The 144,179-nt window shown below is 36.7% G+C and overlaps 3 protein-coding genes and 1 long non-coding RNA gene across 5 annotated transcripts; 1 reads left to right on the top strand and 3 right to left on the bottom strand.

The window, feature by feature from the left end:
• The first annotated feature begins 42,221 nt into the window (after positions 1-42,221).
• LOC129280341 (uncharacterized) lies at positions 42,222-73,818 on the top strand. Its single transcript, XM_064111827.1, has 6 exons — positions 42,222-44,106; positions 56,647-57,000; positions 57,253-57,792; positions 62,880-63,020; positions 67,478-67,553; positions 70,369-73,818. The coding sequence occupies exons 1-6, from the start codon at positions 44,004-44,006 to the stop codon at positions 71,555-71,557; spliced, it is 2,403 nt and encodes an 800-aa protein (XP_063967897.1). The 5' UTR covers positions 42,222-44,003; the 3' UTR covers positions 71,558-73,818.
• LOC129280342 (deleted in malignant brain tumors 1 protein-like) lies at positions 72,563-82,175 on the bottom strand. The gene is made up of 5 exons (XM_064111828.1): positions 81,823-82,175; positions 77,553-77,861; positions 75,926-76,264; positions 75,083-75,397; positions 72,563-74,510 (listed from the first exon to the last, which is right to left on the bottom strand). Exons 1-5 carry the CDS (start codon positions 81,935-81,937, stop codon positions 73,915-73,917), a joined length of 1,674 nt encoding a protein of 557 aa, XP_063967898.1. The 5' UTR covers positions 81,938-82,175; the 3' UTR covers positions 72,563-73,914.
• An 8,095-nt stretch (positions 82,176-90,270) lies between these two features.
• Positions 90,271-118,607, bottom strand: LOC129280343 (lethal(3)malignant brain tumor-like protein 4). Of its 2 annotated transcripts, none has more exons than XM_054916375.2 (20): positions 118,535-118,607; positions 113,111-113,306; positions 111,711-112,039; positions 110,801-111,128; positions 109,301-109,433; positions 108,400-108,514; positions 105,745-105,823; positions 105,209-105,288; positions 103,696-103,930; positions 102,688-102,776; positions 101,931-102,162; positions 100,957-101,042; positions 100,516-100,626; positions 99,288-99,427; positions 98,381-98,455; positions 96,025-96,153; positions 95,192-95,395; positions 94,423-94,472; positions 93,274-93,503; positions 90,271-92,868 (listed from the first exon to the last, which is right to left on the bottom strand). In XM_054916375.2, exons 2-20 carry the CDS (start codon positions 113,244-113,246, stop codon positions 92,740-92,742), a joined length of 2,910 nt encoding a protein of 969 aa, XP_054772350.2. In that variant the 5' UTR covers positions 113,247-113,306; positions 118,535-118,607; the 3' UTR covers positions 90,271-92,739. The 2 variants fall into 2 exon arrangements, with proteins under 2 accessions (XP_054772350.2, XP_063968239.1); XM_064112169.1 differs by lacking the exon at positions 118,535-118,607 and adding an exon at positions 117,737-117,856.
• A 12,967-nt stretch (positions 118,608-131,574) lies between these two features.
• Positions 131,575-141,207, bottom strand: LOC135157169 (uncharacterized). The gene is made up of 3 exons (XR_010296223.1): positions 140,988-141,207; positions 136,363-136,404; positions 131,575-133,373 (listed from the first exon to the last, which is right to left on the bottom strand). It is a non-coding gene; the product is annotated as an uncharacterized LOC135157169 (long non-coding RNA).
• Positions 141,208-144,179: the final 2,972 nt, after the last annotated feature.

Here is a 144,179-nt window from a genome sequence, read left to right as displayed (position 1 = left end):
AAAAAAAAATGAATAGCAGATTACTGGACTACAATAACTATGGAGAGTGAAAGATGTACTGATGAATCGTCGATAAATTACTAACATAAAATAGCTGATAGAAAAAGGGGCATCAAGGCTCCCACTATATTACACCCTCATACTAATATCCCAACATTAAATAAAAACCAGTATGACATTAAAACATGTAAATGAAAGATGAAAAGTAATTATAAATTTCGGGCTACCAACTCATCACTGAGATGGAAATTAGCAAAATAACCAATAACTTTATCCATAGCTATGTGAAATAAAACAACAATCTAACACCTTAATAAATGTATGGTGCACAAGGATACAATTTATTGAACAATAATCAAAACAATGATATACATGGTCCATTAGTACATTACATGTATATAGGTATAAGCAAAGACTGAAAACATACAACTAAAACAACAGTGTAAAGATCAAATACATATAAAAATCACATCACACAAAGATGGCAAAAAAAAAAACAAGAGTGGGACAGGGGAAGAAGAAAACAGAAGAATTGCAGTCTATACTGTCCATATCAGTATGATGCTAAAAACATAACATAAAACATCAGGATTGAGTCCTCTGTTAAAGCTCATGTATTCGTGTCACAGAAAGAATGTGAAGAAACGTTGAAGCAAAGTCCATGTCCAACATTTCCAACAAGGTCATATCTCAGTCGGCAATCTAGCAATGGGTCCTGCACAATTTAAAGTCAATATCCGGAGGACGTCCTGGGGGGAGTCCAATATGTTCTCCAACAGGGTGACATGGCCGACTCTGTGAAGCCATCATGAGGGCAGACGTGAAGGACACAATGGTGTCTGACCACCTGAACTGAGGATCCAACATCTCGAAGCACCAGGGATCACTGGTAGGACCTGAAGCATCATCAGGGACATCACCAGGAGAATCCGGGGGCCGACCAGGAGGGTCATCAATCCATAGGGTACAAGGTTGAGGAGCCATATGATGATGCTCGGCGACGGTGACATTGTGCATGGGAGGAACACGAGAACCCTTGACCACAGGAGTCGAAAGAGGAAGGGCATTCAGGTGGCACCAACTGTTATCACACAATGTAAGGTCAAATGACTGACTACGATCAGGTTGAGATACAGCAACAATATCAGATGAGTCATGGACTGCACAGTTACTATGGTATAAAGATGCATGATCAGGAGCCGATGGCTGTTGAGGTGTTTTAAGTTCACTGATGGGCTCCGCGGCTATAGGATGTCTGTCTGACTCAACAACGGGTTCGATGTCTCCAAGGATTTCACTTGTAGATGACCGGTCTGCAACAGCAGGATGGGCTCGTTCACAATTACAGGATTCCGGAGTTGAAACACGATAAGATTGGTCAACGCCATCGGACGTAGAGTCAGGTAAGCCGGCAGCAAGCGCATCGGATAGAGGGATGGCCGAAGGACCGTACGGATACGATGGTCCATCACCGAATGATACTGCACGCTTAGCCGGGCGGATAAACACGTCATGCAATTCCATGAATGGAATTCCAGCCTGTACAGCAACATCCAAAGACTCTACCACTAATCCTTTGAAGAGAAACTGTCTGTTGTCCCTTGTGAATGTGAGACAGGTCTCACCTACAATCGTAAGAGGGGAGGAATTGTCAGTAGGTTGAACTGATCGGGAAGTGGCGGTTATCACAGCCCCAAGATCTTGAACCATAGAATGTAAAATCAAATTCTCCGTAGACCCACTGACAATGCTGACACGGACACACTGATCACCATGGAAAAGTTCCACAAAGGGAGTCACGGGGGCCTGATTAGGCACAACGATTGAACTAGCCACAGACCTATGTGGAATAATGTGAGGAACTTGGACCTCATCTGACTCTGATGAAAGTCCATTGCACCAGTGAGGGTCTCCCTGAAAGGCTGACTCTGACTTCGAGTCATCAAAGCAACCAAGATGTAAATTAGGATCTACAGAGGAACGATCCACGGCATACGATGAACAGTCAACATCTTCAGCAGGAATACAGCCTGGAACATGATCATAACCAGGGTCATGATCGACAATCAACTCATCGCAGGTATCACTACAAGTATGGAAATTGGTGTAGCCGAGAATGCTAGCGGCCTTGCGAGCTCGAGTAATCATGCGCCTTTCATGGTCGGGCAAGAATGGACAGTCACCAATATGGTGGCGGTAACAATGCCGACTAGCATTAAGACAAAGTGGGCACACAACTTGGTTAACGTTAGGCCTATGATGAACTAAGGCGGGCCTAGGACTAGTCTGAATCGATGTAGGTGTCATGCTATAACTATCGGTAGCCTGGATATGTTCAGGACTCGACGTATACCGACAGCAAGGTACAACACACCGGGCATCACACTTGTGGTCATAATTAGTGTCATAATAGGCAGATCTATCATACATCTCTTTACTAGACCTAATACCGATATCATTGTCTCTCGACTCATGATCATCGGACACGGCTCGATGATCGGTAAGCTTATGGCTAGTTAAGTGTACGTGTAAAACTCTAATCTGATTCTGAGGATATGATTGGCAATGTAGATCTAGGCATGACTTTCGTCTGGAATCATCCAACTTATAGCTAACTTGACCACAATGAAAACTGTCATAATCTTCTGGTTCATTCTCATCAACATAACCATCTTCTTGGTCATTCTCATAATCATCTTCTGGTTCATTATCAACCTCATAATCATTCTTCTCTGATTCTGGTTCATTCTCATCACCATAATCATCTTCTAGTTCATTCTCCACTTCATAATCACCGTCTGGTTTATTCTCATTACCACAATCACGGCCATTATGACCGGACCTGTCACCGACAGGTTCAACATCTTCCACACAATTAAATCTACTAATTGTACGTGTACTAATGTGTCTGATTTCTTGATTTACTGTATAATTTCTTGACTTACTAATTGTGTAATTACTTGATTTACTAATTGCATGACTAGAAAAGTTAGAAAAGTCTGACAGAGAAGTACAAGAACCAACTTGACTGGGTCTGGGGCGGCCTCGCTCTCGGGCCTGGGGGCGAGGTCTTGACCTCGGTGAGGGAACAGCCATACAAAGGACTGTGTGTGGGACTACGGCACTGAGGTAGTAAAAAATCGTTACACCTATCACGACACATTTTTGCCGACCAACTGGTTGCTCGGGATAGCATGAATCCCATCGGTGTGCGGAGCAGGCAAGGTTCAAATCCCAGCTGTCACCACGACATTAAGTAAGAAAGGAGATGGGAAACCAGTTACAGTAATAACAATTTTATTACACCAACTTTAGGGCAAACCTCATTTATCGTGCGCGGCCATCGTAAGGGCCGATAAGACGTCATCCCTCGCAGAGGGCGACTTAACACAAAACACATCAAACACAATAACATACTGGCGTTGTTCTTTTGTAATTTATTATATGAAATTAGGTTTATTCAAATTTTTCTACCAAGTACTAAAACAATTGGATTGACAACTGATTAAGTACATTAGCTATTTATTGCCGCAACTTATTTTATCACAATGGAGACACATTATTTACACATGTATGAAAAATGAAACATTTAATATTTCATCTAGAAACATAAGAAAAAGGGAAGTGGGGATGTGACATCATCAGCCCACCTAATGAATATTCACGCCGATGTGCTCATAACTGTTTTCACAAAATATTGATATACTTTGAAATTCAATAACTTCGTTTTTGTCTCACCTGCATAGCAGAGTGAGACTACATGTATAGGCGGCGACGTCAACACCAGATCTTAACCGAAGGTTAAGTTTTTTAAATAACAGCATAACTTAGAAAGAATATAGACCTAGTTCATAAAACTTGGCCATAGGGTTGATCAAGTGTTACTAAAGATTCCGCTTGAGTTTCGGGTCACATGACTAAGGACAAAGGTCATTTACGGTCAATGAACTTAGACCATGTTGGGGGAATCAACATCAAAATCTTAACCTAAGGTTAAAGTATACATCCAAAGAAAATTCACGAAAGTGATGATTATAGACAAATTATATATGAATGGAAAGGTCTTGTCTTTTTATACACAAATATGTCACTAAAAAGTCTTATTGATGTCGTGGAAATGCAAGAAATGAAATTATTAGAGACCCTTCTCAGCCCCCCAGACAGACAATCGCGGCGATCAAAAACAGTCGAGAATAATGACGTCACATTATCGACTCACTCAGCTCTCTGTGCAAGCCAGCAGTACACTGATACTTCACTGATAGCTGATTCACCTTCCTGGTCTCTATTTTTCTTCGAATTTACCGTTTTCTTCATGTATTGTGATATCCGAATTCTGTTTTCGACAACTTCAGACTATAAGGGAACCAGAACTGTGTTATTTTGCCCGTTTTTTATTGAATTGTGAACAGGAAAGATCGATTTTGTCCACTCGACAGTCTTCGTTGTGTTGCTCTACTAACTATTGAAAAACTCCAAGCTGCACGGTCCCATTCACTTGTTCCCGATGCATGTTGCAGGTTACGCTGTTTGATCCAGTCAAAAGTCAAGGTAAGCATGTTTGGAAACTACTTGTTCTGACGATGCATTCAGGTCAGATGACAGATACAGATCTGATATAAGTTTAGAATCATGCATTTTAGCATAACTACTATTAAAATTAAAAAGTCTTTATTTTAGAAATAATGTTTTTGCACAATTCCAGCAGATTTTTTCTTCAGATTTCTAAAACTGGTCAGGACTCAGGCAGGTGATTAAATTATTTAGGAGCACTGGTATGGACCATGGCTGAAAATCTGCTGTTTCAGAGGAATGTTTAAGTTTTTATCATACACAGAATTATATCACCATGATGCCGATGTCATGAAGCCAGACACATTTTCAGCAGTGATTACCCTGATTCCTGGCCAAAATCACTCACACGTATTGCGATGTTAGTATTAGTATACTAACCTCGCACCACGAACCGCGTTTGGCAGTGGATTTCTAACTAGTGGGTCGCGCGTGCTGGGATCTCACTTCTTGGGTCCACAACACACGACTTCTATGGCTTGAATTTTCTGTGCGCGGCGGCATGTAATGAACCCTTGGGTGGGCCAAAATTAGAGTCTGGTGTTTCTTTCTGATTAGAGTGTTGCTGCATATATGTATGCGTAATGCCTTCAACAATGGAGATAAATGCAATCTTTGTAATGACACAGAGACTCAGAGAGCACCGTACCTCAAGTGATGTTCGTGTAGTCTCCACTTCACTACTGCTACAGCCTACATACCTACCCGGGTAGGTGTGGAGTACATGTACGGTAGTGTAGCGGTAGTGAAGTGGAGTGGGGCCTACACAAACATCACTTGAGGTAGAGCACCAGTGTTCTGAGTGGAACTTTTCAGGTGTCTAAACCTACTATCATTTGTTTTTGACCGGGAATTACATGCCACCGCACGTCATCAATCATCACGATAATTAAATTCATACTTTGATTTGATTATTTAAACTATTTCTTTTTTTCTCTCTTCTACACACAGATCTGCACACTTGCTGACTCTGGTGACTTCTGGTCTCTGCTTGCTACCTCAATCTGGGAGATTCCATCATGTCCTTTTACTATGATTTGGATCTCGCCATTTTTTTCTTCACTCTTTCCAGGACCTACGGTTTGCAAGTTGTGGACTGATAATGATACAAAAGAAAAATTTTCTTTATCAATCTTGGAAACAATTTTGAGCACAGTTTTTGAGAGAACTAAGAAATTTGACTTGGACAGGAATACAGCTTGTCAAAAATAATAACACACAATTTAAAACGAAAGAACAATTTTAATGTTACTAGGGCATTTTGCGAGAAATGTTATACTCAATCACACGTCCCAAATCAAGGGTAAGTCCTTTGATTAAACATGTAGTTGAATTGCGATTGCAACTCGACCTTATTACGCTTGAATTTGAATTTAAGACTTACGCTTGATTTGCAATTGAACATAAGTTTCTTGCAGTGCCCCATAATTATGTTTTGTTATCAGATATTTAACGTGCTGATTTTTCTCGAAAGGTATAATATATTTGTCCTTTTAAACGGTATTTGAATATGGGTACGCCTTTTATTTGTTTTCCACAATATTTATTGCATGTATGAACAGAAGTGAAATATTTATTGTGAAGCACTGTGAATGTTGTGTGCTGTTGTGTGATGGTTCATCATTTTTGTTATAAGACTGAAAGCCTGGTGGATGTGAGGAAGTGGCCTGGATGAAAGAAAAGTGAACATGTGTCCAATTACTGATTTGCATATTCTAAGACAATTTTGTTTCTGGATAAATTTTGCTATGCATTCCCTACATTAAGAGTAAAGGAGAAGTCCACGCAATCAAAAATTCATTTGAATTTAAAGAAAAATAACAAGATATTGCAGGAAATTTCATAAAAACTTTGATTCAAATTTATATAATTACTATTTTAACAGTTCCGTAAATATAACCTATTGTGATCGGATGAAGAGTTTCCTATCGTCAAATCTGCAAAGAATAAAAAACAAAATGCCACAAAAAATAGAAACGAATGTGATGTGAGTGACAATTCCAATTTGCATATCATTGTTTTGTGTATATGACTGTTTTGAGTAAAAACAACAAGGGAAATTACTCTATTCAAATAATTTTTTAGTTGATGTGGACTTGACTTTTAACTCTACCCCTCCCATCCCAAATAAGAGTAGAAATAATCTAATCAAGAACTTGAAAATCAAAAGCAGCAATTAAGAAGCAAGATTTGATAAATACAGGTCTGAATAGAATTTCACAAGAAAATAAAAAGAGAAAAAAAGATGGGTAGGGACGGGGAAGGAATTAAACAAAAACCCAGAAAAAAAAATCCGAGTATCGAACCAGGGTCCTCGCACATGACCAAACAATGGCCAACACATTTGGCCACAGACCATTACCATATTGTTGACGCATTTTTAAAGTTGAATTAAGAAGACGATTCCAAATATTGAGATATTTACATTAATAGCAACCTTACAACCCCCCAAACACTAATAGGTGATTCGACCCCCCATTTTCTTTTTTCAAAATAGTGAATTTGAACGATTTATCCCTACCCATTTTCCCTGAGTTCGCTCCTGCAATGCCTACCGAGACGGGTGTTCTTTGAGTGTGACGTCACCGGGGGGTATTCGGTCCCGGTGTAGTAATCAAGGCAGTGCCGTTTTGTGTACTATGCACGTACTCCTTCATATGGAATAACTGCAGTTGAAGTTGTATCTGCGAGCCATAGAACTTGCAAAGAGGAAATGATTAAAATATTTGTGGCCATACTATTATTCCAAATATGTGAATTCCCTCAGAATGATACCATAGACCCTAAAGGAATAATTTCAAGGTGAATAATATGAAATTTGATCGAGATCTTCTCACCAGTCGATAACGTAGCAGACGTGTTATTATGACATATTTATCCGCGTGTGACGCGGCTCTTGCAAAAAAACACAGTTGGTTGCGGAATTGCTTTGTGCCGACCGGCCGCCCGCTCCGGCGCAGCTAGCTGTCGAGCTACCGTACCGTTCTTGTTGTCTTCAACCATAGAGATGTATACTAATTACTATTTCTGTCTTCAACTCACTTCCGAATTGCGTTTGTATGTGTGACGGTGACCCCTAGCGTAATTAAATATAGAAAACAACTCAGAAGGCCGAGAAAGAATACTATACGTTTGGTTCAAGATTGTTCTGTGGAATGAGCTATGAGTGGAAATGATCCAGAGGATATAAAAGTGGAGTCAAAGACAAAAGAAAAGAAGAAAAAACGCCAGGGGATCGCTGCACGGCCATGAACTAAGTCGACATACCAGACCATAACAGTACACTCAATGACTGGGTGTTGTGTGTACTAGTATTATGCGTTCAGCGCGCGCTGAGCTAGCCGCCGGAATTACTTTCCAGCTACTCACTTGATTGAACATCGTGATAAAATAAATGAGAAATAGTGAAAATATCATTCAATAACTCACTGTTTGCTATCTTACATCATGATTGAAGAGTTCATGGTGGTTATTCATACTGTTTTTTATACAGGGAAAGTAAAGATTTGTACATATCAGTCCTATTTGTTTGATTTGAGTTGCTTTGAAAAAAAATTGTAAAATATCTTTCTCTCTCTGCATAGCATTTCTGTATGACATTCAGGCACCTCTTATACTAAATTCCCCCCGGTGACGTCACACTCCGAGTGACTTTTCTGTACACTCGTCTCTCGGGCTCTGACAGGTGGCTAATTTCATAGACTTTCAAAGCAAAATATCGAGAAGGCAGAGGATTATTGTGACATGCTATGTGTTTGAACAACTTATATATACTATATATTGTATGTAGAACCTATATTTATGGAAACTCACCCCCTTCTTAATTCAACTTTAAGATATATGAAATAAAGTCCGCTCGCCGCTGTTGCCTCATAATGCTTCGGCAATTCAACTGCAATTTCAGTCATTTCGCGATGGATATTGCCGTGTTTTTTTTGTGGTTTCTGACTTTGCTACTTAATGAAATTTCATAATTTTTGTTCAGTCATAAAGAAGAATGTCTATGCTTTATATTGATTATAATATTAATGTGACGCAAGTGTGATTTTTACGTGAAAATATGCTTTGTTTATTCACATATATTTCTTGGAAAAAAACAAAATTCTAAGCTAAATATCGGTTACCAAAATACGTTAAATGTGCACTTTTTTTCACTGTTCAGTAAATTCAAACTTTTATTTATATAACAGGACCAATCTTAAGAGGAATAAACAATTCTAAGAGCAAAAAACGCTGATTGGAAAGATCGTCTCCAATGGGCTGCTGTCAGCTCAGCTGCTCATTATGTGACGTCACTCAGCTGGAGCTCGCAAGAGGACCGGTGGAAGGCAGAAATATGGCATGAAAATAAATCATTTTTGAGAGCTGATTTCTGCAAACTCTGATCACTATTTTGGAAAGTGAATTTATATATCTGATTAGTAATACTTCCCCTTTACAATGATGACCACATAAAGTCATTATAAAATACTTTTTATTCTTCGGTTGTATACTTTAAGTTTTTAAAATGTCATCATAACTTTTAAAAAATATATGGACCTAGTTCATGAAACTAAAACATAAGGGTATTCAAGTATTACTAAACATCCTGCTTGAGTTTCACGTCACATGACCAAGGTTAAAGGTCATTTAGGGTCAATGAACTTTGGCCAAATCGGGGGTATCTGTTGAACTACCACCATAAGTTTAAAAGTTTATGGATCTGATTCATGAAACTTGGACATAAGAGTAATCAAGTATCACTGAACGTTCTGTGCGAGATTCAGGTCACATGATTAAGGTCAAATGTCATTTAAGGTCAATGAACTTTTGTCAAGTTGGGGGTATTTGTTTATTTACCATCATAACTTTGAAAGCTTATTGGTCTAGTTCATAAAACTTAGACATAAGAGTAATCAAGTATCACTGAACATCCTGTGCGAATTTCAGGTCACATGACCAAGGTCAATAATGGGGGTATCTGTTGAATTACCATCATAACTTTGAATGTTTATGGATCTGATTCATGAAACTTAGACATAAGAGTAATCAAGTATCACTGAACATCATGTGCGAGTTTAAGATCACATGATCAAGGTCAAAGGTCATGTAAAGTCAATGAACTTTGGCCAAGTTGGGGGTATTTGTTGAATTACCATCATAACTTTGAAAGTTTATTGGTCTGATTCATAAAACTTGGGCATAAGAGTAATCAATTATCACAGAACATCCTGTGCGAGTTTCAGGTCACATGACCAAGGTCAAAAGTCAATGAACTTTGGCCATGTGGGAGTATCTGTTGAATTACCATCATAACTTTGAAAGTTTATGAATCTGATTCATGAAACTTGGACATAAGAGTAATCAAGTATCATTGAACATCCTGTGCGAGTTTCAGGTCACATGACCAAGGTCAAAGGTCAATGAACTTTGGCCAAGTTGGGGGTATCTGTTGAATTACCATCATAACTTTGAAATTTTATGGATCTGATTCATGAAACTTGGACATTAGTGGAGCGGTTATGTGACAAAAAATGGCCAAGATGCTCGGATCTGGCAGAAAGTGTAAAAATGGGCATACAGGGGTATTTTTGGGCGCTGATTTCAAAAATTGCCGGCCCCAAGCGATTTGACCATCGGGTCGGCCGCCATTTTGAAATCCAAGATGGCCGCCATGAAAAATCATTAAATGTCATTTTCTTGAGTTTTACATGGCATGTGACACTGAAATTTGGCATATAGGGGTATTTTGAGGCACTGATTTCAAATATTGCCGGCCCCCAGCAATTTGACCATTTGGCCGGCGGCAAAATGGCCGCCATCTTAAAATCCAAGATGGCCGCCATGATATATTATTGCAATCATTTTTTCGAGTTTTATATGAACTGCGGTATTGAAATTTGGCATATAGGCTTAATTCGGGTTGCTGATTTCAAATATTGCCGGCCCCAAGTGATTTGACCATCGGGTCGGCCGCCATTTTGAAATCCAAGATGGCCACCATGAAAAATCATTAAATGTCATTTTCTTGAGTTTAACATGGCATGTGACACTGAAATTTGGCATATAGGGGTATTTTGAGGCACTGATTTCAAATATTGCAAGCCCCCAGCAATTTGACCATTTGGCCGGCGGCAAAATGGCCGCCATCTTGAAATCCAAGATGGCCGCCATGATATATTATTGCAATCATTTTCTCGAGTTTTATATGAACTGCGGTATTGAAATTTGGCATATAGGCTTAATTTGGGGTGCTGATTTCAAATATTGCCAGCCCCAAGTGATTTGACCATCGGGTCGGCCGCCATTTTGAAATCCAAGATGGCCGCCATGAGAAATCTTTAATGTCATTTTCATGAGTTTTACATGACGTGTGACACTGAAATTTGGCATATAGGGGTATTTTTAGGCACTGATTACAAATATTGCCGGCCCCCAGCAATTTGACAATTTGGTCGGCGGTTAAATGGCCGCCATTTTGAAATCCAAGATGGCCGCCATGAAAAATCATTAAATGTCATTTTCTTGAGTTTTACATGATAGGCGACACTGAAATTTGGCATATAGGGGTATTTTGAGGCACTGATGTCAAATATTGCCGGCCCCCAGCAATTTGACAATTTGGTCGGCGGCTAAATGGCCGCCATTTTGAAATCCAAGATGGCCGCCATGAAAAATCATTAAATGTCATTTTCTTGAGTTTTACATGATAGGCGACACTGAAATTTGGCATATAGGGGTATTTTGAGGCACTGATGTCAAATATTGCCGGCCCCCAGCAATTTGACCTCCAGGTCAGCAGCAAAACAGCCGCCATCTTAAAATCCAAGATGGCCGCCTTGAAAGATAATTTGCTCAAGTCTTACGTATGGCCTGTAACACTTTAAATTTGGAAAAAAAAACTTGATCTTTGCATCCTTGATCAATGAAAAGAACATAGTAAATAGATGCTATTTTAAATTCCAATATGGTTACCAAGTTTGAATGATGTTCAACATTACAATGGTGAGTAAACATATGTATCATCAGTCAAAAGAAAAGAAAATAAGCTTTCTTTTGGCGTCCGAATTGCTTTCTACACGTGTGTTAAGTTCGACGGCATCGCCCACAACTGAGATTTCCCTGTGATCTCCATAGACTTCTTTCGAATCCAGTAATGTTCATCCAATTTATGGCAGCCATCTTGAAATCAAAGATGGCTGCCATAAAAAAATCATTAAAAAAAATCAAGTATCATAATTATAATGTAGGTATTATTTTGAAATTTTGCATTTTTGAATAACCATCGTGTGTTCGACAATCTGACAATGGGAGCATGTTCGCCTCACAATCGGGAGATCGGGAGTTCAAGCTCCGACAGCATCAGACCAAAAGATGTTAGAAAAGGGGAGCTGCTTCTAACCTGTTTGGCGGTCAACGAATTAAAGGGGAAGTTCAACCTGAAAAAAAGTTTATTGAAACAATAACAGAATAAGTAATGAAAAAAAATATTGAAGGTTTGAGGAAATTCCATCAAATATTTAAAAAGCTATTGGAATTTCATTTGGTGCATTTGTGACGTCAGATTCAAGCAGTTCCCCCATGTTTCTTATAGTACAAAAATCAATGAAATGTAGCCTCCTCAAAAAATGAAAATGTTTTTTTATTGGACCCTCAGTATATCAACAAACTAATGATTTCACACCCGCTCCAAAAAGAAAAAAAAATACCCACAATGAACCATTTATGCATTTTATATCACACAACATAATGGGAAAGCTGCTCGTACAGTAGCCTATATGACGTCACAAATCAAAAACTTAAAATTCTAATATCTTTGATGGATCCACCAATATCTTTTTTATATCATATTTTCTTTTGTTTTTACAACAAACTTTTCTCTGGGGTGAACTCCCTTTTTTAAAGGATAGAGCAACGTCCGATGTCGCGCTGCTTGCTGCCGGGCTCACGATCTACAGGGTATGGGCAAAATAAATTTTCGGAGCATTTCTGTTACTGAATTCTATTTTGAACAATAAAATATGTATTATTATCATCCATTATTAATATTAATTTCATTTCATCATCATCATCATCATCATACTACTATATAACCATCAGTACTTCAAGTCTGGAGCAGTTTTCTTCATGTTGATTTGTAATAAAATATTGCAATTATTGGAGCAATATTCTAAAACCAGCGGGCCAAAATCCTGCCTGTATTTCTAAAATGCAGTGCCTCAAATTGTTTAAAACCAAGAAAATGATTTTAATGAATTTTCATGACAGTCTACCCTCTCTAGATTTCAAGATGGTGGCCATTTTGCAGCATATCTGTCGGACAGATTACTGGGGGCAATTTCAATATCCCTAGATGCCAAACTTTAAAATAATACGTTACGTGATACTAGATAAAGTGATTTTTTTTCAATTATCTTTTTTCATGGCAGCCATCTTGGATTTCAAGATGGCTGACATTTTGCCTCTGACTCGGGATCAGATCGCTGAGGGCCAGCAATATTTGAAATAAGCACCCCACACTCCGTCGATTTGTCAAAGTGCAATAATGCAGATCATATATAACTCAAAGAAATAATTTAAAGCCTCTCAACAGAAAATGATTGTTCTGGATGGTTATTATTCAACCAAAGCCACTTCAAATGTGTAACTGCAGAAGAAGCTAGCTGGTTTGTGTATTTATGGTGCTTCATACTTACGTAACATCTATATCAGCAATTAAGGATGCCAAATTCCTTGCAACGGACAAAGATGTGGTTGTGTTGGATTTGTTTTCAGTGCCAATGCATTGGTTTACTCACCATTATAATGTTGAACATCATTCAAACTTGGTAACCATATTGGAATTCAAAATAGCATCTATTTACTATGTTCTTTTCATTGATCAAGGATGCAAAGATCAAGTTTTTTTCCAAATTTAAAGTGTTACAGGCCATACGTAAGACTTGAGCAAATTATCTTTCATGGCGGCCATCTTGGATTTTAAGATGGCGGCCGTTTTGCTGCTGACCTGGAGGTCAAATTGCTGGGGGCCGGCAATATTTGACATCAGTGCCTCAAAATACCCCTATATGCCAAATTTCAGTGTCGCCTATCATGTAAAACTCAAGAAAATGACATTTAATGATTTTTCATGGCGGCCATCTTGGATTTCAAAATGGCGGCCATTTTGCCACCGACCAAATTGTCAAATTGCTGGGGGCCGGCAATATTTGACATCAGTGCCTAAAAATACCCCTATATGCCAAATTTCAGTGTAACACGTCATGTAAAACTCTTGAAAATGACACATAAGATTTCTCATGGCGGCCATCTTGGATTTCAAAATGGCGGTCGAACCGATGGTCAAATCACTTGGTGCTGGCAATATTAGAAATCAGCACCCCAAATTAAGCCTATATGCCAAATTTCAATACCGCAGTTCATATAAAACTCGAGAAAATGATTGCAATAATATATCATGGCGGCCATCTTGGATTCCAAGATGGCGGCCATTTAGCCGCCGGCCAAATTGTCAAATTGCTGGGGGCCGGCAATATTTGAAATCAGTGCCTCAAAATACCCCTATATGCCAAATTTCAGTATAACATGCCATGTAAAACTCAAGAAAATGACATTTAATGATTTTTCATGGCGGCCATCTTGGATTTCAAAATGGCGGCCGAACCGATGGTCAAATCACTTGGGGCCGGCAATATTTGAAATCAGCACCCCAAATTAAGCCTATATGCCAAATTTCAATACCGCAGTTCATATAAAACTCGAGAAAATGATTGCAATAATATATCATGGCGGCCATCTTGGATTCCAAGATGGCGGCCATTTAGCCGCCGGCCAAATGGTCAAATTGCTGGGGGCCGGCAATATTTGAAATCAGTGCCTCAAAATACCCCTATATGCCAAATTTCAGTGTCACATGCCATGTAAAACTCAAGAAAATGACATTTAATGATTTTTCATGGCGGCCATCTTGAATTTCAAAATGGCGGCCGACCCGAAGGTCAAATCGCTTGGGGCCGGCAATTTTTGAAATCAGCGCCCAAAAATACCTCTGTGTGCCAAATTTCACACTTTCTGCCAGATTCGAGCATCTTTTTCACATATCTACTGGACTACATAAGAGTAATCAAGTTTCACTGAACATCTCATTTGAGCTTGAGGTCACATGACCAAAGTCAAAGGTCATTTAAGGTCATTGAACTTTGGCCATTTTGGAGGTAATTATTAGATTTCTGTCATAACTTTTCATTCATTCATTCACAATGTCAGAAAATGAGCAAAATGCCATTTGTTCCAAAATTAAATCGGATCATGGACGAGTCGTAAGATGTGCAGTGCCGGTGTCGGAGGCGAAAGCGTCTGGCCAGTTAAATCCATCCGCGCGGACGAAAAAACCTGGAGTATATAGTTCATGTTTTTTTGTCCGCGGGCAAAAAACCGTGTTGACATGGTTGAGTGGACAACTTCTCCGCCGAGGGGTGGACGTTTTCTCCGTACGTAGTCGTTGCTTTTTCAGTCTTTATAACACATAAGGCTTCATTTTTTGCACAGCCTGTCAGCCTTTCCGTATATTAGACCACGTATTAGCGTACCAGGACCCCCAATAGGGTTATGTGTTTACTTATACGAGTTAGGGGTAAATTTATTATCAAGCAAGAAGGCGATCCCCATGACGTGCGGTGCTGTGCTATTGTTGGGATGATTCAGCCGAATTGCGAGATTCTATAGAATGCTATACATACACAACAAACTTTGAATTAAAGGTCATAATAAAATCAGTCATTTTCAGGCAAACATTTTACTATTTGTCCCCGAAATCACGTTTTCAGAAACTCCGAACTGTCGGAAAGAAACAGTAATGTAGGCAGCTGGATGTTATAGACTTTAACACTGCAGCAACGTTACGCACGCGCAAGAGTGCAACGAATCTTTCGAGGCATTTAGACATCTCCCTGGTATATGTTTTTTGAAATAATTGCAAATGATACCCTAGTCTACGAAATTACCCGACGCTGTTAATAGTTCAGTTCATTTCATTGTGCAATTATCCTATTCTTTCAATGAGAAGGGGCGCTCAGGGCAGTATAGGCATCCGCCAATATCACTCTTCTAATTTTTAAACATGTTAAATAGGCACTGGCCTCAAAATTGGCCCTCTAATTTATTGGGATATCATTATAATGATATAAGACAGTAATAATAACCAGATGTGTTCTACTGTTGTTGTATTATATCTCCATATAAATCATGATTTTTATTATTAGTAGTAGTAGCAGTAGTAGTAGTAGTAGTATAGTAGTATTTCTTATCATTAGACCTATTTTCATAGAAATGTTATTCATCAAGCAAGATTTTGAATTCGTCCCTTTGGACGTATAGTGGCGAATGCAGGACAAGTAGGATATTATTATCAGCATACTGCCAATTAATGTTTTCAAATAATGAGTGGGTGTGAGGGATTGAGGGCGCTCGTCCTACGCGTCGGTATTTTACTCCTATTATACTTATAAGTTTTTGTTTGTTTTTATATCTATTTTGCGCTTTAAAATAATGTTAATTAGTGTAGGGCGTATAGCACCCCTACGGTGGCATGTGAAGTAAACTCGAGCGGTATTAAATCGATGAAACCTGTATATTACTCGAGTACTTGCAGTCCTAAGGCTTGTCAAAATCTGTCGCTTTTTTGTCATTTTCGTACGAACAAGACATTTTAATGAAAAAGTCAAAAGAGCAGATTTTTACACACCTTTTAGTCCCGATAGTAGGATGTTGATTATGCTTAAAGTGAATACTCTACGCTGAAGTAAATATGATTTGAACATAAAGACAAATCAGAAAAACAAAACACTGAAAAAACACTCAAAATCGGACAACCAAAGTTATGACATCTCAAAGGTTTTTTAATTTTCCGGTAAAACAGTTCTAGGTGTGTCTTTATGAATATTCAAGGAGCTAATTGATGATGTCATATCCCCACTTGTTCTTTTGTATTTTATTGTATGAAATTAGGTTTATTCATTTTCTTTTCCTCCAAGAGCTAAAAAGATTGGATTGACAACTGATTTAGTACATAGATATTCATTGCTGCAACTTATTTCATTATAAGGGAGACATAATATTCACAAATGTCTGAAATAATGAAAATAATATTATGTTTTTATGTAATAACATAAGAAAAAGGAAAGTGGGGACGTGACGTCATCAGCCTACCTAATGAATATACATGACAACATACATAACTGTTTATACAAGATATTGCAAAACCTAAATATTCAATAACTTTGCTATATGATTTTGATGAAATTTTCGAAATTTTGCGCTGTGAATTTTACTCTATTCATTCAGATATCATATCTTCAGCCCGGAGCATCCCTTTAAGCAAATGGATTTGTTAAAAGTACAACTGTACTTGCGAGAAGAGTGCTCAAGCGACATTTCCCTCGAGTCTTAGTTGATTTTGGTCGCCCCTTGTTAATATATATATTATAGGAGTGTACATTTCCCTTTTGTCAGGGCAACCAACAAGATGCTAATTTGTAGCATTATCAACACCACTGGCGGATCTAGGGGGGGGTACAGCCGGCCCGTGCACAATTAAAATGTGTAATGTAATGTATAAATGCAGTTATAACAGAAGTGTGACTTTTTTTTTGCTTTTCAATTTTTTTTCGTGGACGAAATATCCTTAATTGTTCGTAAACCCCTTTTTTTTTCTTGTCAGATTTTTCCTCTGGAAAATGTGCCCCCCCCCCCCTTTCGAACAGTCATGGATCAACGTCAATGTATTTTGATCGCTCACAGGCCCAAGGTTGTTTTTATTTATTATTTTTGAAATTTCATGATGGAGAGAACACCTACGAGAAACAGTGTGTCGTAATTTACGAAAGTAGTAGCGAATAATATCGATTGACTTGCTTTTATTGTTAATCTTTCTTTTTTCTCTTTACTCCAGTCGCTGAAAATAAATATGCGGGCGTAATCTCCGGAAAACGCGGACATTTTCAGCGGGCAAAAAAGGTTTTTACGTCCGGGCGGACGAAAATGCCTGAACGACATCAGGTAACTGCTAAACCGGCCCTTGAGAAAGAGAGAGAGAGAGAGTCAGTGGAGAGAAGTCTGCTGTGCAAACCCTTCACTCGAGTTTGAGGGTCTGAATTGCAGCCTACTCATGCCTTGTGTATATACTAAATGCCCTCTCGCTCAGCATTGAAACAGCAAGTTTTGTATGTGCTGGTCTTTGCGTGGAGACGCACGTATTATTTCAATCAGGGTCTGTGCCTGCAGACTAAGTGGAGAGGGGGGAGGGAGAGATAGCGAGAGAGGGGGTTAAAACGGCGTAAGTATGATTGTCTTTGTCGAAAGGGGAGATAGGGGAGAGAAAGCGAAAGTGCATGTGGGTCCCAGCTCCCCCCCCCCCGCATTCATTCTCTATCTCCCCCCTCCCTCCCTCTCTTCTTTCTCTCTCTCCCAATCTCTACCCCCCCCCCCCTCTTTCCATCGCAATCACTCACTGTCACTAGTCTGCTGTGCAAACCCTTCACTTGAGTAAAGGGTCTGAATTGCAGCCTATTCATGCCTTGTGTATTGAAGGCCCCCCAAACAGCAAACTTTGTATGTGCTAGTCTTTGCGTGGAGACACACTTGTTGATCAAAGTTTCAATCAGGGTCTGTGCCGGCAGACTACATTGTCACTGTCAGACACACTTATTTTCAACACGCACCCACTCACACGCACGCACACCCCCCCCCCCCTCTCTCTCATATAAAATTCACATTTTCACAATCCCTTACAAGATGAAGAAATACTAGTGTGCGATTATTGTAATATTTCAATTATAATTCCCATATCGATTCCCATACAAAAGTGACATTTAGGCATGGTAATACATAATGGTTGAGCAGTTTACTTTACACAAAGTTGTGGAAACATGGTAAATTTTACCATTTATCCAATTGTTGGTCACATTCCTATACCAACAATTGAGCAGATGTCGACTAAATTATTTCTTGCAGTTTGTTAATTCATGTTATTTATTTTAATATCAAGTCAATTTAACAGTGAGAGTTTACTCATTTTGTTTAAATTACAGCATTTTAAAGGCTTAGTAACTTGTGAGGTTTTCAAATTCGTATAGGTATTGATGAAAATGCCTAGTTGAATCATTTAAACCAAAGTATTGACTCGAAACCCAAAGAAATAACTGCCCACGCAGTTACTGTGGTATTTTATAGGCACACACTTTTTCGGTAAAGGGTACTTCATTCATTTCATTTGTAATGTTTTCAAAATCATCAGGTATTTGTACGATGTCCTCGTTGTCATCAAGATAGCCGAGCTCTTGCAGCTTACCAAGGGCGAAATCGGAGATGATCCGCATTTGCTTCGCACCATCAACTTCGTTAGTGAACATGGCTGCTAGTTCTGAAATAAAATCATAAAAGAAGTACAAAGAGAATTGATATCGTATGGGGGAGGGCGACAACTGATAAAAGACGTATTGGTATGGCACTGGGATGCCGAAGCGGTGACACGACATTAATATATTTGCTCCTGTAGTAATATATCAGTAGGCAAAGGGTTAGAGCATGGCCTACTACTCTAGGTCCATGGTTACAGTTAGGGTTCTCAAACACTCTAAAAACAGAAAGTTAAAAGTTTACCCAAAATTGGGTAGAAAGGGAACATGCATGTTTGCTGCATGGGTAATTTTCCCCTCAATATTGGGCAAAATGCATGTTTGAAGGGTAAATTTCAACGCAACAAAATAAAATTTACAAAATATTTGGTATCTTTTTACCCAACAAACATGAATGTAGCCATTTTACCCAATATTGGGTAAACTTTTTTTAGAGTGTAAGTTTTGGGTTCAGACTTCAGAACAGTGTAAAAGAAAAGGGTTAGGGTTTATTCGGCTTTGGAGGCTATGTTTTATGTTTGGCTTAACGCGAGGATTTTTTTCTTCATCGGAGCATTTGTCGCCGGAGCAACAGTCATGGAACCGCTGAAGCACCCCAAGATATTTCAGGGCCTGCAGCACAATTTGAAATCAGTTTGATAAGCAACAGAAAAAAGGGGGGTTTTATTTTTAAACAAGTGGTGCGCCTCTGGCAGTCTCACCTGCATCGCGCGATGCTGACTTTGAAAACTACTATTAAATCATTATTCACAAAAACACCATTCATATAATGATACGATACTACGTTCATTGACAATAAATGACATTTGACCTTGATCATGCGACCTAAGACTTGTCAGTGATACTTGATTACCACTATATCCACATTTTATAAACTATATCTATAAACTTTGAAAGTTATGACAGCAATATAATTACCTCCAAAATGGCTAAAGTTCAATGACCTTAAATGACCTTTGACTTTGATCATGTGACCTCAAACTCAAATGAGATATTCAGTGATACTTGATTACTCTTATGTCCAAGTTTCATGAATCAGATTCATAAACTTTCAAAGTTATGATAATTCAACAAATACCCCCAACTTGGCCAAAGTTCGTTGACCCTAAATGACATTTAACCTTAATCATGTGACTTGAATCTCGCACAGGATGTTCAGTGATACTTGATTACTCTTATGTCCAAGTTTCATGAATCAGATCCATGAACTTTCAAAGTTATGAAGGTAATTCAACAGATACCCCCAACATGGTCAAAGTTCATTGACCTTTGACCTTGCTCATGTGACCTGAAATTCGCACAGGATATTCAGTGATACTTGATTACTCTTTTATCCAAGTTTAATGAACTAGACCAATAAACTTTAAAGTTATGATGGTAATTCAACAAATATCTCCCAACTTGGCCAAAGTTCATTGACCTTAAATGACCTTTGACCTTAATCATGTGACCTGAAACTCAGACAGGATCTTCAGTAATACTGGTACTTGATTAACCTTATGTCAAAGTTTCATGAATCAGATCCATAAACTTTCAAAGTTATGATGCTAATTTAACAGACACCCCCCAACTTGGTCAAAGTTCATTGACCCTAAATGACCTTTGACCTTGGTCATGTCACTTGAAACTCGGGCAGGACGTTCAGTAATACTTGATTAACCTTATGTTTATATTTCATGAACTAGGTCTACATATTTTGTAAGTTATGATGACATTTTCATAAACTTAACCTTAGGTTAAGATTTTGATGTTGATTCCCCCAACATGGTCTAAGTTCATTGACCCTAAATAACTTTGACCGTAATCCTGTGACCTGAAACTCAAGCAGGATCTTTAGTAATACTTGATTAACCTTATGGCCAAGTTTCATGAACGAGGTCCATATACTTTCTAAGTTATGCTGTCATTAAAAAAACTTAACCTTCGGTTAAGATTTGGTGTTGACGCCGCCGCCACCGCCGTCGGAAATGCGGCGCGCATAGTCTCACTCCGCTTCGCAGGTGAGACAAAAATGATGGAGATTAGGAAGGAATATCTTTTTTTTTTTGCTTGTCAATTTTATCTAACGACAACAACCCCGACCAAAAATAATACCCAATGTTTATAGCGTGCTTTTCCCAAATGACCTAAAGCGCTCGCAATCTCATTTAATGCCTTGGTCACATTTGCTCTACGGCGGCCGGACGGCGAGTCGAAAACAGCCGTTTTAACATTTTTTTGTACCAGCTGCATATAGGTGGTTTGATTTAAAATTAATAAAACAGCTGTTTTCGACTCGCCGTACGGCCGCCGTAGAGCAAATGTGACCAAGGTATAATCAAATACATGCATAAACAAATACACAATGACAAACATAATATATAAATGAATGCAGTTGCCTAAAACAAAGAAGTTTTTAGGGAATTCTTGAATGATTCAATAATTTTCCCCCCTTCCACAGGGTTCGTTATTTTCAAAAAGCATAATTACACTATATAAACATTTACAATTTTTTCAGACAAACAGTAAATAAACATGGTATATACATAGTTCCCAATACATAGACATATCAAGGAGATATCACTCATCTCCTTGGACAAACTGACTTATTATACAATCACTAAGTTGTCACAGCCAAAGCAAATTTGGCAAGAAAAATAAGAGATCTGATACATATATCAATACCATTGGTAATAATTATATTTGTTAAGGTGACAGATTGCCAGCTTGTTCTATTAAGTTTCTGAAACGAAACAATTTTTTCTGAACTTATTTGCTCTGAAATTTGTTTCATAAATATATTTTTCCATTTCATAATAAAGTTTTACAGCCGACATAATTGTGTTAAATGAAGGTAACTCTTTTCTCAATTTGGCTAAATATATCTCTTTCTTACGATCATCATGACACAGTTAAGAGCATTATTATATTTGTACCACAAAATCCAAACAATTTGTGTTCATTCGTTAATTCGATCACCTCTCGAGTATTTTGAAATATCCATGATTCTTTTCTCTACCATATTACATTAGAATGAGTACAAAGGCAAAATATATGCATAATTGTTTAATTTGAAACCACCTTATGTTTATATCCATTGTTGCCTGAAAATGAATCAAACAAAAAGCAATCCGAATGTCATCTCGAAAACTTAACAGACCTTTCCAGCTGACAAGAGCCTTACATTCTTCAACTTTAAAGTTAAAAAAGAGCGATATATATTTGAGCAAGCTATACGTGTTTTCACAGCAAGGTGCAAAGCTTCAGAAAAGACCTAAAATAGATTGGATTGTTATTTATTTTTATTCGAGGGTTATTCCAGAGAGGTTGACATGCTATGTCATCAATTAACAATTCAAGCACGTCTGACCAAGCAAGTAAAACTTCTTTCCAAAATGGATTGTAATTCGTGTCTGCCAATGTTCTGTAATAATGTGAGCCCATGTACAAGTGAAGGTTGTGTGTTTGATTTAAGAAAACATTGAACATATGAAAAGTAAAACTGTTTTGAGAATCATTTTAAAATCGTCTTATCCATGAAATCTTCAGAGATTTAGCATGTATGAAAATATCTATCACATTTGCCTTCTACTTATTTTATCAGGTTATTTCCCCATATAAATGCATAAAATGAACAATTTATGTCTTTCATTATTGCCTGACTTGGTTCTGGGAGTGAAATGTTTCACCGGAATAATGCAAATCTTTGAAATTCAATAACTTCGTTATTTGTTACCTGATTTTGATCAAATTTTCAACATTTGGCTTTGTGAATTTTATTCTATTTATTGAGATATAAACATCTCCAGTCTGGGCCATCCATTTAAATGTTTGGTCTCGCGAGTTTCATCTAAATTTGTTTCCTGTCTTGTTTTAGGATTCTTGGAATATTTTAACGTAATCCAAATCAAACACGCTTTATTTTAGATAATGTTTTTTTCCATGCCACTTCTAATATTATCCGGCATGAATATCATCATCAGCATCACATTTAAAATCGGTTTGTTCATTTACGTATTAATATGAAAATGAATGAATAATTAAATAGAGATTTGGAATATACTGTAAACAAGAGAAAGAGGGAAAAATGATATCAAAAAATAAATAATAAAAATGGCATTTTAAATTAAACATTCGATCCAAAAAAAGCTTGCTGCAGTGTAATTTCTCCACATGTGTTTGATAAGAGAAATAAAAAAAATTATTAGAAAACAAAAAGTGAAAAATTTCATTTTTCGATCCCGAAATAAATTGCAGCTGTATAATTATTCCATAGTAGAGAAAATGGAATAGGTCCAAGAAAAAACTAATTAAAAAAAAAATGAGTGAGTTAGTCAGATATCAAAAAAAGAATTCGCCAAAAAAAGATGGAACAAAAATTTTACCATACCCTTTCCAGGACCAAGATGCAAAACAATTTTATTTCTGATCTTGTGAACCTGTTTAAATATGTGTGAATAAATAAACAAATAAAGGGGTACTTCGGTCTCAAAATATTAGTATCTAAATAAATGGAGTAAAATTCACAAAGCAAAATACTTAAATTTTCATCAAAATTGGGCAACAAATAACAAAGTTATTTGATTTTTAAAGTTCAGCAGTATTTTGTGAAAATAGTTATATGCACGTTATCGTGAACATGCCGTGAATATTCATTAGATGGGCTGATGATGTCACATCCCCACTTTCCTTTTTCTTATGTTATTACATGAAATCATGATTGTTTCATTTTACATCAATTTGTGAATAATGTGTTTCCTTTATAATGAAATAAGTTGCAGCAATGAATATCTCATGCACTAAATCAGTTGTCAATCCAATTTTTTCAGTTCTTGGTAGAAAAAATTTGTATAAACCTAATTTCATATAACAAAATACAAAAGAACAAGTGGGGATATGACATCATCAATTTTCTCATTGATAATTCATGAATAAATGTGGGTCGTGTGGTCGTGTGGGTCGTGTGGTCCAGTGGTTAGAGCATTAGACTCATAATTGCAAGGTTGTGAGTTCGAATCCCAACTCTTTCATTGTCTCCACTTGGATAAAAGGCCCGAGAGTGATATCTGTCGTCTATAACGTCAGCCACTATGACTGATTAACCTAGACGTAAAATGTTTCATAGGTAATTGGTTATATACCAGCTTGGCGTTTACCAGCAAAATGCTGTCCTGCCGAGTTCCTACGGGAGTTACCACAAACAGAAACAGAAATAAATGCCAAGAACTGTTTCACCGGAATAATACAAATCTTTAAAATGCCATAGCTTTGTTACTCCTTGTCCGATTTTGATCAAATTTTCAGTGTTTTGTTTTTTCTGATTTTCTTTATCTGTTTAAATCAGATTATTTTCAGCCAGGAGCATCCCTTTAAGTGATATAGTACAAGATCCAAATCTAAGGTTTGTTTTCAATTGATCAAACATGGTGGCCCCCAACGTATACATTTTTTCCTCCTTATACTCTTAAACTTTTAGGGGCTTCAGTAATTTCATATACTGTGACTTTATCAAAGTGATTTTTTATGACTGATTGAAAAAGAGGGCTAAATAAAGTTTTAATCCCCTATTTAGAAATAAACTCGGAATATAATTTACCTTCATTTGGTTCATTATTTTGCAACTTCACGTAGCCGTGGGAATCACCGAAACCAGGGGCACCCCGATTGGCCAACACGCCGCCGGATAAGGTAATCAGTATAGCAACAGTTAGTGGCAAGGCAACGGGTATTGTTGATCTAAAACACATGGTGTAAGACTACGTTGCTTCTCGTCGCTTCCAGAAACCTTCAAAGAGAACCAGTTCCAAATTGGAAGTGTTTTTCATGGACCATGTTGCATGGAACTGTTTTTTTTTTTAAATAGGATCCAACTATTCTTTTACCATTTTGTCACTGTGTTAACGTTGATGACAAAATAGATTCTAGACTTTGACTGGATTTAATCTTTACCAGTCTTTACCAGATGTTTTGTGTAATAAGTCCATGGGTAGGCCTACATAGGTTTTATGTAATAAATCCCATACCACTTACTTGGTGAATGGAGAGGAGGCATGTGTGCCCTGATTGTATTGACGTGCCCCTCCCTTTTGTCAGAGTGGGGGCGTATCTTTTCTCTCCCGTTTTTTTCCATCTTGAAGGACAAGTCCACCCCCAAAAAAAATTGATTCGAATAAAGAGAGAAAAATCCAACAAGCACAACGCTAAAAATTTCATAAAATCGGATGTAAAATAAGAAATTTATGACAGTTTAAAGTTTTGCTTAATTTCACAAAACAGTTAGATGCACATACCAGCTGGTATGCAAATGAGGGAATTGATGACATCACTTACTCACTATTTATTTTGTATTTTGTATGAAATATGAAATATTCTAATTTTCTCCCCATTTTCCTGTGAAACAAAGTATAATTTCTCCCTGAACATGTGGTATTACCATTATTATAACATTGTATGGTTCAGTTATTGGTCCATATTGTCAAATTGGTTTAGAAATTGAAATATTGTACAATTCAAACAATAAAAAACAAAAGAAATAGTGAGTGAGGGACACCATCAATTCTCTCATTTGCACGTGACTAAATTGTGCATAAAAACTGTTTTGTTGAAAATAAGCGAAACTTCGAAATGTCATAACTTTCTTATTTTACATTTGATTTTAATGACATTTACAGCGTTTTGCTAGTTTTTTTTTCTATTTATTCAAATCAACAATTTTCTGATGTGGACTTGACCTTTAAAGACTCTCTTATATAAATTGTATATACTACGATGGGGGGGGGGGGGGTCAAAGAATTTTGCGAAAAATAAGCGACCCATTGAATGTCCTCCTTCCCCCTCATCAATAGAAAACTTTGATCAGCCCTTGCATATGTAATAATGATAATGACGATGGTGAAAAAAAAATAATGATGATGATGATGATAATAATAATAATGATAATTATATTAATTATAATATTAATAATAATAACCATGATAATAATGATAATAAAATAACTAATAAAAATAATATCAACAGTAATAGATACAGTTAAATATACCGCTTAATACTTTCTAATCCCTTTACATTGTAATTATTGCTATCCCGGTCATCGGATCCTTGCATTGCCGCACAGAATGTATACACTCTCTCCACTCCCAGGGGAGTGGATGAGTTTGGAGGTTTGAATGAGATTGCATCGAGATCGTATTAACATGATCGTAAATACACCATGCACAATAACTACAGTTCGTGAATAAATGCGAATACGTTATTGCAAGCAACAGTCGGAAAACATGAGGAAAATTAATAAAATCTCTCCTTACCTATATGAATTCGAGGAATGGTAGCATGTATATACTACAGCCTGATGTGGTATGAATGCTGTGAGTTTGTTAGACATGTTTATCTTATATTGAAAGTTTTCATGTTCAAAATTCTCTACCAGCATCATGAACCATACGATTTCATTTGTTTCATTTCCGTTCCGGAGAATCAAGGTTTGAAACTTGGAAAAAAAAAAATTGTTTTTACCCCACCCCCCCCCCCCCCACAATGCACATCTTCTCCTCATCTTTCTCTCCCTCCTCTTCTTTCTCTCCCTCCTCTTCTTCTTCCTTCTCCTCCTCCTCCTCTTCTTCTTCTTCCTCCTCCTCCTCCTCCTCCTCCTCCTCCTCTTCTTCTTCTTCTTTATCAATATTATGATTATTATTATTATTGTTATTCTAATTCTTATTTTTCTCTCTCCCTCTTCCTTTTTTCTCTCTTTTTTGGTAACTCATCGAGAAAAAAAAATATTTATATGACTTTGAACATTAACTCGATGTTTTGCATGATTTCATTGATTTCTTTAAGTTGTATACAAAAATCAAATTTATTTTGAATTCATTTTATCGTGGATGGTATATGGGTTCTTATTTAAGCCTATACTTGTAGACTGGATAAAGATGTTCTTAAAATGAACGACAAACAAACATGCTGCTATGCTTCAAGCATATATTTGCGTATATAGTTTGCCTCTGCATTTTACTTATTATTGTTTATATATTGTATTTATGTCTTTCTCCAGTCACTACATATAAGATTGTCACTTGGTTATGTACTTTATGCTATATTATGATTATGTCTCAAGCATTGTAAATTTGTTTTGTATATATTCCAATAAATGCAGAAAATCCTGCAAAAAAAAAAACTAGTTTATGTGTTATGTGTTTTAATCATGTTTTTCATCGTGTTTGTTGGTGAAGGTAAAAGATCCAGCTAGTTTAACACATGAAATTATTTTTTCTGTCCTTCAGTTTGAAATTATATTTCTCGTCCTTGCTAACCATATGGGGTACATAGACATAGTATCCTGTTTATTTTTATTAAACGCATACCAGCGTGAAAACAGGGTTACAATTCGTAATTCCGAAAATTCTTTATTCCGAAGGTTCGAAGTTCCGAAGGTTCGTTGTTCCGAAGGTTCGTTAGTCCGAAAACGAAATTAGGTTCGTTATTCCGAAGGTTCGTTAATCCGAAAACGAAATAAGGTTCTTTATTCAGAGGGTTCGTTAATCCGAAAATGAAATAATCGGTGGCGAAGCCGGGAAAACCGGAAGGGTAAGCGTGGTGGAGGGAAGGGGGAGGGATACACCGTTACTTTTCAATTATAATGATGATGGATAGACAAAAAGAGGGCGACCCGACGTTGCGAATTTTCGTTTGGGGGGGCAAAGCCAAAAATGGCACTCATGTCAAAATGGGCATCTTGGTGATATTTTCACCAGAGACTATCATCTGCGTAAAGTCACTGTGTGTTTTATAGAAATTAAGTAGAGCAAAGCCTTTTTGAAGTGATTTCTGATTATGGTTATATATATTTAGGTTTCATTTTTCGCGAAAGAGTGTAACGAGTTGACAAAGATAAGGTTGTAAAACAAGGTTGATAGCAAGCTCAAACTTTTAGACATTTCAATAAGAAATGAAAATAAAACATTCTGAGCAGTTTTTGTCATCATTAAAAAGATGTGCATCTAACTGAGGAATTAACACGAGCGCGAAGTGCAAAATGAGCTGAAATATACTGACCAGAAAAGGAACCTGCTAAGGATTGCATTTAGTGACTCATGAATAGGATACATCGAATAATGCGAGTGCGAAGCTAGCTCACCATGCTCATGTTTATCTCTCATTACGCTAGACTTGCAAATATTTATTTTCTTATTCATTTTATTTATCCAGTTTAAACATGATACAAAGGTACAAGAACCAAACTTAACATGTTTACAATAATTACAACTTAAAAAAACCAAAAATACTGAATATCGAACAAAGAAAATATAAATTTATTTAACGAGAAAACTACTATTAAACGAAATATATACATGTTTTTTTAAGGGGTTGTCTGAACAGCGACTTTTTATTCTTATAAACAAGAGAAATGTATCTCATTATCCCTGATTGAATAATGCGAACGCGAGAAGCGAGCTAAAAGTTATAAAAATTTTAGGAATTTTGTCCTAAAACGTTAACATTCCGAGCAATGTTTGTGATAATGATCAAAACGCATTTATGGAACTAATTCCTTCGAAAGCGAAGTGCGAGCTGAAATTTTTGATAAACAGTCATAAAAAGGAATTTCAAGTAGTTTGTTAGAATTCATATAAAAGTAGGCCTATACATACTGATGAAAAATGCGAGCACGCAGCGATAGATAATATGTTTTGACGATCTGACATGAAAAGGAATATTTTAAAAACTTCATGGAATACAGGAATAGAATAAGTACTTCAAACGAACTTTATTTCATTTTCGGATTAACGAACCTTATTTCGTTTATGGACGAACGAACCTTCGGAATAACGAACTTTTGGAATAACGAACCCTTGGAATATTCGAACCTTCGGAATAACGAAGCGTCGGAATTACCATGATTACGAATGTATGCCGAAAAGGGTATACAGGGTGTCGAGCAGGCATTGTGCCATCTACCTTTTTCACTTTTTTTTTTGGGGGGGGGGGTGGGGCTTGTCAAAATTTAACGAGAAAAAACTACCATCAGTAAAAAAAGTGATCATCTTCTGTATTTTTTTTTTTTTTTTTTTTTTGGGGGGGGGGTAAAAAGTGCCCTTTCTAACCTCTCCGTCTGGTAAAATTTCGATCCGCCCCCGATGGTATACTTCCCTAAACATTAATTTTATCATTATTTAGTTATACAGAATCGAATTTGCATGACATCGAGAAATCCATTTGGCGCCAATGATTTTATTAGGCGACGAACAAATAGTCGAGTGCCACCTGTAAATAGAATTTACTACAAAATTTTGTAGATAAAGGGTGAACTTAAATGATTTGACTTACATTTTCAATCAAAAAGAAAACACAACATTATATAACATTATTTTAAAATATCATATTTAAGTACAAAATTTTGTGTTTTTATTTTGGAAAGTAAAGCGAAAAAATAATTAACAAGGAGATTTGGTAGAGTGTATTAAAAATGATAAATCTTGTAGATTAGATAGGGATGCAGATATAAATTACTCTAAGAAATAATTAGAACAAAAATAATGAAAGAATAGTATTTTAAAGGGAATATGGATACAAATTGAGGAAAAAATTTAACACTATATAGGAGAGAAATGAATGAGAAAGAAGGCAATCCAATGATCCTCATCATAATCACTATAATCGTCGGTAACAAGACATTTGCTCCGGTCTTATTATCTCAGAGGGCATATGTAATATTGTTCAAGTTTGGTTCAGAATAATTCAAAGATGAGGATAAGGTTTTATTTGAAGGTTAGGTTCTAGATTTTGCTTAACGTGCACATTAATCATCGGGGCAATTGTCGCCGGAGCAAATATCATGGAACCGAATGTTCATCATGGTCATCATCATTAATTTGATCATTAGCAACTTTAAAATACCACCACCATCGCCGTCAACTTCTTCTCCTTCGTACCCCGGTCATTGTCATTACCTTCATCACCACCAACATCGGGATCACCATGTTGTAGTAGGTGTATGGTATCACCATTAACATCAGTATCAACATCAGTATCAAGATCATCATCATCATCACCACCACCAACATCATTATCATCATCATAATCATCATCGTCATCATCATCACCATCATCGCTATCATAATCACCACCACCATCATTATCATAATCATCATCATCGCAACAATCAACTCCATCATCATCATCATCATCATCATCATCATAATCATCATCATCATCATCATCATCACCATCATCGCTATCATAATCATCATCACCACCACCACCATCATCATCACCATCATCGCTATCATAATCACCACCACCATCATTATCATAATCATCATCATCATCGCCACCATCAACTCCATCATCATCATCATCATCACCATCAACTTCATCATCATCATCATCACTATCATCGCTATCATAATCATCATCACCACCAAGACCGCCATCATCATTATTCTCATCATCATAGTCCTCAAAATATGGGAAAGTTATTTTAGAAAAATACTTGTTTTGCATCTTAATTTCTCATTTAAATTTTCATCTCATTTTATTCATATTTCCATTTTTTTTTCTTTTCCTTTTTTTAAAGGAGAGGGTGGGGGGGGGGGGTGGGGTGGAAAAAAAATACAAAACAGATCGTATATCCTTCCCCCTACCACCAAGGTACCGTCACATCCCGGGCTAGGAGACACAGGTACACTGAGTGTAAGGACAAGAAATGATTCCCATACCAAGTGGGAATCAATATTCATATTTAAAGTATTGTTCTTTTCTTTTACAATATTATGGTTACTGCTAACCAACTTTCCTCTTTAATAAACTTCATTAATTCTTCAATAAGCTTATTGTTGTAAAGATGAGTTATGTATCATATTTCATTGACAAAATTAAAACTTTTTATCTCGTTATGAAATTCATCAAAATGTGAAAATTAAAGAAAAAATGCAATAAAACGTTTAAAATCGTGGATTTCAGAACTATTTACTGGTTATGAATATTCATGATGCGAGTATGCATGTTGCGTTTATGAACGATTTCGTTCGTGCGTAGATCTAGTCTGATAGTCAATAACTGCAGAGTATCAATCGTACACAGCGCCTTCATCGGCCTTTTCTTCTCGGCTCTACTTTGAACCCGGACTTTGAACATGTTGAAAGCATCGATATACATTTAAAACAAAATGGATAGAGCGCGTAGGGGGCCATACCAACACGTAATAACTTACAACACGCACCATGGAGATGTAATTATCCCACACCCACACACCGAGTGGTCTAGGGCGCCTTGCTATACATGAAAAGTCCGAGGTTCGATCCCCGGCCGCGGCACCTATTCCCGACGTGAGCGAAATTATTTTCCCCACAAGAGTTCCGGACCCCAATATGAATATTCATGACTTGCGGAACTCGTGTGGGGGAAAAATAATTTCGCTGCCCGTGAGCAAGGCATTTAATCGACAATGCTCTTTTATCCAGCATTCAAATAAATGGAAATGCTACATGCATTCTTGGTAACTTGGTGTGCACTTTAAACAAATGAAATAAATAAACCAAGGGGTGGAACTTTGTGACCTTTTGAAGTACATTCTGGTGGTGACCTCAAAAGAGCGGTTGTTGCTGTATCAAGATTTTGTTTTTGCAAGGAGCTTCAAACAATTTGAAGCCCCTTGGTTTCTGTCATATCGATGGTTGACTGTTGAAATGGGATTCATTGACGAGCTAATTGCTTGAGTTCCACCCCCATTACTTCTTGATACTGATGGATCTTGCAAGTGCATAGCTAATTTTCCAGATTTTGAGAGTTGTCGAAAATTTTGGATAATTCCTGCTCAGTAGCTCCATGATTAAAATTTGCCCATTAAAACGTACATTCAACCCACCCCTAAAACATTTTCATCTGACAAGTTGTCACTTTAGACAATTTTTCTTGATATTGATTGGCTGAGAAGCACAGGTCTGACTGTTACTATGGTAACTGTCTGATGAAAAAAGAATTTGTCGGTCAAAAAAGTCAATGTAATGAAACGCCCCTGCCCTCGACCGGTCCTCTTGTTACGCCCCCCCCCCCCATGCTTTAACCTGTGAAAACGAACACATCCATTGCGAACTTAATCAGCGGAAGAAACTTGAACTTAACAGTACACAAAGAATGCAAGAAAATTGATCTTTTCATCGATGACCTTAATACATATTAATGCCAACCTACAAAGTCTTCTTGGTTCGGGATGAATGCATTGTTTAGTGTTTACTTTCGAGCTCAGTGGCTAAATATTTACCACTGGCTTTTAAAGGTACTTCATGGCTTCCTACTTATTTATCTTTGCTAGGTTATGAATTGGAAAGAGAACTTGAATATATTAGTACACAATGCCATGTGGAAGGCTGAGATTGAGCTAAAGGTCGAAAATAAGAAAATTTGTCTTGTAATTGATGGTAAAACAGTAAGAGTCAAATGCATTTTCTCATGTACATTTACAGTTACAGCTCTTCGTAAATACATGACAAAAATCAATTTCTCTAATAAATATCCTCACAAAACCTGAGAGCGATGAAAATTCCTATATAAGAAAGATGTTAGAACGAGAGAAGTAGTCTTATTGTTCAGCAGCTGATTGTTGAAGACGAAAGGACAGAAGGATGGAGAGTGTCAGGGATGGGAAGTGGATGAAAGAAGAGTGAAAAGAAGGTAAAAAGGAAGAGGAGATTTAAAAAAAGAACTATTCGAAGTCGAACAAGGTTCTGAGAACAACAACAACCGAAGTAGCGCAAAGAGAAAAAGGAGGAGGAGGAGAAGAAGAAGAAGGAGGAGGAGGAGGAGAAGAGGAAGAAGACGAATGAGGAGGAGAAGAAGGAGGAAAATAGGAAGAAGAAGTAGGAAGAGAAGAAGAAGAAAAGAAAAGTAGAAGACAGGAAGAAAGATGGAAAGAAAAAGAGAACGGAAGAAAGAAATGAATAAGTAAATAAATGAATAAATAAAGCAACAAGCAAAGGAAGAAAGAACGAAAGAAAGAAAGGAAGGAAGGAAGAAAGAAAGAAAGAAAGAAAGAAAGAAAGAAAGAAAGAAAGAAAGAAAGAAAGAAAGAAAGAAAGAAAGAAAGAAAGAAAGAAAGAAAGAAAGAAAGAAAGGAAGGGAGGAAAAGGGTTAAGAATGTTTCAGAACATATTAACCCCCCCCCCCCCCAATAACAAAAGGAGACAGGTTGAAAATGAAATCAATTTATTGAAATAAACCACTTAACAATCAGAATGAAGAGGACAGATGACTCAACTCAACTCAGTTCTTTCCTGTGAATCCGTCTGTCTTTCAGCTTATTTTATTTTCTGGACAAAGAAGTCTTTCCCGATCAATGGCGTTTTGTAGTGAAACATTCTTCCATTGAATAGAAGGGAAAAACCAAGCAAGGATTTTTAATTTGTTCATGCGCATCGCTTAAAATCCGTGAAAATTAAGTATTTTTTAGTCAATTAAATGAAAAGGTGCTTTGTATTAATATAATAATCTAGAAGCACAAGAAATCGCGAGTTTTAACCTTCAATAATTTAATCTCCACAATTCCAGATGACGTCATCATCGGTTTCAATTCAATAAATTACGTGAAAATATGCAATGCTTGTCATAAGGCATTATAAGATTTCATTAAAGTAAATTAATAAAGTTTGACCATATTCTTTAAATCGTTATATGACTTTTGACTTAACCTTATGAGTCTCTTCTTTGAGTTTACTATTATTATGATCGAAATGATCACAGAATTGAAGATGATTCTAATAACAATTATAATGTAAGGGTAAAATAATCCCTTTACAAATTAGAGAGCTGTATACCGTGTGTAATCTATTGGCAATGTTTTTTTCAGTATTTCTTTCTTTAGAAATACATTTCCCTACTGATTTTATGATAAATATATTTTATGAAATCTTTTTACTCTCCTGCGGCAAATGAGTTTGGTCAAGTTTGTTTCTTGGAATCTATCATTATTTCAACAGTGACGTGTCTCAGTTACTGTTGATTGATTATGTCCAACCGTAACAATCCCCTACTACAACGTACTGTGGCGGCCCTCCTTCTTGGAACGGGTCCTGGATGCTGGGGGGCCGGCCTGTCCCTTGCCTCTTTCACCTTCATCCGTTGATGAATTACTAGCCATCTTTGATGCGAGCGGCTTCCTTATAATCTGTATAATATGGCTTTATGTAGAGAGTAGAGACCTGGGCGTGTTCCGTTTTCCCAAAATATATGGGGGTGGAGTGTTGAGGGGTAGTCTGAACAGAGATTTCTGTTGGGGCTGTATAATCTCTATGGGTAGGCTTATACTGCAGTAGTCAATTGGATTCCATAGATCACACAGGTTGGAGACGATGATTACATTTGGTGTATGACAACGGTCATATTTTAATTATACATCATTGTTCAGCAATTGTACAGGTTATCAACATTAACACCGTCACCAATTATCCAGAATTGTATTTGCAGTAGTAGAAATTAAGCGAGCAATGTTCATTTCCAAACCTTTTCTTGATTCAGCCCAGTTGGAGAGGAGCGCAGGGAGTTCTTCGTCCGACTCCGACTTCCGCCAGCGTCGAAGTGACGAGATCACTGCGAAACTCCGCTATTTATAGTCTCCGAGAGCTGCCTTACGCAGTGCGTTGCGTAAGTCGATCATTGAGTTCTAACGCACCAAAAGCTATAGCGCCATCTACGTTTACTGCATTATAACTAAAAACCGTAGCGGACGGGTTCGCTACACAGCCCCCCTCTTCAAGGAATGTGTCCTCACATTTGTTTTATCCTCACATTAGCAGAGGGATTCCAAACAATTTGACAAAGCAACCAAAATGTATTGAATTATATGCATCGCTGTATTAATCATACTGAGAGTTATGTCCTCCTGTATACACTCCTTATATGGATACTATGTACAATCAACCTCTCTACATCTTCCATAACTTATTTCTGTGAGCTCTCATTGATAGCAACATTATCATCATTCTCATTAGCTGTATGAAACGTGTTCACTCTGTGGACATTAACTCTGAATATAAACATTACAGCGAGTGCTTCTATGCAAAATTATTTTTATAAATATCTGTGAGTCGAGGACACCTCCTTGAACAATATTATCCGAAAAGATAATGGTGTGGTGTTTCACAAAACAAATAAATGACTTACACTACGACATAAATATGGCGAAACATATATATACAAGTCCAGTATAGATTGGGTTGTTTTCCACATTGGTTCAACAGTTCGTGTGGATTAGTGCTTCTATCTCATTATTTCATTCTTCAACCGTCAGAATCCTTGCGTCTTCTTTTTAGGCCACGCAGTAGATCCATAGATCGACATATATTAACAGTTTGTCAGTTTTAGAAACAGCTAGAATACAGTTCCACATCTATCTGCAAATTGAAAGTTATGAGTGTTCAATAGAAATAGTCTGGAGGTCTTCTCCGCCTTCTTGGATAGCGTGAAGGGTTGACGTCTGAGTCACTAGAATCATCAGGTAATGGAATTCCTGGTTCCACTGGAGTCTCAGTAGAAGCCTGAGTAGGTTGTCCATCATCCACAAAATCTGGTTCACGATTGGTAGTCACCTCGTCTGTTAGGTCGGCTGGCTGAGTCCTCCAGGCCTCCGGTACATCAGATCCGTTGTAGAGCTTCAGTCGGTCAAAGTGGACCACTCTCAGTTTGCTCCTGGGGGATCTCTGGATACGATAGGTCACGTCGGAAAGTCTAGACAACACTTGGTAGGGACCTTCCCATTTAGGTGCTAATTTAGGGCTGACTCCCTTCTTCCTGGCATTGTTGCGGAGCCATACGAACTGTCCAGCTTCATAGAGTTTCCCATCTGATTTCCGATCATAGTTCCTCTTCTGGCGTCGCAGTTCAACACCCTTACGTACCTGGGCCCTCTGGTATGTCTCTTCCATTCTTTCCCTCAGCTGCTGAGCATAGTCAGTCCACTCACTTCCATCCTGTTTGGAGAACTGCAAATCGATAGGCAGTGAAATCTCTCGGCCAAACATCATCATGTTTGGAGTCTCCTTGATTGTGTCGTGCGTGGAGCTTCTGTATGCAGCTGTGGCGTAGGGTATATACCTGTCCCAGTCCCGCTGGTGCTTCTCTGGATCCAGTAGGGTAGCAAGAATGTTGATCAGTGTCCGGTTGAACCTTTCAACCATCCCATCACTCTTTGGGTTGTACGGTGTCGTCCTTGTCTTTCTGACAGCCAGTAATTGACACACTTCTTGGAAGATGTTGGACTCGAAGTTCCTGCCCTGGTCACTATGTATCTCATTAGGAACTCCATAGCGGCAGATGAATTCGTCCACTAGCTTCCGTGCCACTGTTTCAGCTCTTTCATCTGGTATTGCATATGCCTCGACATACTTGGTATAATAGTCAGCTACCACAAGAATGTACTTGTTCCCGTCATCAGTAACTGGCAATGGTCCCATAATGTCCAGGGCGATCCTCTCCATTGGATACCCACTCTGCCTCTGCTGTAGCGGAGCTCTTTTCCCTGGTCCTGCCTTCTGTCGGCGAGCGCAGTCTGGACATTGCCTAATGAAGGATCTGACATCTTCCTTCATTCCTACCCAGTAGAAGCGTTCCTGTACCTTGTGAAGAGTCTTTGTCATACCAAGATGTCCTGCCATGGGAGAAGAGTGTAGGTCCTGTAGCACCTCCGGTATCAGAGCTTTAGGTAGTACATAACGCCACCTGACATCACGTCCATCTCCTGATTCCCACCTCCTGTAGAGAACACCATCTTTGACCTCTAGCTGGTCCCAGTGATCCAGAAGAACCTTGACCTTAAAAGGATATACCGTCGCCTCTTCCCGGGATGGCTTCCTCCCTTCCACCAGTGCATTCCTGACTGGATTTATGTTAGGATCTTCCTGTTGGGCCTTTTGGATGTCAGCTAGGTTATCATTCCTCAACGTGATAACGTTGATATTCCCAGTGTCTCCTCCATAGATGCAGCCTCCTTCTCGCTTACACTGCCTGCATGGTCTTCGTGATAGAGCGTCAGCGTTGCTGTGAATCCTTCCAGCTCTATGTATAATCTCAATGTCGTAGCTTGATATGACTTCCAGCCATCTTGCCAGCTGACCTTCAGGTTGCCGGAAATTCATCAGCCATCTCAGAGCTCCATGATCGGTCCTCACCTGGACGTGGCGACCATACAAATACTGCTTGTAATGTTTGAGATACACTACTACAGCAAGTAGTTCCTTACGGGTTACACAGTAGTTCCTTTCCGGTTTGCTTAGGACTCGGCTTCCATAGGCAATGACCCGTTCCTGGCCATTCTGTATCTGGGAGAGTACACCGCCGATACCATCATTGCTGGCGTCTGTGTCCAGAATGAATCTTTCCTCCTCGGTAGGGTATACCAGTATTGGAGCCGTGACTAGTCTGTGCTTCAGTTTCTCGAAGGCTTCTTGGCAGTCCTGGTTCCACTCAAACTTCCGTCCTTTTTCTGTCAGTTGGTGCAGAGGTCTAGCAATTCTGGCAAAGCCTTCAACGAAGCGACGGTAATAAGATGCAAGGCCTAAGAATCCACGGACCTCCCTCACTGACTCGGGTCTGGGCCATGTCCTGATTGTTTCTGTTTTGTCCTTCTCAGTCGAAATGCCTTCTGCAGAGACGACGTGCCCAAGGTATGAAACAGAAGTCTTGAACAAGTTGCACTTCTTTGGCTTCAGCTTCAGCCCTCTCTGTCTTAGACGTTCAAACACCTGCTGCAGCCTCGCCATCTCCTCATCAATGGATTTCCCGAACACGATCACGTCATCCAAGTAGACCAATAGCGTCTCCCAGTGCAGTCCTCTCAATACCTGGTCCATGAGTCTTTCAAACGTTGCCGGGGCGTTGCACATGCCAAAAGGCATGACCTTCCAGGCATACAGTCCCCCACCTGCTAGGAAAGCTGACTTCTTCTTAGCATCCGTGTCAAGCTCTACCTGCCAGTACCCACTAGCAAGGTCCAACGTTGAAAACCATTTGGCTCCAGAGAGTGCGTCAAGGGTCTCGTCGATCCGAGGAAGAGGATATGCATCCTTGATGGTAACATTATTTAGTTGCCTGTAATCAACACAGAAGCGCTGGGAGCCGTCTTTCTTCTTAACTAAGACGATGTTGGCTGCCCATGGACTGTCTGAAGGCTCGATGAGTTCCCTGTCCAGAAGATCATTGACATGCTTCCTGATTACATCTCTCTGTCCAAACGGATGTTTCCGTGGCCTCTGTTTGATTGGCCTGGTCTGTCCGGTGTCAACTGTATGTTTCACCAGGTTGGTTTTCCCCAAGTCATAGTCTCCTTTGGAAAAGACATCCTGGTATGTAGTCAGAAGCTTAGCAATAGGTGCATGGTACTGCTCTGGCACCTCTTGTATACTCCGCTCGTACAAATCAGTCAAGTACTCTGGTAGAATAATCTCCTCACTGGAAAGCTGAGATGCTTGGATATCTGGTTCTGATACTGCCGACAAATATCCTAGCTCTGTCCCCTTCTTTATCACACGTTGGGATCCTGTAGGGTTGTACACTCTAACTGGGACTGCTCCATTACTAGTTCTGACGAGGGTCCTGGCCAAGATTATGCCTTTCTGTGTAAGTTGGCGTCTATCATTTGATGCTTCAACAACGCCTGTAACGTCATCTGAAACCCCGTCCAGTACTTTTCCTGTAATGATGCCTTCTCGGCCTGCTGGTATAGTGTACATCTCAGTAGCTATGATGCGGAAGCAAGTTCTAGTGTTGTCTTCATGGCGACACTGAACTGAACCCCACCTGGTTACCATTGTAGCCGTCTCCAAGTTAAGCCTTGCTCCTAACTGTAGAAGATTATCCATGCCCAAGACTCCATCGCTACAGATATCAGCGACAATTAGGGTGATCCTTGCCTTCCCCTGGCCTATAATCACTTCTGTGTGGATATTTCCATCCACCTCTAGTTGTGAGCCATCTGCAAGCATAACCTTCTCTGTAGTAGTTTGAATTGTAGGCTTCTCTTGTAGTTTCCTATAGCCTGACTTGGAGATGTATGTATCTGTTGCTCCTGTGTCTACCAGAAAACTCAGCTGTGTCCCACCGATAGTGACTGGCACATACATGCCCTTCAGAATTCCTTTGTTGATTTCTCCATTGTACCTGGTTGTAACTATTGGCTGTGTGGCATTTGGTATTGAGGGGCTGGTGCTTCCAGGTTCCACGGCCGCGCCATGCCCCCCTGGGGCGACCTTACTTCGTTTGTTGAGCTCTGATATTGTTGCTCGGCTTGATGAATCTGAGCCTCGTCTCTTATCCTCTTTTTGCACTTCCTCTTCATGTGGCCTTTCTTTCCACAATAGTAGCAGCTACCATCAAATTTACTTGAATTCCCCTGCTGCTGCTTTTGCTTGTCACTAGGATCATTAGTCTGAGGTTGTTGCCGTAATGCGGTCCTGATGGCCTCCAATTCTTCCTTCAGTGTGGTCATCTCAGCATTACGCTTGGAGAGTTCTTCGTTCAAGGTAGCTACCATAGCTTTCACTTCTGAGATTGGTTCGGAAGTTGGTTTATCTTCCTCATTCTCTTTTGTCATTGCCCTGCTGTACTTGGGTTTCCTGCTACTTCTCTGATCTTCAGAATGATGGAAGGCCTCAGCTACCACTGCTGCATGTACCATATCGTCCAATGTCTTACATTGGTTGTTGAACACTGCCTCTCTAAGCTTGGGTTTCACAAGGGCGTCCATGAAGTGTCCCTTCGCCAATCTGTCCCGAACATCAAAATCCAGCTCTGGATAGGCCGATGCTGTGAGCTCCCTGATGCTTTGTGCAAGCTCCTTGAGTGTCTCGCCCTCCTGTCTCTGTCTTTGCTTTAGCTCTAGTAGATGATTCTCAGCCTGTTTATTATCTGAGAACCGGTTGGCCAGCATTCTCTTCAGATCATTGAAGCCTACTGTCTGCCTTTGTTCACGTAGCAGCCTTAGTGCCTGACCTCGTAAGCATGATGCTAGGATCCTCCCCGCTTCTTTATCATCCCAGCCATTTACTGCTCGGCATGAGTCGAAATGTTGGCTGTAATCAATCCATGATGAACATCCATCATATTTGTCTGGCTTGATAAAGTGGGTACCCCTAGGCTTCTGTTGGGCATCCTGTGATGACCTTGGTTTTGACGTATGCCCATGTTGGAGTGTATCTTCCAATGCTTGCTGGATTATGGCCTGGAGCCTACTGTCATCAATTGGAGGGTCTCGCACAGCAGTTGGTTGCACCGCTGGTGATGTCGTCTTCCTGGCAGCATTTTGTACTGGCGAATTAATAGGATTGCCTCTGCTATTCCGCCACGTAGTATTGGATGGAACTTCCTCCTCCTCAGTTGATGATGCTGTTTGTGTAGACCTATCTGTGCTCCCCCGAGTGCTCAGTTTTCTTCGTCTTCGCCTTGTATGTTTACTCTGCTCATTAGAGGATGATAAAAGCAGCTTCTCCATCTGTGCTTGCATAGATTTAGCCTGTTGCATCATCATAACCTGGGCATTGGCTTGCTGTTTCATTATCTCGTCCTGAGCTAGCTTGGCTTGATTTTTCATCATCTCTTCCTGAGCCTTCGATTGGTATTTCATCATTTCCTCCTGGGCTTTGGCTTGATGTTTCATCATCTCGACGATCTCCATTAGAGCCTCGGTCTTCTGCTTCCTCCTCCTACTGGTAGATAACTTGATTCCAGAATGTGTAGAAACTGATTCATCCCCTGAAGAATTGCTGCCATTTGTTCCAGATGTCCTCACGTTCTCCATCCCACTCCTGACACCATTTGTGTGGCGGCCCTCCTTCTTGGAACGGGTCCTGGATGCTGGGGGGCCGGCCTGTCCCTTGCCTCTTTCACCTTCATCCGTTGATGAATTACTAGCCATCTTTGATGCGAGCGGCTTCCTTATAATCTGTATAATATGGCTTTATGTAGAGAGTAGAGACCTGGGCGTGTTCCGTTTTCCCAAAATATATGGGGGTGGAGTGTTGAGGGGTAGTCTGAACAGAGATTTCTGTTGGGGCTGTATAATCTCTATGGGTAGGCTTATACTGCAGTAGTCAATTGGATTCCATAGATCACACAGGTTGGAGACGATGATTACATTTGGTGTATGACAACGGTCATATTTTAATTATACATCATTGTTCAGCAATTGTACAGGTTATCAACATTAACACCGTCACCAATTATCCAGAATTGTATTTGCAGTAGTAGAAATTAAGCGAGCAATGTTCATTTCCAAACCTTTTCTTGATTCAGCCCAGTTGGAGAGGAGCGCAGGGAGTTCTTCGTCCGACTCCGACTTCCGCCAGCGTCGAAGTGACGAGATCACTGCGAAACTCCGCTATTTATAGTCTCCGAGAGCTGCCTTACGCAGTGCGTTGCGTAAGTCGATCATTGAGTTCTAACGCACCAAAAGCTATAGCGCCATCTACGTTTACTGCATTATAACTAAAAACCGTAGCGGACGGGTTCGCTACAGTACTCTGTAAGCCAGTTCAACAAAAGAAAAGCAGTTGTTTCTCGCTTTGTCGATTTCCGTTATACGTTTCGAATCACACTCATTTGATTTCATTAAAAGAAAATGATTGATAAGGCGGTGGGGGCAGAAAAAAATCTGTCAGTATGGGAAGGGAATAAACTAGCAATCATTTATTTGCTCTTACTTCATTAATGGGGGTATTGCTCTCTTATGGGGGACGTGAAGATTTTCATTACATTTTCCATACTTTCTACACGTATTTTTTGCTTGTTTCATCCTGCTCTATGCATGTGTTTCGCAAAAACCACCCTCAAAGACATCTATTTTTATGTATAATGGTTATCTTGCCTCTCTGAAAGTAAAAATCAATTTTGATGTCATATGATAAACTGTAATGTGCATTTAGTCTGTATGTGCAGTAAGTTTCCAGTTTTTATTGATATTTGTCCTTATACCATACGGTTTGCAGTTGGAAATTCTTCTCTTTATCTTCTCAAATAATTTGGGCCAGTTCATCAAGTCTCCCCCCCCCCCCATTTACACACACACACACACACACACCAACGCACCCTCACACACACCCGCACTGACGCACACACAAACGAGCGCGCACACACTCTCTCCTCTCTCCCCCTACCCTCTCTCTTTATCAGCCCCCCCCCCCTCCCCTCCACCCTCTTCATTTTCCTTCCACGATCCTGGTGTTTTGGTCTATTATTTTGAGGGTTCATGGATCACCAGATCTTATGAATGAGTGGTTGATTTCTGTGAGGCGGTCTCTCCACTCTCCGAGGTTGAATTAGTTTGCCATGAGTCAACACAAAATAAATGAAGTGAGCCCCAAAGATTGTTTACTTCCATACCTGGCCTATACACGGAGTTCTGGATTAGACCCTCTTCTCCGGAGCATTATCATGGCATTATTTGGTCTTCTTCAGGCTTTGTGCAAAGCGCTCATGAAGTCGGCATATATGCCCCATATGCTCGGTAGGCCTACCACTGGTTATGATGGGAAATTGAAGCACTAGCGTGGCGGATCAGCGCGAATGTGTAGCATCCTCCACCCTCTTCGAAGATAGGAGTTCACTTTGTGTCCATGGATCAGAACTGAATTCGCCACCACCAAGTCCTCGAACTGTCCATTTTTTACTGGCGTTTTGTTTTGGGTCGGTCATCCTCAACGCAAAACGAATCTTATAACGAAAAGTGACGTGCGGGTATCGTCCATATAGGAGTCTGCAATATATTTGACAAGATTATGCGAGAGGTGACCCATCCTCTTTTTCTCCCCTGATTCGTGTATATTTATACTGACTTTTTTAAGTTTTGCAAGTCACTGATCATCTTGTGATCAATGTTAAGTGTGGTGTGCGTATTGGATCAACGACGACGAACACTCTTTCGTCACAACATCCGGATATTCTATTTTGTCATTTCATATCAGCTCATTGATAACGCAACATCCTAAATCAGTTATTTTTGTGCTTTTAAAGGGTACTTATGATGTAACCGGATATATCGGAATATAAACACAAAGGCAGGTGAAAAAAGTTGGTCCACTCTTGGATGAGCTAAGTTGAAGTTTGGGCAGCTTGCCGACCTATTTCCCATTTGTATTATGAAGCCAAAGAGTCAAACTCTTTTAAACGCGTCTAAGGAATATGATGTGGAACTCAGTTCTGGAAGTTGATGTTTACCTTTTTTTGAGCAACAACTTGGAAGAGAAGCCGTCATCCAAATGATATCAGCATAAAACTTGTTGTTTTGCCGGCGTTTCTTGTTGGCTAAGGAAACTTATTAATCATCTGCACAAGAGGCAAGCATCTATTAGTGCTTAACATTGTTGCGTCATTAACTACCTCATTCGGAAACGCTATTTTCTATCGGGCCTCTTATTAATTAGTGTTAACGAATGGGAGCATATAAAAGTTCAGACTTTTCTTTACCGTAAACATGGTAAAATCACCACTCGTCTCTGCTACGTTTGATATGCAAACAGATTCTGGCTCAGGACTGGACAAAATATAGGCATTGTGACGACAAACAACAAGCAATTTGCGATTGTTTTTTTTTCTCTCTCTCCCTCAAAAGAACATAACAATGTCCATATCATTGAGATGTCATAGTTTGTGAAGAACGATTTCTGAAGAGGAATTAGCTACTATTTTGTCGTCATCTCCCACCCACAATCCAATGAAAGTTCTTTTATGGATAATAAGTCGGATTATCTCTTAACGCTTGATCAGGAATGAAAGCAGTATCTCTTTAAATTGGACACTTAACTCCTGACTCAGAGTTGAGGAGACAATAAGAACGATACGCTACCAGATAGGAAATGTTGGTTAAGCTCTTTAACGAACAACGACGATTTCATACTTGGAATTCATTATACAACGGCGTAACAGTTATTCGACTTTGCATAATACGACAAACTTGCAATTTAACTTCAAAACGCTGCAATTAGAACAAAGATCTTGATGAAAAATTGTGTGTCATCATTGTGACGTACTAAAGGCTGGTGCGGTTTTTGTTGTTTTAAAACGAAGGCCTTGTTTTTTTGTGGAGATATGGATCGAGCCAATATCATACACTCCTTCCTGCTGACACGACTGATGACATTTACTATTCTGATGGTGACACCGGTCCTTGTTACGTCACAATTGAATTCTAGTAAGTACCCGTCCCCCACTCCCTCCCCCTCCCCACACACCTACACACATTCCACACATAAACTCTATTAAGCACATTTTTTTTTTCTACGAACAGCACAGCAAAAGCGCTGTTTAATATTTTATACTTACTGTTCACTGTATGAACTCTACAGAGATTTAAACACGTGTTTAAAAGCATAAACAAAAATTTTTAATATTTAATCTTCAATAAAATAGCGTGATTGTTTAAATTGTTGAACAACCACTGTAAAGTTCATAATAATATTGTGGTAACCATCGTTGTATGAAATATTATACAGCATTTTTGTTATTAATATTATAAGCACGTGTGTGATTTGGTAATACATGTACTATAATATTAATAATAATGATAATATATAGGATTTGTATAGCGCACGTATCCACCTTGCTAGGTGCTCAAGGCGCTCCTATATTACCCCGACTAAGCTAGTCTACCGTTCCGGTGCGCACAGCTTTTTGAGGAATTACTTCCTGCCGGTACCCATTTACCTCACCTGGGTCGAGTGCAGCACAGTGCGGATACATTTCTTGCTGAAGGAAAACACGCCATGGCTAGGATTCGAACCCACGACCCTCTGTTTGAAAGGCGAGAGTGATTAACATTTTGATATATATATATATACATATATACACGATGAAAGAGAATTGTATACACTGCAAAAACTCCGGTGTTGATTTAACACCAGCCCGGAATCTATATATGTCCACACCAGAGAAGTATTGAAACAACACCAGTTTGGAATCAAACCGATGCTGTTTTAATACTAATTGGTGTTGTATAAACACCTTTCTGGTGTTAGACCAAAACGAAACTGGTGTTGTTTAACACTTCTCTGGGGTGGACATATATAGATTCCGGGCTGGTGTTAAATCAACACCGGAGTTTTTGCAGTGTAGATAAAATTGTATTTGTTCAAGGGCATTTTTTATTTCTCAACAAACTTCAATTCATATACAAAATGAAATACATCAAAGAAAATATAATATCTTTACAAATCAATTGAATACATTGAAAACTCAAATAATTAACACTTTACATTTTCTCTTTTTTCCCTTTAGTGTTACAATAAAACCCAATAAACTCAACGTACTCAAATCTTTTTTCTATTGTCAAATATTCACAACACTTTAAGAGATTTTCTAAATACACAAAATAAATCATTAATACAATCTAGTCGAATTGAAGCCATTAACAAAATTTTAAATGAAAACCTCTAACACCTTGGCCCCATTTCTTAAATATTTCATATCCTATAACAACATAGGTTCGGCCTTGGACCCTACCTACCTACCACCCCCCCCCCCCTCCCGCCCCTTTGTTGTTAATATTAAGGAGTCTGAAGAATAGCCAAGAAGCAAAAAAAAAGAAAAAGAAAAAAGAAAAAGTAACCGAAGCAAAACAAAACAATAACACCATACCCCTTTCAACCCAAATGAAAGTATGTTTGTGCCCCCCCTGCCCCTAATAAGAGCGGGGATCCTCTGACTTTCGTGCTTTAAGCCACTCGATCGCGGCACAACCTCATGCAGGACATGTATGCAGTCTCAAACGGGCATATCCTCACACACTGTATCAAATACCTAACCAACTTTACAGTCAGCAATATTAATCATTAGGATGTCATGTCAGTAACAAAAGGACGCCATTTTGAAACTTTGCATTACTTCACATATTATAATACATAATAAAATGATAAACCGATGATGTCATATCCTATGATATTGATGCAAACTTGAGTATAACTTCAAAACGTCAATGAATGTTTGATTTTAGGTCACTGTACTTTTTTGATATACATTTCAATGTGCGTGTGTAATTTAATTTTTTAAACTTATTAATTTCAAAACAAATATGACAGTGGAATTTACTATTTTATTATACTTTTCAAACACTTGTAAATTTACTTTTCTTTTTTTACATTCTAAAGTCACACGTGCAATTTACAATGCGTGTGACGTCATAGGCTCTATCATAGCATGTATTGAAAACTTTTTTCTTTTTTTAATGAAGCGAAAGTTTGTAATATCAAATCTTCCTTATTTAACATTCGATTTTGGTTTAAAAAATCTTTCTGTATTACGTTTTTTCTTCACTGTCGTATAGATGGGTGGGGGCTAAATATAATAGTTAACATTTGTTCTTACAGTAAATGAAACTGATATATAACTGATTTATTCAGTTGAAATTGGTAATCCTTTGTGGATCATTGGGCCTAAAGATATGATATCCGTAAATGTCAGATTCTTAAATAAATAGTAAAGATAATTCATGTTTACACTCGATAATTAAATCTTATGAATTACCGGTAATCTACAATTTATCTGAAAATACTTTCTATTTACCTTCTCTTTGCTCGTAAACAAGCTTGTTTAAATTTGATTCTAAATCAGTAGATGCTATATATGTTCAATGTAAAAAAGTGTTTTAAATGCAAAACAAAAAAATGTATTGACAGAAATGCATTAAAAACAAAAAAATGTATTGACAGAAATGCATTAAAAACAAAAAATAAATATTATTAACATCATGTATATCATTGTCAATCATATCAATTGTATTACAAAATAAGCATTGAAACAATACATAAGATGCATGCTCTCTATACCTTATAGAAATATTAGAGGTAGAAATTCAAACTTATCTAGATATGAAAAGTAACGATATCAAACTCGATATGAAACAGGTAATTTTCCTCCTTCTTTGTACGTGTCATTATTTTTTTATTCATGTTATATACCTGTATATATATGCTTGCATGATTCATTTATTACTAAATTTATCGCAAATAATACTAACAATCAATGTAAATAAGTCCCTCGTATCAAGAGAAAGAAAAATAACAACTTCTTGTTACATTCCATGAAAGACGATATAAAGAGTATCTGGAAATTTATCATGAACTTGTGAACTTTCCAGACTGCAATAATGAAAAAGAACTCGATAAGATTTTCGCATAAAAAAGGCCATTAAATGAGAATATGAAATCTAATATTCATCCACTGCCAAGCCTTCTTAAAGTCCACCAAAACCAATAAAAAATATTGGTAATATTCGCATTCATATTTCACGTTGTGGTGCTCCAATCAAGGCAAAGTTCAGAGGATATATTACTTTATTGTCCAGGACATATTTCCTTTATTGTTCTGGGTTTTTCATGCGCTTCAATATTGAACAATCACACCACCAAACTCGCATATCAATCATACAATATGAAAGGAAGTCTGAAATGAAGCGAGAAGAATAGTAATATAGTACACGGTGATTCAAGAAGATGAGAGGAGGGTAGGTAGTATAGGGAGTTTTTGCTGAGTGATTGATGTACGGACGATTCACGAACAGAGAAAATACATCGCAAAATGCCCCACATGAATGAGAACTTAAGTCTTTGTCAAAAATTGGTGAATAAAAACAGCAAATTAGTCCTTGATTCTGCACAGTAGAAACGCTTATTAAAGTTTTATACAACGCTGCCTACTAAACGAACCTTACACTATAGCTGTTTAACAGCTTAAACAACTATGCTTTATTTATTTAGAGTTAAATATTGCAAATTACACTTTGTTGTTTAAGATTTTAAACTGTGGACAAACGATATGTTTTCCATATTTCGTCAGCTCTGAAACTTAGGAATTACTGCTGTTCTGTTTCACCACATTTCTTCTTTGTAATTTGTCTGTTATTTCCAATAATATATTCTGTTCTTGACCCCTTCGTATAATAACGAAAGCGACTCCAAATGGACCAATGGCATGTCATTGAACATAGATATTTAATTTTGATTGGTTCGGAGTCTGGACCTTGTCAGTGTGACTGAGGTTTCACGTTGTGTACTATAAGTTAATTTCAGAAGAAAAACAGCGACAAGGTACATTGTGTTGAAGGTGTGTGGGACATTCGACAATAAAAATTCAAGTTATAATTTTTGGAAGCTCTGTGACTTTTAAGGGAATTCGGCAATGTCGCCATTGACGCCCTTCCAGTTGATTTTATGATCATTATATAGTGATTGGAATATTGTAGAATTGTGATTAATCATTGATGTTTATTCCTCCATTTTCGGAGCAAATTTTGGAAGCCATATACAAGAATTTTTATCATTGCCAAAATCCCTTTGAAAATTATAAAAATTGATTTCACGGGTCATGTATCCCTGCTTGATTGCATTATAACGAGGGTCATTCTACTATGGATTCAACGTAGCAAGGAATCGCGATAATATTCATAAAAATGGTCCTGTTTATTCCATGGGATCATTATTTTACACAGTAAAATCAAAATTAAACAACATGACAATTCATACAACTTAGTTTACTATATGAATTTACAGTTGTTCTTTAAGAGCTTAAAGAGAGTATTGTTGACAAAATGTCAACAGCGATGCCAACTTTTAAGCAATAGATAGACCTATTAGAAATTGAACGTTGTTGTTTAAAAAAATCAAACATTTTGTTCAAAGTTTAAACAATATCTGATCAGTTCATAATGCATCATAATGTTAAAAAAAGATTAAAGCGTTTGTACTGTGCTAGGTTTAACAGTTCGAGATCAAATGACATTAATGCATTCAATACATTTAATATCTTTGGTAATTCGAAAAATTACCCAAAATCTTTTTTTACGAGATTATTTACTCACGCATGCCCCCACATTGGGGAATAGTTTTTCTGATGTCATATCGCTGTTGAGTCTTTAAAAATCTTCTAAAATACTTTTTATTTAATTCTTAGCTCTTTATGCGCCCTGAACACTCGACAGAGTGGAATTGGTGCTTTTAAGTCACATCGTATTTAATATTCAAGTCTCAATTCCAACTATTACCATGAATAAACATTCAAATGTGCTTATATCTACGTGGTAAAGGAATGGATGTAATTCTAGTACCGCCTATCAAACTATCATTTTTTGCAATTAGTTTTTACGATTACAATAGATACGTATCAACCATTCCTCGACCATATAGAAAATGCATTGCGTTGATCATCAGATCATGCTGATTGCAGCGAAGGATATTTGAAGCAAATCGTTTTATATGTGCGCTGTTTTTTTTTCGTCCAACTCAACCCAAGGCTTTTCAGAACAGAAACCCCTCTTTGAGAGAATCATTTGTAAGAGGAAAGATATTCGGCAAGAGTACAAAGCAAACAAATATTTAAGGATTTTATCACCAATGTGGGAGGATCGGACAGCTTTTCATGAAAAGATCCAGTTTCTTTACTCCCCATTATTAAGAATAGAATGACAATAAGCATAATCATTGATTCAATCTATACCCGTCCCAAGGACAAGGAGTTCCCGGATGTAAAGTAGATTATGATCCGAAATTCAATTCACTTCAATTCAATTCAAATAAACATTTATTTGAAATGTAAGACTGTGTAGATTATGTGGGTTTACTTTCAACATAATTAGTTATAAGCTTCCATTGATCGTTTTCCTCATGTTCATTGTCAAAACTAATTCTAAATGTAAAAATATTATTTCACAAAGTCAGATTGTCAAGTATAATTATTGAATGAACAGGTATACTTAATCAATAAGAATACTAAGTATTTATAATCATACAATTACATAATTCTGTCTTCTCTTTCTTGAATGTATTATTATGGTTGTTCCACTTTATATGTTTATCATTTTGCCTCCGACGAAGATTCTGCTAGGATCGAAAGCTTAGGCCCCTTTTGACTTTTGTATTAATATCTGTTCAACTCTGAGGGAGGAAGTGTTTGAGGCACCTAATACACTAATTATTATCAACCCATGCAGTAACCAGCTGTAGATCTTCGTATTTAGTGGAGGAAGAGAAAAGAAGAAGAAGGTTGTGCATTATCTTTTTATTATTATACATTGTTTATTGTTGCTATTTGTTTGATCTTTCCCGAAGAGGGTCACATGGAAGACAATCAATATGTGCAACCTTGTATATGAATATAAGTAAAAGCCTAGATAAATGAATGAATGAATGAATAAAGGAATGAATAAATTTAAAATGTGTTAAATTTGATATCACATAATACTATAGTCACGCAATTGCAAATACTAATACGATAATAATGCTATTGTAAAATTACATATCTATCTTGCCAGAAAAATCTAAATTCTTTCTCTAATGAAAGTCCCAAAGAAGAAGAAGGTGTAGGCACACTGTAAAATTAATGATCGGGTGTAAAAAAAGAAATGCCAAAATAGTGTGTCACTTACAATATAACACTTTTTTGAGGGGGTTGGTCATAATATTTCGCTATTCTTGTTGATTTTAACAAGAAGAACAAAACAAAAACTTCCGTTCAATTACTTGAAAAAAAAAAACACATTCGATTATTATGTTTACCAAAGTGACGCCGCAGGATTGGGCCCAATTACCAGACCAACGTGTTATACTATTGAAATTAACACCAGTGATGTCAAATCAACACCGCGTATTGTCATTATTCAGCTGCATTGGCAAATTAATACCAAGAATTAGTGTTCGGTTATTACCTTCCATCACCGGTGTTGTCGTACATGGAAGCTGGGCGGTGTTCGACTCAAGAACCTTGGTGTTAAAACACCGTTATTTTTGCAGTGTTAAGATGTTCCTTTTCATGTTTAATTAGACATTGACTTTTATCTAGAACATGTATAAATCAAAATCAAACAACAAAACGTGTTATTTTCTAAAATTCCATGCTAAGGACCAAACATCTCCCCCCCCCCCGTCCCTCATGCGCCTGCACGTTTAATGACAATAGATATTAATTATTTTGGCTATATTCCAGGGTTGTTACGTTTTCAAGCTTTGCTTTTGTGACGACCCTTGCAACCATCCTATTTATTGTGTAACAGAAAATACCACTTAATGATTTTCATTTATGTAAGATATGTTTGAGGATTTATATACAAAACTATTGTTCATTATCTTGATGTCAAGTTTCAGATATGTATTTTTCTTGTCCAGAATTCTGTTATGAAAAATGTTGCAAAAACCAATAAATGAAATGAAATGAAATGAAAATGAAATGCACCAGTCTTATGGAAAACAAACCAGACGGGAGTGTATTATCATGATTATGTTTGCCAATTTAATTTCGATGTTTGTTTGCAAACAAGGTATATATGCTTTTGCGCTCTCATGTTTAAGCTATGATGCTTTAGCAGTTTCGGATATAAATATTTGTTATAGTTAGCTGTTTACACTGTATTTCAGCAAGACAATTGTTTCAAATCTTACTTCAACCATGCAATGATTGACAACGTGCAGAACTTATATGTATTGAAATATAAGAATTATGTAAATATATGAGTTATGAAGGAATGTAATAGTGTACATATCAGATATATAGAAGAGATAAATTATTATTGCTATCGTGAATCATTGTTTAGATGTGAAAATCAATTGGCAGGATTCTTGAAGCTCGAGTGGGAATGAATCAGGGGTCCACTCACTACATGGTCTATAGTCTAATGCCATTCCGTCCATCAACATTTCGTCAAACAACCATTTGGTCCAATCATCATTTCGTCTAATCACCACTTCGTCTATGACCATTTCGTCTCATAACCTGTTGGTCTAATATTCGTTTTATTTTCATTCATTTTGACCAATTAACACTTAGTCTAGTTAGACCAAATGGTATATGGACTGAATGGCTATTGGACCAACTGGTTATTAGAAGAAATGGTGAGTGGACGAAATGACGATTAGACCATGTGGATATTGGACGAACTGATGGTAGATCAAATTATGCATGTTACAGTAGACGAGTTGGTGATTGGACGAACGGGCATTGGACCAAATGAGAATAAACCAATCAGGGCTGATCAAAACGTTGACTTTGATCATGTTTAGTCAGCAATCTCAGCATAGTATATGTCTGGGCCCCGTCTTAGAAAGAGTTACGATTGATCCGATCAATCGCAACTATGGACGGCCAGCAACGTCAACATGTATCAGTGTATTATGTATGTTTGTTCAAAATATTTCCTAGATTTAATGTATATTCATGCATTCATTGTTTTCTTGAAAATTCTCTGCGCTTCTCTTTGTTTACAACGGACATTGTACAAATTTCCTAAAGAAAAAAAATTATGAAAATGATGGATTTCCATATAGTTGAGGTTAATCTGATTAATCGTAAGACGGGGTCCTAGAGTCAGCTTCGAGTCACTTTCGACGGTGTGACAGCCAATGCAGAATTAACAACTGTATAAAGTTCTTGGTTTACAAAACTTCTAAATAGGATACCTGCATATATCGCCGTATAATGGGTGAGAAAGAGCAAAAGTGATGAGAATATGAGAGATTGGCGGTGGATTAGAAAGCCGATTAAGTCACTAGTCTTATCCTGCATTTTCCTCATCAATCTCGTCACAATAACTGGTGACGTATAATCAGACTTCCTCTGGTCAAGCAGAACGTGTTATCGATACTTTGCCTACCCATCTGAGTAAGATTTGTATCTCGACATTAGCTCATCGACCTCAATTTGTATCATCATTAACTAGATTTAGTGCTAATCCTCTTATGTGGTGAGTCCTGATCGCGAGGACAGGATATACGGTTCGATTCGTTACGAGAAATTCGTAAATCATGTGTTTATTCTTCAAAGATTCATGCCGGATCATGGAAAATAAAGTTCTGTATTTTCTGTTTTAGTATGCATTATGGCAAATATTGATGTTAATATTCATTAAAGTTGGATGATTATTAATTGAAAATATTTCTTAATATATCTTGATTAACTAATGTTTTTTTTTCATAAAGGAATTCTGAAAATAAACTTTAGATAATGAACGCTGCTTTCTATGCAGTTCATATGAAAATGAAACCCATATGAAATGAATAAAAAGATATTCAAACATGTACTGCACTCAATCTTATAAGAATAATCATAACTTTGCTCTTATAAAAAAGGGAATTGTCAAAGTAAAAAATCTGTTGGGAAATATGTGTCCGACAGATAAAAATGGTCAATATCAAACCAAATCAAAACAAAATTGCAATTTTCTTGACGGTCATACACAGTTATATTCACGAACGCATTGGTTATTTTTACCAGTTTTAATTAAGAGTGTATGCTTGAAAATATTCACGGAGCATAATCTACAGTGCCTTCAATTCTTGTAGTGTAAACTATTCAAAAAGTAGATAGTTCAAAGTGCACAATATTGAAGTTTGCATTCTCATTGTAGTTCGCATTTTTGTGAAGAAATATAGAATAGAATATCAAAGTACAATGACTCCATAAGTCTCCATTCACCATTATTACAGTATACGCCCAGGTTTGATTGAGAGATCTTCGCAGTTCACTTGAGATAAATTCTTTCAATTTTACTTTTCGGTTTAATTGTGTTCGCAAGCCGCAGTTGCATATTTGTGGATTTTTCAAAATAGTTATATACAGGTAAAATTATGGTTACACATAAGTCTGCCGATTATCATTTTAAACACACGTTAATATGGATAATATTATCATTCTATTTGCTTTATAGTAAATATGTGACCTACCACAGGTAAGCAGGTTCTCTGTGAATAGCCAAAATAGTAATTTAGTCTCCAAAAACCACAAATAAGAAAAAATTGCTTATCTAAAGGAGCAACTCTTCTTCTTCATACTGTGAAAATTTGAAGTCGTGAAGTTGAATTAGTTTAATAAAAGAAAAGATACACGAGTTTCTTGGACACTACTTTTTCGGACTGCTTGGAAGTTTCACTAAGATTGCACAGTATGCACATTCATGCTTGAGTGAACCCCTAACTTCAAACCTTGTTTTCTCCTTATTTTTTAAACTCTTGCTGAATTTCCTCTGCATTCAATCAAGTACTTGTAATGGTTATTGTTGGTCAATTTTAACATATTATACATCATTTCAAAGCTTATGAAATACATATTTCAGCTCAATAAAAATCTCAATATTCATTTTTGTCGACTTATTGTTGGTTTTGGGGTGGCAGGTCACATATATAGTCAAAGTTTGTAAATTTTCGATCCTTTGATTTATAGAACAAAATAAAAACGAAAATCGAAATGAAAGAAATTAAAATGATCAGATTGAAATCATCTACTGAATAATATCATTAAATATTTTCCTATAACTATGTCCAGTTTCAACCTTTCATAAGTATTAACATTATGTTTTTAGATTTTGGTATTTGTTTTATCTTGTTGGGAGCACCAATACCAGTAAGGTTCATTTAGCATTTTAAAGCTGCCTCACATTCACGATTTAATTCTGTTTATGTGATTATAATGTTAACATGTTTGTTTATGTATTTGTAATGTACAGGTGAAATAAATGCAAATGAATGAATGAATGAATGAATGAATGAATGAATGAATGAATGAATGAATGAATGAATGAATGAAAAATTCAATTCCCATTGAAACCTCCTGGTTTTCACGGAAAAGCGAATCATGACACTGTCTTTAACAACAATATACATCAGCAATAACGAAGAAAGCATAACAATCCTAATGATTGTGTTTTCAAAACTATCAAATTTCGCAATTATTTCAATCGGACTCCATTACGGATACCGTTGATTTGACTTTTGTTTATTCAAAGTTTAAATATCTTGGACAGATTAATAAATGTGATTCCATTCGCTCGCTCTTTCTTTGCATTTTAGATAAACCCCTTCAAATTTGTCACTTTTTTACCACTCTTGATCATAGTGTGAAGATGATGTCAGGGTAACTCTAAATCATGTAGACCTATATTTACTCCTCAGGAACAACTTATTAAAAGGGCATTTCATCAGACCTAAATCTCTTTTCTTTTCTCTCATACCGTATTCTAACATGGTTATTCAAGCATTAAACCGTTTTCAATGTAAACAAAACAATATTTCAGCAAGGGAAACGAAAAATGGGGCAATTGAATCTTCTCATTTTGTTCAAGGATATTCATTTTTAATTGTTTCCACCTCATTTTTTTCTGTTTTATTCCCTATGCCAAATTATCATGATCACCAAGCCATTAAGGGCAGTAAAACCGTTTAATAGTAGTGGGAATTTTTAATTGTATTATTACATTTTGTAACGAAGGTATGATAAACGTCGTGAACGTGGGCCAATTATTGCAAATCAAATATGGTCACATTTCAAAGCGTCATGAATAAATGTTGATTATAGTTTGCAGGAATTGGCTTCTTATTTGGAGCATAGTTTAACTGAAATGATAAACCCCATTCCGCAGAGAGCAAGACCACTTGTAGTTTGCTTGATCTTTCAATGGTCTTTCAAAGAACTTCCCATGTTCGCCGAGGTCTTACACGATTCCCAACCGGTCCTACAGTGGCCTTTGTCTGTTTGTGGTCTCGATTGGATCCAAAACGTTTTTTAATTGCTTCAAAACAGTCCTGGAAAATGGTCTTCCAGTGGTCTTTCAGCGGTCTCTTGATGAACTTTCAACGGTTTTGTTTAGTCTTGCTATCTTTCCAAGGCCCCTGAGAGATCATTAAATATCATTGAAGGACGAAGGTCCGGAGAAAGATTGCCCGAAAGATTATAATTATGTTGAATAAAATATCTCTGAAAGATCATTGAAACTTTAGCAAGACAAAAAAATATGAGTCTGTGTCTTTCAGAATTCTTTCGGCTGTTTCCAGAGCCATTCTACAGAGTACACAAATTTCAGTGATCTTGGAGCCTGTTGAAAGGCTAAGCCAATTTTCATTTTTTAGTAGGTCTAGTCTTTCAAGGGGATCTCCATTCTGTGGAAATGGAACCTTGATCATGTTGATAAAGCTTTGTGGATATCAGAAAGAGTCTTTGAGCAAACCAAAGTCAGTAGTCTGTCGTTTGTTCATAGTCGTTGTTGACGGGGTTTCGTCATGTACAGAATATTCACAGTGTTAGCCCTTCTCAATCACCATAACTACACTCTGAAAAAGAATAGGTCAAAGTTACAAATTTGTTGGTGATTGTGTCCGGCCGATAAAAATTGTCAATATTAACCAAAGTCTGGTAAATTCTAACGTGTACGTTGGCTACTAATTTTGACAATTTCTGTCTCGGTCAGACATATATTCACAAACGCATTATTTTGAACAATCTCATGAAATATTCACGAAGCATAATCTAGGGTGCCTTCAATTCTTGAAGTGTAAACGATACGAAAATTATAGATAGTTGGAACATGTCAAAGGGCACAATATAGAAGTATGCATTCTTATTATAGTTTATTTTTTGTGAAGAAATATAGAATAAAATTCCAAAGCACAATGACTCCATTCATCATTATTATACGACCTGTTTCAATTGAGATATCGTTATAGTTTACTGAGGTAAATTCTTTCAATTTTACTTTTCGCTTTAATTGTGTCCCTAACTTCACGAGCTGCAGTATCATGAATGACATATTATTTGTGGATTTTTCAATTTCGTCATGCTTACAGGGTTAGCGCCTTTTTAACCCTTCGAAGTCCAACAAGAAACCTCCTAAATTTACATGATATAAGAGACTGAAAACGTCTTTAATAATTATTATTGAACGATCTTTAATATGTACAACATTTTTATTCTTTTTTTTTTATAGCTTCGTTCGTCAGTATAGGCTGCTTCTACGACAACTTCGAATACGATGTTCTTCCAGATCTCATCCAGTGCGAGGGCGCCCTTCACCAATCTTGCATTAACACATGCACTCCTAAACAGCCTTACTGCCAATCAAATGACATGACACCTGAGCTCTGTTTTCAAATATGCACCAACCAAAATGCACGTTACTTTGGGCTCCAAGATGGCAGCCAGTGCCTATGCGGAGGAGCTTTCGCGCCATATGATTCGAAAGGCGCGCCACCGGCCGACTCAGCTTGCAGCAAGAACTGTACCGGTGACCAGACACAGATGTGCGGTGAAAGCTTTCATGTTTTCGTCTATGAAATAAAAGGTATGGATAATCGGCGAACAAAATTTGAAGACTTAAGATCTTTTAAATGTTGTAAACTTAACAACTGTTGTCAACTGTATAAGTCAAGATATGCAGTACAACTGGGCAGGTCTTCTCAAAGTTCTGTTCCCTCAGGTGAATCAAAAAGTCGATTATTGTTGAGCAAATTACATACAGGTTTGGTAGGGGGTGGCTTAAACTAGAAAAATGGGGCAATATTAAAAAAGACTATTTTTAATCTACCAACAACAGATCCTGCATCGGACTGCTTCCATCCGGGTTACCTCAATGTCGGTGAAGACATCTACCCACCCGTCAACCAAAGGAACTTCACCATCAACGACACCCTTGACTACAGCACCATCTGTGTATCACCTAGTACCTTAACGGGTACATCCACTATCACCTGCACAGAAAACAACTGGTCCGGTGCTCCGCCGGTCTGTACAATCCGCTGCTCCCCACCCGATCCGCTGCCGTACGTGGTCTTTGAGTCTGTGGCGAACGAGAGCTTTGTCATCGGCGAAACGTTGTCGTACACATGCTTGGGAAATGCAACAAATCTATATAACACCGAGTGTGACAGCACAGGTTTGTGGTTACCCACGGACTGTCCAGTGGTGTGTGCAAAGACGAACTTGCCTCCTGGGGGCGCCCTAGCAACCACCTCACATTTAGACTACTTTGCCATGGGGGCGCTCGTAGATTTCGTGTGTGATGGAGTGTCTTTAAGTTTTACGTTCCGATGTGGAAGTTTGGGATACTGGAATACATCAGGTTTTACTTGCCCAGGTAAGTAAATTGAGGAATTTTCTTTGCTAGATAAACATGTAGGCCTTTTGACTAATCTGATATTTGAGTTATCTTCGCCATATAGTTTATCCCATTTTGAATGGACTATCTATTCGTGACGCCATTACCGCCGTGTTTACATTTACCATGGTTCTCAGCGGATGTCTTTTTCCAATTGAAAATATTATAGGCCTATATCCGCTAAGGTCTAGGGCATGCATGGGAGAACTCAGCTATTGACGCATGCGTCTTAAATGTAATATACCCCCCCCCCCCGCCAGAGAGGGCCTTGTCCATGATCTACTATTTTACCCTGCCTCCATGAGTACCCCCCCCCCCCCCATTCCTTCTCCCTTTAGATTTCCTTTGTTCTATTCTCCCTCAATATGATCTTCCAGCAACGACACTGATCATGCTGATTACTTCTTCTCCCAAACGTTGATCCCGTCACCACGGCTCTTAGTGTTGGGAAAAGACCAACTGCAGGTTCGGTTCAAGGGGGGAGGGGGTCCCTTTTGTTGCTGAATAATTTGCGATGCCATTTTATTCCCATTGGGGCATCTTCTGAATTGAGTCATAAGTGTATTTCCTTTGTCTGCTTGGTTTCCTCTTTGCTCTTGGTGGGTACATTCGTGTGTTTTTATGTTCATAAATTCATATAACGTCAGAGAGTAACACAGTCACACCAAACGGAATGGAATCCAAAGCAAACAAGCAGGGCCCTGGGAACAATTTCTTTAACAGGAGGTTGCTGGTTTAAGTTGACCAGCATAAGAACAAATGGTTTTGGATACAAAATAAAGTTGTTGTTCCAGGAAAAATTTGACTTGCAAGATTGAAGCTGATTTTGATAACATTTCTCCTATTTACCATACATGTATACCTACCAGATTTCCAGGGGTACTGCCTATGGTACAAGCAGCACCCCAGCTAAGTCTTGGGGGTGCTTCAGCACCGTTCCCTGCTTCCGAGGGCCATGCATCCAACCTTCGAAATAACGAACCTTATTTCGTTTTCGGACGACCCTCATTTCTTGTTCTGGCGATTCTTGCTTCGTTTTCGGACAAACCTCTTTTCGTTTTCGGACGAACGTTTATAGGACAGTATCTTATTTAGTTTTCGGATCAACTAACCATCAGAATATTGAACCTTATTTCATTTTTGGATTAACAAAATCTTCGAAAAAAAGAAGATTTTTAACCTGATTCTTCGATATGACTGCGACATCAAGGGAAGTGGAGAAACGGAAGGTCATTCAACTTTGAATGACGTTTGCCTCGTTTGCAATCCATGTAGTGGAAATGTCAAATCTCACTCCTGTCTGTGAGTCGGTATCCTGTTTGAGGGAGGAGATTGCCGCTAAGGGGGTACAGGGAATATGCACCCCCTCCCTTTCATAGTGGGAGAGAGAAGGGGGATTGAACCTAGGACCAAAGAACATGACAGAATGACAGAAAGGTGCAATTTTGAAACGTTTACCATCACTGACTATGGTCTCCAAATAGCAAATAACCATAATTGATTGATTACTTGATTGATTGATTGATTGATTGATTGATTGATTGATTGATTGATTGATTGATTGATTGATTGATTGATTGATTGATTGATTGATTGATTGATTGATCAAATTTTCAACTCTAGAATTACAAGGTAAAGTGAAATACAAGCAATATAGGGGGAACGGAATGAGGAAGAAAAGTCTCACTGCCACAAAACATGCAAAAAGAAAATTAATAGCTTCCTGTTGTCTGTGTTTACAATGGTAGCGTGACCCCAGAATGTTATCAGCCATGCCAGGAACAATTGCCTTCCTTTATCACCAGAGAAGCTATAAGAAATATCCGTAACAGTGTTAATATTATTGATGAATTTCCTATCGAGAATAGGGCCTATAAATTCGTTCATCCCACGTATATCACTTATGCTACAGCCACACTCACGAAACCGACTTCATGGTCCCGCCTTGCAAAGAGTTACGATTGATCCAGTCAACCACAACTATGGAAAGCCAACAACGTCAACATCTAAAAACACGTTTGTGTAAAATATTTTCTAGATAATGATGTGTAGTCATACATTCATAGTTTTCTTTAAAACTCAGCGTGCTTCTCTTTGTTTCCAAAGGACATTGTGAAAATTTCCTATAGAAAGTAAAATGACATTGATGGATTTCCATATACTTGAGGTTGATCGGATCAATCGTAACTCTTTGTACTGTTGTAAGACGGGGCCATGGCCGACAAAAAAACTATTACATTTTTGTCAATGACATAGCATCTGTTGGTTTGGAGTCGTGTCAGTTGATGGGAGAGCATAGCACTATAACTGTCTACTGAATCTATTCAGTAGACAGTAGCCGCCTCTTCATTTTCATAATTTTTATCAAGAAAACTCCTGAAACCATGGAAATACTAACACAGAATCTCCACTGTGTTCTCAAATTATTTTACATTTTATAAGTCCAGTTTTTAGTCTTTATAAACGAGGGAATTTGGCTGGATCCACTTTTCTTCAAAATTATACGGGATGACGCATTGAATTACGTAATAATGAGACAATGGCGTTTATATGACATTTTGAGTTTATGTGATATTTTCTAATGAAAAGGACTGATAACCCCTCAACACAAAAGTTTCGTATTGAGATAAGTCAGAAAATCGAATTACTATATTTACTTCTGGAATCATTTCATTCTATCCTGATTAGGGGTTTTATTTTTATCTTTTATTATTTTTTGGGGGGTATATAAAATATAATCTTGGGATCTTGGGACGAGCATGACCCACAAGATTTCGGATGAAATTCTGAAGGTGAACATCGATTTGTATTACAATAATAGTTAAACAACAGTTTGTAAACATTGACAATTCTCTAAAATCGGATGTAGAGTATTTGAGTTATGAAATGTTAGTTTTGCGTGGTTTAAGGTGCAAAGTACACCGCGCACCCAGTTTTCTTATTGTATTTAAGTAATCTAAATTGGATCTTTCTCCTCCCGATTAATATTTTTTTGTTCTTTGAATGGAATCCGGCTGGCCATGAAGCATGTAAAATGATTATTGCAACTTTTTGTGATTAAAGGGGAATCCAGCCTTGGTCATAAAATGTTGAGTTGGCCGTTAGAAAGGAGAAAATGAATAAAACAGAATGGTGAAAGTTTTAAAGAAATTGGACAATCAATAAGAAAGTTATGGCTGCTTTAAAATTAAAATTCCAAAGACTATTTAGATTTCAAATTGGCAACTGGGTAAGTAAATTATGACAAGGGGCAAGGACAACTTTCCATAGGCCATGTACTTAATTATTAGGGATATGTGGTATTCTCCTATAGTAAGTATCCATTTTCCTGAGGCAGTAATCTATAAGAGTATATTGTTTTATGTCCTCATGAAAGAAAAATATAATTTGAAGAAAAACTCTTTAACAAAATGACAATTTAGCAATTTTATGCATTGGAGTACATGAAAGAGTAGTCCTTGCCTTACATCACTATGACATCACGTATGCGGCCAATGGGTATTATGATTACCAATATTTACAACTTTTAAAAGTTGTTAACTTTCTTATTGTTTGTCCGATATTTTCCCAACTTTCACCTACCAACTTGTCTGATTTTCTTTTTCCTTTAAAAACAAGTTTTTATCTGGGTTGGATTCCCCTTTAATTTACTAGTATAGAGAGCTTCATTATCACATTTTATTATGAATGTTTGTCGTTTCTGATTTTATCACTGACTCCCGCTTACACATTCTGCGAATGATTATTTCATGAGATAGAGAAAAAAAATCTTTAGCAAGTTATTCTTTACCATGTTTATCTAACTTCGCTGAATTTTCAGTGTCATATGCTTGTTTTATCTTTCTTTATTTCATAGTGAGATTAAGTGTTGGTGTAGACTTAGACTTTAGTTTAAATGTATACTGCTATAATAGTGGCCTGCATCAGTTAGAACCACAGCAAAAACTTAACACCTCTGTTGAATCCACTGTGTTAGTTGAACACACATTGAAATTATTATAGCACATTCTGTATGCCATTGTAACACCATAATTGGTGCTATGTTCGAGCTCAAAGGTGTATTGTTACCACCGTGGGCCTGTTGCACAGAAAAAAAATAAACTAAGGCAATGTTTATTCAATGTTTTTCAATGTGTTATCGTCAAAGGCATAATATTGTTTGCCAGAGTTTTTGTTTATGGCATAGGTTTTATGCAACAGGCCCCTGAATGTATATATTATCTTCGGAAATCATGTTTGTACAGTGCTCCCAAATTGTGTGTTGACCTAGCTACGCCTTCCTCATGCAACCAGCCACATTTCTCTCTACTACAGGATGTTGAGAGGAACTGCGATTACCTTTTTTCATACCATTATTACTCTACACACTAGTTGAAGTACTGCTGGTCGTTGGAACCAGAGAGTTGTTGGAACCTTTGCTCTGTGCCATTTTGTGTTATTATGTGGTGGGTCAAACAATTTCGTCAGAAATTGTTACCTGCACGCATGGATTAATACGCGGTTTTTGTAGATCAGTGGTGACCAAGTTTGGAGAAGCTGTGACCGATTTTTTCCAAGGTGCAGGTGTTTTGTGGTAAGCTTATTCATCGTTGCAGCATGGGGTTAGGGTCAAAAGGATTATCGGGGACGGGGAGCCCCTTCACCTGTCCCCTCCCCCTCCCCCCTTGTCATTCTCTCTCCGCACGCACGCCCACACCTAAGGGACACTTTCCATCACCTTTTCTGGTCTTTATACACTTTTTGTACTCTCGATGCTGTCTTGTAGGTGATATTTGCATATCTCTACGAGCTTGTCTACATAATTTTGTACAATTTGCTCTAACTCTTCAGGCTCAGGTTACACCCTCCTCCCACCCCTGCCCACCAGTACCCCTTTACCATCCTTCCCCTTTCAACATGCACCCCTCCTCGTCTCTTCAAGAGCGGACATCTTTGTTTCATGCCCTCATCATATAGGCAGAGAATTCTATTAACATGTGGATTGCCTACTATATTTTTTTTTCTATCGGAATGATTAACGGATTTCAAAGTTTGAACATGGATTACATTCCAAATTGTTTTTTTAGATGTTATGACAACGGTGGCGTCTCCCGCGACCACACCTAGCAACGACCAACCAACGTCATCAGCGGTCGTCATTGATATGACAAGTCTTGAACCCACTGGATCCACGACAGGAGTTGGCCCAACGAGTGAGTCGAACCAAGGTATGTTAATTTGATGCTTATTCTACTTGACTGAAAACATGCAATGTTTGGTTACTGATTTGTTTCATAAATTTGCTTGTACTGTTATGCATAAATAGATGACTGGATTATGAACTGCTTTATGTGAGTCTAACATTTCCTGGCAATCTTTATTTGAAATGTGATTTTTGTTCTAATAGCATCGAGTTCCTGTTGTGGAAAATACGGTAAAGTTTCATGTAATTTCACAAAACGGTTCAATCCACCATTATGTGTAAATCATTCAGTGAGGCAACCAATGATGTAATAAGTTCCCTTTTTCCGTTTGATAAAGAATAATTAACCTTAGGGGTTTCAACGGGGGAAACGTGCATAGAAAAGGAGAGTTGACCTAATTGTCCGTTGGGGAGATATTGTTTCGTTTGGTTTGGTTTTATTTACCGTATAAAAATCACAATAACATACATTGCACAAGATATAAGATTAAATATGAATATATAAACATGAAAATATACGGATGGATCAATCTATTCAGAGCCATTGATATAATGGCTCTGATCTTCCTAGAGGTCCAGTCAAAGTAACATGAGAAATAATATGACATATATATATAATGAATGATACAATAATGATAAATATTATTAATTAAAAACAAAGATAAATACTACACAAAAGCGTGTGGTTAACAAAATAATAATTAGACACAATTACACAATAACAGTTCTAAACCTTCCCTATTCCTAAGGATACCTTAGGATACCTTGTTGACCGTTTTTTAGTTGAATCCTGAAATTCATATATAGGTTTTACAGGGGCCACACGATCTCGGTAGAGAGTGGGTTAACTCATATACGTATTTCTAGCTCTACTGGTGAAAATATAATTTCATCGTTTTAAGGCCTGCGTTGAAAGATACCAGCGTGTGGGTGAGGAGGGGATGTCTACATAGTCGAGGAGGGAATGTATTTATAGGGTTTTTATTTAGCCAAAGGGTAGGAGCAATTCTTAAGAGGGAAATGTGATGCAAAATTAATGCAATGAACATTTATATATATATATATATATATATAACGAGAGAGGCGTTGATATATGTACCAATCGCTTTGATCATTGTTTATAATATATGTGTGAAGAGTAGAGTAGAATCAAGGATGAAGCAAAGTATACACTATGTTGTAAAGCTTTCGGCCCTGGCCTTCTTCAGTTTTTATTTGCTAAACAAAACAAATAAAGCAAATCATAGAATAAGCAACAGAACAAACATAATGTAAATAATAGCAAATTAAGAGAAATCATATGGTAATACACGGAATAACAATATATATATATATATAATTGTTTAGAAGACAAACGAAGCAAACCTCCTTTAAATGAACTTTTAAAAGAATTACCATGATGTCACGTATTTTTTCCAATAAGTTCTCTCATAATTAATTGTTGCCACCTCTAGTACCTTCGTGCGTTATTTCCCTACCCTATTGTTTATTAGCCACTTTATGATTTATGTAGATGATCATTATCTTTATTTTTACTACATGGTATTTTAACAATAGATGAAGCTCCGAAAATTCATGCGAGATTCCAAACCACACATTTTCATTTTCGGGGAAAAAGAATGATAATGATGATGAAAATAAACGATGTTGTATTTCAACAATGATATATATTTCTGACTATTCACCGACAAGAAACAAGTGAAAAGACTCTCTGTGGTTTTCGAGGTAGTTGTTTAGGAAGTCACCATTGCCCGAAAATTACTTTGAGGTCGTGTGAATATTACACGTTTGGTTTCTTTGAAAGTCCATGACCTTGAACTTATGAAAATAAGCTGGAAATGCTTTCATCAAAGTATTTCACAAAGTACAGAGGAATTGATAAATGAAAATGAAAGAACTCGTCTTTACATGACTTTTTGTGTGGATTGGATTTTCGATGAATGGAGCAATTTTTAAACGAAACAATCACTCTCATAGTCAGACAGTTAATTTCCACACTCAACAATGATTACACCGATTCAAATTAAATCTAAATATGATACTGCGGATATTAAACTCTGGGTTAAGATTGAGATCATTCAGATTTTACACTTGTAAATCGTAACTGAATTAAATGCAAGCGTTTAAGAATAAAATATGACTCCAGACTTCGACTAGTCACTGTTTAAAATCGATGTGGATTTATCTTAAATTCACTAATATAAAGTGTACCCAATGCATAACATGGTTAAGATTTCTCTACGTTTGCAAGGAGCCATCGCCCAACGTAATTTTTCTTCAAATCCCCCCCCCCCTTTTTTTTAGGGGGGGGTAAATCGAAAGGCGATTGCAAAAATATTTTCGAAAAATAGTAAATTAGTCAAATTCCAAATAATCAGAGGCATTAAACACTATATTCATTTCCATTTTCAACATTCAAGGACTGCATAATCTTACATACGACCTCATTTCCTTTACGTAAACGTTCAATACAGTTTTCGATGAATTTTGATATTCCAATTGAATATCTTAATCATCAATTCGGATTATCAATACCGCAAACAAAAATATATATTTAAAAAAGTCGTCGGACATTTTTTTTTATTTCGATCCTGCTTTTCATTGACCTTTATAAGGCTTTATGAAGAATCTATATTAGACCTATCTCAATCATTGAAGAAATAATAGTTCAGGGGGCCGGTTCATAAAGCTGTTCGTAAGTTAAGAGCGATTTTAAGAACGACTGGTGAACCTTTCTTACGTGCCAATCCATCGCCAATGAATATACCCATTTACCACAAGAAAGGATCACCAGTCGTTCTTAAAGTCGCTCGTAAATTACGAACAGCTTTGTGAAACACCCACCTGTAATACAAATTACAGTTATGGAATACAAGTTTATAGTTTTATTTGCCACTGCATTTCACATCATCGATGAGATTTTATTTTCATTTATGCTCTAATAATCATGTACAATAATTAGGTGGTTATTATGGAATACTCCTAATCGCTTTAAAGCAATTAGGCAAGCAAGTTCATTAATATACATTAGGCCTGGCTTCCATTTTTTTATTGGAATAGACAAATTAAGCAGTTTGAAATTAACAAAGAAATATCCGTTCTATGGGTTCGTCATTTTTAATTTACATGTCATCGAGGTAATGATTAGCTGTCTATTGCATCCGGTGTTTTGGATTGTTTGTAAACTGAAAAAGGAAATAAGGAGCATGAGAAACGAAGCGGGTTTTAGCAGTGACCATGAGGACAGGAAATCAACACGGAAGTCTATTCCTGGGACCTTCCCATAATCCCACTCAGTGACGACAGAGGCTCTCGGGTGGGGGGGGGGTCATTAAATTACGCGTTATTTTATATAGACGACTGCGGAATATTTTTATAACCAACACCCGAATGTTGGTTTTAAAAACACCCTATTCGTTCTACATGCAGTTTGTTAAACCCTTCTGTTTATAAAAACTATGTTCATAATATAACCAAGTTATAAAAGTGTATGACAAGCCATTTTTTTTCTTGGGTGTATTTTCGTGGGGGGGGGGTGTGACGTGACCAATTTTGGAGTGATACCACGAGGGTTATCCGTCTTATTTGCTTGTCAAAATAATTCCCCGGGGGGGCCACTTACATTGACGAGTGGATACCATGCGCGACCAAAAAAACACGTAAAAAGGATGTCTTTTTCAAGATAGGGCACGTTACGTACGTAACGTGATAAGGGTGTCAAAAACACAAAAATATTTAAAAAAGGGTATCTATTTCACTCGGAAAAATATACGTGTTTTGGGTCAAATATGCGGGGATGATAAAACAAAATCAAAATGTTTTATAAAGGATGTCCTTTTTGCCCCAACACTACGTGTTTAGAGTCCGATTTGCGCGAGGTGTGGAAGGTGGGGCCGTACTAAACCAAATGGTGTCTAAAGGTAAAACCGACGACCGTGGGACGCGTGACATAACAATAAAATATCTCTGTACTTGTTTAGGGGTTCATTTCAGGGAATACTTGCTAAGAGTATCGTTTTGTTTCCAATACTTGTTAAGGGGTGCATTTTCAGAATATGGAAAATACATCGCTGTACTTGTTTAGGGGCTCAGTTCTGGGAATACTTGCCAATAGTATTTGTTTCCAATACTTGTTAAGGGTAGGGTTTCACACGCCAATACTTGTTAAGGGGTGCATTTTCAGAATATGGAAAATACGTGTTTAGGGTGCTTTTCAAGACCCCGTGGTCGCGCATGGTATCCACTCGTCAATGGAAGTGGCCCCCCCGGGAATAATTCCCAAGCAAAACGGAAGAAAATCATGAATCATTTCCCCCCTGCAAGATTTAACACCTTGAGGAAAATCACGACCGAAATTCTGATCGAAATCGTCGCTGAAATATTTGACATCAATTTCTATTCTGGGTAAATCGGAGCGGAGTATTCCTTCAAAGCGTTATAATTGTTTGCATCTTATTTTTGTTTATCTTTCGTCATCGACAGGTTGGGTGATCGCCGTAGCCGTGGTGGTGCCTCTCATCGTCATCCTAATCGTCATCATGGCCATTTGTTGTTACAGGTAAGGAATGTGTGGTTAGTTTTCAAACTATAAAAAAAAGGTTTACCCAATATTGGGTAAAATGGGAACATGCATGTTGGTTGGGTAAAGAAATTTTACGCAATGTTGCGTTGAAATTTACCCTTCAAATTGCATTTTGCCCAATATGGGGTATAAAAATACCCAGCAAACATGCATGTTCCCATTTTACCCAATATTGGGTAACATTTTACTCAGTGTTTTTAGAGTGCACCAGAAACGCTAATTCAGTATGACTGAGGCTTATAACTGTTGTCATGTGGATATGCTCCATGGGACACTCTAATGGGAAGCACTTCACGAAGAGATACGTCAGCAATTTTCACTGACAATTAATGGTAGAAGGCAGGGGCGGATCCAGCCTTCGCCAATAGGGGGGGCCCGGAATTTTTTTTCAGCCATATTTTCCCCGATCGGCTGCTCGAAGATGATGTTTTGGTTTCTTTGAAGGGGTAGTCCTAATAGTCACTTCTTAGCTTTATTCTTATAAATCAATATAAATATATCATAATCCTTATTTATATCATGCGAGCGCGAGTTAAAAATTTTTTTGGAAATCTTATGTATTTATTCCTAAAATTTGAACGTTCTGGGCAATGTTTGTTATCCTTAAAAAGATCTGTATTCAACTAAATAATTACTACGAACGCGAAGCGCGAGCAGAAATGAACTGATGGAAAAGATACCTGTTAAAGACTGCATGCAGTTAGCCATGAATATATTTATAAATCAAATAATGCGAGCGCGAAGCGCCGAAGCGCGAGCTGAAATTTTTTGACATTTTTACCCAAAGAATGGAAATTCTATGCACTTTTTGTAAGTTAAACAGAATAGGTATATAACCAAACAATTGGCGCGAAGCGTGAGCGGAAAATTTCGAGATTTAGACCTACTGAACGAAACACTATTCATGTTTTGTAAATCATGAAAAGGATGAGTGATTGGGGATCTTCCTTACATTGATAATGCGAGCGCAAAGCTGGAGCAGAAATTTTTTATATACGTTTTGAACTGATCGAAAAGATACCTGTTAAAGACTGCTTGCACTTAGCCATGAAGAGGTTACATAAGTATTTCCACAATCAAATAATGCGAGCGCGAAGCGCGAGCTGAAAATTTTTGACATTTCTACATAAAGAATGGAAAATTTTAATCATTTTTTGCAATAGTGAAAAGGGTAGCTATATAGGCCTAACTAAACAATCGATGCGAGCGCAAAGCGCGAGCAGAAATTTCGAGACTTAGACCTAGTGAACGAGACACTCTATTCATGTTTTGTAAATCATAAAAAGGATGAGTAATTGGGGATCTTCCAATTACATCAATAATGCGAGCACAAAGCGCAAGCAGAAATTTTTTATATTGTGATCTGAAACTGGATGGTTTAAATAGAGAACAAGTTGAGTATCTGAATAAACATGGGCGCACGTGTTTCATAACAATTTTAATTATTAAATTAACATCTTATTTCATTAATGCCTAATGAGGGCGCGAAATCTGATGATAATATAGCCTGAAAACTGGACATTTCAAGCACTTTTTGTAATCATAAATAGGATGCATCAGTTAATATATTTTCAACCACTAATACGAGCGCAAATTGCGAGCCAAAATTTTTGATAAACTGATGTCATGAAAAGGGGATTTTAAGTAGTTTGTTGTATAATCAATATTGAGACATACATAACTCGCCAATCAAAATGCGAGCGTGCAGCGTTAGCATTTGTTTTGACAGTCAGACCTGAAAAGGGATATTTTGAAAACTTTATGGAATACACGAAAATAATAGGTACCTGATAAATCAAAATTTGCGAGCGCGCAGCGCGAGCAGAAAATGTTTATATTCAGACTATAAAACTGAAATTTTTACAGAGCACTTTTTAAAAATCAATTTGTAAATCACACAAAATAATGAAAGTTCGATTTCCGAGTTGAAATATGTTTTGTATATTGACTTCCAAACTTGATATTTAAACTCCATATTGAACAAGATATGAAAATCACCTAACAGGCAATGCGAGCGCGAAGCGCGAGCGAAAGTTTAATATAGTGACATGAAATTTTCTTCTTATTTCCAAGTCTTCCCCTAATCTTATTTTATTCACTCGTCTTCCTCCTTTTCTTTTTTCTCCTCTTTTCCCCCTTTTTTCTTCTTTTTGTTTCTTTCCTCTTTTTCCCTTTTTTGCTCCGGATCCGCCTATGAAGAAGGTACTGAAATTCCTCGCACCTGTACGTTTTAATCGGATGCATCCACTGTCATTATGGAGGTTTTGCTCCGCAATGTACGGACGGTTCAAGAATACAGTCAATGTACTGAAAATGCCCATCAAATGACAAGGAGCAGCTAGGAGGTTTTTGTCGAAATTGTTGAACCGGAAGAGTAGTTTGGTCTTAGGTTTCGCAGCTGACGAAAAATTGCAAGCATGCATCTCGTTGTCCAGAGTCGATGACGAAACCGCTGTTTTGATTCACCATAACTCTACAAAGAATTCTTGGTTGATTTTTGTCATGAAGGGCATTTGACAATACATTTTGTATGTTCTTGAGTCCTCCTTAGGTTGCGGAGCGAAAAATCCGTATTAGCAGAAAGACCGTGTCTGGTTTTGTATCTTAATTATTTTTTTATCGATTTAATGTTGTTCCAAATTAAATTTGAATTCGATGATTACAAAAACTAATTATCAACGTTTGTCCAAACTTGTTTTCATGGTCATGATAATATTTCAATCGGCTCGTAAAAAATGTATATATTCATAAATGACAAAATTCAATATATTTCTTTCTTTTTTTATGACAGGAAACGGAAAGAGGAGCAAAACAAACACGTCCCTCAAGTTGTGCTGGGGTACATCAAGAAAAAAGGAACACTCGGCGGTACCCTCAGACGTAATCGTGACCCGGAAAAGGATCTCACAGACAACCCGGAAGGAGAAACAGACAATATTAAAAAAGGTGGCACACTGACACACTCACTGAGTACCATGAAGCAACAATTCGTCAAGCGTGTCACACTGAACCGAAACAGGCCCGAACTGCCACCGAAAAAGAATCCGAAGAAATCGAGCTCCCGATCGGTTACGAGTCATGCCGAAGTTGGATACGTTAGTCCGAAAGGCGCCCGAACGGATAGCGAGGTCGAAAGTACCCTGCCAAACCCAGCACCGATGAAAAGATTCTCGACGGTTTCAATCGTATCATCTGTGGACAACGGCCTCGATGAGGTCTTCAAGGGTGAATTAAGATCAAGTAGAAGCAGTGAGATGCTAGACGCGCTCATGGTGGAATTCGATGGTCGGGTCAACCACGGGTACGATAATGAAGAATCTTCGGCAAGATCGTCACCTTCGTTGCCGTCGAAGAACTCGCCGACAACAGAGCATGTGGTCGTTCACACTGCGCGTCCACCGTCCCCAAAACCTGAAACGCCAAAAGAGAATGGCTTTGATCATGATACAGAGAAAAATGGAGAAGTTGAAACCTCAGAGACGGATGCCAATGTTCGAAATGGTGAGGACAATTCGAATCCAGAGTCCCCCAAGTCTGATAATGAGAGTGATTCACACGTGAAAGGCGAAACCGAAGCAGCAGCTGTGAACGGTGGTTACCTGGATGAGTCGCCATACGACAGTTTAGGTGAACCCAAACCAGCACCACCTGAAATTTTAAAAGCGAACGGTATTGCAGGTGAAGGGGATTCGCCTCATGAAAGTGCTAAGGAACGGAATCGACCATCCCCGTTAACATTAAAAACTAACGGCGGGTCCGACCATACGGGACTGTCTGGACCTGAGTCGCCGCAGTATGCATCACTTGCAGACATGAAATCACCAAATGGCGGGATAGGTGTTATGGGTAGCCCTTCTGCGACACCAACTAAACACGATTATGTTAATGTCGGACGCGGGAATTCAGTGTCTGCGGTGACGCGCATCTCGGCGGAATTCCATCATCCGCGTCCCCCATCTCTCCCGCCAGATTCCCCTTGAGCGTTGACAAATAATCCACCGGCGTGGTCATAACTGCTGCTGCTGTTGTCCCTGGCAATATTGTGAACTTTCCGGTTCAAAAATATAATGGTGCTTCATAAGTAACTAAAAAAATTGTATTGTTCTTACTCAACTAAGCAAGTACGCAAGGGTCCCGAACGGTGCATGAAGAGTTGTGCGTAAACGCAACAAATTTAAACGCAAGTCGAGAATGCGTGCTTCTAATTGGTTGAAAATCAAGTCACGTGTGTATTTAGAGTTGTGTTTAATTGCGTCTGTTTCTACAAATGGGCCCCAGAACGTCTACATTGAAATAATGTTAAACAATGGTATTTAAGCAAATGGGACGACGTTTAGATTCACAGTCGCAGAATTTTACCAATTTTAAGAACCCAAAGTAGAATATAAACTTGATAAAGGAGGAGAAGAAGAAGAAGGCGAAGAAGAGGAAGAATAAGAAGGAGGAGAAGAAGAAGATGGTGATGATGGTGGTGATGATGATGATGATGATGATTAAGAAGAGAAGAAGACGGTGATGATGAAGATGACGAAGAAGAATCACATGGAAAAGGAGGGGGATGTAAACATGGTAAAGAGACATTATGTTTTTCATAGAGAAGAAGAGAGGAAACAGGTGCGAGAGCGATTAACGAATAAAACATTGTCCTGTGGTGAATTAGTACCACCTATTTGGTCGACAAGATTAAAACGATACAGATAAATTCAAATAAGATTTTCATGGACTAAGGGAGAATCTTTTGCGTTGATTTGTGACTTTGTCATGTTCGTACTGCTGCAATGATTATGTGTTTTTAAGTTTAAATAGTTTTCGTTGTTTCCTGGTAATTTCCCATGCATCTTCACTCTCTTGCTCCTATCAACCCACTCTCTCTCCGCCTCCCCCTTCCGCTGCTCCCCCCCCCTCTCTCTCTCTATCATACGGCACCTGTCCCACCAAGTAATCACTATCTCCATTTTTAATGAAGAAAGTGATTTCAGATTTTTTGTGCCCTCGTTTTTGTTCCTTTTAATGAACATTAATTACATGTTAAAACTTAAGTTTTTATTATTTTACATTATACTATGCGAAAATAGAACATTCTGACTGATGAATCTTCTAACAGACTTTGGAGATATACATATTTTTGCATTTTTAGAATCATGTACTCATTATTTATATCAACAATTGTTTGGTATTATATATTTTAATCAGGGTTGTAATGTTCGATTTATTTATTCGCATTTTACTTAATTTCTTGCATAATCATAAGCGAAATTATTGCCAAATATTGTTCGACTCAATTACATGTATTCCTAGAACAATAAAACTAGCTTTATCATTATGTTAATATCATAGTAATAACTGGTGTATAATGTTTTTTATTATGTGTCCTTCTTAATTGTAGCTTCTAACACAATATACGATATCTTAGCCATTTAACTATTATAAAAGCATACATGGTACAGGGCTATAAATAAGTATATGTAGGACCTAAATTTCACAATTGATGTAACAAGCCATTCTTAATGCCACCGCTCACCTTACGATTGGTCTGCGAACAGATTTTGGAATAAAACGTAGTAGAATTTGATTCTAACGTTGAGACATGGAATATCTTGTTGTGTAATGTTCTAAATCATCTTACGAATACCTACGTTCAAATCTGTGACTCTGCTGTCATCCTTATAAGAGTAAAATCGAATTTAATATCTAGTCGTAATGGCGTCAGAGCAATCGTACAATTAGCTACGATTTTTGACTTATTTGGTCTTTACTCCTAAATAAACATGATAAAGGCTGCCTTGCAATCATCCAAACTTGTTATATTAGTATTCTTTCATTTAATACGGACTTCAAAGGTAAGGATACTTTTTATTCACATTGTCTGAAACTTTTAGCAAAATGCGATTTGTATAAAAATCGGATCATGGACGAGTCGTAAGGTGTGCGGCCGTGGCCTTCATTGACAATAAGTCCCCTTTTAGGTATAATACATAACGCTGTTCGTAAATTTACAACGGACTTCTGAAATTGCACGGGGGTGTTAACTAGACTAGATTCTGATTATTTTCAAAACTACAATCATTCATAGATCTACATTTCGATGAAAAAAAATTAATACAACGGTTAAAATCAATAAGTAATTTTGGGGGTGCAGGGGCTTTGCACAGAGTGGAAGATGACTTTTATGGAGGTGGTGTTGTGAAGACAAAAGTAGTCCAGTGTAGCAACCGAAGAAGTAGAAACTTGAGGTTTTGTTTTATAATACAGTTCAGTGCTGAGTGTCGGACAAGTTGCTTAAGTATCTTTCTTATATGGAGTCAGATACTTTTAGGTCTAGGTCGGGCATGCATTTTCATTCTGAAGTAATATCATCCTCCACTTTAGAAGCGACCACTTCTTCGATATCCGAAAGATTGTCGGCTTCGACCTGCTCGTCCCCCATATAAACACTGTCCTTGACTGCGACTGTTCCTTCTTCATCCGAGACCACTGACCTGTGCAATGTGGTCGAGATTGTATCCTGATCATCGTTGGACGCAGAGGGCGCCATGTACTCTGTTTCCATGCTCATGTAGACGCAATCTTCACCAGCATGACCAGTGTTAAGGCCTACAGGGTCTGCATCTTCAGGTTTGGGACTCTGACAGATTTCCACCGTCCCACCTGGAGGGGACTTTTCACCTTTTCGAAAGCCTATGGGAAATGTTAATGCCCTAGCTGGCAGCTTTGGAGGTTTGATATTGATACCCTCAGGTTCAAGTGATCCGATCATGATCTCCGATGGGAAGGACGGTGAAAGATTCTCCTTGTACTTTTTCTTGTTCCTCCCTATCCTACGGAAGCCCCTTAATATCAAAACTGCCACACCGATGAAGAGCATCAGTATTAAGATGATAGTTCCTAGTACAGTACCAACGATCACACCAACATTTATATTTGTAGAACAGCCTATTGCAATGATTGAGAAATGGAAAAAATACAAAGTTTCGATCATTCATTTGGAAAATGGTTAGTGAATTTGACCTTCATCTAGAATATCATTTTGATTTAGGCCTACAATAAAAAAAAAACGTTACCCTTCTTTTGCAAATGGTAGAAAGTTACTTTTACAGGGACACCGGCTAGGAAAATTGAGCAAGTGGGATTGAGTTATTGATGTTTTCATATAGCTTGCTGGACAATCGTTTTTTGGGGGGCATAGTAAACTGTTAGATAAAACACAATGGTATTGCATTGACGCCTATGTTAAGGACAAACTCGTGATATTTTTTCCTTTTTTTTCATATCAATCAAGTAGATCAGTATTGAAAGGTTAAACATAAATGAGTAAAAATTGTGTGGTTAAAACACTGGGGCGGAAATTAGGTTTTGTTCGAGGAATCGTTTTCCCTCCGGACTCATGTCCATGAGCAATTCATTTGTAATTCTGTTCCTCCTTAAACACGTTCGGGAGTATTGACAACAAAATCTCTATTGCTAATCTATGGTGAAATATGATATTATTACATGGGTATGTATACCTTTCTGGAAAGTATCACACACCACGCTGGCGTCCTCGTTGTGTGCGCAGTTGTGTTCACCTATTCCGTTGTGCTTACAATCTGTTAGACGTAACTCTGTTCCTTCGCACTGGACTTCGTCCATGAAGATTTCTCCCGATCCTTTGCCAAAGTGTGCAGATCCCAGGGCCTCCAAGGCTCCTTGAAACCCGAGCATTCTACATACAACGGTAGCATCAAAGCTGTCCCATTGGTCGTGGCAAACAGTTCCCCATCTACCACCTTGCTGTATCTCAACGCGGCCTTCGGCAGCGTTCGATCCTCCTACGAGACGAACTAGTTGGTGCAGTTGGAAAGAAGAAGAAGAAGAAGCGGTTGATGAACATAGCGTCAGAGCACAATACTGTAGGGTAATAGCTTATGATTAATCGAACGAGGTAGGATTGCTATATTTCATTTTTCAATAATTATGTACATTGCGAAAAGTAGACATTATCTTATGAATATTCACAAACAAGAATCGCTTGGATATTCAGTACTTTGCAATTCCTCGAACAACTCGTATGCGCGGCGGAATGAGGTGACCCTTTGGCTCACAGTTAAAAAGCTGCAAATTTGAATCCGTGAATGACTGTGGACCAAATCTACAAATTTCCATTTAACTTGATCAAAATTAAGGCGATACTTTGCCGGAAAAAATGAAAGTCCAAGATTTGTAGCCCAATCGAATCAAAGTATCTAAGCCGTTAGTGGCAAGAAAAGAAAAATCCCCGCCGGGCAGGGATTGTAATAAAAAAGATACATTTTATTTCGTATGGGAATCGAAAAAAAGGGTGTTTAAAATGCAATTATTATGATTATCACCATTGGAATAACAGATGGCACCCGCATCTTTTTCGTGACTGCAAACATTTGTCCCGAATCCACCATGCATGCAGTCTGCAAGGTGCTCCTCTGATCCTCTGCAGCGGACACCATCCAAGACACTGTCCCCCAAACCCTTGCCGAAGTTGGCAGAATGCGTTGCTTCCAGTGCGCCATCGAAGTCTAGCATCCGACATACCACCGTTGCGTCACTGACGTCCCAGTGGCTGTCACAGACGGTTCCCCAGGCTCCGTCGTAAAGAATTTCAACCCTACCCTGCCTTCCATCAGGAGCGCCATCTGCTCCGTCGCCTCCCATAAGACGAACCTCGAACGGATCTGGAATGCGGAAAGACTAAAAAGTTAAAGGGGAATCCAGCCTTGGCCATAAAATGTTGTGTTGGGAAGGAGAAAAATAATTTAAACAGAATGGTGAAAGTTTGAAAGAAATCGGACAAGCAATAAGAAAGTTATAGCTGCTTTAAAATTGAGATCACTAATAGTATGTAGATTTCAAATTGGCAACTAGGTAAGTAAATTATGACAAGGGGCAAGGACAACTTTCCCATAGGCCATGTATTTTATTATCAGGGATTTGTGGTTTTCTCCTAAGTACCCATTCCCCTGGGGCAGTAATCTAAATAAAACCCAGGTAGTATATTGCTTTATGTCCTCATGAAAGAAAAATATAATTTGAAATAAAACTTTTGGGAAAAATGACATTTTAGCCATAATATGTATTGGAGTACATGGAAGAGTAGTCCTTGCCTTACATCACTATGACATCTCATATGCGGCCAATTTGAAGTCTCCATGAGTATAGTGATTACCAATATTTACAACTTTTAAAAATTCATAACTTTCTTGTTGTTTGTCCAATATTGTTCAAACTTTCACCTATCAACTTGTCTGATTTTTCTTTTTCTTATAAAAACAAGTTTTTATTTGGGTTGGATTCCCCTTTAATGCCATGCATCCGAAGCTGCGGATAAGACTACATAAAGAACTGTTTAATTTTTACTCTTGATTTGATTTGAATATGACCCTAAATTCAATGTTTACACTCTGAAGGAAGAAAATAAAAGTGTACTTTCAGACTGATTACATTTTTTTTACAATTATTATCCGCTATTACTTGGCAATTTAATCAGGAGCGTTTCCGTGGCCTCATAATTCCTTATAGGCCTACACCATGTACACAATGGATCAACGATTTATATTGCTTTTGAGAGGGTGAAGTCCAACAGAAGATGGTGCCAATGAGTGGCGTAATGAGCTAAATATTTTTTTAGAGGGCCAGATATGGTGTATAGGGAAAATTTATAAAGCGAGCCAAAATTTCGACATTTTTATCTAAACAAATCAAATTGATAGATTTTGACATAATATTCAGAAATTTTAATCCTTCTCTCTTTCCTTTATTTCTTTTTCTCAGTTGTGATTTTTTTTGGGGGGGCGCGTCCAAGTCCCCCCCCCCTCACCATCTGTATGCCACTGGTGCCTATTGAGTCTAAACTGCCTTTTAAAAACTTCAAAATGAAAAGGATTTTCATTCGTTTTGACACCAATGAACGTGTCATCTTCCTTAGGTGGGTCCACTGATGCAGATACGTTTAGAACCACATACCCGACCCCATGAAGCATCTGACTCCTGCGTCGTCGTCATGATGGCAATCAAGGACACCAATCCCTTGATGGTAGCAATCTAGTTTGTCATCTGTGGAATCGCAACCGAGAATCCTGCCAGACCCTTGACCATACGCAGCAGCACCAGGCGCCGCCAGTGCCCCTTCAAAGCCGAGCAGTCGGCACACAGCCTTGGCACTCTGAAAGTCCCAGGTCTTGTCACACACTGTTCCCCAAACACCTTCGTAGAAGATCTCCACCCTACCTTTAGAAGCATCAGATCCTCCGATGAGACGAATCTTGGAAGAGTCTGTGTGAAAAGATTAATTTAATTCGTAACGATCAAGCTGACAATAAACCGATATGATGTCACGATTAGTTTTTTTTTAATGATGACACAAAGTACTTCCTTACTTGATCAATCCTCATTAAGTGCTACTTATTGTCACGTTAGTCTATATGACGTGCAACCTACATTTCTGGGATGTAAAATTAATCCTGATCGGCTGCAGGTAACAAATCGAATTTGATTTTGTCCTAAATAATTCAACATTAGTAATTTGCGATTAAAGACATAAATCCATCATGTCTATTGAGTTCGTCTGGTCACCCCAACCACAAACTATCAGAATTTATATCTGATATAATTTAAAGAGTGTGTTATATCGCATAATTGTTGAGTTTCTCTATAGCCTGGGGGGTTACACTTCGTAATTCCGAAGGTTCTTTATTCCGACGGTTCGTAATTCCGAAACACGTAAATTGCCTATACCTCGATGTTCGTTAATCCGAAAACGTAAAAGGGTTCGTTAATCCGAACATTTGTGGCGTTATTCCGAAGGTTCGTTATTCCGAAGGTTCGATAATCCGAAAACGAAATAAGGTTCGATGTTCCGAAGGTTCGTTAATCCGAAAACGAAATAAGGTTCGTTGTTCCGAAGGTTCGTTAGTCCGAAAACGAAATAAGGTTCGTTAATCATTAGTTTTCGGACTAACGAACCTTCGGAATTACGAACCTCACTTCGTTTTCGGACTAACGAACCTTCGGAATTACGAACCTCATTTCGTTTTCGGACTAACGAACCTTCGGAATTACGAACCTTCGGAAATACGAACCTTCGGAATAACGAACCTTCGGAATATCCGAACCTTCGGAATAACGAAGCTTCAGAATTACCAATGTATGCGGCCTGGGGACGGTTTTTCAAAAAAAAAATGGGATATTGATAATTTAAGTTTAAGTAAGTTCCATGCTTCATCAGAATTTTTACTTCAGTTTTGTCCCTTTTCTTTTCAAACATTGTTATGTTTGTTTTTATAAGGGCTCCTAATTCGAAGCGACTGAGAGGAAATCTAAGGTTTGCTTAAAAGCTAATTATTAATGGCAGTCCGTTGATCACATATACATGTATATTGTGAATGTGATTTTTTTAACGTATCAAGGAGTTTAAGCGATTCTTTTCTATGCACATGATGACACAGAAATAATTATAACCATATAAGAAGCCTCTTAAAACAGAAAAATACATGTGTTTTGTATTGAAGTTATAAAACTAGTCTTTCAGATTCACTTTCTTGGCATAATGATCGTGAATTAGCTTGTCAGCTAATAATCACTGACCTCTAAATTCTTAAAAACCGTGTACTGTTTATGAATACTGAAAAAGGTTAATTAAAATTGAGACATTTTATTTATCTTCACTGTCTCCTTGCAGCTTTGAATTGGAATCCAACATGCTCCAACCCAAACAATTTACTGTGTTCTATTGATAGGCCAAAGTATCTGAAATTGTGTTGCTTAACTAGCACAGTTGTTTGAAATTATTGGAAGGAGATTGTGGAATTTGATTGTAAGAAGTTACAATTTTGAAATGTTCGCGTGCAAATGGTTCTTAACATGTTAAGAGGTTATTGACAGTACTTTTGTCTTTCGGTTTGATGAGGATATGGCAATGAATACAGTTCATTCTTCGGATGAAAACTGCCCCTGGCCTGGGTAAAATTTGGTGTTATAAGTATTACTTTTTAGTGCATCATTTTACTCTGTACTTTCATTGAAATATAGTGGACATTTTTATTTTGATCCATCGTTACGAAAGCAAAAGCTGACAATCAACATTATCATTTACATCATGACACAGTGGCGTGATGAGAGCCAAACATTTTGAGGGGGCAGATATGGCGTATCGGGATTTTTTTTTTTTAAGTTGCGAGCGAGCAAAAAAAAATCTTTACAAAAAAAAAAAAATTGTGATAGATTTGACATAATATTCAGAAAGCAATATCATATTCCACGCTTCTATCTTTCCTTATGTTTCCTTTTTTTCTTGTTCGTGATTTTTTGGGGGAGGGGCAAGCGCCCCCCCCCCCCCCATCTGTACTCCACCGTCGTGACATTATTCTTCATAGCGTGTATAAACTGGAAACCCAGACATGCTAGAGGAACTGACAGCCAATATGGTGTAATCCTGCCCGATCATGGGGGGGGGGGGTTAGGCCCATATTTAGCTAAAAACTATATCCTAAATCGGGTTAAGTATATATAACACTAGCTCTATTTTGTGGCGACAGTTTTTATTCACTGCCCTCTGCCGTGCAAAATTAGGGGTACAAATAATGCAGCTTGGAAGGACGAATGCACTTACAGAGAACAAAAATGACGCTTCGGAAAAGAAAACGAGGAAAACGCTATCACATGCAGAAAGGGACAATTTCTTTGTATCCATAGCCTTCAGGAAAATATGACGGAGAAAAATGACAGGCCTACTACTTTAATGTCAATTACATAAATGAAGAACATGAAGGAAAAATGTAAAAAGGCTGATTTTTAACAATCCCCGCACTCTAAAAAAAAAACCCAGCAAACATGTTTCCTTTCTACCCAATATTGGGTAAAATTTTACTCAGTGTTTTTTAGAGTGTGCATACAGTAAAGAGCTGATGCAATCTTGAAAATTAAAAAACTATATTCAAAATATTAAGCGCCTTGTTTAAGCCCATCACTCTTACAAAATGTTGTTCAAACTTAAAAAAAATGTCCAAACTTTTTTATTCAATTGTTTATTCTTTAAACTGTTTAAACTATTTTGTGGCGACAGTTTTTCTTCACTGCCTTCTACCGTGCAAAATTAGGGGTACAAATAATGCAGCTGGGAAGGACGAATGCACTTACAAAGAACAAAAAAAAAATTATTCTTGTTTAAAACTTACACTCTCAATTCCAAGGATTTAAAATAAATCCAGATCGGCTGTGCATAGTGACCAGCCGAATTTAAGGATTAACTTTTAAATCTCAAAAGATTTAAATTCAAATCTTTTAGATTTATATCTAAATCAGCAAGGTTTAAATCTAAATCTAATATTCGGCTGGTCACTATTCCAGCAGATCTGGATGTATTTTAAATCCTTGGAATTTAGAGTGTAAAAAAATAGTTGTTAGAGCGACTGGCTTAAATTTCGTGCTTACAGTTTTTAAATCAAGTAAATAATATTGAAGGGTTGTTCCGTAATTAAATACTGTATAGTTTTGTATCAAATTAATGAAACCTGTAGGCCTAGAGCATATTTCTAGGGCATCGATTTTTATAAATCTCATCAATAACTCATTATACCTTTCCCTTGGAGCGTAACACATACAGGCTACACTATATAACACGCTGTTTATTTTTTTGGCACGTTTTCCCCGTCATTCTTATTGAAAGTCTTAAACAAGTTGTTTTTAAACGGTTTAGACAATTCTTTTTAAAGTTTTACAAAATGTTTTAAAGTTTAAGCAGTTTGTTGTTAGAGTGACGGGTTTAAAGAACGTGCTTAAAATTTTAAACAGCATAATTATATCTCATCCTCCTTATCTGTGCTGTAGGATAATTATGATGATGATACCCCCTCCCCTTTCGATCGGGTTCGATATTGCGATACATTATATTTTCATTCCCCCTTTTTTCTTGTTTATTTCCTTTCGGAATATTAACACATTTATAAAATTTCATATGAATATTTAATGTAAAACAAATAACCTCCAAATAAATTGCATCATTATTCTACAAAAAAATGAGGAAAGGTATATGTTTGGAGTATATTTGGCCCCATTATTGCATTTTCGAACAATCTAAAATAGGGGACATTACGTACGATCTGACAAATAAAAATAATGCTAAAGTCCTAAAGAACAAAAGTAACAAGGTGTGTCGGCCTGTATATTCTAAATCAAATTTGTTTAGACCTTGTAGGTGTTTGAAGAATTCATCTTAATAATTAGATATGTTTCTTACCAATAGTTTCGGGATTCAATATATTTGTGGATGTTTCCTGTGCAAATACAAACACTTCATAAAGACGTAAACCGGACATCATGAGAAAGAAAGGCATTACTTTCAAACGAGCCATTGATGAAACGCTTTCTTCACAGAACTAATGTTGAAATGAAAATCGGGCCCACCAATCATTTCAATACGAGTAGTCTTCCTTTTGACTTCGTGCATGCAATAGAAGCACTTATGAATATTCGTGACAACGTGATACATCCGAGTTCCACGCCTATTGATTAATCATTCGATATTCAGTGATTATTGCAATCGATACTGTATAGAAAATGGCTGATGACCATTGTCACCGCATGTTGTGTGAATTGCCGATAAAAAATTAATAACAATGAATTGTTATTGTGGGCAATTCACACCGATGTCAGAATCATCCACAAGTGGAACGCCACCCACTGGCACAAGCGGTTCTAGGGGGAGCTTTGGGGACTGAAGCCCCCCCCCCCCCCCATTAATAAAAATCGCTCAAGCTCCCCCTTCCAAAAAAAAATCGACCCCCCCCCCTATATGACCAAAATAACCTCCCTACTTCACCCAACACGACCTTTGACCTTGGTCATGTGACCTAAAACTCACACAGGTTTTTTAGTGATAGTTGATTGCTCTTCTGTCTAAGTTACATGAACTAGATCGATAAACTTTCTAAATTATGATGACATTTAAGAAAATTAACCTTGCATGGTTAAGATTTCGATGTGATTCCCCAATATGGTCTAAGTTCATTGACCCTAAATGACCTTTGACCTAGGTCATATTACCTGAAACTCATTCAGGATGTTTAGTAATACTTGATTACCCATTAATATGTCCAAGTTTTATGAACTTGATCCATACACTTTCTAAATTATGATGACATTTAAGAAAATTAACCTAGGTAAGATGTCAATGTTGACGACGCCGCCGTTGTCGTCGCCGCCTCCGTCGGAAAAGCGGCGCCTATAGTATCGCGCTGCTTTGCAGGCGAGACAAAGTGAAACAAGATCGTCTGTGGTCATGGGGGAAAATCTTTCCTTGAAGGTAGGGGGGACACAATTGAGTTTTCCGTTTTTATGTTCTACAGAATTACTAACTATATATATACATTTATATATAAACACGATGAAATAACGAAGTATGTCCCCCGTCACGGAAAGAAAATAATAATCAAAATAAATTAAGAATAGTCAAAGAATGCTCAAATATTGGAGCATTCTTTGACTATTCTTCATTTAGTTTGATTATTATATATATATATATATATATATATATATATATATATATATATATATATATATATATATATATATATATAATGAGATGAGGCGAGGCCAACTCAACAGATGACGCAGGACACCATTATTTGCTTTATCTTTCGTCTTTTAATTGAGACTTCGTCAGAAGCGTCTGAAAAATATAAGGAGATACAACATCCAAGTTTGTTTTGCACATCAATGAATTATCACCAAGTTGAATATATTCCATAATGACAAATTAATGAATGAACAGATAAATAAATTAATGAATAATAAATAATTAATTCAATTAAAATAATAATGATATAAATGAAGAAGACATATCTGTAATTACAGACTATTGTGATAGTCAAGTATGACCGTATCCTATCTCGTTCTTTAGGAAAGTGGCAAAAATTGCAAAATGAAACATTGGTTGCTAGGTGGTGAAAGCGCAAAGCGCATATAATTTATGTCACAATGAATATGAATATTCATGATATTAGATATCGTAAGCTGGAGGATGATGACGAAAACATTGTTTCTTACAAGCATAGTAATTAAATCTCTATGAAACGATATAAATTTTGAAATCAAATTGAGTAAAGATTATAAATATAATTGTTGATAATTCGCGTAATGACCAAAAGTCTCACTTCTCAAGCTTGGGTCATCTAGAAAGCACCTAACAAATACATAACAATAAGTATTTAAAAAATCATTTAATCATTTAATTAGTGACACTGATGTAACAAATGTGACACACGATTGAGGTTAATTAGAAAATATCTATTCTTCTATATTGATGCCGTTTGGTACAAGGGTCTTAAGTTTCAGAATCCAATATGACTCTCGTTTGAGTATGATTGATTCATGTTGTTTACTGATAAGTTCTATTCCTACAATTTGAATATCATCTGTGGAATGATTATCAGAACTGCCCACTTCAGTTCTGATAATCATTAGCAGTAAACTGCCATGCATGCAGGGGATGCGGGTTCTCCAGAAATGCAATGAAGGGAGAGTAATTAAAAGCTATATTATACGAAAGCTAAAGCAAATAATGGTGTCCTGCGTCATCTGTTGAGTTGGCCTCGCCTCATCTCATTATGTTTAATATTCAAAACTCAACAGCGATCGGTAGAAGTAAACTTATCATCACACTATACATATATATATATATATAAACATATTTCGAAGAGGGGAAGTATTCCTAACTAAAGATGAAAGGCCTCAATACATAATGTGAGCGCAAAGCGTAAGCCCAAATATGTTGATTTTTCATAAATTGTGGCCTGGAAATTGAACATTCTGAACAATTTTTGTGATCATGAACTAGATTCGAACCTACCCAAGCCATTAATGCGAGCGCGAAGCGCGAGAACCTAAAAAATTGACATTCTTAGCACTTTATAATTAACGGAATATGAATCTAAACAATGAATGCGAGCGCGAAGCACGAGCTGAGTGAAGTTTTTGATTTTCCAACCTAAAACTGGACATTCATAGGACTTTAAAAAGAATATGAACAGGATATGAATCTTAACAATTAATGCGAGCGTGAAGCGCGAGCTGAAAGTTTTTGATTTTCCAACCTAAAATTTGGACATTCTTAGCATTAAATAATGAACGGAATAGGAATCTAGACAATGAATGCGAGAGCAAAGCACGAGCTGAAAGTTTTTTTTCCAACCTAAAAAAAATTAGCCCGCGCTTGCGTTCGCATTGCTTATTAGATTAGATTCGAGCGCCAACCTAAAAACTGGACATTCATAGCTTAAAAATAATATGAACAGGATAGGAATCTAATCAATTAATGCGAGCGCGAAGCGCGAGCTGAAAGTTTTTTTATTTTCCAACCTAAATACTAGACATTCTTAGTACTTAAAAAAAAAGTATGAACAGGATAGGAATCTAAACAATTAATGCGGGCGCGAAGCGAGAGCTGAAAGTTTTGTCTTTTCCAACCTAAAACTGGATAATCGTAACACTTTTTCAAATCATGAACAGGATAGGAATTTACTAAACAATATTAGATTCGAGCGCGAAGTGTGTGCTGAAGATATGTCCTTTCCGGCCTAAAAATTTGTATTATTAGCATATTTTAAAATCAAGGACAGGGTAGCTATCTAACTAAATTTCAATTAATGTGAGCGCAAAGCGTATCCTGATTTTTTTATTTTCCGACCCAAAAAGTCATCTTCTTTTCACATTATAGCAATAAACAGGATAGTATCTGACTCAACCATATTACTGATGCGAGCGCGAAGCACGAAATGATTTTTTATATTCAGATCTGAAAGCTGGATCTTTCAAGCACTTTTGAAATAAAGAAGAAGCAGTTTATCTCAATAAGCAATGAGAGCGCAAAGCGGGAGCTAATTTTTTTTAAGATTTAAACCTACAAATTATGAAAAAGATGGATATCTTCCTAAATAAATGATTTTATTTTATATATTTCGATCCAAAAAGTGAATAAAAAATTAAGCACGTTTTTAAATAAAGAGATGGCTGTGTATTAAACGAGCGATTTTTTTTATTTTTGTACTATGACCTGAAAGTTTTCTGTTTTTTCCAATTATTCCCCTCCCCTTCCATCATTTAATTTTCTTCCTCGTCCTATCTTTCTTCTAATTTTTCTCCTCACCTTCCTATTTTGCGCCACCAATAAGGGGCGGGCCGCCGCTTCGCCTCCATGATCTACCTACGATGACCCCTCCAACGGCAGGAATTTTGTGTAAAAATGGAATATAAAAGTCTCGTTGATAAAGTATTTAAAAACAAATTTTGGGGGATTGAACATAGTTGAAATTCACTGCGAAGGGTTAATCATAACTCATGAAAACTATTCTTGTTTACTGAGTACGCGAACAATGAAAATATTCTTATATTCCAAGTAAATTTGGAATAAAGGGAAAATGAATTGGTTTAACAAAGGTATGTTTTTACGGGGTATGGAACATTCTCGTCTACCATCTATGCACTAAATTCACTGATTAGTATTCAGAGGCGATTTTCTTTTGTCGTCATTTTTATTAGTTATGAAATTGACAATAGCCATCGATGTCATCAATGTCATCACTCTTTGGCTGGCATATAGGGCTAGATGCGAGTTCGATAATAATCGGGCCGGTATGCCTTTTCTTTTCCTATCCAAGTTCTTAACAAAAACTATCTGTTTCATATATATTTCGAAATTCGAGGATACATGTGTATAATTTCGATTTTGAATTATGTATTATTTTCCATAGACCACAAATAGTAGGGGGGACATTTGATATCATGTCCCCCCCCTTTCCAAAATGGTAGGGGGGATGCGTCCCCCTGCCCCCCCCCCCCCCTGGGATTTCCGCCCATGTCTGTGGTTAGGGAACAACCGAATTCTGAATTTATATATCATTTGAATTTGGAATGCATTTAGATTTGAACTTCATTTTGTAGATTTTTTTTAATTTTTTTTTTTTTTTTGGGGGGGCTTTTCAAATTTCTCGGGAACAATTTGACCTCTTTTTTTTTTTTTGCTTTTCAAATTTACATCAGCACCCCCACTAAAAATCGTTCCAAGGGCCCTGCTTGAAGCCCCTGCAAAATGATAAATTACATTTGTCCGAAGAAAATGATAATTTTGCATGTATATTCAGCTGAACAAGGGCCGAACCCGGGGGCGGAAATCTTTCCCCAAAGGTAGGGGGACCAGGGGCTGGAAAATCTGACAATTGAAAATAAAAAAAGGATGTCACCCCAAATGTCAGGTAATTTCGACCAAAAGAAATTTGTCAAGCAAAAAGGAAAAAGAAAGAAAGAAAATTTATCACCCAAAATGTAAGATCATTTCCACCAAAATAAATTTGACAAGCCAAAAAAAAGTTATCACCCCAAATGTAAGGTCATGTCGACCAAAATAAATTTAACAAGCAAACAAAAATGTGATCACCAAAAAAGTAAGGTCATCTCGTCCAAAATACATGTTTCAATTCGATTTTGAGTGATGTATTTCTTTCCATCATAAAAGACAAAAAATAGTAGGGGGACATTTGATTTTGTGTCTCCCTTACTATTTTGGGTAGGGGGGCGCGTCCCCCTGGGATTTCCGCCCATGCAGCTGAACAACTACAAGGGAATATGAAACTACAGCTGTCTCATTATCATATCGATATGCCTAGTACATAAAGATGAATGACACACCAGCCCATTATTACTCCAAACTGACTATTAAACATAAAACATTACTGAAACCTGATGATAATCATCTGAACGCAATTGTCTCGTTTAACAAGTTCTACACATGAATGAATTGAATTTTGGCACATTATCACATTAAAGAACAATACCCGATCCAAGATAGCTGTCTCACTATCACGATTATGCCTATTTGGACTATTATTGATACCTTATAAAAATTTATGTTCATAGAATTTATGGGTGATACTTACAATTCAGAAAGTAATTATCAATTCACTAAATTAATTAATTTCATCCGTATAATCAAGCCCATCGGCCTACACTTTTTTGTGGGGCGGGGGTTAATAGTTCACTTTGTAAAAAAAGTAAATAAAAAGTTCTCGACAAAAACGATCGACCATGGAGTAATAAACGTGGGTCGCGCCTTTTGCCTCCTTGCATATCTAACACGCAAAGGTGTAATATCAAGTACAAAATCTGTCCACATTTTCATAGTTTTGGGTTTATCTTTTACCAGGGACCCCCCCCCCCCCTCGCCGCCCGCCCAGAGTTATGGACGATAGTCCCCAATTAACCAAATTCATCAACATCACCGCAGATTCATCTTCACATCACCACGATCATCCACAAACTGATCACCATCGACATCAATATCATCACAACCCTCATCCTCCTCCTCACCGTCATTCGGATCATCAACCCATCAAAATCATCACCATCATCACCACCATCTCAACAACCACCACCACAATCATCATCACAAGTAACCATCCTTGTCATCACCACCACCATAATCGCCATCACCACACTTAGAATCATCCTCAACATCACCAACATTATCATGACCATCATCATCATCACCACCACCACCAGCACCATCACTATTGCTATCATCATCATGACCATCATGTCCATTGTCATCACTATCATCATCCAAATGTTATCATAATCATCATCATACACATCACCATTACTATCATCATCCTCATCACCACCAACATCAGGACTATCATGATCATCATCAGTGGCGGACCGTGACCCGGAGGAGACAAAGCATTGGAGGGGCACAGCATTGTTCACAAACAATACAGTGCCCCTCCTATCATTGTCTCCTCCGGGTCACGGTCCGCTACTGATCATCATGATCATCATGATCATCATCATAAACACCATCATGATCATCATCATCACCACCACCAGCACATCACTATTGCTATCATCATCATCACCATCATCAGTCCATTGTCATCATTAGCATCCTCATCACCAACATCAGGACTATCATGATCATCATCATCATCACCACCACCATCACTATTGCTATCATCATCATCACCATCATCAGTCCATTGTCATCATTATCATCATCCCAATGTTATCATCATCATACACATCACTACTATCATCATTATCATCCTCATCACCACCAACATCAGGACTATCATTATCATCATGATGATGATGATCATCATCATCATAACCACCATCATCATCATCATCATCATCACCAACATCACCATCATCATCATCACCATCCTCATCATCACCATCATCACCACCATCATCACCACCATCACCACCACTACCACCACCACGGCCACCACCACACTATCATCATCATCATCATCATTATCTTCATGACAACAATCATTTGCACAATTAAAAATATATGATAAATTTTGATATTTATTACAGGCTCAGTCAAATTATTTTCATGAATATCATGACAGCAAGAAAATGTTCTTGTATAAAATAAAACAATGTTTCAAATTATGATACAACAAGTACATTAGCAGTTGCTTTTTAATACATATTCATACATGTATATTGAATTTGGAGATTGTGCATCCAGATTCCAGAGGAACAACATTTGTGATTTATAAGATTGCTAATCATAAACAGCAATAAATGACGGTGTTACCAATTTAGTAAGCCTATAGTCAATTTACAGATTTGATATTACTTTCACTTTCACATTCAGAATGCAAATTGATTAAAATTTGCATTTATAATAATTAAAACAAAATGAATAATGGGTGTGCAGATTATTAGACGAATCTGGCAAACACGTACTTTAGGGTTCTGAATTTAATAAGCTAAGTCAACCCCCCCCCTCAAAAAAAAAAGGGAATGAAAATAATATTAATAATAGAAATAATAATAATGATAATAATAAAAATGATTATAATAATGATAATAATAATAATAAATGAATAATCAAAATAATAAAAAATAAATATAATAAATAATTTTACAAACTATAAAAAAGGGAAAATAAATAACAATAAACAAATGAATTAAATGAAATAAATATCTTTAAAAATCCTATGATCATTGCAACGAATGGTGAGTTTTAGAAAAGATTTCACAACTTCTAGCCAATTTCTCCCTCCAAAAATGATCTACAGAAAACCACCAGAGAAGTTGATATTAACATAAGAGAAAAAAGTTCAGATCCTCCAGAATGCTGTTTCTTTTTAATGAAATTGTTTTAAGTAGAGTAACTTGTTTGAAGTGTTTGTGCAATTATTGACAAAGTTCAGTGTAGAAACAAATTGACCACAGAATAGTTGATTGCAAGTTAGGTGTAGGTGTAGGAGGGAAATCGCTTCTCCTAGCTTCAAAACCTATTCTCAGTTCATAAAATTTATCACGATCACGTTATTGACACCTCAACCTAGTGAAATTCATCCGTGTACCAGCTGCATTTTAAGTTTGGTGCTATGTTGACATTAAAATTGACCTAACACCAACACCAAACTTGAAATCCCCCAATGAAACTGTAATCATGTTTCATTTGTGTGGGTACTTTTAATGGCATGGGGGTTACGTCAATGGCATAGGGGCCCGAAGTAGATATAAAATTGCAATACTTTTCATATTGCTACACAATTGTGTATAATGCTAGTGTATTTATGTAACATGCTTTATACATCCATCAATATTGTGAGCATGCTGTAAAAATATCAATTTTATACCAAATTAAAAATGTGACAATTTCCTTTTTGGAGGTTTCCTGAATCTAGTGATGCACAAGTCATCAAAAGTAATCAATAAAGCTACATAATGTACTGGTGTAATGGACTGGTGATCCTTTCTTGTGTTAAATGATATATCCCTATGTAGCTGACTTAGCATCTGAGAACATGTTCCAGTCTTGAATGAAGACATTTGTAACTTTACAAACATCTTAATGACCATACATCAGCTTTGAGGGCATTACAATGCACTCTATTCATTTGATTACACATTGGCAAGAAATGTACTTTGGTTCGACCAATAAAGTAAACAAAAATCAAGATTTCATAGAAATCAAATACATTTTTTCTTCCCTGCAACTGTGTACAATGAAAATACAAATACACATGATGTGTAACCACAATGTCAAATGGTACAACTGATTCATGTTGACTACTGCATTCTTAAAATCAATGGGCTTTGCACAGGAATCAACAATAATGCAGTTACATTGGGCAATAACTTAATATTACTTTACGTAAAAAGAGTTCCAGGAATTGTTTCATTATACTTCCACGAAATATTACAAGTACAGGTTCAGTTACAAAGAATAAAGTTCTTTTTCTTTATAGAGTTGCATGAAGTTGACACTCGGCAGCATTTATATAAGTTACAAGCATTAAAAAATATTGTCTCTTTCAATCTTGAACAGATGGAAATGAAAGTTCAATCTTGTGTTGATCTGGAGATATACACATCTCTCCAATATTTGAAGGAAATTTGGAATTCTTCAGTTTGAACCTCAAACCTTGCAGAATAATTCCTTTCAGCAGCATCAAAGCCATCCCGGGATGAAAACATTCTGTGTATCAGTGCGAGGTATTATAGTGAAGTAAATTGAAATGTACTTGAAGTTGAAGTTTGGCCTTTATCCATGTTAGTTACATGTACTGCCATATCCTGGACAACGGCCACTGTTAATTCACAAAGCACATATCGACTCATTGACGATTCCTCATCAATGGCGCTTCTCAAAATTGCACATATTAAAAAAAATTGTTTCACTCTATTGTCAAGTGACCTTTAACCTTCAAGAAATGGTCTTCTGATACCCCATTCTTCTATTTTACTGCATATTTTTAAATATATCAGCATTTATAAGAGTTCCCAAAATGAAAGCTGAATCTCAACACTGGTATCATCTTGCATAATATGTAATAAAAACGTTACATTCAGCCGAATTCTTCATGGTAAAAACAATTCGAATCCCCTCTCTTCCCTTTCACAATCCGTTTGAATAAATTAGATGGTAATTCATCAAGTATGTAATGATACAACAAGTTTCTCAAACTGAAACTATTCCAAATGAGAAGTCTCTTGAATGCGATTTGTTAACAACATGATGACATTTCACCAACCTTGTAATACTCTGATCAGGTTCACAGACTGAAAATTGCAACTCATCAGACTGAATTGTTAACTCTGATCCCTTTGGTATTGTTCCTATCCAGGATGGGTGTGGACCTATTGATCTCACCATCTTCACACTATTGATCAAGCTGGAGAACTATACTGGTGGGTGTTCGCAGCTGCTCTCACTTGCAATCAAAGGTTCGTGTTTTCTATTCTATTTCTATCATTGCAGCATCATCCTTTGGCAAGACATCCATCCGCTCTTTGCCACTCTCCACCCAGGTTTTCATTGGATAGCCAGATAGCCGGAGACAATTTTAATACATTATGCTAACAAAAATTGAGCTTGGTAACACCTGCTGGATTATGCCCCAGGGAGCGGAGGAAGTTTTCAAACTACTCTATGCCAATTTCCATCGAAAAAGGGTACTTCATTCTAGTAGGATGTAAAACCTAATGCAGTATGCTCGGCAATTAAGCTTGGTAGGTCTTGCTGGAATACTCCCCAAGGAGTGGAGAAAGATTTTTCAATCTACCATACGCCAATCTCCATCGAAAAGGATACTTCATTCTAGTAGGATGTAAAAACCAATGTAGTATGCTCGGCAATTAAGCTTGGTAGGTCTTGCTGGAATACTCCCCAGGGAGTGGAGAAAGTAAATAACCTCTCGTGGGCAAGCCAGAATCCAATGACCAGGGCCGTACCAGATGAAAGTGGTGTGTTAACTTATTATTTTTGACCGGTGTTGCCACACTAACCCAGCTTTTGCTATACTAATCGAGCTTATCGCAACTCACAAACCTCAAATCTAGATAACAAGATTTCCCATGGCAGTCACGAAGTGGTTGTTTGAGTGTTCTTCCAAATCTTCTTACGTCCTCAAGAAAAAAAGGTGCATCTCTCAATGTTCTTTGTCACCATGAGTTGTGTTTAGTGCCGACATCTTCACAGCATATGAGGTACTGGTGCTATCAACCAGTTAACCTCGCACTCGCTTTGCACTGTCTATAAACCCTACGAGGGTCACATTGATTTTACACAGCAGTCTGTGTTCACTTACTCGGCGAGGGGTGGCTTATTCCAGGGTAAGCTCAGGACCATATTTCAGCTTTCTTCTGAGTTTTTTAGGATAAGGATTGCATTGTAGATCTTGAGAGCCGGCCCCAGCTTGATGCTCATGATCTTGACGATATCGCTTTGGGTAAGCAGGAGGAACGCTTCACCATCAATTTGCTGCAATGAAGATTTTATAAAAGGAGGATCAACGTAATATGTTTGATAAATGTAAATCACAATAATAATCCATTATGTATATTTCAAATGTTCTTTTACCTTTACACCGATGAATCTACACGAACATACAGCTACAATTTTTTATGAAAATTAGTCAGACAGCTTGTGAGCTATCTTGTTTGTATGTTTTTTTTCCAATTTATTCCATGTAGTAGCATTAAACTTGTAAACTCATGAACCCTTAATATCTCATGAGGTTACAGCCACCCCCCCTCCCTTCCTCCCTTCCCGCACTCCATTTCTAACTAAACATGTTTCAAAATACTTCTTGCTAGAATAAGCGACAATAACACATCCAAAACTATCACAAATCTCTCTTTAAAAAAAGACTAATGCCAAACTAACCTCATCAGCAAACTTGGATGCGTGCTCCTGGCAGCCGGGCAGCTTCCGGACAAAGCTGGCTACTTCATCCATGGTCCACCTAGCAACGGTAGCTGCCGAGAGGTTGGCCACGCCCGGTAACAGCTTGGAATGTTGCTCCCAGCAGAGGGGAAGATCTTTGGCAGGATGGGGTGACATGGCCGACATGAAGACCGACTGATGGAGCTGAGATTGCAGGTTGGATTGTGCATCTGAAAAGCCAGTACAAAAAATAAAAATAACCGTTTATTTCAAATGCCGCTACAGTCGGGATGGAGAACTATCTTGTCTGTGGGATAAGAGGATGCAATATCTTTTGGTTTCTCCCCTCCTACCTGCGCCATGCACTGCCAATGATGTGGAATCTTTCAACCCAAAGCCAGATCTTGTACCCTTCACTGGACAGGACATGTGTAGCAATCCAAGAAGAAGAATTTCAAGTTGCTAGTTACTGTCATCGTTTTCACTGTCCCAACACACCTAAATCATTTTTTGTTTATAAAAGATTAGTTTGGGGGGCATACTGATCTGGAATATTGAATATCTATAATCTCACAAAATTTGTATAAGCGCTTTGCATGTAATTATTATTACCCCGGTCATTGGATCATGACATGCCCACATACAATGTACCAGTATGCATTTTCTCCAAACGCATTTAATGCAAATTTGTTTCTTTGTCTAGTGGGACGGTTCGGGAAAATTGTGACTTTATTTTGTTTTTTGAGGCAAAATAGCCTTCTGACTTGTACTCTGAAGTCCAGTTAAAATTAGGCAGTGGTCTAGATCTGAGCAAAAGTCACAGGATGTTGAAAATTCCAAAACAATGTTTATTTTGTAAATTTCTTGAGTAACTTGCTCATGCTTCACTTGTGAAGTAAATCTGTTGTTTATTATTTTTAAACAGTCAAGGATGATGGGAGTACCAGATGTGCTGATAAATTGAACCATTAGGCTGAGTGTCAAAGATTTTTATCACATTTGGCTTTTCATAATTAATGGGACATTGGCTCATTTATGCTGAAAATTCCATTTCTGCTTCAAGGAAAAATTGACTGCAGTATCGATTATGATTTTTATAATTTCTATAATAGTGAGATAAGTGATTCAAAAGAATTCACTTGGTCTCACCTTGCCCCTCTGGCTTGTTCTGCTTGCCTGGATCAACGGTGCCTTTATGCCTAAATGAAAAAGGATGGAAAAGATTCACTATAAAACTAGAGGCAATGGAAGGTTCCATGTGCATAGTAGTATATCAAGCAGAATATTCACATCATCATTACTATCACTATCATCACCATCACTATCATCACTATCATCACTATCATCACCATCAACATCATCATCATCATCACCATCATCATCACCATCACCATCATCACTATCATCATCATCATCACCATCATCATCACCATCACCATCATCACTATCATCATCATCACTATCATCATCATCATCATCATCACAATCATCACCATCATCACTATCATAACCATCACCATCATCATCATAATCATCATCACCATCATCACCATCATAACCATCATCATCACCACCACCACCATCATCACCATCACCATCATCATCATCATCACCATCACCATCACCATCGCCATCATCATCATCATCATCACCATCATCATCACCATCACCATCATCATCACTATCATCATCATCACTATCATCATCATAACCATCATCATCATAACCATCACCATCATCATCATAACCATCATCATAATCATCATCTTCATCATCATCATCAACACCATCACCATCATCATCATTATCCTCATCATCATCATCATTATCCTCATCATCATTGTCATCATCATCATCATCACCATCACCACCTTCAACAGCATTATAACCATTATCATCATCATGAATGTCATCCTACCTTTTTCTCCCTCTACCAAGCCCCATTCCTTTGCCAGCCACCGCAGGGCGCCCCTTCTGATTATGCTTATGGAGAGTCACCAATTGTTTGGTAGGAACCATCTTATTCTGGTTCTTCTCTGCCAAAGGGCATCCGGACAGCTTATGATGACCAGTGTACTTGCCCGTCACATGACCACTGCCATCACAACCGGGGGTTGGACACCTATTACCAAGAAGAGAATTTTAAAAAGGCAAGATTTAAATTTTGCATGTTTATCATGAAATATATTTACAATAAATTTAGGTTTTGATGTGTGAGTGCAATTGATATTTTACAGACGTGGATCAATCAGATATGATTATTTACGTCTGTGGCCGACCTTTAACGTCACCATCCGAAAGATGACGACGGCATAACCACAAACCTTTGCATCAATTCGTAACTTCCACAATGTAGCTTGGATTACAGGTGCACACCACATCACATAGCCGGTCATGGGATTGGATTATAATAATATATTCTACTTCTCTATAGCTCTTTAATACATCAGTACGAGGTTGAATCATACCGTATAATGTCCCACTTCTAAATAACACTTATCACATTGGAACATCTCTAAGCACTACAAAAACACATATCCAAGTAACTCCCTAACAGTGGTTTGAAATCCTTCATCATAATCAGAGGCAGATCCAGGATTTTCCAAGGGGGGGGGGGGGTGGGTCTGTTCACAAAAATCTGACAACCCCCCCCCCCCCCCCCACTATTAAAAACTAAACAACAATATTGTTGGATTTTGGAATAACCGAAATGATTACTTAATTCCTAAGATAATCACCGCCTGGACTTACTTTGGTTCTGGTATAATTGGTGATGAGGGGGACTTTGTTACCCCTCCTACGCCCCTCTCCAGAGCCAGCCTGTCATGTAGCGTATTCTCTTTGGTCATATTCATCTGAGAGTAAGGGCAGCCAAAAGCACTGAAAGGCAAAGGCAAAAACAATAATAACAGATGAGTTTTAAATGTCTCAATACCATATGATTGCTGTTTATTCTTATTTTATTTTGTTACGTCCCAGATTTGTTTATTGTGTTTTTATACTCTTCCAGTTCTCAAACATAATTTATTTAATTTTCTGGTACCTTATTCAAATTACAGTGAATTTACTTGCACAGATGCTCGTAATCTATTTTTATCTCCAGCTTTCAACTTCTTGTGCAGTCAATTGGTTATTTCCTTTAAAACATATTCACTCTCTTTTCAAGATTTATGATTTAATTGTCAACTTCGATTATTGAGATAAGTACGGTTTCATGTTCTCTCAAGTATTACACAACCCACATTATCAATCATGTCTATATTTATTTTCTCTGCTTTAAATTTAATAGTTGTTTATCTGTGTACTTCCTTTTAATGTTCTATCAATTATTACTATTACAGACCATTTCTGGGTAAATGTAGCTTGGTCGGGAAGGGAGACCCTCGGGTCACAGTTATCAAGTTAGCTTTTCCCATACCCAGGCAGCTAAGCTTACATGTACCCATCAACGGCTCTGCTCTTATTCATATTTTGTTGAAATTTTATTGTATACTATATTTGCCGAATTGATAATAAATAAATAAAATAAATACAAGTTGGGGCCTGTTTCACAACGACGTAAAACTATTGGAAGTTTGGCATTATGACAACTACCAGTACTATGGTAAGAGGGCTCATTAGCCAATCACAATCAATGTTTCCATAGTACAGTAGTTACAACAATAAAATGTCGCAATAATTGTAAGTCAGTAGCATACGCAGGTTTTTTAAAAGGGGGGGTTCAAGCTGAATGAAATGTTGACAACCAAAAAAAAAGTCTTCAAAAAAATCTTAGGGGGGGGGGTGGGGCATCAAACAAATTTTAGGGGGGTGAACCCCTGTAACCACCCCTGCGTACGCCACTGTTGTAAGTCTTTATCAAATGAGCCCAGGTTTGATTTCAATGTATTAAAATTAATTCAACAATTAAATACTTTTACAAAAGCATTTACAATTTAAAGATAAACACAAAGTAAAAAGACAAAGAGGTACTGCCCCACACAACAGTGAGAAATCAATGTTTTACAAAGGGGTACCTACTTGTCTATAAAGAACATGTTCACATAATGAGTAAGAAGGAAAACTTGCAAAACAACGTAAAATCATGAAATGAACAAATTTTACACCAGATAAGGAGTTTCACAAACTTATTCCATTGACTATATCTCTGTCAATATACAATGCTAAACTGCCAGATTTGTCAGCCATAAAGTGTTTTACCAACCAGAGGATAAACCATTTTGCAATAATAAAATGATAACCAATATACGTCTTCCTTCTTTCATTTCACTGTTCTCTTTTTTTTGTATAATTACTTTTACAAGTTTCCTGAAGAGTGAGTGCACATGATGATTGCATATTAGATAAAGCATTATCAGAGCCACCAAACTTCATAAGAAGTAGTAATTCAGAAGCTCAAAATTCATATTTCTTAGATAAATGTAGTGATTTCATATGCGCAGTGCAGTAATATAAATTTCTTTGAAGATGTATCAGAACAGCGCCCAATGTGCAGAGATGCCAACCCTACAAGATGATTGTCAGGAACAATTACACAGGGTGCTACATAACTTTTTAAAGCACTTGCCCAGTTGGGCAAGTAACATTTCAAAATAATTGAAAAATATACTTCAAGAAAACCCTGCACATGCCATGAAAAACTGCGCAGCGATGAAAACAAAGAGACACGATCCTGTGTGATATGATGAACACTATCACCTGTCTTTGGATGGGTTTGCCACTGTGCAATGTATTTAACTATGTGTGTATCGAATGTGCACATACCCATTCAGGCTTAAAAGTATAATAACGAAGGTCAAAAGCGTAATGGCAAAATTTGACATGAAAATCATAATAATTATGATTGTTTTTCTTAATAGTTGGCAGCTCTGCATTATCACTTAAAAAAAAAAAATAAATGTATTAACTCAAGCTACCCACCCCATTAAAAACAGAAGAAAAAAAAAATGAAACACAAGAACCTATCAAAAACACATTAGATAATGATAGTACAGGTGCAATGTTTACAAGAAATAACTTCTTCACATCACTGAGAGCATTTTGTAGCCAATTTAACCATGTATAGAATGTATGTAGGGAAATCTTGTATGGAAATGAGATGGCCTACCTATGATGACCTGTGTACTTTGCCCCTTTGATGTGGCCAACTCCATTACAACCAGGGGTAGGACAGCCTGATTGCCTGTGAGGGATAAGTGGTAATACAAAAATCATTAAAATATCTGTCAGTAAAACAATGGACCGTTCATGACCGCTGTTATATTCTCTTCTAGGTCAACTGAACCAAAGTCATCTGTTCAAACATTTTGAGGAAAATTGAGGCTCAACGCTGGGTCATTCTAATTTGTATTTTTGTTAGTAAAAGATTGAAAAAGAAAAGGATGGTGCTGGCATGGTGGTGGCAACTGCTGTTGACATGTTGCAATGGTAGAATCACATATTTATCAGTTACTTAGCAATTGACAGTTCATAATCTATGTGAACATTCTTTTCCAAGTTCAACTGAACCAAAGTCAACTATTTGAACATCTGAGGAAAATTGGGACTGCTGTATTTAGTTGTTGTTTCTCTTAATCAAAACAATTTTGAGACAGAAAAGGATGTTGGTGGTGGTTCGTATTTAACCTGACTGATAAGAAAGCATGAATGCTTATACAACCAGAGAACTGACAACTCCAGGTCCTCTCCGAGGGACCTGGCAAGGAGAATAAATGCCTAATGCCAAAGAGCACTAATTAACTGACATGGATTCAAATCTTGGGTTATTGTCTTGTGAGACTACTGCTCTACCAACTAAGATATTCAAGCAAAAGAGAAATAAATTATATTGCTTGTCTGTTAAATTCAGCATATTAATAATTTTCTGTTAAAAAAAAAAAATCAGCCTTGCATGTTGTTTTTTTCAATTCAAACCATGAGATGGGATATTCGACACATTATTTGATATCATTTTTCCAACAAAATCAGCCTCATATTGTTGTTTTTAAAGTCAAAGAATACGATGGAATTCTTACCCAGTGTTATCAGGAATTTGTAGATGGATGGGCGGTACCAGGGCGTGGCCTGACTTGGAACACCAACCAATCGGATGGATTTCTGTGCTATCATCGTCAACCCAGAAATCATAGACTGTGTCCCAGCCATCAAAATGAACCTAGGAGAAGAAGATAAGGCAAAAAGAAATGTTTAAACCGTAACAGAGCAAAAAATAAGATTTGGCAAGTTGTTGAAACTTCTACTACATCATTCCTTATTTCTATTAAAAAAAGATCAGGGGTCTGGGCCCCGTCTTAAAAAGAGTTGCGATTGATCTGATCAATCACAACTATGGACGGCCCGCAACGTCAATATCTATTATTCATGTTTGATCAAAATATTTTCCAACTATGATGCATATTCATGCATTCATTGTTTTCTTGAAATTCACTGTGCTTCTCTTTGTTTACAAAGGACATTGTGCACATTTCCTGTAGAAAAAATTATGACACTGATGGATTTCCATAGTTTCGATTGATTGGATCAATCGTAACTCTTTGTAAGACGGGGCCCAGATCTGTGGATTCCCCCAATTCCATGGGTGTGTATGTTAGCATGTCTCCCAGACATGCTGAAACAGTGATTAAAGGACAAGTCCACCCCCAAAAAAGTTGATTTGAACAAATAGAGAAAAATCCAAGAAGCATAACACTGAAAATTTCTTAAAAATTGGATGTAAAATAGGAAAGTTATGACATTTTACAGCTTTGTTAAATTTCACAAAACAGTTATATGCACATCCTGGTTAGTATGCAAATGAGCGGACTGATGACGTCACTCACTCACTATTTCTTTTGTACTCTATTATATGAAATATGAAATATCTTAATTTTCTCCTCATTGGCAGGTGAAATAAGTTTTCTTCCTCCATGAACACGGGGAATTACAATTGTTCTAACATTTTATGGTTCAGCAAAACTGGTCCTTATTGTCAAATCTGTAAAAATGGGATTATTCTATAATTCAAACAATGAAAAAAAAACAAAAGAAATAGTGAGTAAGGAACATCATCGACTCTCTCATTTGCGTGTTGCCAAGTTGTGCATATAACTGTTTTGTGAAAAATAAGCGAAACTTTAAAATGTCATAACTTTCTTATTTTACAGCCGATTTTGATGAAATTTTCAACGTTATTCTTGTTTGATTTTTCTCTATTGATACAAATCAACATTTTTCTGGGATGGACTTGTCCCTTTAAATATTTACCAGCATCCTGTAATCCTCTACTTCTGCTACAGTGGCTGCTCGGATGAGTGATGGGTTCCTCTTGTCAACGCATTCTAATTTCATACCAACTTGAAAGGGGATTGGTGGGCGCTACAATAAGAGGGAGATGCAATCAGAAGACATCATCATGATCATCACAAAAAATAACATCACCATTATCACCATCATCATCATCATCATCACCACCACCATCATTACCACCACTACCATTATCATTACCACATCACCATCACTGCCAATAATGCCACCACCTGTGACCACCACCACCACCACCATCATCATCATCATCAAAACCACAATCATCATCTTCATCATCACCATTATCATCACTACAAGCATCATCATCATCATCATTATGATCATCATTAGCGTCATCGTCATCATAACCATGATCATCACCACCACCATATTATAACTCACTGGTTTGAATGCTCTTGTAGGTACAGCTACTGACTTTGACTTGGCAAGATAATCAGACCAGGTGAAATGTTCTAGATCAGGATAGTCTGGAAATAAAAATAAAACAATAATCAAGATTTTTAAAATGAAATACATCAGAATTTTAATTCTACTAAACTCAGTTTAAAACACTAGGTACAGTAGAGAGCGAAGTTTGCTTAGTCGGTTAAGCGTCTGCCTGTCGAACCAAAGATCATGGGTTCGAATCCACCCGGGAGGGTGACTGAAGCCAGCGTAGTGTGTAAACGCCTCTCCCATGTTCCATAGTTGTAGGTTATGTTATAGTAAAGAACACTCCATCCCTCAGATAGGAAGTTAAATGGAGGCCCCCGTGTAGAGGAGAGTCACCACCTTTGCACCTTAAGAACCCACTGCACTATTTTGTAGAAGTGTAGGGTGAAACCCCAGTGTAGTGGTCCACCTGCACTACCCCAATCAGTTATATCGGTAGGAGAGACCTGCTGGTCATAGTTATTCAGTTCGCGTTGCACCTCCCAGGCACAGGTGACACCAAACAAATAATAATAATAACAATAATAATAATAATAGTAATAGTACATTGTATATGATTATACAAACAAACCGAACATAAATAAATAAATGTAATTTTTTATCTTAAATCTTTTCAATCAAAATCTTATGCTTGAATGTACACATTGATTAAATAAATTAACAAACATAATGAACAGAGATATTTTTTTTCAATCACAATAATCATTTTTGTATTTCATACTTCATTTAGTTTATATAAATCATTTATTGATTTTTTAATAATTAATAGTTTTTGGGGCAAACAGGGTAGATTCTCAAAATGTCTAAATGACGATTCTATTCAGAGTCTAATAAACGAGATTCAGCCTGAAGGCTACACTGTTAAGAGCATCAGTCAACACTCTATTACCCAAGACAAGTATGATTATCAATCAAACTCCTACCATTTGGCGGCGTCAGCGCTAAACCATTCTCCTCACACCATCCCACGGGATGAATATAAGGTGATGCGGCATCGCACCAGTAATCGTACATGTCCTCCCACGCATCAAAATGGATGAGGAAACGGTTATCCATGATGTCTGTTACCGTGGCAACGCAGATGAGGGACGGGTTCTTCCGGTCCACTGCCTCCAATTTCATGCCCTTTCGGAAACCTTGGGGGGTCGTGGTCTCCTGTGAGAAGGAGATATTTTTTTTCAGTTTGAAAAAAAATATTAATCATGAATATACTCGAAAGGGATGAATAATTTTTTCTTTCATCAAGAAAAAGGAACAAAATGCAAACATACAGCTTGGATAAAAAATTATTATCATTATTATTATTAGTCAATTCTGTATGGGAGTTGAGTAGGAAAGTGGTCTAACAAGTATATACCAAACTGTACATCCAGGGGGACAGGGGTCTCCCACCCCCCTTGCTTTACCCTTAATTGGCATTGCACCTCTAAAAAGGAGAACGATTTTTTCCCATCATGTAAAAGTATTCTGAAGAAATCAAGTCACCTACACATTTTGCGAGAAAAAAAATGAAAGGCCACTTTTGAAACAATTCAAGATGTATGTGTCCCATTTTCAGTGTTTTGATTCTAGTTTTCACTTTGAGAGCAAGACAGCAATACAGCTCTTTCTTTTTCAAAGTTATCAATCGCTTGACACTTTTATCAAGAATTCTAAAACATATTACTAGGGTATACTCACATTTTCATAGTTACTGAATAGATGTCTTGGTGCTGATGTAGACCGGGTCATCTTTAAGTATGCTGTCCAACTGAAATCAGTCTGGAAACCTTGAACAAAAAATAATTTCTTTCATAATTAGCTTATAACACAATTTGCTTCTCAATTTGTATTCAAATATTTTTACAGATAATTTCATTGCAGAGGGTCGTGGGTTCGAATCCCAGCCATGGCCTAATTTCCTTCAGCAAGAAACTGTTCCACAATGTGCTGCACTCAACCCAGGTGAGGTAAATGGGTACCGGTAGGAAGTACTTCCTCAAGAAGCTGTGTGCGCTGTGAACACCTAGCTTAGCCGGGTAAAATAGGAGCGCCTTAAGCACCTAACACAGGGGTGTGAGTGGTCACAAATAAAAAGATCTGAAAAAATCTGAAGAGTGTTGAAAAAGTCTGAAATAGAAAGAGCTCCCATACTTTTTGTACAGAGAAAGGCCAAAAATAAGCTGAAATTAAGCTGAAAATCAAAACAAAAAAAATCTGAAATCAGATAAAAATCTGAACTCTCAAACCCCTGCTAACAAGGTGGATATGTGCGCAATATAAATACCCTATATTATTATTATTATTATTGCCTTCTTGTCATTTTCTTCTTTTCCATTCAGAACTTACAAAATAACACAAGAAGTAGCAAATAAAAAGTGTGCATACCTACTGTATATGATACAAATGTGATGGAAAATTGATTTTCACTGAATGAAATTAAATCCTGAAGGTATTATGAAGAGTGATCTTTGCAGTTAAATCATGGAATGGAGTGAAGTAGGATACAAAATGTTTACAAATTAAAATTTAAATATAAAAATTTAAAGGATTAGTGTAAAAAGTACAAGCAAACAAAAAGAGATGAGAAAGAAGTTCCATTCTTTTAATATATAGACCTTTCCAACTAGACTCTCAAAAGAAGAAGAATACGGTACATAGATATAAGTCCAATCCCAATCTCGCACCTACAAGTGGAAACTACGATACCTTTCGGTGGCAGAAGTTTGTGACCAGTCTTCTCGCACCAACCGGCCGGGAGTATGTCCGGGGAGTCCGCATTCACCCAGAAATCGTAGCACTCGGAATACCCATCAAAATGTAGCCGGAGCCTGTAACCACGGATCTCCATGACAGTCAAGACGCAGAAGAGAGACGGATGCTTGGGGTCGATGCCTTCTAGTTTCATGCCCACCTTGAAGAGGTTCTTTCCTGTTGGAAACGGCTGTTTATAGAAGAGAAGAAATGAATGAGGATCATACATAAAGGTTTGTGGTGTTGAAGTGCTGGTGACACAACATTTGCCCCTGCGACAATTGCTCTGGGCTTAATTTCGTCTAAGATGTAGGGTTAGGGCTGCGATAGGACTTTATTAGGTTTAGCTTAGGGTATATGGTGTTAAACCTAGGATTGGAGATGGTCATTCGATTAGTGTGTAGGATTTAGAGCGGAGCAATTGTCGCCAGAGCGAATGTCAAGAAAACCTGAATTTATATGTACATGTAATCATTAACACAGAATATTTTAATTCATACATGTATGTAAATGTAATCATGAACACAGAATATTAGTTGGATCCAATCTGACCCATTCTAGATATTATCTAGAATGGGTCAGATTGGATCCAACTAATATTCTAATGGGAGATTCCAGTCTGCGACTGGTCAGGCTATCCGTCAGGCTGTCTGTCTGTTTGTCTTTCAGATTGCTGTCATTTTAATGTTTATCCCGTGTTGCTTAATTGCCTGCCAATTGTAAACAAGTGGAGTGCCTCTGGCAGTCTCACCTGCGATTCAATATAGCAGCAGCACTGACTTTGAAAACGACTATAGAATAATTATTTACAAAAAACACAATTCACACGATAATAAAATACTATGTTCGTTGACCCTAAATAACATATGACCTTGATTATGTGACCTAAGGCTTGTGTGCAAGATGATAAGTGATACTTGATTACCCCTATGTCCACATTTCATTAACTATATCCATACAATTTCAAAGTTAAGATGGCAATTCAACAAATGCTCCCAATATGGCCAAAGTTTATTGACCTTAAATGACCTCTGACCTTAGTCATGTGACCTAAAACTCATGCAAGATATTTACTGATACTTGATTACTCTCATGTCTAAGTTTCATGCACTAGATCTATATACTTACAAGGTTTTGATGACATTTCAAAAACTCAACCTTAGGTTAAGATTTCGATGTTGAGTCCCCTAACATGGGCTAAGTTCATTGACCCTAAATTACCTTTGACCTTAGTCATGCAACCTGAAACTTAGGCAGGATGTTCAGTAATACTTGATTACCATTTTGTCCAAGTTATGTCCATATACTTTCTAAATAATGATGACATATCAAAAGCTTAACCTTAGGTTAAGATTTCAATGTTGACGCCACCGCCGTCGGATAAGCGGTGCATATCGTCTCTCTCTGCTATGCAGGTGAGACAGCAACTAGAGAAAAGGAAGAAAGTTGACATGGAACTGGAACTTACTGTTTTAAAGAGTTTTATAGGTGCTTGAGAAGCCTTCTCTTCTTCCAGGTATGCTCCCCATTGGAAAACTTTCTTTTTTCCTAAAAAAAGATCGAACAGAAAAAAAAATGCTGATAACAATGACATTGTATCTGATATCTCTGTGACATTCACCAGACTATTCATGTTCAAGTTTATTCACCAACTGTTGGCGTACTATCACATTTGTGCACAGGCAAAGAAAGTCATAAAGTCAGATGAAGCTGCACAACGTTGCAACAAAATAAAAACATTTTTTTTAAATTGTCGAAAATCTTTACTTTTGAAAATAATCTTGAAAATTATGCCAACAATCAGGACCCTTTAAACTATTCTTTTATAGGGGGTGCTGATGTAAATTTGACAAGAAAAAAAAGGGGGTTTCACTACAAGATGTTAGTCAATTTGGTTGGAGAAATTTGTAATTGCCCTAGGCTTTGTACAGGGATCATCTCATTCTAGTTGGCAAATTGGTTCAATAAAATAATTGAAAATTAAAAAGGCTGTGATATATTTACCTTTACCGGTAATTTTATCTGGAGATTTCATGTTGATTGTCATTTTCAGATCACCATGTAATCTTGCTGAAGGAGATATCTAGAAAGTGCAAAAGGATGTACATGTAAATAAAGATTGTCCATGTTACATTCCAATGAAGCTTTTGATTAAATTTACAATTTGGAAAACAATTAAATTATTTAACTTTGCTGGGGTATATTAGTCACTATAAACAATTATAGTAAATAGTTCAGTTCCCACTTTATTCAATTAAGTAAGGATAGTTTATTCCTCCATTCGTGACTACATATACAGTGCGTCCCACAAGAATGAAACCGAGATTTAGCGATGATTTATCATAACTTAATCATAAATACAATAGACAAATGACCTACCAATGTAAAGCTTAGAATCTCCTCTTTCATCTGATATTCCTTAGATTATTCCTCCTTCACCCATGAGTGAGCAAAAACAATTTGAAGAAAGGATACCAAAAACTCATTTGGCGGGGGGTATCTGAATTTAAAGGGATGGTCCGGGCTGAAAGTATTTATAGCTTAATAAATAGAGTAGAATTCACTGAGCAAAATTTCATCAAAATCAGATAACAAATAACAAAGTTATTGAATTTTAAAGTTTAGCAATATTTTGTGAAATCAGTCGTCATGAATATTCATTAGGTGGGCTGATGATGTCACATCCCCACTTGTTCTTTTGTATTTTAATATATGAAATTAGGTTGATTCAAATTTTTTCCTCCAAGAACTATAAAAATTGGATTGACAACTGATTTAGTGCATTAGATATTTATTGCTGCAACTTATTTCATTATAAGGGAGACATTATTCACACAAGTATGAAATAATGAAAAAATTATGATTTTATGTAAAAACATAAGAAAACGGAAAGTGGGGATGTGACATCATCAGCCCACCTAATGAATATTCATGACGAATGTTTTCACAAAATATTGCTCAACTTTAAACTTCAATAACTTTATTATTTGTTATCAGATTTTGATGAAATTTTCAGCATTTTGCTCAGTGAATTCTACTCTATGTATTAAGATATAAATATTTTTAGCCCGGACCATCCCTTTAAGAAAGAAAATAACATGCCTAAAAGGTTCAATATCTGCTCTTCAATTTGATACCACAATCACAGAAAATGGTCAAGAAGTAGAAAAGTTCTGTTCCCTCGAAACAATGCTTGTATTTCCATAATTTCATTAAATAAATGTGTTTTCACCAGTTTCCCAAAGAAGCTATCGCATGGTTAACAAAAGACTTAATGCATGGCTGATCGTCAACAAAAATAATGGAGTGTCGAGTGAGTCTGAACGATAGCCTGTAAGACCTCTTCATTTTATGAACTTATTGAAATTCAAGCCTTATATCAAATATCCAGAACTTTGTTATTTCTTGACCATTTTCTGTAATTGAGGTATCAAATTAAAGAGCAGATATTGACATTTTTAAAGATGTGGTTTTCTTTTTGAAACCCAGATACAGCCCGCCAAGTGACTTTTGGTTCCCCCTCTTCAAATTGTTTTTGCTCACTCATGCGTGAATGAGAAATAATCTACGTAATTTCAGATGAAAGAGGAGTATCTAAGCTTTACAATGGTAGGTCATTTGTCTATTGTATTTGTGATTACATGTAAATTATGATAAATCATTGATAAACCTCGGTTTCGTTTTTTGTGGGACGCACTGTATATTCATACTTTTGAAGAAATAATTTCAAAAGTAAAACATCCCAGAGGTTTGGCAGAATTAAAGCCATCAGCACTGAAATGGTTAATACTGTCCTTACCAATTAAATTAGTAGCAAAATTCAAGCCGTTAAAGGGCTGCAACACATGATCAATCACATATTTGGGCATTTGACTATCACCAGCTGAACAAACCACAATACGCGAAAAACCCACTTCAATTTATAAATGTCAACATTGTCGAGTAATGTTCACATAACACTTCTTTCATACTATGCCTCACAGAATGGAGATTGAGGAATCAATTTTGGTTAGAGACGACATTACTTTGCCCCTTTCCCTGGTGAGTTTGAGTATGGAAATAACTAATGTGTTTTATAGCATTTCATAGCAGATTATTTGTCTAAAAAACACATTAATCCTTCACTTGCTTACAATATCGTGAAAGGTGATTGTATGATGCCAGTATTGTATATATTATTTCATTAAAGTCATGTGACAATATTGGAAGAGCCGTGGTGTAGTGGTTCTGACTCTCGCCTTGTAAACAAAGGGTCGTGTATTCGAATCCCATCACGGTCTAGCGTCCTTTGGCAAGGCGTTAATCCACACTTTGCCACTCTCGACCCAGGTGCTAAATGGGTACCCAGTAGGATGCGAAAGTTAATGAATGTTTGATTTTGCCAGCACCATTAAGAGGCTACAATGAATGCAAGGAATGTTCCCAAGGGAGTGAAAATTGTGCACTTTTTGTGTGGTTTGAAATGAATCCAATGACTGGGTTAATATTATATTTTGTAAAGCGCTTTGAGCCGTTATGGGAAAAGCGAGATATAAAAACTAGCTATTACTATTATATTTAGATATTATCGTCAAATCGTGCAGCCCTAATGAGTTATATAATCTCATGGCGGGATACATTCAAATTCAAAGTAAATGAAAACTTGAGTCATATCAATACCTTGCCTGATGCAGCAACAGTCATCTTCTTCTTTGGTCCTTTCTTTTTGGGCCCTCCGTTGCTGACAGCCGTACTCATCGCTTCTTTGATGGAGTTCTTCCTCAGAGCCCCTTGTCTGATCAAATTAATAAATGACAGTGGAAACTGACTAGAGAACTCTATATAATACATGTACTGTACAGTGTACAAAGAATGCCCACTTTCACTTCAAGGCCAATATATACACATACAGTGGTGCTAAAAAGTTAGTGAACCCCAAGACAGACCCACGTCTTTCACACAGAAATGGGGACGCGACATTTGCTCCTGCGACAACTGATCCGAGCTTTATTTTGTCTAAGATGGAGGGTTAGGGTTGCAATAGTGTTTCTGTTGGGTTTAGGGTAGGGTATAGTGTTAAATCCAGGGTTGAATTTAGTCATTCCATTGTGTGATATCTATAATGTGGGGGCATCGTGGTCTAGCAGTTAAGACTCTCGTCTTTCAGTCTGAAGGACGTGGATTCGATTCCTTCAGCAAGAAATTTACCCACATTGTGCTGCACTCAACCCAGGTGAGGTAAATGGGTACCGACAGGAAGTAATTCCTTAAAAAGCTGTGCGCACCAAAATCGGTAGACTAGCTTAATTAGCCGGGGTAATATAGGAGCGCCCTGAGCACCTAGCAAGGTGGATACGTGCGCTATACAAGTCCAACATTATTTATATCATTTAATGCTCTACATGTATTGTCACTGAAGCAAACGTCATGGTAAAACAAATGACAAAGAAAAACAATGTTATTTAAGATGCATCATATTTAGTGCCCAGCTTATATCAGAATTCTTGCTAAAGATGCGGCACGGAAGGTGCCTGAACATGTATAAACTTATATCGAAAGTCAACATTTCACAAACACTTACTTGCTGGCGTAAGCCCCGACACACGACTGCGAACAAAATCTGCCAGATTTACAGAAGTCTGCTGAGAGGCCCCTCTTACCGCACTGCTCACACATACACGTATCCTCCTTCTGGATACTGTTCTTTCTTGGTCCTGCAAAATGATTTTATAAGCAAGGCTTGGGGTCACAAATCAATTGAATTGATAATTGCTGATGGATCCATGTTACATTTATTTCGCCAAATTAACTGTCGCCAGGTTCAGGTGTATACTTTTAATTCATATGTTTCCCTTTATATTATTATACTGACCTGGATGGAGGTAAAGGGGTGTGGGAAGGAAGACCTGTGGGTCATTGAAATTTAGTTAATGTTTTCCAAACCCAGGCAGCCCCTTCATCTCTATTCCAGGTCCTTTGTATTATGTCACGTATATCCTATTGTTTATGTAATTTGTATTGTACTGTAATTTATGTATTTTGAAATGCTGAATAAATAATAATAAAAGAGCTGAAAAAAGCTTAAAGTTCTTACATTTGTGTAAAGAGGAAATTCATTCATCAAGTTTCAAGTTTCAATTTATTAACGATCCTTCAAAAACCCAAACTTACAAGGATACAACAATGCAATGAATAAATGAATAAGATAAAATTTTATTAAAGCCTCAAGCAAATAAGGGATTGGAAACATTCTTTACATGTAGGGCCTACTGTACAAAGAATGCCCACTTTCAGTTCAACGCCAAAATATACACATACACATTATAATTTTTCAATGGGAAAAATAGAAAAAAGAAAGTGAGAAAGAAGAAAATTTAAGACAGACTTGATGGATTCTCAACTGCTCATAATGATCTGTGATCCTGTGGCCTCAGAACCTGATCTAGGGCCCGTACATGGAAGGTAACGGTTGAATTCAAATGAAACTCTAAAAATCATTGATTTTCAACCAATCATCAGCCTGCAATCGGGACTTGGTATTTTGACTTTCTTTCAAATGCAACTCTTTCCTTTCCTAAAGGTATGACCAAATATTGAACTTAATCCATTCAATTGTTCTTTATTTATCATAGGAATGAAATGGGATGGATGGACGAACAAACGACCCCAAAACATTATGCCTCTGGCATTCACCTACAGTAGATGGAGGCATGAAAATCTGAAATATTACTCCTGTGTTACAGAATATTTTTTTTCCAAATAGGATCATATCTGCTCTTTGAAAATTACATTTTAGATTTTCTTTTAATTCTATGTGCAAGACCCCAAGATCTCATTATCTGGTCACCTGGGGCCCCGTTTAATGAAAACTTACAACTACATTAACTTTGCCAGTATGGGAACTATATGAATGCCTGCTGAGCCTTGTTATCATGGTAGCTAGTTGCCATAATGGCAAAGTTGTGACAACAGTTGTAAGTCCTTTATGAAATGGGCCCCAGGATTCAAAACCAAGTCCTAGCCCTAACTATAGTGCCAAGTGTAAAAATGGTGAAACGGTACATGGTGAAATTGGACTTACTCCCTCTTCCAGCATAGCCTGGACTGTTTCCAGATCCGGGTGGTCCAGGGCTAGGTGTTGTGGCCCTACTAACTGGCTGGCTTCCAGTCTCATTAGCAGTTGTTTCCAAACTATCTAAGGTTTGGTCCTCTGAGGGTTGGTCCTTGTTACATTGGTCCTCTGTCGGTTGGTCAGACTGGTCCATGGGTTCTTGGTCTACCGAGACATCAGGATCTATCTTTACATCATCCTTCGGCTGGTCTGCATCTCCAGCTGGACCGGGAATTCCTAGGTCCAAGTCTAGGTCATCCATGATCAGGTCAAGAGCACCAAATTCATTTTTGCGAAACTAAGGGAAGGGTTAATTTATCAAAGAAAATGTTAATTTATCAAAGAAAATGTAGAAAATAATTTTTAGACATGGGCCTACTGTATATTGTCACATTATTCTTCAGGTACAATTTGCTAAATTGTAACAAAATAATTTGCTTTACAAAGTAAAAGGGGATTGAAATCTTCACTATTTTCTAGACCATCATATGCTATATGAAGTAGGTATTACAATTGTAAATGAAAAAAAAGAAGACAAAAGCCTTCACAGGTAACGCCCCAATTAATTCAACAAAATATTGGGTTTTAAAAGTTTTAAAATTGAATCTTTGTGAAACAGCTGGGGAAATAATATCCTAGTCCTTTGGAAGCGCATAGAGACGTTATAATTCATAATGTGATATGCGCTATATACTGTCTATCATTATCATCATCATTAGTACATTACCAAATCTCTTGAAATTTTAAGTGATTCAAGGTTTTTAATCACCAACTGAAAAAATATGATCGATGTTTCGTTGATTTACCTGTATTTTATATCAACTTTTCAAATAAATCAAGTAATGAAATTTCAATTCATCTTTAGCTTTCCATGACTCACTTTCATAGAACTTCCAGGAAGGGTCGCGATCCCATCCTTCCATTCCAGCAGATCCTCCATCCCTGCTCCCAAACCAATCCCTCCATCTCCACCAGCACCAGGATCTATCTCCATCTCTTCCTCATCTGCTCCTTCTTTCACCACAGCGCCCTCTGAGTTCATTTCCTGCACAGTGTCTGATGCCTGGGCACTTGATGATGGAGCAGCGCTTTCGGTGCCAGTGTTCACAGTACTGGATGGACTGGAGTCTAGCTCTGTTTCTTTTGGCACAACGTCTGCAGAGGCCTGTTCCTCCTCCTTCAGTGGAGCGGTCCCACTTTCTGGAATATCTGGTTTCATGGAAGATAATCAAAGAGAACATTTACAAGAACAATCTGTCTTTCATCGACATTGCAACATTTTTGTCAATAATCATAATAATAATATGTACATTAATATAAATATGCATATCTAATTTTGTAGGTCAGCTATGGATAGACAATTGTGACGTATGCAGGGCTCTACAAGAATAGGTTAAATCTATTGGATTATTTGGTACTCCAATCATTCACAACTGCGTGAGGATAATATCACTTTAAATAATTTTCTTTACAATTAGGGCATGGAGAAAGAACTTGAGAAATACAAGAAACAAATAATATAAACAAATTCTTGTCAATTTTGTCTTATAATCTTGCCACTGACATACATGTACATCTAGGCCTTCATGTAGACCGCATGTGGTCTAAATCGAACTGGACTTCAGAAAGGAGGCCTTAGATTTTCATTTATTTATGAATCTACCATGCAAAAAAATAATTGATCATTATAAATTTGTAATAAATTTTTTTTGGTGGGTGCAAGAGAAAATAGTAAGGTTTTTCTCAACAAGGACTCCTTTTTCTTCTCGATCGATTTCACTTCATTTTGTACTGAGCCTAATAGTCATATTTGTTCAAATAATTTAAACAACTCCAATCCCCCCTGTAATTGTAATTGTATTTTATCTTTTTTTTTATCTTGTCTTATCTTCTATTCTATCTTCTGTGTTTTTGCATTGTGTGATGATGTGTGGGTGTGTGTGTTTATTTTATAACCTATTTTTTTTAACCGGTTATGATATTTGTAGGGCCCCGGCTATAAGCAGTTTTGCTTCTTAGGGGTCCTGACCATTAAGTAATTTGTAACCCATTATATTTTGTATTAGTTTGTTTGTATCATGTTATTTTTGTAAATTTTTTGATATCTTTTTAATGGTTAATAAAATTGAAAATTGAATTGAAATTAATATACGATCTACTAGGGCTGTTTTGGTGCGAATCTGACCTGCACCTTTCACAGCGCCAAGATGCCTACCCCCTCTCCCCCCCCCCCCCCCCCCGCGATGCCAGCATAGTGAAACACAATGAAGAAAAACCTACCTGGTGAATTTCCTTGTTCCATCCCATTTGGAGTTGTGTCCTTCTGCTCTTCACTTTCCTTACCATCTGTATCAAGAGTTTTAGCTCTTTTGATAGGGGGCTCCCCCACAACATCGGGTACTGAATCCGTTTTCATAATGCACAATCTGACAGGCAGTCATCAATGTCTAACTTTACTGGAGAAAATTGTACATACCTAATACAGGAAACAAAAACAAAAAACATATATTTGTAACATTAATTGTAGTTATTAATACATGCATGTAGTAACCTGGGGGTCAGGTGTCCGGATACTTTAACATTTTGAAGCCTTCTTTTTTTGTCTTTGGATTACACTAAATGTATGAATTGAATAGTGGTAATCATCTTTCATTTTGTTCTCTATGATATTGCCTGAGTGGTCGCATTTCATAAGTTGGGTATGCAAAAAGGGTGGCAAATGACCAATTTTCCACGTGGTGCTATTGATAAATTGTTGCTACATCACATAATCTTAACCAAATTTATTGAGTAAGATCTCATTTTGAAGCTGGAATTATAGGCTAAATATATTACTATAAAAGATCAATACAATATCAGGAACAAAAACGGTAGCACATTATTAAAGTTTGAAGTAACAGGGGTGGCAGAGCCGGTAGATGAGGAGAATGATAAAATGTTAATCAAACTAATTAACAACTTAAAGCTAAATGAAAGTAGTTGCAGTAAAACACTGAATTCATGAGAAAGTCTGTAAAACCAAGGTTAAGTATTACTATATCATCGTGGATCTAGATTTGGTACAGTTACATGAACTGAACTTTGTGAAATCATAAAATCCAAGACTAAGCTGAAAAACGATCACACTGAAGATCGCCAACACAGATGGCACACGTGGGACAGTGTATATTATTATTGCTGAAATAAAGACCCGACGGAAGTGCCCGAATCCGCACTTATTTTGCTTATTTCTCAGCAATTACACAATTTCTTCCAGAATCCTTTGGCACATATTTTTTATTCATACAAACAGACACTTGGGTGGTCATTATATTGGATTCTGTAAAAAGTCATTTTGAGATTGTTACCACAACTGGCATTCATCTTTAAAATAATAGGTAATATGACTGTCAGCCTCATATTTATAGGCAGTTTAAAAGCAGGGAACAACTAAATGTTATAAAAAATTGACAATTTTGAAAGTATGCAGAGGAATGAAATACATATGTCAGCTCTGATCCGGATCTACAACCTAATCAATTTAAGTAAACTGGAGAAATTTTGTTAAAAATCTAATTTGTAATCTTAATTTTTAGTACAAAATACAAATGTTGTGTATCATTGCAACAAACATTCCTATCCATGATGTAGTCATTTTGCCAAGCATATAAACAGTGACAGGCTTTTTGGGGGGCAAAAATTTGAAATTAAATACTGTTAATTAGTGTAATTAATATGCATACAATGACAGATAAGGTATTTGAGACTTCAAACTTTTTCATTATTCACAGAATGGTAATATATACCTATAACATATTAACAAATAATTTTGTTGACCATTTTTACCCAGTTCGCGAAATTGGACCACCTTATGACATGCAAACGACTAGAAATTGATAAAACTTCACTTGTTAATTTTTCCAAATGGCTGTTGAAATTTGATTGTCCAGACAAACAAAATGTACGGACACACACACAACTGAGTATATATAGGCCCCTATATATATATATTTTTTTTTAATATATTAGAATTCAACATTTCTTATTTTAGCCCCTCAACAAGGTCACAACAACAGACTCACTATTACAATTTTCTTTTACAAACAATCATACAAATAATAAAGAAAAATCTCACAGGTCAATCACACCCCTCCTCCAAAATGATGCAATGGGGGGGATGGGCACTAGGGGGCAATTATTCCAATTAAAAGGTTTCAATTTTTTTCTCCTTTTATATCACTTTTTTAAGGGGTTATTTTCCAAATTTTATCCGACGTCCTTTCCCCATTTCATTTGATAAGTTATTATGTATTTGTATCAGTTTTTATAAAAAAGGGCAAAACAATCATTTTTTCATCCCTATTGCATCCAGGCCTCAATATGACAGATACATGTAATAGTTCATGTAGTCAACTGCATGCTACATTGTACATGTAGCTATATATAGTTTGCATATCTTTAATGTACATGATGTATAGGCTTGCTTAATATGTAAATGACCTTATGTGGTTATGTGGTTATATAGGCCTACAGGCCTAGGCTTCAAGATAAATTCCAGTTGTGGGAACGATCTCAAAATGACTTTTTACAGAATTTAACAAAATGATCACCAAAGTGTCTGTTTGTATGAATAAAAAATATGTGCCAAAGGATTCTGGAAGAAATTGTGTAATTGCTGAGAAATTAGCAAAATAAGCGCGGATTCGGTCACTTCCGTCGGGTCTTTATTCCAGCAATAATAATACACTGTCCCATGTGTGCCTATCTGTGTTGGCGATCTTCAGTGTGATCGTTTTTTAGCTAGATATTACGATTTCACAAAGTTCAGTTAATGTAACTGTACCAGATCTAGATCCACGATGATATAACTGTACTTTACCTTGGTTATACAGACTTTAATTCTCACGAAATCAGTGTTTTACTGCAACTACGTTCATTTAGCTTTAACATGCTTAATATGAAATGAAACTACATGTATATCAACTTGTACCAGCAATTAAGGCCTATACAAAATGCGCGTGCGACTCAACACTCCAGATACACTATATTAAAGCTTATGTAATTTATAGGACAATTTGATATTTTAATATGTGCAAGACTTCTTTTTTATATTGGGATATTTGCCTACAATGTAGGGTCCATGTTGTGCAAAATTGATTTTTTTTTAAATGCCTGTGATATTGACTAAAATAAAGTTTGAAACTAATTTGCATTGTCATGAAAATTAACAAAGAAAGAATTTATGCTTCACTATCCAAACTGAAAATTCTTCAAGATGTTGTAGGCCTATTCGATTGGAGTCTAGACTCCTAGACCTAACTGTGGGTTAATGATATAATGTCAGCAATATGTTCTGCATGAAAAAAAAATGGAAAAAACATTTTTTAAACATAAATCCAAGAAATTTTCAAAAAGCAAAGCAAAATAGTTTTTAAAAAGAGCCGTTTCCAACAAAGCAAGGAAATAAAAATTATAATGGCTGTTATGCATCATGCATGCCATAGATTCTCTAGAGTCTACACTGATTATTATTTTTTTTATTTGGCCCAAAGAGCTTGTAAATATGGATTTTATCCTTAAATTTACTTTGATTTAAAATATCTTGAAAACTTGAAATGCTTTATCACATATCTACAATGTACACTACAGATAACACCGGAGATTAAAAGTTAGTAGGCCGAAACAATAAATAGGGCTGTTCATGCCCCTATTCACCAATTCCAAAAAACAAAAAAAAATTATCGTTTGCTTTTGCAGCCCTGTCCTATACTCTAGTACAAAAACTACAATCAATTGCACAATAAAAATAGGGCTGATGTACATGGAACACCATGTTCATCAAACATATCAATCATAAATTATAATTGTTGATATAATGCTCAGAAATCAAAGATTTTACTAATTAATAGTTTCCTTCATTGCATGTAGGGGAGGGGCAGAATCAGATATTAATATTCTTTTAAAAGGACAAGTCCACCCCAAAAAAAGTTGATTTGAAAAAAGGAGAAAAATCCAACAAGCAAAACACTGAAAATTTCATCAAAATCGGATGTAAAATAAGAAAGTTATGACATTTTAAAGTTTCGCTTAATTTCACAAAACAGTTATATGCACATCCTGGTCGGTATGCAATTGGCAGACTGATGACGTCACCCACTCACTATTTCTTTTATATTTTATTATATGAAATATGAAATATTCTAATTTTCTCCTCCTTGTCAAGTGAAACAAAGTTTTATTTCTCCATGAACATGTGGAATTACCATTATTTTAACAGTTTATGGTTAAGTTAAGTTGGTCCTTATTGTCAAATCTGTAAAAATTGAAACATTGTATTTAAACAATAAAAAACAAAAGAAATAGTGAGTGATGGACATCATCGACTCTCTCATTTGCATATCGCTGAGTTGCGAATTTCACTGTTTTGTGAAAAATAAGCGAAACTTAAAAATGTCATAACTTTCTTATTTTACATCCGATTTCAATGAAATTTGCAGCATTAATTATGTTTGTCTGATTTTTCTCTATCGATTCAAATCAACAATTTACTGGGGTGGACTTGACCTTTAACATTATCACTATTATCAGAACACTTTAATATGAGAACCATGGCACACTCAGTCTTCAATTATCAGTTCACGCGACTATATTTAGATCTATTTATTTGCAAATTGTTTCCTCATAAATTTACAGGAATATGTACAGATCCCAACACATACAGAAGAGCGCTGCATGCACGCCTTACCGGCCAAGAACAAAACAAATGGAGCCTCAACACACTTTGTGTATGACAAAGCGAGTGCACAGGAAAGGCAAAGTGACTAAAACACGACGCTAAAATTCACAGAAAGCATCAAATATCACAACATCAAGAAAATTTGCAATTTTTTTGAATAGATGAAAAGAATGAAAACATTTTACTCTTACGTTTGGTGGGGGTAAATAGGTGTGAGTCCCAATATTCAAGGGGCAAAATGAACAAACTAATCACTTTTTTGGCCAGATCGAGTTTTCGCTTTGACTGAGAGAAAATGGCGACGAAACATCGCAGACCACATGCACTCACGATGGCATTGCAAACTCGAGATTAACCTGAAAATTGGTAAAATTGAAAACTCTCAAACACAAAGCAATTGCAAAATTTCCGTACATTACAATCTACTCAATCAAAATCAAAAGATTATGAGAGGAAAAATGAAATTCCTGATATAGAAAATTACAATTTTCGGCCAGTCAGAGAACTCATGCATTTTTCAAGATGATCCCTGAATAGACTCCGGCTCGACGCATGAAATGACAGCCTTGCTGAAATTATTATTTCTTTTATTGGTAATATTTTATCAAAGAAGAAAAGTAGACAAGGCATTTAGTACTTGATAAAACAAAACAAAGATTCGTTTCAAGTTTCTAAAGGAACATTTCCACAATTCCATCATCATTCAATTTCAAATTCTCTGTACAAAAGTGAACATTCTACATGAATTCATATAACTTGACAAGTGCTAAGCTATTCAATGAGTTCGAATGATAGAAATATAACAGAAAAAGACCGCACAACCTTTTACCCAGTAGGCGTTTAAAATAAAACATATTCCTTCTAAGAATATTTCACAGGTATAAAAGTAAAGAACAATTATTTCAACACACGATGGTAGTAAAGGTAATGAAACATTTTAATTTTTTGATGGTCAAAAATGAAATTCTTTGAAAGTTTTCGTCACTCACCTTTCCCGGCAAACTACAATCGCACATTCATGCTGCATGCGTTTGTGCATGGACACACAATATACATAGCACAAGATATCTGCAGCCGCGCAGAGAAGAAGTCTACTAGTATTCCCTCGCAGTCCATGCGCTGTTCATTTATTCGCGCTACACTCCCGCTGGAATTATACTTGGAAAATTTTGTAAATGGAGGGAAAATATTTTTTCAGAAATGATAATCCTGCGTGAACTCTAGTTACGGAAATCGGCACATTTTCATACGGGTCACGGTACTGGGATCGCCATGAATAAGAGTAAGACTTAAGCCTATAAAGAGATGGGCCTATGTAAGAACCATAACAAAGTTGCAATATAGGGCCATTTAATTTCACTTCCATTTCAATATTGATCCGTTTCACTAGCTTGTAAACATAACATTAAGTCAAAAACATTACAAGCCATGCACAATATCATATTTAACATAATGTAGATTTGAAAAACACAATAAAAAAATAAAACTATCTGAGACGATTTTTCTATTTTAGAGTAAAACGGATATGGGCTTGCTGAAAAAAGCAAAGCTTGTATGAAATCTTAACTTAATTTCATAACCAAAATAATCATACACAAAACATTAAGGTCGTTATGTAGGTATATTTAGAAAAACAATCAGCAACTGAAGGAGCATGATAATAGGAGACGTTCACGTTGGGCAGAGCTAGAGGGAAGTGTGAATAAGAGAGAGAAAGACGGTGAGTATAACAGGGGCAAGTACTTAGGGGAATTGCATTAAGGGGAAGTTCAAACTGACAAAAAGATTATTGTAAAAAAAGTAGAAAAATAATAAACAAAAATTACCAAAGGTTAATTTGAGAAAATCCATCAAAGAATAAAAAATATATTAGAATTTTAATTACTTGATTTGTGACGTCATATGCGAGCAACTTTTATACATATATATCGTCAGTGGTAAAAAGTTAAATAAAATGCCATTTTCTCAGAAAATTGAAAATGTTTTTTTACTAAACCCTCAGTATAAAAATCATTTAACATCCGTTCTTTGAAAAAAAAAGTCATCGCGAACCATTAAAAGATTGAAATGTATGCATGTCATATTACATAAAATAATGAGGCAGCTGCTCGTTTATGACGTCATAAATAACTTGCTTAATCTTTAATAGAGTTTCTTCAAAGTCAAACCTTCACCAGTTTTTTCTGCTATTTTACAACAAACCTTTCTTCACAAACACAAACATATAGAACAATACGTATATAAGCCTACCGAGTATCGTTAAATCAGCTTGACCCATAGGTAGCGGAAGCGGGGGGACGGGGTCCTGCCCCCCCCCTAAATTTGAGGTGGGAGACGGTCCCCCCTAAAATTCTATTGGATGGCAAAATCGTAGATGTCACTGCATGATGCAAAATTCTGAACTCAGTGGCATCAACGAATAATGTAATTTGAATTATGACCCCCCCAAAAAAAAAAAAAAATCCATCAACATGTTCAGATAGCACACTGCAAAGATCCTAACGCTATCCCATCCTTACATCCTTATATGGTCATCATGAGACGCCGGATTTCTTGAAATTCGAGACCTTTGATCTTAATGTAGCAATGTGTTTATATTTATAATTTTGAGAAGAAATCCACAAAATACATTTTGGTCTAATAGGATCTACGGCTTAACATATATGTTCATTCTAATCACGAAATTGTAACCCCCCCCCCAAAAAAAAAAAAAAAAAAAAAAAAAACCGTGTCAGACTCCCCCCCCCCCCCCCCGAGAAAAAAATACAATGTTTGAGTGTGTTAATTTTTTGTAGGGCGAGACAAATGCTTGAATCAAAGGTCGAGTCTTCTCTTTGACTGAAAATAATGAAAATTTGAACAGGCCGATAATTATTGCATTATTTCAGTGAAACTATGCTGATATCCTCATGAATATTAATGAGCTAATGTCATCACCCTACACATTATTTTGCATAAAAACGATTTTTATTCAAATTTGTCCTCCAAGAATTAGGTTTGACTATATTCATCTGCAAGGTAATCATCGGTGAAACTCATTTCGTTACGACGGGAATGTACTATTTGAAAAAACAAGAAAATCCAGTGATATGGAAATTAATGGGGAAAACGCGGTGAGGAGTCAGGCGAAATTGTGGAATGTTGCAAGACTTGTTTATGATAGTGATATTCCAAAATAAAATTACAATAAAATAAGAAAAAGGGGGCAGGACACCTTCACTACACCAAGACTGTATAATTATACACATGACAGTGTGAATATTATAATTCATAATCAGATTTTGATGCAATATTTTGAGCATTTTACCCTCTGAAATTTCTTCTTTTTCTTTAGATACAATATCCATCATATTTTTTTATAGAATATACTCCTTTAATAGCGACCTATGAACTTGGAACACCTAAACTTGCATTTTTGTCACCGACGCGCCGCGACGGTCTGTTCATTTTGATTTTATAATCATATCGAATTCCTTTACCAGTAATTGCTTTAGCCTATACTGGATGAATAATCATCAACGATCCAGGGCACTGGGAACGATTTTTTGACTAGGGGCGCTGATGTAAATTTGAAAAGCAAGGGGAAAAAGGTTTTAGGTTCAAAATGAAAATCATATTGGTCCCGAGAAATTTGGGGGGAAAGGGGTTTCACAACAAAATGATGGAGATCAAATTGTTCCAGAGAAATTTGACGAGCAAAAAAAAAGGGGGGTCACCACAAAATAAAGTTAATTTTGGTTACATTTCTCCAGTTTCACACATCTTCCAGAATACCAAGGGGTGCTGCCTGCACTGTTAAAACTGTGGTGTTAAAACTGACACCAGTGGGTGTTAATAGAGGACCACACCCTCTGGTGTTAAAACTACACCCTAGATATTGAATATAACACCAAAGAGTGTACATGTAACAACCAAAGGTGTTGCAATAACACCTATAGGTGCTAAACTAACACTGTCAATTTAACACCGGTGTAAAATAACTGGTGTGGTCCTCTATGTACACCGGTTAACACCGCAGTTTTTGCTGTGTGTGGAGAATGATACACGCAGACCCCCAAGCATGAGCAGCATCCCCGATTCCCAGGGCCATGCAACGATCATTATTGTTGAACATTAAATGACACGATAAAAACGATCGAGATCGGAGCACAGGACCAGCATGGTAGACGTAATGAGCCAACAAATCTGAGAGATAAAAATTCGAAAGTCAAAAGGGGCCTAAGCTTTCGATCCTAGCAGAATCTTCGTCGGAGGCAAAATGACCTAAAAATTCGGTTAAAGCAACGGGCGAACATTTCTGCCTCTTTAAAATGAAATCTAATTCTGTGATATGGGAGTTGATGTAAACAACGTGGTGGGGGAGTCAGACAAGTCTGTGTAATGTCTCCAGACTTATTTTTTCATGCAGTGATATTGGAAAATAAGATTGGAGTATCGAGTCACCAATAATGGATGCAGTATTCCATGACAAGATACCATTATTGCATAACTCTCGTTGCATCAGCATTTTCTGCATACAAAAATTTCATGGTAAAATCAAGCACTTGATCTTTTATATCGAGATCTAAAAAAAATCTGGAAAAAAATCCACTCCTTTGCTTATGCTCTTGCATGTATCCCTCCCCCAGGGGGGGGGGGGGTATTTCATAAAGCTGTTCGTAAAGTACGCACAACTTTAGGCATGACTGGAACATGTTCTTAGCCTAGGTCACAAAGCAATTACATAAGGATATCACGTACATAGCACAAGAAAGGATCACCAGTCGTGCGTAAAGTCATTCGTATCTTACGAACAGCTTTATGAAACACCCAACTGATCCGGCTTGCATATTTCGATATAGTTGTACCTTTAAAGAAAATAAACTGTGTACTTTCATCTACGCCGAATAACATATAAATGCCTATACCACTTTTTCACCACCTTTATAACACAACCATAGCCACACCATTTTCTCTATACTTCATCATCATCACAGTTGAGATCATCATGATGAACATCATCAGCATCACTTTTTCATTATTACAATATATCGTCACACTAAACGTCTCGACTTACAAAATATATTCAGATTCAAGTCAACATCTGTTCACTATAACCATGGACTATAGTAGGTTGATGCTATAATCGGTATATTCCTCTTACACAGAGAGGCGCCATTTTCGAACGCCACAATAACGGCAAAAATTAAGTGTTTTTTCTCATCGTGTTTGCACGTGTACTTTCGCAAAATGCACGTTTCCATAAAATGCTAACCCCGTGTCGAGTTTACACTGGATGAAGGTGAGACATATATTTAGAACAATGATAGATTGCTCCAAGGCTTTGTCCTTAGTTAACTCCGTAAAGCAAATCTCTGAAACAAACTCACTTTTCGTATGCGTATACATGATAATGAATACTATATGAATAGTGAAAACTTTTCAGGGCCCTGCAATTTAAGAACAAATCATCTAAGCTTATACAGTATTTTGCAGTGGCGTAACGAAACGAGCCAAACATTTTGAGGGGGCTAGATGGCGAATCGCGTATATATAAAAAAGTTGCAAGCGAGCGAAGCGGGCAAGCAACAAAATTGACAGTCTTTACAACAAAAATCAAATTTCGTGATAAATTTTGACATAATAATCAGAAAAAAATATATTTCACCCTTCTCACTTTCCTTTAGTTTACTTTCCTTTCCTTTTTTTTTCTTGGTCGTGATTTTTTTTAGGGGGGGGGGGCAAGAGCCCCACAAGCACCTCATCTCAACGCCAGTGCCATTTTGAAAGAGACAAAGTGAAATATTTTACGAATTCTTACAAAATTACTCAAATATTTCTGATGGAAACAATATTCATATTTGCCTTTTCGAAGTCGAGGCACAGTGGTCATGATCATGATGATGGTTATTGTTGAATGAAAATAGACGATGATTTGGGTCAGGCGGAAAGGTATTGACGGGGGCTCTTAGACGGGATTAGAATTATATATTTTTTTTAATTACCTGGGACGTTGTTCAAAGAATTATTATTGTTGTTGTTATTGTTTTGTTACATACATTGAATTGCTACTGATGCAGAGTTAGTTGTTAAACTGCAGGGCTCCTTTGGAAAGCAGTTTTGCATAACTGAACAGACTTACCCTGCAGTATAAAATAAAGAAAACAAATAAATAAATAATAATTACATTCCCTCGAAAATAAGGGCTACATGAGAGGTATGAGCCGTATGACATGAGCATAAAAGAGAATCACACTGTCCTTTATGATTATAATCACTGCCTGCACGAGAAAATTTCAATAATGTAAATTTGTAATATTACTACGAAAATTTAAAGAACTGGAGATTCAATTTCAATAATGATTTTCTCTTGATGTTTTATGCTGCTTTGGGAAATGAGTAGCGTTATTGATTCATCGTGATTTTTTTTTAAATCATCGTTTGTGATTAGGATCAATGAATATTGAAATAATTTTTCATAAAGAAAGAAACTGTCAAAACAGATCTAAAATTTGCTCATTGCTGTAGGCCTATATGGTTAAAACATTAGAATCCTTCTTAACGATATCAATACTATCTTTCAGAATCCTTAAATTCCCGATAAAAAATTATTACAATTTAGTGTCTTGTATGTATGAACGATGAAGACATGCAATAAATATACATAGGAAGCCCAGGCTACTGATTTCACATAAAATTATGAACAAGTTGCGTCTCAATGCTCAATCGTCATGTAGGCCTAAACACATTCGTTGAGGAATTGCGGTTTCAGTGACGTGTAGAATACCATGTTTTTGTACACATATATATGTTTAAAAATTTAGATGTTGTGGTTACCAGTTTTGTATTGTAGGAAATTAAAGGCCTAGATAAAGATTATGGATCCCGTAACACAAAGGTTACCGACTGATCGTACAATCAATTTTTGACAAAAATGATTGTACAATGTAGTCAATGCAATCAATCGTAAAGACATTCTTCTACCAGTTCTACAATCGGATTGCTAAGCTTTGTATGGGCCCCTGATGTTTAATACCGAGACAAGGGTTGTGTAATTGGGACGAGAACTGGTGTCTGTGGCAATGTTATAAACGAATTTTCCACACATGTCATTCCACAGCAGGATGTTTAGTTAATTGTTAAATCTATATTATGAAAAGACAATGCAATGTATGCGTGCCAATGATTCCACAGTGATGCGTAAATTGTGTGCACTGTATTTCCACACAATTTGTCAAAATGGTGCGAAGGTAATTTATAAATAGGCCAAATGCAAATATTCATAATCTACATTATTCTGGGGTAAGTTTAAATTTATGCAGGAAAAAAAAATAGCCGGTAATTTGGAAACATCCCTGCTGGAAAGTGTATTAATAGTGTGTTCACCGTGTACTCACAGTGTATTCATAGTGTGTTTACAGTGTATTCATAGTGTATTCACAATTTGTTCACAGTGTATTTACAGTGTGTTTGCAGTGTACTCACAGTGTGTCCAGTGTGTTCACAGTGTATCCAGTGTATTCACAGTGTGTTCAGTGTATTCACAGTGTGCTCACAATTTGTTTGCAGTGTCTTCACATTGTGTTCACAGTGTGTTCAAAGCATAATCACAGGGTGTTTGATGTGTATTCATAGTGTGTCCACAGTGTATTCACAGTGTCTTCAGTGTGTTCACATTGTGTTCACAGTGTATTCAGTGTTCACAGTGTATTCACAATGCATTCACAGTGTATTCACAGTGTGTTCTCTGTGTGTTCTCAGTGTGTCCACAGTGTGTTTGCAGTGTGTTCACAGTGTGATCACAGTGTTTTCACTACTACTACAGTTTTATGTTTTTTTTTTCATATTTCAAATTCTTGTTACTATTGTCTTTTTTGGGCCATCTACAAGCAATTTGCTTTTTTAAGGTCTTTGCCATATTTTTTGTATTTTTTAATCACATATTATGTACACTGAAGGATTTCTATTGCATATTATGTACACTGTATGATTTGTATATTGATATTTTTATGGTTGAATAAACTGAAATTGAAAATTGAAGCAGTGTGTTCCCGGTGTATTCAACGTGTGTTAACAATATATTCAAAGTGTATTCACAGTGTACTCTCAGTGTGTTCACCGTGTGTTCAAGAAGTGGAACAGAATGTGAAATCATTTTGATATTTTTAATTTGAGCATCTTCGCATTGTGAATAACATCTTCATAGTAAATGAATACATACATGTACATTGTAAATACTCTGTATGGCACTGTGTTGTTTGCAGCAAGGATTACTGTGGCAATTTTCCAAGAAGGGAATTTTAACAAAGTAAAAATGAATATGAACAATATATAAACTGCGGTATGTTATTGTCATGAAAACCCATTGCCCATTCGCATAATTTAACTGTGGCAAATTATCACAATGCACACCAATGGCCCCCCAAAGTAAGGCAAATTCTCAAACTCTATTCCACAGTGTGTCTTAAATAAATATGTTTAAAAATCTAGGTGAAAGTTATTTCACACTGTGGATACCTCTACAATGGGAGTGACCACAGTGTGTTTACATGTGAGATGTGATTCATACTGAAGTGTGCAGTGTGGTCCACACTGTGTTAATGCTCAAATTAAACAGTGTGAAGAAAATTTCAAAAAGTGGTCAACTCTAGAGTGTGCTACAACAATTATGATCTTTAGTTCTACTGTATATTCACCCCCCACAAAAAAAGATCAATAATAAAAATAATAGGAATTTGTATAGTCCCATCTATCTAGAAACAATCTATTCTGAGGCGCATTGTTATTATTACCCCGGCTTTAGCTCGAGCTGCCTTTCAGCGCTCGTGCATGCAAGGAATTAATCCTGCCGGGTACCCATTCACCTCACCTGGGTCGAGTGCAGCACTGTGTGGATAAATTTCTTGCTGATGGAAACACGCCATGACTAGGATTAGAACCCACGACCCTGTTTGAAAGGCGAGAGCCAGAACCAGTAGACCATGACACGCCCACAATAATTAATAATAATAAAATGTTTTAAAAATGATTGTGGTTACCTTAAGGCGACCGCACACCTAACGATTGGTCTGCGACCCGATTTCAGAATGAAATGTAGTAGAATTTGATGCTAACATTGAGACTTGGAATATCTTACTGTGTAATGTTCTAAATCATCGTACGAATACCTATGTTCAAATCTGTGACTATGCTATCATCCTTCTTTGAATAAAAGCGAATTTACTATCTAGTCGTAATGACGTCATATCAGTCGTACGATTGGCTACGATTTGAAACTAATTTGGCCTTTACTCCGAAATAAAGGCTTGTAATCTTTCAAAATTGTTATATTAGTATTCTTTCAATTAATTTAAACCTCAAATAAAATGATATGTTCCATTCACATCTTCAGAAAATGAGCAAAATGCGATTTGTTCCAAAATCGGATCGCGAACAGTAGTAAGGTGTGCGGTGGCCTTTATGGGTACATCAAATCACAAGAAAAATGGGGTGAACAATTTATATACCATGAACAGAATGTATATATAGTATTCAAAATTTGGTAAAACTACACATAGTATGATCTAAAATGAATGCTAACAAGTTTATTCAAAAGGGACCCTACCCCCTAAAACATCCAAATAATATATACACATAATCCTTTCTTCCTATGCCTATACCAGTTAATTTTCAAATGACAATTCCAGAAAATACAAGAGATCAAGATGCTAATGATGTGTTTAAAGTACTCAAAGAAATTGGTTAAAACTGATTTGATTTTTTTTTAATCTGAGCTTCAAGGTCATGTATATGACCTTCATGTATGTCACATATACATGATGTAAAAATGAAACCCTGAAAGAAAACATTTATTATACACAAAAAATATTACTTAGTGCTTCAAAAAAGTGAAATATAAATTGACCAGAAACATCCATATTCTATTCCATATACACTAGCCAACATGAGTTATCAATCTCCCCAGAACAATAATCAAAATATGATTTTTTTTTCAGTCACAGATATCTTGAAGGTGTATGCACAGTTGTTGCTGTTTTATTTTGGTTTTGGGGGCCTTCCTGTGTGTTATTATCCATATGAACAATATCAAATAAGACCACACATCAAAGTTCAGATTTTTAAATAAGACATGTTCAATGTATGTTTTTAGCTACAATGTGAAAGAATAGTTTTTCCCTGTACATTGATAACACATTGGGGCAAAAAGGTATAAATCACACATCAAAACAGTTTTAGAAACTAAATAATCATCTAAATGAAAGTAAAAGGAATATAAATACTGCCAGTTTTATGGTTACTGTATCAAAATAACAAGGAAACAAATTAAGTGTAATTTGCATCCTGATATTTCACATTACCTAAATATTTGTCAAGTAATTTTCTGAGAATAAAAAAAACATAATATCAAAAGAATTCACAAGTTTGAGTTTCCCTTTAAGCCTGGTCCCACTGGCCGACGGATACAGCGGACAAGCAAAATTTTGGGGTGACTCCATCCGTTTTCATCTGCTCAAGACAATGGACAAAATGGGCAAACAATGAAATCACAGAGCTCGATGGATAGAGCACATGAAACACGTATGCAAAGAGTACACAACAGATACATAACGTTTTCCAACGGATGGCAACATTCTTATCCTCTCTGCATCCGTAAGTGCAGTTGGACCAAGCCTTCAAAGGACAAGTCCACCCCAACAAAAAGTTGATTTGAATAAAAAGAGAAAAATCCAACAAGCATAACACTGGAAATTTCATCAAAATCGGATGTAAAATAAAAAAATTATGACATTTCAAAGTTTCGCTTAATATTTCACAAAACAGTTATATGCACATCCTGGCTGGTATGCAAATGAAGAGACTATGACATCATCCACTCACTATTTCTTTTGTATTTTATTATATGAAATATTCTAATTTTCTCCTCATCATCAAGTGATACAACGATTATTCTTCCCTGAACATGTGAAATTAGCATTGTTTAATACTATATGGTTCAGTAAAGTTGGTCCTTATTGTCAAATCTGTAAAAATGAAATATTGTATCATTCAAACAATAAAAAACAAAAGAAATAGTGAGTGATAGACATCATTGACTGACTCACCTACATGTAGTTGTGCATATCTCTGTTTTGTGAACAAATAAGCGAAACTTTAAAATTTCATTACTTTCTTATTTCACATCCGATTTTGTTGAAATTTTCAGCACTATGCTAGTTTGATTTTTCTCTATTTATTCAAATCAGCATTTTCCTGGGGTGGACTTGACCTTTAATGCAAGCATTAATACATAACAGAGAATTTTGTATAAGGCCACCAACACACTCAAACACCAAAACCCATCAAGCACACACAGCACCCACAAACATATCTCCCATACACCACAGCTGGAATGAAACGGTGTTAAACTGTGTTTTCAGTGTAATCACATAGAGGTCCATGTGACGATGTGTTTCGCCCTGCTTAAAAGTGCTCAAAATTAACAACTTCAACTAACTGTAAAATGTGAGCGTTCACGGTGTGTTTATAATTGTATAGTTGACTGCATGAAGATGCGATACACACTGCTACAATGCTCAAAGTTTAACAGTGTGAATATAATTTCACATTGTAGCCACTTCTCTCTAAATGCAAGACTCCCTAGTCACACTCCTCATGGAGTGAGATGAGGACCAGTCATTTTGGAGTGGGATTTACTTCTTTTGAGAGTGCATTATAGCTCCTTCAATGGAGTGAAGATGTCTAAAATATATACACTGTTCACTCCACAAGGAGCTATACACACTCTCAAAAATGTAAGTCCAGCTCCAAGACCAGATTATAGCTCGTTTGCATTCAGAGTATACAGTCTGAGTATATGCACATTGTTTTCACACAGTGGAATACATGTATGTGAAGATGTCATTCAGACTGTTAAAATGCCCAACTTTAACAATGTCAAGGTGATATCACGTCTGTGGACACCTCTGCAGTGTAAGTATTCACAGTGTGTTCACGAAATGGACTTTGTGGAGATGTCATTCACACTGTGGACACCTCTGCAGTGTACATATTCAGTGTTTTCACAAAGTGGACTGTGTGAATATGTCATTCACACTGTTAAAATGCCCAACTTTAACAATGTGAAGGGGATCTCACACTGTGGACACCTCTGCAGTGTAAGTATACACAGTATTTTCACAAACTGGACTATGTGAAGATGTCATTCACACTATTAAAATGCCCAACTTTAACAGAGTGATGGTGATATCACATCTGTGGACACCTCTGCAGTGTAAGTATTCACAGTGTGTTCACGAAGTGGACTGTGGGGAGATGTCATTCACACTGTTAAAATGCCCAACTTTAACAACGTGAAGGTGATTTCACACTGTGGACACCTCTGCAGTGTAAGTATTCACAGTGTGTTCATGAAGTGGACTATGTGGAGATGTCATTCACACTGTTAAAATGCCCAACTCTAACAACGTGAAGGTTATTTCACACTGTGGACACCTCTGCAGTGTAAGTATTCACAATGTGTTCATATACAGCACTGTGGCTTGTATTCTGAAGTCAGGTTGAACTCTGTGATAAAATTATGTAAAGCCAAAAATGTCAAAATTTTCCTTCCATTGTATGTTTCTTATGTTTACTGTGCTCTGTTCTAACTTGAGTCAAGTATGATTTCAGAGAAAAAGGATTTGAATAGATTAAAACTATACTGTTAGAGATTTGTGCCACTCTTGGCTATCCTTAGTTAGAGTTTGAATTAAATCTGACTTCGGAATACGGGCTTATGTGAAGTGTAATTCACACTGTTAAAATGCCCAACTTAAACAATGTGAAGGGGATTTCACATTGTGGACACCTCTGCAGTGTAAGTATTCACAGTGTGTTTACATACAAGACTATGTGAAGATGTTATTCACGCTGTTAAAATATGCTCAAATTGAAGTGTGAATATAATTTCACACTGTGGACACCTCTACAGTGTGAAATTTCACAGTGTGTTCACATGGTGGACTATTTGTTATTCACATTGTCAAAATCATCTTCACCCCACATTCAACAGGGTGAAGACAATTTACATGTACTACACACCTGGTTGGTGTTTCACAAAGATTTAAGTATGACTTAAATCGCACTTAAATGCCGACGTGTATCTGAAATGCAACACGCAATCTAATTGATCAATACGCAGTAGTGTGCGTCCTCTTTGCATGATCTTACCGATGCTGTAATGCCTTTTATACCACATGCAACTAGGCATTTAAGTGCGACTCTAAGTCATACTCAAATCTTTGTGAAACACCCAATGAACACGATGTACACTGTAGGACACCTTGAACAAATTGTCATTATACTGTGCGACACTATGTGGTTTTTGTTTACAGCATGGACACTCGTATTACAGATACACTGCTAACACAATCATAAGAAAGCAATTGTATTTTTTTTCCAATACATAGTCAAGATGAACCCCTTTAAATACACACCATGAGGAACAGGGCCCTTGGTGGATTGCTAATGCTTGAGCTGTGTTATTTATGGTTGCAGTACAGAGCAATCCAAGCATAATGCGCAATCATTTTGAATAATATGGGATATTATTGTACAGCTTTCCTACACCCAACACCAACAGCGTTCACATGATTGTAATTCGTCTGAAAAACAACTCTGAGTCAGTATTTTTCCAGATGATTTGTTGACTGAATGAGCATTCATATACACAAATGCATTGTTGGCAATGTATGTGACAAACAAGGAATGACGTTCACAGAAATATGATCAATGAATTCAAATGCTTATGATGTTGAAGCTTGCTGAAAATGCGGCATTTCAATCCTTGAAAAGAAAAAAATATCAGTACCTTAAAGAAAGATACATGTACATATAGCCCTACTGTTGTGAGCAAAGAGAGACAGAGGAGGGAGAGGGGTAGGGTACTAGACATTTTGGGAAAATGCTATGTTTATAATATAACTGTTCTTTGCTGGAAAATATAAACAATTGTAACGATATCGCTGTCACAAAATGTAATCAAGACATTAAATTTACCAAAATGCAATTAGAAATTGAAGCTCATAATTGTAATTTCAATATCACTATAACTGCATTGCATTATCAAGATTGGCTGTCAAAACACATTTAATATCAAACCCATAAAACAGAGAAAAACAGTAACTATTTTTTAAAAGGGGGGAATAAATTCCAAGGGAAGACAAAAAAACATTAAAGCAATAGAATTTCTAAAGAAATCAGACAAATAATAAAGTAATAAATTGTTAAAAAATTGTAAAAAGTTGTAATTTAATCTCCATACATCTATGGATATTAAATAGCTGCATATTATAGGCGTTGTCATTGTGATGTTAAAAAGTATGGTGTGCTCCACCATTTATGGTCGGCATGGAATGATAGAGATATCGATTTGTCTTTTTTCAAAAGTTTTTATAAGAATCTTTTTTCTTTTATGAGGACATATGATGATATGGTGTCAGTGTTAAATTGATTAATGTTTCCAAGTAAAGGTGTGGAAATTAAACACAAATTTCTAATGAAAAAATAGGAGTGTTGTCCTTTTTCATTACTTGTCCAATTTTTATCAAAATTTAACAAATACATTATTCTTCTTTTTATTTTTCTACTTTCACTTAATCATTCGGACATTTGTTTTGGATATGTCAGTATTTTCAAACATTTTAGTATTGAAAAGTATTTTACGTGTGTATTTCAAAAGACTTAAATTTGTATATCAACAGAAAAATATATTTATTTGAGTACTTGTGTTAAAGATAAGAATGTTTGTGTATCTCTTGAAGTATGACTTTGAAAAATGTCACACAATAGTTCTTTTCTTTTGCTTACTAATTGCAATCCAACTTACTCAAAAAACAGTTTATGGTATTCAAATTTTAAAACATTATCACTGCCATGTTTACTAACAAACTAGCAAATAATGCATATTGGCTTTTCAAGAAGGGAATAAAAACAACAATCCTGTATTCAAGCCACTCAAACATATACCAAATGCAGATAGGCATGTATACATATAACGTCAAACAACAATATTACAAATTACAGCTCCATATACATGTACATATCATTAAATATTGGAGTAGGCTATTAAATAATTACAGTATTGTAAGGGAAAGTTCATTATTGAAAGGGCTTAAAGGGGAAGTTCACCCTGACAAAAAGTCTATTGTAAAAATAGCAGAAAAATAATTGAAAATATTGCCAAAAAATTGGGGGGGGGAAAAAGTTATTATTATTTCAATAATTTGATTGGTGACATCATATGCGAGCAACTTTGCTACATATTGTATGGTAAAAAAGATCAATGAAATGTAATTTTCTCAGAAAATTTAAAATGGTTTTGACTGTACCTTCAGTATACCGGTAGAAAAATTATTTCACACCATTCCTAAAAAGGAAACAAAAATAAATCATCACGAACCATTAAAATATTGAAATTTATGCATTTAATATTACATAACAAATTGGGCAGCTGCTGGTTTACTTCATGACATCACAAATCCAAATCTTAAAATTCTAATAACTTTCTCAATCCTTAATGGATTTTCCTCAAACCTTCACCAATGTTTGTTTTAGTAATTATTCTGCGATTTTTACAACAGATTTTTCTTCAGAGTGAACTTCCCCTTTAAGAAAGAGAGCAGATTGTTTTCAGAAACCATTCTCTCCATCCTCTTCCATCTTCTTCACGTAAAGTAAGCTTCATTAGAACGCATCTTCAATACATTCATCAATCGAGCATGCAGTCTGTTACCTGTATAGCCTTTTCATCAGGGGTTGCACATGCAGTCCATACACAATACTGTACAGTACATGTACAGAAAGTATACTCTGCAGATATAACAGACAATATTGTAATTGGATTTATAATTAACATTACTGTGAACAAATGATTGGGCCAATAACACAAATGAGGACTATCCTACTTTGGAAATTCACTGGTAATTGCCTGATGGTCTTAGAATTTGTGTTTGATAAATAAAGCTTCTGCAACTTAAATGTCATCACTGACACAAAAATAAAGCATCGCCAAAGACAATGGTTTTAGTGTGATTTGCAAAAAGCATTGCTTCCATAATAATAATAGTATTGAAATAACACTACTACTATTATTGACAACAATAACAATTATATCATTCTAATAACAGTGACATGATAATTTGAATAAGATTATGATAACAATAGCAAAAATAATTACAATAATAACAATAATGATGACAGCATTTATTAACAAATTCATGCATTCTGAATAATTTCTGCAGGTATTAACTATTAACATTGCAAGGTCGCAGGATGTACGAATCGGTTGATAGTGGAAGAGATCTGCTGCTTATATAACCACTTCCTAATCATCAAGAATAATAAAAGCAGAAAACAGTACGAGTACACTTATAAAAGGATGGCATTTAAGGCACCCTAAAAAACTGGTGGACCCGCCAGTAGTTAGTTTCGTCAATATAAAATGCATTCATCACCCATGTGGTACTGTATCCGCAATTCCTTGTTTAAGGCAATGAACACTCACTTACAATTTACATTTCTATGCCTAATAAAAGCTTGGCAAATATACAGTAATCATCATCACGGAAGCTTTTCCATTAGCTTTCATAACATATGATTTCTATTTTTGGAGTATACTGAATGATAATCAGTCAGCTAACACCTAGGCTATATTGTGGAGTTACACAGACATATGCTTCAAAACTACCTTGGATTGTGTAATAATTCATCACAACTATTACTGGTCATGAATTCATATAAGCGAATATATTATTCAGGCCATCTCTAAAAGTGAATAAGCTATGATCTTGTTGATATGCAGTTACAAAGAGGTTAAATATGAATTCATATTTTAAAGGGGGAGTGAACTGTGTGTGGTCTCTCATTGACTGTGTGTTATAAATACATTGTTTTAAAATATACGTTTTCAGATATCTACTAATACTACAGAGAAAAAAATTGACCTATAATTGTATTTGGATAGAGAAATTAAAATGTTTTGAGAGGAAAAGTACTTGTATTGCTATTTGGTAACATAATTATTGCGGTATAAATGTATTGAGAAGTTAACTAGCATGTTATCATTCAAGTGGGTCTATATTACTAGACTACACTAGCATTGTGTAGGCTTAAATAGTCTTATATAGACTGAAAAGCCTCTAAACCTAACCCAAAAAAAAAAAAAAAAATTGTGGGTCAGGAAACTGGCCAGGTATGAGTAGTTGAGGACTCGAGATGGCTCTATTGGTTCGTATATGCTTTAAAGGTAATGCTCATTGTATGAGGACAAGAGTGTATCAGTTGCTTTTGAAGTATCATCATAAACATGTATATTTATTATTCAAAAGATATTTTAGAAAGAACTGTTAGGAGCTGCATGCAGAAAAAAATTATTTTCCAATGAAAGTGTGGCTTTAGTTCTTTCAATTAACAAAAAATTAAATCAATGACCAAAAAATTGAGAATAGCATTTCACTTATGAATGTTATATCATACCTTTTCAAATTTTCTTTTCTTTCACTATACACGAAGTTAAAAAAAAATAAATTGCATTGGCTGCACATTCTAAAATTTCGATACTTTTTCAGAGAAGCACTTAAAGCGGTACCCTTGGCTGAATATAATTTCAGAGTAAAATTCACCAGGAAAAATGCTGAAAATAACATCAAAATCTGGTAACAAATTTCAAAGTAATTTAATTGTGATGTTAAGCAATATTTTGTGAAATCATAGTTATATGTATAATGTCATGAATATTCATTAGGTGGGCTGATGATGTCATGTCCCCACTTTCTTTTTCTTATGTTATTACAAGAAATAATATTTATTTGATATTTTCATACATGTGCATACATCTTCCTTTTGACAACATAAGTTGCAAAAGGGGTTATCTTACACATTAAATAAGAAATCAATCCATTTTTTTTTCATTCTTAGAGAAAAAAAATTAATATGATTTCATTATAATACAAAAAATAAGTGGGGATATGACTTCATCAGCTTGTTAAGTGCATATTCATGAAGACATGCATAACAGTTTCACCAAAATAATGGAAAACTTTGAAATATCATAACTTAAATATATTTTTTTTATTTTGATAAAATATTCAGTATTTGTAAGTCTAATTTTATTTTATCTGTTCAAATCATATTATTCTAAGCTTGGAGTACCCCCTTAATAATGGAATGTTTATCCCCCAAAAAATGACAAGTTTCTTGTCAAAAAGACTTTCATTCAAAGAAATATAATATATTTGCTTTTACAATAACCATCTATTTTAAAAACAGAAATCATATCAAGTACCCCTCTGATACAGTGCAATAAAAGTCTCTTTTATTGCATTGCATCCAGGCCTCCATAAATTTCAAGCTCCATGCTAGGTGGCGGGCTCCATGATTTCAATTGACAACTTGCTAAGACAAAAACAATGTTTTATACATACTGTACATATTTTTCAGTTCATATACATGTTTCAATAACTTAAAAAAGAGAAAAATTTGAAGTATAATAAATGTTTTAATTAAAATGATATTACATATCAAATCAAATGGAATACATGTATTATGTATGTTAATCATTATGTTGTTTGCTTATTATGTAATGTTGAAAATGATTATACATGTACATGTAGGCCTATATACTTTTGCTATTGAAATGTGGAAATCAAATCAAATCAGTATTACTAGAATAGAATGTTTTTAGAGTGCACATAAGTCTACTACAAAGCGGTTCACAAATCACAAGTCTCGCCTTAATTTCGAAATCAATAACATAAACACAGAGAAAGGTTGTTGAAAGAAAAACTTACCAAAAACTCACCTGACTTAAAATTATTCTTATAGATACATTGACTTCCTTTATCTGTCATATAAAGTAAAATGAAAACAGAATAATTATATTAATATACATAGCAACAAATAAAAATGTTTTCATCATACATTATGAAAAAAAATATGTAGGCCTAACATCCTTTCTTTAAGTAATGTTAAGGACTTTTTTTTCATTGCATCTAATGTCAAAACCATTATTAACATATATCTTTCTTTACACATTAAAACCGCTGTTTAAAATTTGTATTTAATGCTGTCTTTTATTGTGAACCTCATAGTTATCTAAACAGTTTAATCAAGTGCTTAAAATTTTAAACAACACTTACGTTCCATTTTCAATATTCAATTCTTAAAACTGTTAAACTACAGTGACTACTGCAAGGTTCATAAAGTAAACAACATTGGATAAATTTTAAACAGCATTTTTACTGTGTATTTACCAAGAAGGTGCATAAAGCACTCGTAAATGAATAAATATCAGTTAAATACAAAATGCGAGAATCACTTTCATATCGGTATCTGTTTGACAGCAGACAGTCGTTACCACTGACAACAGGCAACAAGTGGAATGCCTCTGGCCGTCTCACCTGCATCACGCGATTCAATATAGCAGCAGTGCTGATTTTGAAAACTACTATAACTCGCACAAGATGTTCAGTGATACTTGGTTACTCTTATTTCCACGTTTTATGAACTAGACCAATACACTTATAGAGATATGATGGCAATTCAACAAATACCCCCAACGTGGCCAAAGTTCTTTGACCTTACATGACCTTTGACCTTGATCATGTGACCTGAAACTCGCACAGGATGTTCAGTGATACTTGATTACTATTATGTCCAAGTTTTATGAACTAGACCAACACACTTTCAAATTTATGGCTGTAATTCAACAAATACCCCAATTTGGCCAAAGTTCATTGACCCTAAATGACCTTTGACCTTGATCATGTGACCTGAAACTTGCACAGGATGTTCAGTAATACTTGATTACTATTATGTCCAAGTTTCATGAATCAGATCCATAAACTTTCAAAGTTATGATGGTAATTCAACAGATACCCCCAATTCGGCCAAAGTTCATTGACCCTAAATGACCTTTGACCTTGGTCATGTGATGTGAAACTCATGCAGGATGTTCAGTGATACTTGATTAACCTTATGTATAAGTTTCATGAACTAGGTCCATATATTTTCTAAGTTATGATGACATTTCAAAAACTTAACCTTAGGTTAAGATTTTGATGTTGATTCCCCCAACATGGTCTAAGTTCATTGACCCTAAATGACCTTTGACCTTGGTCATGTGACATGAAACTCAGGCAGGATGTTCAGTAATACTTGATTAACCTTATGGCCAAGTTTCATGAACTAGGTCCATATACTTTCTAAGTTATGCTGTCATTTCAAAAACTTAACCTCAGGTTAAGATTTGGTGTTGACGCCGCCGCCGCCGCCGCCGTCGCCGTCGCCGTCGGAAAAGCGGCGCCTATAGTCTCACTCTGCTATGCAGGTGAGACAAAAACTGGATTGCAGAGTGCCCTTGACAATACAGTAGCAAAATTATAAATAAAAAAAACCTGAAAAAAAATTCATCAATTATAAAACCATGGCCTTTACTGGACAATTAACAAATGAGAATCCATCAAAGACCCCCCCCCCCACTCTATTTCTTCTAATTTCTCTTCTTTTGCTTTTCCTCTCTCTGCAATTTTTTTCATCTCTTGTTCTCCATCTCTGCTTCGTTTTTCACTTCTCGTTCTCTAAATTTCTTACCCCCTCATCTTTTATTCAAGATTGTCCATCTTTCTTGCATTTCCCTCCCTCTCTCTCTTTCAATCTCTGCCTCCATCCCCTAGCCTTGAAAAAGAAATCTCATCAGCCTGGGTGTGGTGTAAACCCCCCTTGCCCCTACCCTTTCTCATGCCTGAAGTCCCCCCCCCCCCCCCGTGATCCACTTCTCAAGGTGAAAAGTCCCACCTGCTACCCCTCCCCCTCTGCACTCCTCTATCTGAAACCATTACTGTGTTTACACGCTGCATCGGCTCGCAGTTCAGAACTGCGAGCCAATGCAGAATCTCCTTTTTTGTTGCGTGTAAACTTGCATCGGCTCTCGGTGCAGAATCAGCAATTTTGCACCACCAAAGTAGTAGGTTCAGAACCGTGAGCCGATGCAGAATCAGCTTTTTTCTAAATGTAAACAGAAAGCCAATTACGCATCGGCAATTGGTGCGCATTTCATTTACTTTACCATTATGACGTACTTGTAAGTGCACGGATCCAGCGTTGTCTTTATTATGACATATATTGTTGGTGCGCGGATCATTTCAGGTTTTTGCCACGCGAGCTGATTCCGCACCGCGAGCTGCGTGACAGTGTGCAAACGCGGTGCAAGATAAACCAAAAGTTGATTCTGCATCGGCTTTTGTTTCTGAACCAAAAGCCGATGCACGTGTAAACACGGTACATGTAACCTAATCATAGTAACCTTGATTAATGGTGCATAATATTTGCTTTTACTGTCATCAATATTTTCAAAACAGACATTAAAGACAAATACTTTTTTTCATAATGAATAGATTGCACACAGAAACATAATGCAATTATTACATTTAAGTACACAAATTGTTGGAAATATGAAAGTCCAATTCACTTAATTTGAAGTCTGTCTTGACCTTTCATGGGAAATGAATAGATTACTTGACGATAGAATACTCTATGAAAAGCAACATTTCGAATCCCTGTATATCTTTAGGCTTCAGACAATATGAGATCACAAACATTCTTTAAAAAAAAAACAGTTTGTGAATTTCTCACATATTTTTCATATTGTGACATCACTATAGCAAGCTGCTCTCTATAGACCTATAGCATAAATTCCATAAATTATTATTTCTTACTGCTTTATGGTGAAATCATCTGGCCAATTCAGGGCATAATCATTTATAACATGAAGTTCACTCCATGGTTATAAATTGAATTAAAATAGTTGTACTTCATGGAAATACAGAATTATATGTGAGAACAGCACGAATGTTCACTTCCATCTCATTCATTTATTCTTTCTGCAACTTTTCTTATACAAATTAACAAAGAAACTACATACATGTAGTACATAACAAAATATTAAACGATCCAATCAATGAACTAAGTTGTCTTTTCTCTAACATAATGATTTAAGAAGGTTTGCAGGGGTTGCCTCTATAATAGCTTGACTGCGTTGCAACTCCTTAGGTGTAATGTCATGTTGAAAATTAGGGCTTAAATTGACTCTTATCCCAATCATGAACATTTAGTAGAATTTGGCATTTTTGGCAACTTTCATAAATAAAGGCCTATACCCTCCTTTCACCTGGAACTTTCTTTAAAGGTCAAGTCCACCCCATAAAAATGTCGATTTGAATCAATAGAGAAAAATCAGACAACCACAATGCTGAAAATTTCATCAAAATCGGATGTAAAATAAGAAAGTTATGACATTTCAAAGTTTCGCTTATTTTTAACAAAATAGTTATGAACAAGCCAGTTACATCTAAATGAGAGAGTCGATGATGTCACTCACTCACTATTTCTTTTGTTTTTTATTGTTTGAATTATGCAATATTTCAATTTTTACGAATTTGACGATTAGGACCTCCTTGCCTGAAGCACAAAATGTTAAAATAATGGAATTCCACGTGTTCAGGGAGGAATGAAACTTCATTTCACATGACAATGACGAGAAAATCAAAATATTTCATATATCATATAATAGAATACAAAAGAAATAGTGAGTGAGTGATTTCATCAGCTCCCTCATTTGCATACCGACCGAGATGTGCATATAACTGTTTTGTGAAATGAAGCGAAAATTCAAAATGTCATAACTTTCTTATTTTACATCCGATTTTGATGAAATTTTCAGTGTTATGCTTGTTGAATTTTTCTCTTTTTATTCAAATCAATTTTTTGTTGGGGTGGACTTGTCCTTTAAGTATAGACTCTACATGGAAATTCTTATTGCATTCATGCAGGAACTAAGGGGGGGGGGGGGTTGCTAAGAGTGTTGTTCTAAATAGTGGTGTATTTAACAGAGCATTTTGACCCAGAATAAAAAATCTGCTTTTTCAACTGCAAAAAAAAGAATTATTGAAACTAGAAAAAAAAATGCTTGCCTTGACCCCTTAACCTTACCGATATCAAATATATGGGCTGTGGTAGTGAAAAAATACCTTTCACAATGTGCATTGACTTTGATCAACATTCATGTCATCAAGTTTATTAGGGGGATTCCCTATGCTTTATAGGCCATTTAAGTTGTAGTAGTTTCATAGAGCTAAACAAAAGAGGAACAACTGAGCAAGAAATAAACAAAACAAAAAGAAAACAAGAAAATACATAACTTAGATAACATCTGGAGGAATAATATGTACAATTTACTCTGATGCATGGACCTCCTTCTAGAAACATTGTTGTGACAGTAGTAGGTCCATGGTAGTATTATTGATACCTGCGATGATTGGCATTTTCATTTACTGACTGCAGTAAAAATGACCTGATGTTAGTTTTAGCTAAATTTGTTTTATATATCTATACCAACAGCAATAGCATGTTGCTTTCCAGAGAACTTACACATCAACTCTGAAATAATGGATGTCATTTCATATATTCTTCGCCAGATGCTCAATCACTTAGCATATTAGAATTATGATGATAGAGTTGCACATCTTTAGATACTACACTCTTCCCACATCACCCCTCAAGTGGGCAATTGATGGAACAGCCACATCTCACCCTTACTTGATAGTCTATTTCAGACCCTTTTATGTGAATGTGGGAGTTGCTGGCTTGCCTGGGCATTTGATAGAAAAAATAACAGAAACAACTGCAATAATAATCATACTAACAGCAATGATAATAATAATATCAATAATACAAATGAATAGACCCTATTAAAATAAGCCATTATAATAACAACAACAACAATAATACTAATAATATAAATAACAATATAATGATAACAATAATCAAATATCTACCAACAGTGGCGTACATAGGATTTTTCACAGGGGGGGGGGGGGGCAAAACCGTCCGCCAAAAAATTTGACAAGCAAAAAAAAAAAAAGGTCTTCAATCACAAATGAAGGATTTCTTACCAGAAAAAAAATTGACAAGCAAAAAAAAAAAAAAAAAAAAGGTCTCCAATCACAAATAAAGGATTTCGTACCAGAAAAAAGTTTGACAAGCAAAAAAAGCTAGTGTCTACCAATAATCATCAATCATAATCAATATAGATATATTAAAAGTGATAACAATTCATTACTAATAAAATCAGCCAGAAACAAAGACCTAATGCTGAAGAAAATTGAAAATTGGAGGATGTCCCTCACTTATGTTGACGGAAGAGTGTGTATTTCATGTGCTAAGATTTGAAATACAAAATCAGTATATTTTTTATTCTTATTTTGCTATTTTTATTCAGCATCAAAACAAGGAATGTCAATTTCATAAGACAAAGGATTAATTCCACAAGGGGCCTTGGAGATCCAGTTTATAATCGAATAGAGGCAATAGAGACAAGGGGTCTTTAGTTGCAGACTAGCATGGTCTTTTTGAGAAGTAATAGGGAAGATGACCATCGAAGAAGGAAACCAAAATGTCTACACTCTGTTCCTTTGTCTTGTTTCCCTATCTTCCGCAATAAATAAGAAAAAAGGGTTTAATATGCCATAACGAGACTTGCATAATAAATTATTAGTAAATTTCATTAGCAAGATTCACCTTTTACAGTCTGAATTCACAGTAACAGCTGTATGGGGCTTTCAGTACAGTTGCAAGAAGTTTTCTGCATCATAAGAAACTTATATATGCATGGCTAAACGCATGCAAGCAATGCACAGTCCTTTTTTAACTTCTTTAGCCAATTGTACATCATTGTACAGTATGGGTGTGTTCAATGTAGGTTTCAAAATTTAAACAGCAACATGAATCCTGATTGAAAACGTGATTATACAAAACGCAGATATAATGAGAAACGAAGGGTGTGTTCAATATGTCCTTGATTCCAGGTCATAAAATTAAACGTCTTTCAAATCACAATTCAGAGGAAAATTTAAACGCCGAAAGAGATGCGTTTGTCAACGCGATCACCTCAGATTTTACGACCTTCAGCATCGCGAATGCGACATTGAACAAGATTGAGTTTTGAAACGTTGTTAAATTTGCTCTCGCAGTGGAAGCCTACACAAGCAGGTCAGATCGAAGTAGGTGCCAGAATTGACCTTTCTTGTGAAACTGCACACTAAAACTGCGCTATTAACGGGAAATTTAAAGACGATCGACAAATAATCAGCTTTATATTTTCGACACTGTTCAACAGTGCACCAATGATAGTGTTTGTGTTCTGTGTTTTGTAATTGAGTTTTCAATCATGATTCATGTTGCTGTTTAAATTTGAAACTCGACACTGAATACACCCTAAATTGTAGAAAAGCATTTTGAATCCTGATAGAGCTAGCCTGCTGAAAGAAAATGAAATATAAATTTAAAAAATGAAGCTATGTCTGTAGTAATGGCAAGGACATTATTCGATTTCAATGAATATTTCATTTCAATACATGTATCTTTTACCAAGTCTTACAAATTGCAATATTGCTTTCAATGAATTGTAATGCTTTGTTATTTGTATTTTTGTCCAACAAACTAGACTTCTCTGAACGATGATTGTCATCTACACCTTAGACCTGGAGAGCTATTCATAAAGAATAAATTATTTTTGCTGATGATTATAAGCTACTGAAAATCTTTGTATCTAATTGGTTAAGAGCTGAATCAGTGATTTATCAACAAAATTTAAACAATGACTAAAACTTCATGAATGCTCCGCTGTCAATATACATGTAGGTAACACCATGGACCTATGGTAGCAAAAGTCTGTAGCCAGAGGGGTTCAATTGAACCCCCTAAAATTTCCATACGCATTAAAAAAATAGGAGAGGAAAAGGAGGAAAAAAGGAAAGAGAAAGACAGAGAAGAAACCCCCTAATTGCCAACCCTTGGCTACAAGGACAGCAGATCCAGGTTGCTCCCCCCCCCCCTCAGAAATTTTGAAAACTTACATTTTTTACTGAAAATTTTCACAAAATTCACATAAAGTGTGCACCAACTCCTTCAATTTCACTTAACAAAATGCTAAAAACGCCCCCAACGACAAGCTTGGTCGCTTCGCTCCCTTGCTTTCGAGTTTTTTTTTCGAAGAAGTTTACGCATGCTGCCCCCCTCCCCAGCGAAAAATTTCTGCGTACGGCCATGTCCAGGTGGGCCTACAGCCACGGTCAACCATTTTTTCCCTAATTTTTACTGGGCCACATCACGGCCTCCTCGACTTTTCTAAATCCTGAACCATATATTGGGTTAATGTGAATTAATTTGCATATAATAAGCTTAATTTATTTGTCAAGATTTTTATTTATTAATTTCTAGCACAATCAGTTGACTCTTGAAAATGACCATTATTTATAGTGTAAATGAGTGCATAACTTTTTTTTTTAATTTCTTTTCTTCAAATTTGTATCCCAGGAATTAATTTTGTAGCCATAGAGGAATAGGCCTCCAGTATGAACACTTTAAGTGTTTTATATTTGTCCTGGATGCTGATAATCACATATTGATGAATCCAAAGAAAAATGCATGTGTTTAAAAAGTTGGTACATCCCATAGCCATGTAAGATGCCATTTCTGAGTAAAAACAATTGATTTTTACACTCTAATTTGACCCAAAAAAAAAACATAGGCAAATGATACCTCCAGGGTACAGTTGAAAGG

The sequence above is a fragment of the Lytechinus pictus genome, chromosome 17 (genome assembly GCF_037042905.1).
Source record: "Lytechinus pictus isolate F3 Inbred chromosome 17, Lp3.0, whole genome shotgun sequence".
Lineage (NCBI taxonomy): Eukaryota > Metazoa > Echinodermata > Echinoidea > Temnopleuroida > Toxopneustidae > Lytechinus > Lytechinus pictus.
Note: the sequence above shows the minus strand (reverse complement) of the source record. Positions and strands in the feature narration are given on the sequence as shown.

What these genes read in the sequence shown, in the direction of transcription:
- LOC129280341 (XM_064111827.1), top strand. Translation starts at nt 44,004, where the DNA reads ATGGATCGAGCCAATATCATACACTCCTTCCTGCTGACACGACTGATG. An exon ending in TTTCGTCTATGAAATAAAAG is followed by an intron (nt 57,001 to 57,252) that starts GTATGGATAATC and finishes TACCAACAACAG; the next exon opens with ATCCTGCATCGGACTGCTTC. An exon ending in ATCAGGTTTTACTTGCCCAG is followed by an intron (nt 57,793 to 62,879) that starts GTAAGTAAATTG and finishes TTGTTTTTTTAG; the next exon opens with ATGTTATGACAACGGTGGCG.
- LOC129280342 (XM_064111828.1), bottom strand. Translation starts at nt 81,937, where the DNA reads ATGGCTCGTTTGAAAGTAATGCCTTTCTTTCTCATGATGTCCGGTTTA. An exon ending in CAGATGCTTCATGGGGTCGG is followed by an intron (nt 76,265 to 77,552) that starts GTATGTGGTTCT and finishes TCCGCATTCCAG; the next exon opens with ATCCGTTCGAGGTTCGTCTT. An exon ending in GTGTGATACTTTCCAGAAAG is followed by an intron (nt 74,511 to 75,082) that starts GTATACATACCC and finishes TCATTGCAATAG; the next exon opens with GCTGTTCTACAAATATAAAT.
- LOC129280343 (XM_054916375.2), bottom strand. Translation starts at nt 113,246, where the DNA reads ATGAAAACGGATTCAGTACCCGATGTTGTGGGGGAGCCCCCTATCAAA. An exon ending in AGATAAAATTACCGGTAAAG is followed by an intron (nt 105,289 to 105,744) that starts GTAAATATATCA and finishes ATCTTTTTTTAG; the next exon opens with GAAAAAAGAAAGTTTTCCAA. An exon ending in AGCGCTGACGCCGCCAAATG is followed by an intron (nt 101,043 to 101,930) that starts GTAGGAGTTTGA and finishes TTTTATTTCCAG; the next exon opens with ACTATCCTGATCTAGAACAT.